We start from the raw sequence: 117,942 nt of genomic DNA, 5'->3' as shown, positions 1-117,942 counted from the left end.
CATACTGATATAACTAAAACTTGACCAGTTGGCAATATGTTTAATAATACTGACTGGACTATAGCCCCATACCAAACATCCAAGAGTAAATACAATTTCCTGGGCTTGGCAACCGAAGGAAACAAGAATCACTAGTTTCTCGCGCCCCTCTCCAAATGTTTTCCTTCTTCTGAACGGCAGGGATCTCACTCGTCGAAAAAGGCGAAGATAGCGATTGATCAACACAATGAAGTCCTTTCCATGAAAAATCTGAATGTAAGACATCGATAGATAGGACGATACCTTAAAAAAACCGTGTAAGCCGAGCAGCATTTTGACCAATATTTCCATGGTACAAAGGCGTGTAACGTATGAATAAATAACCACAGAAACGGGCAGAAGTCTCAGAATAAATATGACCCACTTCCATCGGGATCTTGCGGCACTGGTCTCCTCCATGATCAGAGTGTTGTCTGTTGCAATCTTGAACCGGAAGGAGATGTAACCTAGCCATTTGGCAGAGGCACAGAAAGCCAGCAGCAATTTAGATACTTTGGATACACTCATGCGGAAAATCGGACTTAACTTCTTTGTGTTTAATTGCGACTGATTTAAAAGGCCCCTGTTTAGTCAACTTCTGTGAAGTGCATTTAGTTAATGAAAACTTAACTTTGAAAAGATCTGTTTTCCCTTTAGGTCTCGCAACTCAGGGGGCAAATCATCATCCGTCACCTGTCAAACTGATATATGTATCATTGCTAAATTGCTTTCGATTTCTTCTTTTGTATATAATATGATCCCCTTAAACCTTTTACCCAGAATAAAGTAAATAAAATATGTATCTTTTTTTTTAATTTTAAATTAATAATAAAAGACAAAGTCTTACATAATTACATTGATTACTTCATTTTTGCTTTACAAAGCCTTTCCTTTGTACACCAATTACAATTTGTACGGCAAGGATGATACAGTTAGTTATTCCAGATATAACTAAGAGAAAAAACTCGTTAGCAAGATTAAAAAGTCCGAATGGCTTAACCCTAAAATCATTTAGGTTTAGATGTGTGATGAATATTTCCACCTAAAAAAAATATTATATTATTTGCTACATAAAAGACATATGAATATACTATTTTACCGTTTCATTCCAATCTTTTAGCTCGCTGGCAAAGAGCAGCTCTCTAGTGATTTCCTGAATGTTCCTGAACTGGTTAACAGATTCTTGAATAACCAAACAGAGGAGAAGAACTTCGCCCATGACTCGTATTACAAAACACCACTCCAAAATCCTAAAGAATTGCACATCGACAATCATTTGGTTAGCCGCTACGACTATTCTATAGAGTTTGCGGATCACACTTAAAAATAAGTAAGCATTGGTTAAGTTCTGTAGTGAACTAACCACACTGGAAATCTCATAAAAAACTGACAGAATTTTCCTCAACTTTCGTTGCGATTTTCTTTTTAAAACATTAGGCTTGGATCGGAACTGCCAGGACAAAATTTTTCTTAATTGGGCGTACAGACCACCTAAACTAAGGTACCAAATAATACATACCCACAGTAGTATACTATTTGTAATATCTGTATAAGCATAAAATAGGCGAAATGGCGATATGCTAAAATTTAGGTGGTAAGGTAAATCAGGAAATATATATTCCTGAATTAGACAGGCTAAGAAGTAGAGCATAAGAAGTAATTCTCGATTACCCCAAAAGCCAATTGTTTTCCTTTTGTTTAAAGATCCAACTCGACGCATGACTTGAAGGTACTGGTTGCCCAACTTAATCACATCCTGGCCACGGAAGATCTGAAGGTGCATCAGCAAAAAGTAGCTCGGAATCGATAACGAAAAGTTTACCAAGCGCAGAGTTCGGAATGGTTTTACTTCCATTAATTCGAGCAGGTGGAGACTTATGGGAACAGGACAACAGAGAGCCACTTCCACCAAAAACGGTTCCACCAGCACTCCTCCAGGACCAAAGAGTTATCTTTCGTATTTTTCAATCGAAAGAAGACAAAACCCGCACATCTTGCATGGAAAAACATTGCGCGCAGAATTACGGCGGACACTTGGGACACACTTAATTTCCGAATACGAGTCATGACTGTTTGGCCTTTAGTTTCGATTGAAATGGACTCGACAGGTTATGGAAACTTAACTCTTTAAGCGATCTTTGGGTGCTTTGTCACTGACGAGTTCCATAACTGAGTTCCACATAACTCAGCTGTCAAACAAATACTACTTCCTATTAGTTGAACAATCTTGTTTTATGTAATTAATTTAGATCAAGAAAATAAAAGCCTTTTACGCAGATGAAAACAAGTCAATTTATTCTTAATTTTATTAAAAGTTTCGAGTACCTTAGGACAACACGACTTTCAGATGCATTTATATCCAAAATGTAACAAAATATTCAATCATTAGTGTAAGGTGTTTCACACTTCAAAGATAGATACAACTGTTGCTTAAATTTGATTACATATTGAATAATAAACAAAATAAAGTTACTTATGGCTGAAAAAATGAAAAGGAACAGTTTGTTGGAAATATAAAAGCTCCCCATGATTCGGACCTCAAACTCGTTTAGTCTAGAAAAACTTCCACCTAAAATCAAAAGAAAGATATTACCAAAAACTTTTAACAAAACAATCCACTCACCGTTTCTTTCCAATTTTTAAGCTCGTCCACAAAGAAAATTTCAAGAGTGAGTTCCCGAATATTTTTAAATTGATTGACTGAATCTTGAACAGCCAAACATAAGATAAGGACATCGAGCAAAATTCTGATTGAGAGCACCCACGAGCTTATGTAGGAAAAATTCATAGCTGTTATCATATTGTAAGATGCCGTGACTACAGTTCGTTTCATTTGGATAGGAGACCTAGCAAATTTTATGGTTAATCGCTCGTAGCGAAGACAAAAATCGTTGAAAGCTAAAATTTTTTTTAAAGTTATAATTTCTGTTCTATTGTGATTCTAAAATGCAGTTACATTTTTCATTATTGCTTTCCCCACTTTTTTATTTGAGTTTTTGCACTGCTGCATGGTTTTTTGCATGCTGAAAATCGTTTCATTTGGATAGAACACTTGTCAGTAATCACTTGTGTACAGTGCGCAGTTTGTTTAAAACGTTTTTTTTCAATCTGATGCTATTATTGATCAAATGAAACTAAAAAGGCCTTGGATCGGCACTCCAGGATAAAGATGGGAAAATTATGGGGGAAAATTGATGCATATTTGGACTCAGCCCTTAATGTGAGCCAAATCGCCACGAAAATAAAAAAAATCGCGAAATGTTGTACACAATTTATTAACAGATAATGAAAACTATAAAAAAAATTATAAAGGGCTTCAAAAAACAAAGTTAAACGTTCGAGATAAGCGGCTTCTAGTGAAAAAAGGCCTCCAATTTCCCCATGTCCTGCGCCGGTTTGGCTCATTATGAGGCCAACAAGGTGTCTAAAACACCATTTGGCGGACTTTACACACTTGCTAACACTTGGTGCTATCAAATATAGCAAGTTCTCCAAGAATCACAGAGATCCATCGTCAGGCGCGGAGCAATTTTGGAAAATACAATTTTGAAACGAATTGGCGCTCAGTAAGCTATTCTTAAAGATTCCTTCTAAGCTTTATTTTAATACTTTTTAATGTTTGGATTATATTTTTTGATGAAAAAAAACTTAATTTGAGCCCATCCGGGCCATCCAAACATAATCCAAACATTAAAAAGTATTAAAATAAAGCTTAGAAGGAACCTTTAAGAATAGCTTACAGAGCGCCAATTCGTTTCAAAATTGTATTTTCCAAAATTGCTCCGCGCCTGACGATGGATCTCTGTGATTCTTGGAGAACTTGCTATATTTGATAGCACCAAGTGTTAGCAAGTGTGTAAAGTCCGCCAAATGGTGTTTTAGACACCTTGTTGGCCTCATAATGAGCCAAACCGGCGCAGGACATGGGGAAATTGGAGGCCTTTTTCACTAGAAGCCGCTTATCTCGAACGTTTAACTTTGTTTTTTGAAGCCCTTTATAATTTTTTTTATAGTTTTCATTATCTGTTAATAAATTGTGTACAACATTTCGCGATTTTTTTTATTTTCGTGGCGATTTGGCTCACATTAAGGGCTGAGTCCAAATATGCATCAATTTTCCCCCATAATTTTCCCATCTTTATCCTGGAGTGCCGATCCAAGGCCTTTTTTTAGTTTCATTTGATCAATAATAGCATCAGATTGAAAAAAACGTTTTAAACAAACTGCGCACTGTACACAAGTGATTACTGACAAGTGTTCTATCCAAATGAAACGATTTTCAGCATGCAAAAAACCATGCAGCAGTGCAAAAACTCAAATAAAAAAGTGGGGAAAGCAATAATGAAAAATGTAACTGCATTTTAGAATCACAATAGAACAGAAATTATAACTTTAAAAAAAATTTTAGCTTTCAACGATTTTTGTCTTCGCTACGAGCGATTAACCATAAAATTTGCTAGGTGTCCTATCCAAATGAAACGAACTGTATATATAAAAGTAAGCACCACAAGCTCACAAAAAGGAGAAAGTTAAACATATTTTGCAGCGAACTGACAATATAAGATATCTCCCTGACAATATTCATTATTTTTTTTAATCGGCGGGTAATGTTTTTCTGTCGATGTGGGGAAATATTGTTGTTAAAATATTGTTGTTAAGCTCTGAATAAACAAAGCTCAGACTAAGGTAACAAAGCAGATACGAATGGTCAGATTGCAGGCCATGGTGACATAAGTAAAGCATGCCCAGACGACAAGATTATGAATGACACTGTCTAAGTTAGGGAGCCTAGTCAATATTGCAAGAACAAATACGGCTTCTATGGCCTGACATCCTATGGAAACAAGAATCAGTAGCAGCTCTCGTCCTTCTGCGAATCCTTTTCGCTTTCTAATTGGCAGGGATCTTACTCGTCTAAATAGGCAAAAATAGCCATTGACCAGTGCTACCAATTCCTTGCCACGAAACATCTGAAGGTAAACCATTGCAAGATAACAAGGAATCGTAAGTACAATCCGAATACTGTGTAGTATTTTGATTATTACATCCATTCGCATCAACCAAGTAGTGTGCAGATAAAGAACCACCCACAGGGGCACAAGTCTCAGGATAACCGTGAACCACTTCCAACGAGAGCTCGTGTTACAGGACTCCTACATGCTGATGGTATTGTGATCCGTTTCCTTAAAGCGAAATGGTATCCAACCTAACCATTTAGCGAAGGTACAATAAGGGAGCAATGCTTTGAATGCACTCATCCGGAAAACGGAACTTTACTTGTTTGCTTTTAAGGTAAAATTTCAATTGGAGCACGACCATCGGATTAGTCAGGTCTTATTAAATGCATTAGGAAAATGAAAACTTAACCCTTTTTAAAGATCTGTTTTTCCTTTGGGTTTCATAACGCGAGTGGCAAATCATTATTTATCACCTGCCAAACAGATATGTATCCTTGCCTAATATAAAAAAGTTTTTCAGTTCAACTTTGTCAATTTAATTGGCGTAAGACTTGATGATTCAATTTAAACCTTTTACGCAGAATAAAACACAATTATTTATTTATATCAAAGGATTACAACATACAGATACTCAAGAAGATAAAAATAAACAACTCATTAGTTTGAAAGGTTACAAAGTTCTTTAACATACTACGGTTGCTTTAACTTAATTACTAATTGAATAATAAACACGAAAAAATTAATCATTGCAGAAAAAATGAAAAGGAACATATTGTTCGAAATGGTATAAATTCCAAGGACTTTGACCTCAAATTTGTTTAGGTTTAGATGGCTAAGAAACATTTCCACCTAATGTCAAAAAAAAATTATATTATCAAAAAATTGTATAGAAAAAATTTACTCACCGTTTCGTTCCAATTCTTAAGCTTGTCCACTAAGAAAATTTCAAGAGAAAGTTCCCTAAGATTTTCGAACTGATCCATAGCTTCTTGAACAGCCAAACATAAGATAAAGACATCGAGCAAAATTTTTATAATGACCAGCCACACCCAAAAGTTACAGAAATCTAAATTGACTATCATAAGGTAGGACAGTACGACTATATATAAAAGAGAGTACCAAAGGTTCAAAAAAAGGCAAACATTTAAGATGTTTTGCAGCGAACTGAAGATATAAGATATCTTCTTGACAGTTTTCATTAATTTCTTCAGTCGCTGGGAAATACTGTTTTGTCGTTGTGAGAAATGCTTTCTTCTGTTAAGTCTAAGAGCTTCCATCTGAATTCGCGTTTCAAAACAGATATGGCTGCTCAGCTCTGAATAAAGAACACCCAAGCTAAGGTAGAAGACAAAGCTGACTCGAACTGACAGATTGCAGGCCAGACTGACATACGTAAAACTGGCCCAGGTGACAAAATTATTAGTAATTGTGTTTAGGTTGGCAGGCCAAGTTAATAATATAAGTACAAATACGGTTTCTATTGCCTGACATCCTAAGGAGACAAGAATCAGCAGCAGCTCTCGTCCCTCTGCGAATCCTTTTCGCTCCCTGATGGGCATGGATCTTACTTGTCTAAAAAGGCAAAGATATTGATTGACCAGTACTATCAAGTCTTTGCCACGAAACATCTGGATGTAAATCGTTGTTAGGTAGCAAGGAACCGTAAGTAACATCCGTGAACTGTACAGTATTATGACGATTCTTTCCCTGGCCAAAAGCCACGAAACGTGCTGATAAACATCGACACAAACGGGCACAAGTCTCAGGATCAATATGAACCACTTCCAACGGCTACTAGTAAGACAGGTCTCCTCCATGATTATAGTTTTATCCTCCGTTTCCTTGAAGCAGAATGGTATTAAGCCTAACCATTTGACAAAAGTACAATAAGGAAGCAATGCTTTAAAAATACTCATCAGGAAAATAGGACTTGAACTGTTTGCTGTTAAGGTGAAACTTTAATTGGAACAAAACCCTTGGCATAGAAAAGTTCTTTCCAAATGCATTTGGTTAATGAAAACTTAACTACTGATCACATCGCAACGGGAAAATCATCATCCATCACCTGCCAAAAAGATGATATCCTTGCTTATAAGAAAAATGAGTAATTTTAGTTTTATTTCAAATCAATAATTTCCATTAACTTATACATTTTTACTTCCATTATACTTCCTATTAGTTGAACAATCTTGTTTAAAGTAATTGGAAAAAAAATAAAACTTTAATTTTAACTAACTGGGTTTTAAAAGGTAAAGATTTTGAGGCTCAATTAATGCCTCTTACGCAGAATAAAATGAGTAAATGAATATTTAATTTATTTTACAAGTTTCGAGTACATTAGGACAGCACAACATTCAGATACGTCTTCTATATCCAAAATTTAACAAAAACATGTTCAATCATTTGAATAAAATTTTACAAATTTTTAAAAATAGGTACTACTACAAAATTTCAAGAGTACATAGCATTTAGTGTTTTTAATATTCCATATACGTACTACCCTAGTCGTAATTTAATTACAACTTGAACAACTGTAATATAAAAACTACAGATTGCTGATAGGAACAGTTCGTTGGAAACGGTAATAGCATTTAAGATGCGGACCTCAAAACCATTTAGGTTCAAATGGTTTACGAAAAGTTCAACCTAATGTGAAAAGAAAATAAAGATATAATCAGAACACCTATGCAAGTAAGAAATCCGCTTAACGTTTCTTTCCAATCCTTAAGCTCGTCTACGAAGAACAATTCTAGTGTAAGTTCCCGAATGTTTCTAAACTGTTTTTCTGTTCTATGAACGGCAAAACAGAAAATATAAATATCCAATAAAACTCTTATAAAGAAGGACCAGGTCGAAAAACCGAAAAATTCCAAAGAAACGATCATATTGCACGATAGTACGATTGAATGCGATATTGTATTGCCCATGCTCAAAAAAAAATGTGAACTTTAACAATATTTTGCAGAGATCTGATGATATAAGAACATTCCTTGACGATATTCATTATTTTCTTCAATCTGCGGGTAATTTCTTTTTGTCGATGTGAAGAGTAAGTTCTTCTGTTAATTTGAAGGGCTGCCATTTGAACTCGCGTTTCGAAACAGATGTTGTTGCTTAGCTCTGAATAAAGAACACCCAAGCTTAAGTAGAAAACTAAGCTCATTCGTATCGTAAGATTGCAGGCCATACTGATATAACTAAAACTTGACCAGTTGGCAATATGTTTAATAATACTGACTGGACTATAGCCCCATACCAAACATCCAAGAGTAAATACAATTTCCTGGGCTTGGCAACCGAAGGAAACAAGAATCACTAGTTTCTCGCGCCCCTCTCCAAATGTTTTCCTTCTTCTGAACGGCAGGGATCTCACTCGTCGAAAAAGGCGAAGATAGCGATTGATCAACACAATGAAGTCCTTTCCATGAAAAATCTGAATGTAAGTCATCGATAGATAGGACGATACCTTAAAAAAACCGTGTAAGCCGTGCAGCATTTTGACCAATATTTCCATTGTACAAAGGTGAGTAACGTATGAATAAATAACCACAGAAACGGGCAGAAGTCTCAGAATAAATATGACCCACTTCCATCGGGATCTTGCGGCACTGGTCTCCTCCATGATCAGAGTGTTGTCTGTTGCAATCTTGAACCGGAAGGAGATGTAACCTAGCCATTTGGCAGAGGCACAGAAAGCAAGCAGCAATTTAGATACTTTGGATACACTCATGCGGAAAATCGGACTTAACTTCTTTGTGTTTAATTTCGACTGATTTAAAATGCCCCGGTTAGTCAACTTCTGTGAAGTGCATTTAGTTAATGAAAACTTAACTTTGAAAAGATTTGTTTTCCCTTTAGGTCTCGCAACTCAGGGGGCAAATCATCATCCGTCACCTGTCAAACTGATATATGTATCATTGCTTAATTGCTTAAAAGGAAAAAGTTGTCCAAATCTACATTGTCGTCTTCCTTCATATATATGTTATTATCAACTTCCAAGAATAAAGAAAATACAATATGTAACTTTTAAAATTAATAACTGCAAGTGAATAACAAGCAAAAAAGAGGCAACATCTGATAGAATTACTCTGATTAATGTATTTTTGCTTTAAACGCCTGTCCTTCGTACCTCAAATACAAGTTGTACGGCAACAATGATACAGTTAGCTACTTTAAATGAGTTATTTTATATTTATTTAAAACCAATAACTTTAACAAAATCTTTGTCAAGAAACACATTACATACAGATATTCCAAACATTAAAATTTAATAACATGATTAATCATTAGTTTCAAATGTTGTAAACTTCTTAATTAGCACACTACTGTTGCTTTAACTTAATTACAAATTGAATAATAACCAAGAAAAAGTTATTTATTGCAGAAAAAATGAAAAGGAACATTCTTTTTGAAATGGTGTAGATTCCAAGGACTTTGACCTCAAACTCGTTTAGGTTTAGATGGTTTAGATACATTTCCACCTAATATCAAGAAAATTATATTATCAAAAAATGTAATAAAAAAGCTCTCACCGTTTTGTTCCAATCTTGAAGCTCGTCCACAAAGAAAATTTCAAGAGAAAGTTCCCTAAGATTTTCGAACTGATCCATAGCTTCTTGAACAGCCAAACATAAGATAAAGACATCGATTAAAATTTTTATAAAGACCAACCACATCCAAAAGTTATAGAAATTTAAATTAGCTATCATAAGGTAGGACAGTACGACTATATATGAAAGTGTGTACCAAAGGTTAAAAAAAAGGCAAACATTTAGGATGTTTTGCAGCGAACTGACGATATAAGATATCTTCTTGACAGTTTTCATTAGTTTCTTTAGTCGCTGGACAATATTGTTTTGTCGTTGTGAGAAATGCTTTCTTCTGTTAAGTCTGAGGGCTTCCATCTGAATTCGCGTCTCAAAACAGATATGGCTGCTCAGCTCTGAATAAAGAACACCCAAGCTAAGGTAGAAAACAAAGCTGACTCGAACTGACAGATTGCAGGCCAGACTGACATACGTAAAGCTGGCCCAGGTGACAAGATTATCAATGATGGCGCTTAAGTTAGGAACCCAAGGCATCAATCCCAAGATAAATACGGTTTCTATGACGTGACATCCCAAGGAAACAATAATCAGCACCAGCACTCGTCCCTCTGCGAGTCCTTTTCGGTTTCTGAAAGACAGAGATCTCACTCGTCTAAATATTCTTAGATAGCGATTGACCAGTATTATCAAGTCCTTGCCACGAAACATCTGGATGTAAATCATTGTTAGATAACAAGAAATCGAAAGTAAAATCCGTGAACTGTGCAGTATTGTGATGATTCTTCCCATGGCCACACACCACTTAAGGTGCTGATAAACATCGACGCAGAGGGGCACAAGTCTCAGGATCAACGTGAGCCACTTCCAGCGGGAACTAGTGACACAGGTTTCCTCCATGATGATGGTATTTTCCGCCGTTTCCTTAAAGCGAAATGGTATCCAACTTAACCACTTAGCTAAGGTTAAATATGGGAGCAATGCTTTGAATACAGTCATCTGGAAAATTCGACTTGACTTGTTTGCTGCTAAAGTAAAACTTCAATTGGAACCCAACAATCGGATTATTCAAGTTCCTTTCAAATGCATTAGGAAAATGAAAACTTAACTATTGAAAATATCTGCTGTCCCCATAGGTCTCACAACGCAAAGGTAAAATCATCATCCATCACCTTCCAAAAAGATTATATCCTTGCTTATGAGGAAAATGTGTTATTATTTTAGATTTATTTTAAATCAATAACTTCGATCGAATTATACATTAAAAGACAAAATTACTTTAAATTGCAACTAGAGTATTAAATACAAAAAAATCATATTTATACTAAATAGGTCCGGTATTGTATCTCTTAATAACAACTTGTACGAACAAGATAAAATAATCAACTATTCCAGGTATAAGTATAAAACAAAACTTGTTAGAGATATTAAAAAGTCCCAAGGGTCGAACCCTAAAAACATTTAGGTTAAGATGTGCGACGAGTACTTCCACCTAAATAAAAAAAAAATTAATAGTAATAATATTAAATATTTATATCTCATAAGTGTAATTAATCTTACCGTTTCGGTCCAATCCTTCTTCTCGCTGGCAAAGAAAAGCTCTAAAGTAATTTTTTGAATGGCCCTGAACTGATTTATAGATTTCTGAATAACCAAACAAAGAAGAACAGCTTCTCCCGTGGTTTTTGCTGCAAACAACCACCTCCAAAACGATAAAAATTTCCAATCGACAGTCATGTAATTAGCCACAGCAGTTACTCTATAAAGTTTGCGATACAGGCTTAAAAACAGGTAAACATTGGTCAAGTTCTGAAGTAAAGCGATTACTCTTGAAAGCTCACAAAAAATTGCCAAAAAATTCTTCAATTTTTGATGTGTTTTACTTCCATGTTTCGAACATACCAGGTTTGATGCAAACTCCCTGCACACAAATTTTCGCAGCTCGGCGTACAAAACAGCTATACTAAGGTACCAGAACAAACATCCCCATAGAATTATACTATTTGTAAAGTCAACATAATTAAAGAATGCCCGGAATGGTGATATAGTATAACGGAGTTCATAAGGAAAACCAGGGAATATGAATTCCTGGATTTGACAGCACATCAAGTAAAGAATAAGAAGCAAGTCTCGACCGTCCCAAAATCCGTTTGTTTTCCTTTTGGTCAAAGATCCAACTCGACGAATAACTTGAAGGTACTGGTTACCCAACCTTATTACATCTTGGCCATGGAAAATCTGAAGGTGCATCAGCAAAAAGTAGTTCAGTATCGATGATGCAGGGTTTGCAAAATCCAGAGTTTGTAGGGATTTTGCATTCCTAAATTCGAGCATGTGGAGACATATAGGAACCAGGCGCAGGACAACCGAGAGCCACTTCCACCAAAAACGGTTCCACCAGCACTCCTCCAGGACCAAAGAGTTATCATTCGTATTTTTTAATCGAAAGAAGACGAAACCCACACATCTTGCGTGGAAAAACATTGCGCGCAGAATTACAGCGGACACTTTGGACACACTCAACTTCGGGATTCGGACCATGACTGTTTTAACCTTTAGTTTCACTTGAAATGAATTCGAAATGCAATGGAAACTTAACTCTATATGCGATCTTTGAGTGCTTTGTCACTGACAAGTGACAAATCATCATAACTCAGCTGTCATACAGATACTGCTTACTATGCTTACTATTAGTTTGTCAAACTTGTTTTAGGTAATTAATTTATTTGGGAGCTACAATTTTCCATTCGTTTCCCAGACTTGGATATTTTTCCTGGACCCTCGACATCTTAATAACAAGGCAACACGTTCTTTTGAAGATCACGTTTCTGAAATCTACGAAACCCTCACTCGAAGCTTGCTTTTGCCTTTGATTCACACGCTCACGATCCGAGGCGATGGGATTGGGATGCGATCCTGGCTCTAAGCTCGCTCCTCTAAAAGGCAATGTAAATGACGCCCCCATTTCATGCGCTACGTGATCTTCCCATACAATATCGGGTGCGCAACATCTTCACTGTCCTATCCGAAAACTGGGAACGATTACAGCGCGCAGCGATTTGCGTCCGCATCTCGGGGATCTTTCGAGTCTGTCAAGCAGGGAACCCCCCTCCAGCTGCCCCCACCTACGCCCCTTCCCGCTGGGACTTCGCCTTTGTCCGACATTTGAAAGAATTTTCACGTTGTATGATTTATTTTTTCCCCTCATCTTCTTTATTTTCTGTTCGCTCTGGTCTTTTTTCCTTTTTTTTTTTTTTTTTTTGAGGGCAATTACAGTAACAACGCTTGGGCACGTACATTTTCCGGCATTGTACGAAAATTGTGGGAACAATCAACGAAATAAACAAAAGTGCTTTGCATGCCGTTGATTTGTGCTGCAAATTGCCTCGGACTTGGCCAACTGAAATTGCTGCGGCAACAGCAGTCGGAAAATAAGACAATCTCTTCAAGCCGAAGACCTAAATACCTTTTCTTACTGAATCAGAGGTGACATATGGATATTACTTGATAGAACTTTAAAAACATTTTAAAAATTCCAATTAATACATTAATTACCATTACTCAAAAAATGATATATTACTTGAATGCAATAATTTTTAATTCGTATCACCCCCTTGAAGTAATCTAAAACCCCCTGTTCCTTAAAAGGGTATTGCAAATGATCCAAGTCGAGTGGGGCCAAGAAACGATGCAAAGCCACAAGTTGGTCAGGAGATTAGAGCAGTGGCCGAGGGATCAGCTCCTCTGCTCTCCTCTTTTCCCCTTTGGTGACCTCACGTCTTGCGTGGCCTGCGAAGGAGGGAGCGAAAGGGCTGATTGCAGAGCGAGATGGGTAGAGGGAGAACACAGTAGGGAGCAGGGGCACTCTCTTCAGGGCTGATTGATTTCAATTTCAGCTGCGTCCGCCTGTCAGATGGCCTTGGCTCGCTTTTCACGCTTTTCCAGACATTGCACCCCACTCGACTGCAGCCGCTGACATTAATGGTGATTAATGCGAAAACGGAATGCAATTAAATTCCGCCGTTTGGCTGGGCCATAAATTATTGTGATTTTGCAGCGAACAAAAAAGTAAATTAAAATGTGAAACCAAGAAGGAATAGAACAGAATTTCTTACAATAAAGCGACACCCTGTATTCTTATTTTTTTAATGGCGTTACCGTTAAGGCAAAAATCCAACGACGTCATAAATTTCCTTTTGCAGCTTTGGATTTATTGCATGGCAAATGCAAAAAAGGCCAATTGCGGCCAACGCGACTTTGCCAAGAGTACAAAAACCTCTGCCAAGCTTCCACTCTACCTTTCTCTTTTTCACACACTGATCTTACAATGGAGGTGAAAATATTAACACCTCCCAAATTTGGTTTCCTTAAGATAAGATTAGAGAGATAACACAAGTAAGACTTGGCTGTTGAAAATAGTAAGCAAAAATATTAAAACAATTATTATATAAATATATATGTTATTAAGTTTACTATCATTTTAAATTGGCTCGCTAGGCAGGAGAGATTTATGCATAGAAGACCCCTCACTTTATTGATATCACCTTGGGGGGCTATTATTTCATCCAGAGTTGTACGCCTGGGCTGTGTTGCGTTACGTGAATGCGTGAGTGTGTGTGCTTGTGTGTGTAGTTGCGATGCGAGTGCAGAGCCATTAAAATCTTGAAATTGCATGCTAATAACCGTACCAGGCCGCTAGTTAAGTGGGCAAATATGTTGTACATGCTTGTTACTAAATGCAGAGCATGTAATTTACTTCTCTGGCAGCAGTGCCATTATTATTGCACATTGCATTCTTGATTCGCTCAAGAGAGCAGTACCAAATGCCTGACATTGCAACAACAAAAATAAGGTCTAACGTTAACAAGTATAGTTTTCTAGAATCTATAATTCTACTATACCTATGCAGCAGTGTTTCAAACGCAAGCCTCATAAATATTTATTAAAAATATCTCCGTCTCCATAAACCTTCCTAAAAACAAAAATAATCTTTCAAAAGAAGAGCTTTTATCAAATGCTGCTGTAAGTCCGGAATTCGCATCCGTTAGATTTCGATGATGAAAGAGGGGAAAATGAGGACGTTGGCCAGCATCAATCATCATCAAACGCCCAGCGATCGTTTGTTCGCCGGAAGTCGCAGCCAATCTAATGTTAAGTGCCCACTCCACTCCACCAGCTACATAGATATAACACACATTCGTATAGCACACAAATTACGACTAGAAAGCATTTTCCGAAATTCCCGCGGGCCATGTGTGCCCATTGAAAGGCCCTCGAGTGCCCACAGTGAAGCCTCCCAATCGGTACGGGTGATTAGCGATGAAAGCGAACAGAAGAAAACAACACTAATTGGAAAGGTTCGACTTCCTTTCCACTTCACTTTTTGATTGCATACCAAACCTCTGCATCTAATGAAGATGGAACGGTGAAGTCCCACTAAAACTAACAATGGTGTACACATTTTATTTGAAATGTACGTTAGGTTAAGTGAAAAATTCCTGTAAGAAACACTTTTATTTCAGTCAACTTATTGCAAACTAGAATACAAAAAACCAAAGACCCCTCTCCGTTTTTTTTTTTCCAGGTACCCAAGTTCCATTAAACGCCAGTGCTCACTGTGGGGAAACCATAGTGCGGCCCTTGTCAAATGGAGAAACTGTTGCATCCGCAGCTCGGGGCCCAAAAGCTGAGTCACTCCGTCTATTTATTTTTATCTTTCTCCACTTGTGCGCCCCAACTTTTTTTTACGCTTGAGAATAATCACGCCATCTCGGCCCAAAACGGCCACCAACAAACCAGCCAATGTAGTCAAATAAAAAGCTTTTAAATGTTTTCTTTACATTTGTATTTTTAAGAGTTTTTAGTTTTTTGTTTTTTCGCCCCTCTCCTCGATCGAGAGATTGCTTGCATAGGTTTTACAAAGTTTTAAGGAAATATACACAGTATTTGTTTTTTGTTTTTATGGTTTTTTTTTTCATTTAGCTGCTTGGAGTTTGATTGCACTCCTCACAATATACACAGTTTGGTTGTTCAAAATAGATTTTCAAGGGGTCTTAAGGGGTGAAATAGTTTTGCCATAGATACGAAATATTATACATAGACAGTACATACAATTTAAAATGTCACATCGGTAATGTACCTATAATAAATATGAGTTTAGAGTGTTTTCTCGTGTAAAAGTGTTTGGGTGGGGGTGTGAATGAAAGTGTGTGTGTTTATGTGTGGGCTAAGAAGATTTTTAAATAATTTCAATTATAATTACATTTAGATAAACAAAATAATAAAATTTTTTTAATTTGAGATCATGACACAAAGTAAATTGTAAATACTTTTGGCACACGCGTGCATCAGGAACCGAAAACACGCTGAGAACGCTTGAATTGGTTTGGATTGGGGATAACGGATGCATGGCGCCGATCGCTTTTCTAAAATTAGCATTGCCTAATTACAATTTAATCTACTCCGTAAATCTGCCAGTAACAGTTTAAGTCTTTCGCTTCTTCGCCACAATTTACGTATTGCCAATGTACAATTAATTTCCTTTTACACATAAATATTTTACATACACGTATCTCTATAACTTAATAATTTCCATAATTATATCGATATCGCCATGCATCCGGATGTATTATTATTATTATTTTTGCCTGTTTTTGGCCGTGCACGCGCGCCGATCTTTTTCTGGTTTTCATTTTGTTATTGTTTCTGGTTGGCTGTTTTTTCGCTTTCTCATTTTCATGCAACAACATTTTGGGACCGTCAAGTCTTGGTTAAAACAAACGTACACTCCATGCACAAGAGTGTTTGTGCATGGGCGGTACACAAAAAAAAATAAACAAATTATTTTAGAAATTAAAATTAGGTTTACAATAAATATCATATATTGCAATTGTTGCACCACCAGGGGTCGTCGTCCTCGTCGTTCATCACCAAAGTCACTGCTCCTTATCTTCCAATTCGCTAGTACCATTATCCACATTATTGTTGTTGTTGCTGTAGCTATTCTGGCTGGTGGACTTCAAAACCCCCTTGTTGGCCTTGCGAACGCGGTAAATGCCTGCAATGATAAGAAAAGAGGGCTTATTTTAGTATTGCAACGTAGTGAACAAAAAACTGTGACTAATCACAGGGCCGACTGGGAATGGGGAGAGCAAAAACAAAAGTGCCAGCGTCATTTGGTGACCTTCTGAAGGCAAAAGGGAAAGCAGCGAATCCAATTGCTAGCGCTCTGCCACTGCATACGTGTCAGTAGTGGGTGTGTTTTCTTGGTCAGCTTTCTTATCTCGCTGAATTATGCACACTTGAGCAAACCAGCACACACAGACAGTGCACCTATACCAACTTAGCCAGTACCTTGTCGTTCGCTAGCCGATTAATAAATGTCATGGCCACCGCGATAGCTGCAATCGAAAAAGTGCAGCTTTGGTGGGGCTAGCGGGGTCTGAGACAAAAAACTTGGGTAATCTACAAAACAAACGATCACCTCACGTCGAATGCGTTCCAATTAATAGCTCATCAACCTCGCAATTACAGTCGAGTTATTAAATCTCAGTTTAAAATTCATTTGTAAGCGTTGATTCCTAGTGATATATTTTAAAGAAAAAACTTTTTTATGAAGTAAAGTCTCTCAAGAAATCGATTGTGAAATAAAAGGCAAATTTCACAATTTTAGCAATCATTTTAAAGTGAATATTTTCGTTGTCAAGGCATTTGTGTGTTATTTAGGCCTGACTGTACTCCTATCAAGCCCCGATCGCTAGCAGCTGCGGTTGCCTCATCACGTAAACCGCTAGAGCTTAGACGATCACCAAACCGCAGCCACTGCGCAGTGACCTAAAAGCTGAAAAGCTGTACAACAGCAACAAAAGCGGAGAATACAAAACCAAGAAGCCCCAAGGCTAGCTTAGAAAACCGAATATCCGAGCACACTTTCGATTTGATTTTTTGTTTACTATAGCAAACCGACTATCCAATTTGACTGTATTGTTTAAGATGAGTTTACAACAGCTTAATAAACAGTAACTCTAATTTTTATTAACAAGATCTTATAATACAAGAGACATTTTAGAAATTTAGTAATATTCGGACAAAATATTTTACAAAAATAGTTACATATGTACATACATAGATCTTATTTTGGCAAAGAGGAACGGTAAACGTTACTAATGGAAAACCTTTCTTTGGGGCGTTGCAAAATGGAAGCAAAAACTTGAAAGCCCCCAAGAAAGAGAAGGGAAATCGCTGGCAGCCAAAGAGTCTCGCTGCTGGCGATATAATCAAATGTACAGTTATAGAAAATTATAAGCCAGCGACAAAGAACGTCAAGCGAAACGATCGCAAAGAAGAAGAGGGGAAAACGGCAAAACGATCGCCCATTGTAAGGAGCGGGTGGGTAGAAAGAGGAAGAAAGAAGGTGGGGGGAGTGCGTGTACCGTTATCATTATGAGCACGCAGCTCCAACTAGCTCTCTCCCTTTTCCTTACTATCTCGTTCTCCCTTGCACAACAACAATACGCGTTTTGTTTACGAAATGTGTGTGGAGAAAGAGGCGGCGATGAAAACAGGAACGGCAACAGAGAATTCACATTATAAATATTTATGTGGGAGCCCGCGAGAGAGTTTCTGCATGCATAATTAAAAAACATAAATTTAGAGGGAAATCACACCACATAACTTGCTTTTTGGGGCGTGGCAAAAAATGCCAAGCAAAACAAAAAGCACAAGTTTTTTAAGACCGAATAGAAAATAAGCCATAATTATACTTAAACTGATTTCTTATTAACAATCAAATGACCCTATTTTTAACTTCATAAAACCCTTAACCGCCATAGCAATTTGTTCTATACTTGTCTGATCTCTGGAGTAAAGGTACAGTGGAGTCCAAAACATTGAAAAAATAAGCAAAGCGCGAGAGGGCGAGATAACAGAACTTGTGTCTAATTGATTTGCTGTTTTGCTCCTCTTTTGGACCCGTTTTTCGGACCTGCCACAAAAGTACACAAGACAACAAGACACAACATTTGGCGCTGCTGTACTTACGCGATTTGCGCTTGTTTGTATGCGTGACCTTCACGACGAGTTTTGAAAAACATCAACAACGTGCGTGCGTAGTACTACTACGCATAATAACACAGATACACACTCACACATGCGAAAAGCTTATCAGCGAAGACGACTAAAAATAAACACGAAAATAAGAAATTCGCGCCAAAACGCAAAAAAACATCATCAGCAGGGCAGACAAACAGAGAGAGAGAGAGAGCGAAACCAGCTCTCTCATTTGGAATAGTATATATGTATGAATGTGAGTGGGCTGACGTCGTCGTATAAGAGTGACGCTATTGTTGTTGTTTTCCTCTGGTTGAGATTGCGTATGTCGTCGTGGGTGCGGCTTTTAAAAAAACAACAAGTGGAGAGCCCACCAATACAACAACAAATTCCCCATGTACAGTCGCAGGCGTGTGCCAAGAGTTGATTTTTTGAATTTTGTTTTTTCTTTGCGAAACTGCAGCTAGCAACAACAACAAAATCCAGAAGGCGTTGGCGCTGATTTAAATTTAATTGTGGCCTCTCAATTAATTGGCTTTGCATTTATGGTTTTCCTCTACGCGTTTCAGCTGCAATCTCTTCACAAAAGAAAGATTTTTGGCGCGCGATTGTTATTCAACAGTTTTTATTTTGGCGTACAGTTTGTTGTTTAGCTTTTTCGCTTTGACACACTGCCAAACGAAAGACAAACTGGCGACAGCTCTCTCTTTCTTCTCTCCTCTCTCTCTCCCTCTGTCTCTGTTTGCCACGATATCAGCGGAATATCAGCGCAAAGTAAAGCAGTCATAAATAACAATAAGCCCCAAATTGAAGGTACAGTCGAGCATCTATATATCGAAGTTCCTATCTTTAACTTTTTTTGATCAACAATATTGCAGATACAATTCAAGTTTAGTGGGTGTACTTTTTTACCCACACCAGAGTCTTGAAAAAAAATCTGATGTTTATTCGCCCAAGATACATCTTGAAAATTTAAATAGATTTTTTTCTGAATTTACTTTTTTTCAAATTTTATTGGGATTGAAAATAAGAAGTTTCAAATATTTCACGGAAAATGATAGCATTCCGTTTCAAATTCGGTTTATACAAGATTAACTGTAATGCAAAAAAAAACACTTTTCGAGTTTCTCCTGAAGAGTCAATAACGAAATCGGGGCCTTGACTTGGGGAATTGATAAAGAAGCCAGAGCTCCACAATGAAAGCGAAGTGTGAATAAGGTTCGTAGCGTTTTTGTATCGTAAAGTGGTTAGGAAACAGTCGGGCAAAATGGAACGTCGCAAAATAACAAACGTCTATCAAAACAAAAACCGAAAAACAAGCTTTCGATGCAGAGGAGAGATTCCGAGTTCGTACGAAAAAAGAACGTGAAGTGAATATGAAAGTATGCGCGGGGGATGAGGGGGGAGCCCTGCCAAACAAACCGATAAAAAGGGGCATTAACGGCACTTAAGCCAGTTCAACAACAAACAGCAGAGTGCATTATGTGTGCACAGTTGTTGCAAATATTGATCCGAGCCCTTAGCAGAGTTAAATAACCAAACAAAGGCCAAACTATAAATACAGTACTGTCTGGGCGATTAGATCCACAGATACTAGCGGATTGCATCATTTCAAAAACTTTGTTTTAGATGAAATTTCAAAGAACGTATCACAGAAGTTACATATTTAACATGTTTTTTTTCTTGCATTTTTAGAAGAGATTTTCATTTACTTTTATGTTTGCTTGGAATCAAATCCATAAGATACGCACCAAAATGAATCCAAAGAAGAATTGGAAAAACTAACCAGAAAGGAAAATAGAGGAAAGGACACAAAACGTGACAATAAGAATCAACGCACAAAGGGAGACACGAAATTAGGAAAAATCTGAACATAAGGGTGGTTTTTTTGACCAACGGAAAGAATTATGAGGGTGTTTGTAGCTCAGCAGGGTAAAAGGACGAGCACAAAGCGAGGACGACAAGAGAAAGCAATAACGGAAATATATACAACTATCAGGTGTCTGCTTATTGGACACAGAAAACCGTAGTCCTTACCAAACATAACTAGATTAACTTCAATAAGTCAGGGAAATAATTATTTAATGGAAGTTTTCTGTTTTAAATTTTCGTTTCTATAAATAAGAATTTCGAAATTTTACGAAATAAGAAATCCGTTGCAAATGCAATCCGTTGATGTAGCACTTGAGCATTCCTATTTCGTTTCATTGCCGAATTACCCGGCACACATTTTTGTACAGAACTTCAAGGTGTCTCGTGGGAGAAAAAGCGAAAAAATCATGGGAAAAAACGTACTTTTGAGGCCTTGGGGCTGCGCCGCATATGGCTTTTGGCCGTGTCTCGTGCCGTTGCGATTCTGTAGGATCAGCTGAGCACTGGCGGAGATCTGGGGGGCGGTAAGGGCCGCGCCGCCCGGCACTGGACTGGACTTTGGATGGCACTCGGCATCGGTACTCGGTATCGCCCGTGCAGTCGGGTATCGCATGCCCCTGAGGGCATCCTTCTCCTGGTCGCGATGCTCCTCCTTCTGGATATCGATTCCGTAACGCTCCTTCACGTAGCGTCGCAGGCGGCATTGCTCCTGGGCCAACAGCTGATCGATATCCGTATCCCCGGGATTGCTCCCAAACAGATTGCGCGACACTCTCTTTTTTTCCGTGGCGCTGGGCGGTGGGCGTGGCTCCGAGGGGACTTGCCGAAAGGGCAGAAACATCAGAGGGCATAAATTGGCCATGGTTGCTTTGATTTTCTTTTTCACTTTGAGTATCTTTACTTTTCGATTTGTAGGCAAGTATTCTTGCTTTGTTTTTTCAGCTTTCACTGTTGAACTTTCACACAAACACTGCGCGATATTCACGTACGTATCTCAGGCATATTGCAAGAGTGCAGTTTCAATTGCTTTTCTACCGCTGCGAATTTACGACTTTCACGCGAGAGAGCGAAGTGGAAGTGAATATGGTGTAGAGACAAACCAGACCGCTTGCGTAGACTTTCGAATCGTGAATGAGCCACGAATGAGTGTGCGAGGCGGAATTGAACTCTGGGAACGCAGGGTAGTAGTCTCATCGGGTCCGGCAGTCTCTTACCAATAATGAGTGCGAGAGAAACAGTAATAGAGTCTGTTGTCTTAGCCTTATGCGGTGCATGCGGTTTAAAATGGCCATATGACAGTAGGTAAGAGAGGCACAGAATGTTACCAGACTGAACCTGAACAAAACGATTTTTCCTCAGCTGGAGGCACTTTTTCCCAGCTGGCTAACAGATATTGGAGAACCGAGAGAACCGAGTCCGAGAGAGCGTCCCGAACGTTAAGGGACCAACTTGAACGTTTTGCAACTGCTTAACTTGGCTTTACAGTGGATTCTCTAAAATTTTACGCTCTTTAGAATGCGTGAAATAGTAAGAGGTGGCGCAGCTATAAAGAAGAGAGAAACGGTGACGTCATATATTGGAACTACTATAAATTAGTTTTACTCTCCTGTGATTTTGTATTATTGTTAAAACAGGGGTATATATTTTTGTATAGCCAAACTATCTCTTAAGCCTCAGTTTAAAGTTTGAACTTTTAACTAAAGCGAAGCAAATGGCAACGTCCCGCACGATGGACTTTTATACCCACAAAACAAACGAATGGCACTTAAAGGAAAAAAAACATTTGTTATAATATTTTATTTTAAGTTATTCTGTGCCCAAGCAATTTTGATTTACATACCGTCAATAGGTATTTTGAGGTGGCAACATTTCCAAAGTTGTGTAAATTAAGTTAGTCATTAAAAAACACTGTGACATTGCGAATTTAAAGTAGTGTATTAAATATTTGAATATCTCAATGACCTCATAGTTCGTAGCAGAACCTGCCTAAGAGTAGGACCCACTAAGCGGCACCTTCTAAATTTCCCCTTCGCGCTAAGAGCGCCTACTAATTACGAAGAGTAGTACCCGTTCCCCTGAGAGATCTCTACAGTTCAGAATAATGGATTTCCCCTTTTATGGTAAATACTAGACGTACGATATTGAGTATTTACATGTAACAACTACGGAAAGTGAATCTGTTTTTTGTGTGCCAATTATAGGCCGTGCAAATACAATTAGTTATGCTAGACTCCCGTCTCCCGGCTTGTTTTTGTTTGGCTCACACAAACACCGAGCTAAATGCTAACTAACTGATATGTTAGCGCGTTTTGGGCCCTAACTCAAGGTCAGAACTGGCTTCATGCGGCATTAAACGACCTAATTGGACCGACGTGCCTAGGAACAAATTGCTTGCGACTGGGGAAAAAATTCACGGGAACAATCTGTAAAATGGTGAAACAAATTATGGATAGAAAAAAAAAACACTTTCGCGCTCGCGGCGCTTGTTCGAGCGGAACTTGGGCCAACGAAAGTGAAAAGAGTTGAAAAACCGCATAGAAATAGAGGTAGGAGTTGGCCACGCAACGCAACACTCGCAACGACTCGACTCGTATCAATGTGGGCCACCAGCCATTCCGATTTCAATACTGCTGAGTCAGCCGAGATCGGGTTCCGGCACTGGAACAGCTGGCGGTGTTTAGCCTTTGGACTGGGATCGACTGGGATCCTCAGGACCATTTCGACTGGCTCTTTGACCGCCGGACCGATTAGTCATTTTAAAGAGTGCCTCGCACAAAGGCCGCGCCCAAAGGATTGCGATTTATTATTGTTTTAAAGAGTACAGTGGGTCCTCGTAAATGGGATAAAAAAGGTTGCTCTCTGAAACTAGTTTTAAAACATATATATTTTGTTATCACCATTTTCTTCACTTGTTTTATATTCTATTATAATGGCATTCAATCCCAGAATCCCAATTCATCAGCGATCACTGTACTCAGATGATGATTGTTTCCCCTCTTATTCTTTTCTTTTTTTTGGCGCGATGTCCAAATTCGGATTGGCAACTACCTGCTTGAGAGGAGATCAGGGGTCGAGGGTTGCGAGCCTCGCTCTGACTGAATGGGATCGGGTGGATCGGTGGCACAGGTCGGAGTGGTGCCAGTCAACCAGTAACCCTATGCAAAAACCAACCCTCGCGCCAAAAAATCAGCTCAAAACCAGGCACTTCAAGGGGGAGAACAATGCAGTGGAAATGTGTGAAAGTTGCACAGATCGCAATCCCCTCAAAATGCGATTTTTCCTCAAAATTCCCCACCCTCCTTCGAGGCCCAGTTGCTGCGTCATTTCTCTGAAATGCGATTCAGCTTTAATTGTTGTGATTTCGTGGCTGTGTTGATTTTCCACTGGGCATTATTTGAATGCATGTCAGGGATCCGGATCCGAGTCTGTGTGCCAGTGTATATTTTTATCTTCTAGATGTTTTTCTGGGTACGTGTCTGGGTCTACTGATGGGCTACTTTTCCGCACTCACACTCGCACTTCCGCCGAACGCAGCTTGTCTGCGGAAAACTCAAGCTGTTTTCCCCGGCTAGCAGATATTAGTTTATGGCCCACGTACCAAGTAAGCCGAAGAATGAAAAGAACGCCACTGATCAATGGAACTGTCGCACGCGCGACTCATGAGGTTAACTGCTGTTTTAGTGCCGAAACCCCGGAGGGAGTTCGAGATACAGATACACAGAGGTCTTCTGTCTGGTCTGGAGTCACGTTTGTCTAATTAATAAATGAGCTCATTAAGAGCCCAGTGCCCCGACGTTCCCGTCCCTGCTTTCTCCTTCCGCCGTCAGCTGTTTTCGCTTTGTGCAATGTGGATTTTTGTCTGGCTGCGCGTGGCAACCACAACTGCAGCTACGCCCGGGTGAAAAGTGTCTAGCGGATACTCTGCACAGGGAAAAAATTTGCAAATACTATGCATCCATACATAACCATTTCATACACAAACAATTTTGAATATTTTACTCATTATTGATCATAGTTAGCACATATAAAGTGTGTAATAGAATTTAAATAAAATCATGACTAATGTTCTTCAATTACGGGGGTGTCGTATTTACGAAATTAATTTTATTTGCAAGCAAAAGAATGTTTGTTTATGGTGTTTGTTTTGTTTACACTAAGAAGAAACTTAATCCTAATAAAGAAAGCTAATAAGGGAAGATTGTTTGATTTACACAGTGTTTTTTTCTGTGTGTCGTCGTCAGCTATTTTTAGTGCTCGGATGCGTTTTGAGAGGGTGGTGATATCGCGCAGGGATTCAAACGAAAAGTGGGGGTTTTGGCCTGGGGGAGGACCGATCTCCCTCGTTTCTGGCTTGCCGCACTCACATACATAGATGGAACCTGCCTCGCTGCAGTTGGTTACCATTTTGCGTTCTCATTTTTTGAGGCATCTGTAAATTTTGCGCCAATTTATGCGGCTGCTGCTGCTGCTGTGGATGTTTCCATATGGACGTGGCTATGTGGTTGCGACTGCCCTCATCATCAGCGGAGGCACACGGATACGAGTGCGACGAATTCGAGTGCGAATACCTGCTGCTGGTAATTTTGAGCACACATTTTTTGCGCCAAAACCAAAACCTGAATCTGAAACACAGCCCGGTGCAATCGCCCTCTCCCTTCCCCTTCCACCCTCCGCTCTTGCTGTCTCGCTCGCTCTCTTCCCGTTTCCGCACTCGAAATACATCCCCATTTGCACGGCGGAAAAAATCAGGTGGCTTTACAGGGTGTTCTATGCCAAGTATCTATGAAATACATATGTGCAAATGTCTACATTACTTAAAATTAACGAGTATCCTATCCTTTTATCAGAAGTTTACTTAAACAATTCAATCTTAGAAAAAATAAAAGTTATTAAATTGTACATACAATGCCACAATGGCATTCTTTTTTTCATATAATAATAATAATTTTTTCATAAACAAACCAAGTGTTTCTCGCAGTGCACATCCACATCCTCACACGCGCTCGCATATCTCGTTGAGCTGCTCAAGCTGGAACAAGTGCTTTGCTTTTTCCTTTCTCCCGCCCGTCCAGCGTCTCGGTTTCCCCTTTCTGGTTTTGTTTTTTTGAGCAGCAGCCGGGGAATCGGAGAATCGAGACGAAGACGGAGCCGGCTCAAAGAATTCTCGTTTTGAGCCGCCAAAAGTAACATCTGCTCCCCAAAAAGCATAGACAGCCCAGGAATTGTCGTTGTCCGCTTTGGGTTTCTTACTTTTTTTTCTCTTACTTTTGGCTTTTATTATGGCCTTGCCCAAAACAAAAACACGTAAAACGAAGCGGGGAAAAGGGTTGAGCAATGCGGTTTTGCGCAGGGGACTCGGGATTAAATCAGGAACTTTCGGAGGGGCGATAAATGCGTATCAATTGGACACTCGAGAGATAGAATTACACGTTCCCGTTCCCGTTTGTAGAGGTTTGTAATTAAGGCCGGGTTTTGATTGCTTCCATTGTTCAATGTTGTAATTTCCACAATTCAGTTTGCTTACTTAAAGAAGGAACTTTTCCGGTTTAGAAAGGGATGTCTTCTTATATCTGTATTGATCAATTACTTGTGTATACTATATTTCTCTGATTAAGAATACAAGACTTACATTTCATTTCATTTTCATTTGTTTTTCCTTCAATGAGTCATTTTTAGTAATATACCTTTTATGGGGAACATTACGAATCTATTATGCAATTTCCCTTCTTGATAGCAGCCTTTGTGATTCAGATTCTTTCTTTCCTTATGAAATTCAGCAACCTACGACATTTCCCCTTGTGGAATGGATAGCTGCCTGTTGCCCCTAACTCGGGTCGCCGAGTGCTAATTTGCTTCATTTATCTTTCCTGGCTTCGGACGGACAACTTGCCCTTCTCCCGACTTCTCGACTGCCGGTTGCCAATAAGCACTACAATTACTCTACGTGACTCTCGGGCGCCTAATTGCACCCAGCAGATTGGTTCGGTTTCTGGTTCTTGTTCTCGTTCTGGGTTTTCTCTCAGTCGTTTGTTTTTTTTTTTTGATCTGCAAGTTGTCTGTCTGCTGGCCCATAAATCTCACGCGCCTCCGATTGCAGCAGAGTGTCCAGTTCTAAGCGCTGGACACACTAGATAACACTCCCGGAGCAATTGGGTAGGCTTCCCTGTGAGCAAGTAGAAGATCTCGGGTTTTGGAGAGGTGTCCCTCCCCTCGCTTTCGCCCAGCTGTCGGCGATCGTGTGACTGGGGAACGGGAAAGCTAATGCCTTGACCACCGCTGACCGAGATCATAATTCAGCCGCCGAGGGGATGGGGGGAAGGTGGAAAACCAAGACAAATCGCATGTGTAAGTCGCCCCTGAAGTGGGTCGTGGGCATAAATCAAATCGGTGGGTCACTCTGGCCATGCCTCGGTGGGCTGTTGCATGCAACACGCCAGCTGTAGTGTAAGTTGTAAGTCGCTAGTGGTTGACCCACTTGCGGAGTCTTATTTGCCGGGTGTGGTCGCGATCTCGGCCCGTTACATTTCACACCCAAACTGGTTGAGAATGCGAAAACTAGCGACAATTGCCGCTGCCAACAAAATCAAGAGGGGGGTTGCACAGAGAGAAAATAACATAAAACATAGAATTATATATGTAGAGTGTGCTTAAATAATTTATTAATTGAATGAAATCATTGCTCTTGTTTTACAGACACTTCTAAAATACATTCCCCTATTATTACGACATTAAAATAAACTGAGAAAACTTTATTTTCCCGGTGCAGTCGCTTGGAAAATGCACAAACAATAGCGAGCATTCAAGACCCGCCACCATAATAATTGATCGCTGCGGCGAGCAACTTTCCAACTGGTTTTCTTTCTAATGCAAAGCACTATCAAAGATTTTTCCTCAATTTCCCACCAGTTTTATCCAGTTTTATTGCCCTCGTCCGCCATTGTCTGAGATTTCCTCTCATTCGGTTTTGAATTTTTTATTATTACTTTCCACGGACAAAAGAGTTTTGTGAGCCGAAAGTTTTCCTTTCCCCCCGACTCGAGGGTTTTGGATGAATTATGAGCCAGGGAGTGGTGACCTCGGCAGGCTTCTTCCAGTTGGTGGTTGCTGGTTGCTGGTTGTTCGGTGGCTTCATTTCATATGCATTCCGGTGGGGCGGGGCAGAGTGAATGGACTCTATTAATGGGTAATGTGATCTGCGGCGCATGGAAAATCAAACGAGCTGGTCAGTTCTCGCTCCGCCTGTCGTAACGCCTGATGTTGATGTATCTTTGCATCTGTATCTCTGTAATTGTGTGTCTCGCTGCGCTAAGCCGACAGCATCTGGCCAAACCAACGGATGGGGCAAACTATTTCTGGCACACTGCATATCGTGTTTAATTTAGTTGATTCCAGGCGGTTCAGGAGGTTCACTGCAGTGTTTGTCAGCTGCCCAAATATTTCGCCCTCCACTGTCAAACATCCCGCATTTCATCACCCACTATTGCACAACATAAAATATCTTATATATAATAGATCTTTTATAAAAATGAAATACATTGATTATAAATTTCGATCAAGGTTTGTCTGGTTTCGTTGATACTTTGAAACTTGTTTGGTTCGCTTGAAGGGAATTTTTTGTGCGTCATCAGACTTAGACTCCTTCCCTCGATTCGCTCGTGTCTTGGCCCTTTTGTCTGTCAGCGGCGTTTTGTTTATTTTTATCTGGTGCTATTTCAGTCGGTTTTCCTCCTGCATTTCCATTAATTTTGTGCGCGGCTGCGCGTTTTATTTGGTTTGCTTCGGTTTGCAAGCCAGGCGACTGACTACGGTGAAACATAAATAAATATTTACCACACCCGTACCCGTACTCGAATTCGTATCCGTGCATATCATCTCTGGCTGCGATCGCGGCTGGCTTCCTGTCTTCTGTCTAAATAATTGCGCATCCAGCAAACGCCAACAGATGGAAATGGAAAATGGAAATGCACACAGGGCGATAAAATCCAGAAATAAGTACTGCAGGGGGAGGGGGATAATGCGTTTTGGCTAGATGTCGGAATTTGAACTACATATAAAAAAGTTATTTTTAAAACACATTCTTCAAAATGTATTTAGACCTTCGTCGCCGAAGGTTGCAACCAAACCCGTCACGCAATTCTATGCAATTCCACATTTGTTTACAACATGAAATTATTTATAGAAATGCTTCGACTGTTTATTTGCCAAGGCGATCTTGCTCATATACTTTAGTCACAAAACTGACTAATAAGTTTCAAAAAACTTGTAAACCAGTTATCAGAGACCATTGGCCACCAACAAAGAGCTATAGACTATTAACGATTTCCGAATTAAATTAAAAGCCTTGTACAGTGACGAACATAATTATTGGCACAGTTGGCTTGTTCAACTTTGAGGCTCAGTTTCTCCTCTTAAAATGGGGATATTTACATAAAACAAAATTTATTCACATAATATAATTAATTAACAACACAACCCAGTTTTTTTTAATATTTTACATCTTATAGTTAATTTTTAAAATTAAAATAACGAAAACAAGTGCCGAATCTTCCTGAACAAAATTATTGGCACACTTGCTTTTAATTTGAAATTTTGGCACAATTTTACCGATTTGGCCAGTTTTTTTTTTATAAACACATTTATTATTATCCCCTGAGTGGTATGGAATAACTTTTTCCAGCTAAAAGTATCAAATTGCCTTTTTTTAAACCTTTTTTTCATAAAATAAGGGGTAAACATAAAAACTCTACATTTTCGGACCGGAAAATTATTTGAAATTTCCACAATCTTGGAAAATTATATGGTGAGATCGGAGAAATGATAGACAGAAGCCACTAAACCATTACAAGCATCGGGCAGCGTTTTAAGGGCGCCTAATCCTTGAAAAGTGATCAGCGCACAGGTTGACTCAAGGCTTTAGCGACCTTTTGGGCACTTTTTTGGAGGGTTCCTTCAAGAATATCGAAATATTATTTTTTCCCATGATTCCTTCTATAAACTCGAACTCGTCGACACCTGCAGTGGACTTGCAGCCCCACACCATGACACCTCTAACACCATGCTTAACTGACATAGCAGGGTTTTTGTTTAGGAGTTTTATATGAGGCTTTTTTCAAACAGATTGGCGACCGTCAGATTAGAAAATATATAATTTTTTTTTGTCAGAAAAGATGATATTAGCCCAACAATCAACTGGCTACTTCAAATTCTCTTTTGCATAGTCCAATCGCTTCTGTTTGTTGACTTTAGAAATAAGCTGTTTCCTTCTTGCGACCCGATACGTATAGTTAGGTCTATGCAGTGTCCTCTGAACCGTAATGGGGAGAAATTTTTTCAAAAACTGTTCTTTCACCCCATCTCCAATCTTTGTTAATTAAATTTTCGGGTTTACTTTCACTTGTTCTATGATTTTGGCCCGCTTCCAGTCACTTAAAGCCTTGAGTCAACCTGTGCGCTGATCACTTTTCAAGGATTAGGCGCCCTTAAAACGCTGCCCGATGCTTGTAATGGTTTAGTGGCTTCTGTCTATCATTTCTCCGATCTCACCATATAATTTTCCAAGATTGTGGAAATTTCAAATAATTTTCCGGTCCGAAAATGTAGAGTTTTTATGTTTACCCCTTATTTTATGAAAAAAAGGTTTAAAAAAAGGCAATTTGATACTTTTAGCTGGAAAAAGTTATTCCATACCACTCAGGGGATAATAATAAATGTGTTTATAAAAAAAAACTGGCCAAATCGGTAAAATTGTGCCAAAATTTCAAATTAAAAGCAAGTGTGCCAATAATTTTGTTCAGGAAGATTCGGCACTTGTTTTCGTTATTTTAATTTTAAAAATTAACTATAAAATGTAAAATATTAAAAAAACTGGGTTGTGTTGTTAATTAATTATATTATGTGAATAAATTTTGTTTTATGTAAATATCCCCATTTTAAGAGGAGAAACTGAGCCTCAAAGTTGAACAAGCCAACTGTGCCAATAATTATGTTCGTCACTGTATGTAAGTTTTCCGTGCCATATAAGATCGTATTACACAGCTGCCTTTTTACAAATGTTCACAAATTGCCTGGTGTTGCTCTGGATTATTAATAGAAATGCCAAAAATTTTCAATTAACAAAACCATTATGCAACCCATTGAGTTGGTTCCGAGTTCGATGTTTGCCCTAGTTACTAGACATATGGCCAATCATATGAACATTTATAAATAACAAATAGTGAAATTATCATGAATATAGAAGGCATCATCTATGTTGGATGATTTATGCTACGTTGTACCAATCAAAAAGTATAATTGTAGTACAATCACAATAGAAATTATCGCATTTCTGACCAAAATCCCTGATTTCGCAAATCCTTAAGAACACGAGCCAAGAAACCCGATTTAGGGTAAATTGCCTTTTAATCAGTGGGTTCGATTTCCGCTGGCATAATAAACATTAATGATTTCCTGGTCCTCTCACCAACAATATAGATTCCTCAAAAATATTAGCAGCTGATCCGTTGACGTTTTCCCAATTATGCGGGCTCTTGTCATTGGTTTTCGTCATATTGCGAGTGTTTTTTTTTAACCCCCAAAATTTGATGTGCTCATGGATCGATTATGGGGGCGGTCGGCCCATTAAACATCAATTGTGTGAGTATTAAGACAAATTAACTATATATTAGTGTAAATCCTGTGAACAGATGCTACTGATATTCAACTCTGAATAAGATACTTATGTATATTATTAAATACAGAAATACTGTTATTCTTGTCAATTAAACGAAATGAGACTCTTAAATAGACACCAATGAGTTATGCGTATTTTGTTTAAGTTAAACTAATATTACTTAAAATTCACTTATAGTTTCAACTTTCTGTTCAGCAATTTCATCCCTCTATGAAATTCAAATAGTTAACAGAGTTGAGTCAACAGTGCGCCTAACAGCACGTGACTGTTCACCTTAAAGCTAACAGCACAGACGTGTCGTAACAACGTTATAGGACTACGTAGCGTAAACAGCTGTTTTCCATTGTTTTGATTCGTTTTCTTTAGATAAACTATTTCGGTTAATAGATTTATTTTGTAATCGCAAAAATGAGACGCCGGGTGGGCCTGGGAGCTATTCAGCAGCAGAAACTGGCTGCGGAGAAGTACAAGGACAAGGGAACCGACCTGCAGGAAAACCAACTCGAGCAAATGACCAAACAAATGGAGGTTTTCCGGGTGAAGCTCGAGGAGTTTGCAATGAAACACAAGGAGGATATTCGCAAGAACTCTCAATTTCGGAAGCAGTTCCAGGAAATGTGCGCCGCCATTGGAGTTGACCCTTTGGCCACCGGCAAGGGATTTTGGAGCGTTCTGGGAATGGGAGACTTCTACTATGAACTGGGTGTCCAGGTGGTCGAGGTCTGCCTGGCTGCCAATCACAAAACGGGTGGACTGATGGAACTTGATGAGCTGCGAAGACGACTCATAGCGGCCAGGGGTCAGAGTTCAGTGCACCAGGAGATAACCAGGGAGGATATCCTCATGGCCGCCAAAAAACTAAGCATATTCGGAAATGGGTAACGGTCTTTGGTGGTTTCCATATAAGTGATCCAGTACTGGCCTTCCCCAGCCTATATCTTTGGCAATGTTGATCAGATTTTAAAGTGGCATACCTCTTAACGTTTGCAATGTAACTCTTAAAATAATTGCAATTAAATTTTTCAATTCGGAGATGGTCAACATACTTACATACTTACACCGCTAAAGGGACGAGATTATCCTTTCTTGTTTAAATTAAAAAAAAAATAGTTACATGTACAAATATTTTTTGTTTTATGTCGATATAAACAAATAATATAAGTACTTTTCTTTCAGTTTTGTGGTGCACAAACTGGGCAAGGGCAAGTACATAGTTCAGTCGATTCCTGGCGAGCTGAGCATGGAGGAGACCAACATTTTGAATGCTGCTTCGAATACTGAACAAGGATGCGTTACGCAAAGTCAGCTGATTAAGGACTTGGGGTATTTGCTTATTTAAAAATTGCATTTAAGTGCTTAAACAGATTTTGTTTCATCCTAGGTGGACTGAGTACCGTGCCCAACAATCACTGGACAAGGTGCTCGGCGAAGGCCTCTGCTGGATTGACAAGCAGGCGGAGGACGAGCCCTCCTATTGGTTCCCCAGCTTGTTTCCCGGTCGCAATGCTCAGACCACGTCCGCCTTGTAGTGCTCCCATAAAAGTAATTTAATGTGTATAATAGTAATCATAAAATATATCTTTGTACAACCGTAAAAGCGCGATTAGAGGTGGAGTGGCTGCTTGGAGCTGTCGCCGGCGGCACCGTTCTTCAGCACTTGATTTTCCGCCAGCAGCTCGGAGTTCTCCTTGCTCAGCTGGTAAATTACCGACTCGAAGCGCTGCGTAATGTCGTCCATGTAGGAGTGGTATTTGGCCTTAATCTGCTTGTGGGCCATAAGGCAGCGCTCCATTTCGCTTTCGTAGTGCTTCTTCCTGAAAGGGAGAAACATGGGAAAGACCAGTATAAATCTTATATTCACTTCGGGTATCAAATAATTTCTTTTTGTCAACTTACAGCTTGTTTTCCTGAGCGTCTTCACCTTGAACTTCGTTCAGGGATCGCTCCAGTTCGCTGATTCGCTTGCAGGCGATCTCCACTTCGGCCTCCAGCTTATCATTTTGTTTGAGCACCTCCTTGTATTTTTGCTCCAAACGGTTGTTTCTCGTCTCCAGAAGATGAACCACCGACTTGTGTTCGGTTGACTCCTTCTTAAGCTGCAAAGAATTGGGATTTATTGGGGTTGGTTGGATTTTGCGAATAGATCACCTTCTCCTTGATCGATGTTATTAAATTGTCCTTCTGCCGGAGCTTGCTCTTCAGCTGAGCCACCTCGGAGTCGACGCGCTTGGACGCGTCTTCCATGATGCTGCCAATGTTGTTGGCCAGCTGGGTGATCTCCTCCTTGTAAGCCTCGGCCACCCTCTTGGCCTCCATTTTCTCCCGGGTGGCCTCTTCGCTGACGGTGATGGCCTCCTCGACCTTCCGCATGGCGGTGCTCTCCCGCCTCGTGCTCTCCAGCAGCAAGTTGCGGGTCTGGTCCAGCGATATTTCGTACTCCTTCAGCTGCTTCTGCAGCCTGGCCACCTGGGAGTGGTCCTGCTCCTGGCGACCCAGCTGGGCGTGCAGCTGCTGCAGTTGCTCCCCGTCCCGCTGCTTGTGCTCGTGCAGCACCTTAATGGTCTCCGCCTGCGTGCGAATCTCCTCCTGCTGAGCAGCCACCTTGGCCTCCAGCATTTTCACAGCCCTCGTGTAACGCTGAATGATCTAAAATACGATTCCGGAAGAGGTAAAAAAAATGTTAGAATTTAGTTCGTTGGTTAAACATTATCACAGAAAAGTCAGAGTTTACTGCATTACGAACTTAAGTAACCGAATATATAGAATACCTGCTCATCGCCTGACTGTTGCAGCTGGACGCGATAGTTCTTCAGCTCTAGTTCCATGTTCTCGATGGTCCTTTTGGAGCAGTCCTGCATGGCCTGCAGGCTCTTCCTGTCCTTGAGCAGCACCTCCACCTGCTTCTTGGCCGCGTCCAATGCGCTGTTGGTCAGGGAGAGCCGCTGCTTGAGTTCCTGGAAGTCTCCACTTGAGAGCGCCATCCTGCACTTGGCCAACTCACTGTTCAGGCGACGATTCTCGTCCAGAACCGAATTGACCTGGACCCGCAGATTGGCCTGCCCCTGGTTGGTGTCCTGCACCAGTCGCTCCATTCCTTCGGCCACTTCCTGCACACTGTGGCTATATGGGTTATGTGGTTTAAAGTAGTAGCTCTAGACTTATTCAATATATAGCCTGTAGCCCACCTGAGAAACGCCTGCTTGTTTTCCTGTTGTGTCATTTTGGTTTGCTAATAGTCGTTTGTGTGGCTTTAAGGATATTTTTACTGGAATCAAGTACGCTTTGAAGCAAGTGATAAGCCACTAAAATCCGATCTTAGCTGGTTAACTCTTTTTACAAATATTTGAAGCATTGCTTGTGAATTCAGCTGTATCCCCTTGCGGTTGGAAAATCACTCTGTTCCTATACTTCTATGCCACTGGCAGACTTCTGCTGTCCGCTGTCAATCCGCGATAGATTGCCACCCTTCAAGCAGGTATTACCCGTAGCAAAAACCAGGCACGAGTCCTGCCACGGCCGCTGACCCCGCGACAAGTGTCGGTTGTCCTGGGCAACGGGGCAGCCAAAACAATTGAAGAAGTTATCGGAAAATGGTCAACCTTTCATTTCAGTCGCTCGCCATGCCGCTGTTCAACAAGAAGTTCGAATCGAAGCCGATTCCCGTGCGGCAGGGTCGGTGCAACATCGGACATCCCGTGGCCACCGAGGAGCTGGACGACTTCCGCCAGATCTCCCTGACCCTGGGCAACAAGGAGCTTCGCTTCGCGGACGGCATCTGGATGCACTCCTCCCGCAAGGGCGATGTCGATGATATGCTCAGGCTGAACAAGAAGTTCCGGGCCCTCGAGGAGGAGAACAACATGTGCAACCTGAAGATCGAGGTGATGCTGGATCTGCTGGCGGAACACGCCACCGAACTCAACGAACTGAAGCCCAAGGAGAAGTGATCCCCTCAAAAATAATTTTAAATATAATAAAATAATGGTTTGCTTTCTAGAACTTTAAAATTTTTATTTATTTTGTTGGAATTTATAAAATACAATTTAAAACATGATAATTTCAATTAAAATCTTCGACTGAATGGTACCGAATGGTACTGAACAGTACTTCTCCAATCTCTAAAATGCTAAAATACTATGGCTGATGAGTGCTTGAACTAATCGCTGAGTTGTTTTCCTGTTTCTTCTGATTGTCTGCCAAAAGATCGGAATGGACCTTTCTAAGGCGGGAGTACTCGGCATCGAACTTCCGCATGAGATTGTCCATGTCCTTCTTAAAGCTGGCCATCATTTTTTCCTGCACCGCTTGAAATACTTTCACTTGGCTCTTGTGGCGTTTTTTCCTGAAGAAGAAATATATTAAAGGTTAAGCGTGTTAAATTTGTTTTGCTTTACAGTTCTGCTTGATGTTCCTCCAAAATGACGTTGGGTTCATTAATTGATCGCTCCGCCTCGGCCTCAAGTTTTTCATCCCGCTTGAGAGCTTCTTTGTATTTTTGTCTCAAGCGATGCTTCTCAATCTTGGGATCTTTTTTTTCTACATTGGGAACCATATTCTGAAGATTTGTTGTTAAAAGAGCTGCTACATAAGGATAGCTTTTAAGTTACCTGCTCACTCATGGATAAAATAAAGTCATCGCTCTGGTCAAGTTCTTTATTCAATTGTTCCATTTTTAAGTCTACTGCTTTCGTAGTCTCATCAAGGATACTGTCGAAGGGATTCATTCCAGAATGAGGAGCCACATTATAAAGGCTTTCATCCCTACTCCCTATTTCACCTTGGTTGTTTTTCATTATCGCTTCTCTTGTGTCCTGATCGGCTAACTAACTGCTTTAGGAGATTCCTAGATAGAACTTGGTGCTGATGCCAAAAATGCTATGAATTTACACAGATTAGATTGAGAAATGTAAACAAAATTACTAAGTGAACTCGATTTCATTTTAAAAATGCGAAATATATCATTTGTACAAATTGGTTTAAAAACAAGAAAGGAAGCTGGTTTATCCAATTTTTCCATATTTTAAATGATTTTGGTGTGTTGTTGGACAAGAAATGACTTACAGCCGAACATAGTATAGTATAATAAATAGAAAATGCGTTTAATTGCATTGTTTACAATGATCCAAGTGCTTAGATGACATTCGAAGTGGTTAGTATATCCCACTAGGGAATTAACTCGAATAAACGGGCTCAAGGAAAATCAAATCGAGGGGCGTTGTTTGTTTATCGTAAATACCATAAATATAGTTTGACCCAAAGTTACCTAATTTCGATTAAGACCCAACCACCTACTTGAGATCTATTTATAATGCCACATTAATCAGTTTCACATGCCCATCGGCGGAGTTATCAGGGGCTGCGGATGGGGGGCTTGTGTTGACCAGCCCATCGGGTATTAATTTGGATTTGTTGCGCGAGCAGTGGAGCTGGTCAAATTGGTGGCATTGTTGTCGCCATCGGCGGCAATCTATAGACGCCATCAGCGGTATCGCGGAGGTCCGCCGACGACGAGCTGCCGCTGGCTCCCGCTTCGTTTATAGGCCGCTTGATAAGCGGTAAACCGATACAGCGGGCCAATCAATCGCCCCGTGATAAAACCGCCGATGAGCCGCAGAAGAGCTGTTCAAACAGCGCTAGGAATTTACATGACCTCCTCCGCTGCTCCGCTCCTCCAGCACTCCAGCACTCCGGTATCCGTACTGCCACTCGTATCTCCCTTCAGGGGTTAGACAAATTTTCGGATCGCCCGATAAAGCTTAGCCACGCCGCAATGCGGTCTAATCTTCTGTGGGAAGAAGGGGGGTGGTCGGGTGCTTTCGGCGGATATGTACACAGGCGACGGCTACCTAGGCCCCATATCGGTCCACTCCATCGACTACTGTATATTTACGCACCGATATTGATATGCGATAAGCAAAACTGCTTATAAAACACATTTATTTTGTTGTTCCCAGCAATGCCAGCACCTACAGCAAATAGGCACTGCGAGAAATCAGGGTAAAAAGTATATAGGAAAGAGTGATTTTTTAGATGTATTTATAAACCACTTTCGAACTGTATCTAAAATAAATTTAAACAAATTCAAAGCAATTTCAAGGTTGTTTTTCAGGGTTCTTTTTGTTTTATATGTGTTTGTTTTTTTTTTGTTAAATATATGTATTTAAAAGTGTTTGTCCCAGTGCACTGGCCACGACTGCCTTCGCCTCCGAGGGGTAACACTTGTTCGAGTCGTGTATTACAGTAGTTTGTTGATAGCCAGCCGCGCGAACGGAACGCGTACGGAAGAAAACGATCGCGAGATCGATGTGGCTACAATATTTACGGACCACACTAGCCGCAATTGCCGGAGGAAAACAAAAGCAACCGGAGCTCCAGCTCCAGACGGGAAAAGCTAACATTTTGCGAATTTAGCAAACTCCAGTGAGCGGGGAAAACTTTGTGTGAGTTCTGGATTTCAAAGAAAAATACGCCGTATCAGCAGCGGCGAATATGAAGCCTTCGCGTCAGTTGTCCATCCGCTCTTGCTCCTATTTTGATTCCACTTCTCGGCCAGATCGGTAAACAAATTGTCTAATAAGCCATTGACTTTTCACCTAATAAATGAGATCGTATAAGTCAATTGAGTCGATGCCAATCAAGTGGGGCAACACAGATAAATCTCCATCACAATGGGCCGGATCGCAGATCTTGGAAGGCGAACGAAAAGTTTAAACAAACGTCCCTCGCATCAAAAGTGTTTTACGAGTTTTGTGTTTTGTGGTCGGCCAGAGTGATCGGAAAGAAGCTACATATGTACATATACCTATATATTTAATATATTAGAATGCCGGCAGAATATTCAAGTGGCTCGCGAACATATAAAGACATTGCCCAATCAAGTTTAACTTTATATATTCCCAATAGGGAATCACAAAACATTTAATTTCCGTTTGGAATCCAATAACCGTTATGGCCGTTCTATGCGCTTCTCAATCGATCGAGTGCCCCCGAAAGTTGCTGGTAGCCCCCACTCAATTGATAAACGAGCATTATCGCCGCGGCAATGATTTATTGTTGCATAAATGGCACTCACTATTTATTAATAAACGAGAAGCGAAATTCTGATAATTTATATATACGAGCGAATACCAAGGATTTGTGCCCCAGTGCTTGTGTGTGTGGGTGTTAGTGTTTGTGTGTTGTTGTGAGCCAATGTAGAGCACCCGTTCGCTTCAAATGGCCAAGTAAATAAACAAAAGTGGATTTTTACACTCATCGCCGACGGCGCACAATAAAATGTGTGAAAAATGTGCTAGAGCCAGTGGAAATGCAACCGCGTAGACCGAATAAATAAATAAATAAATACAAGCTTTGAGAGTCTCGGGTGTTTGCAGAGAAATTAAATGAAAATCGATCATTCGGGAAGTGAACAAATGGCCAGCCAGTGGAATTCAAATAAATAAATGGCAGACACAGTGTGTGCCTTACCCACAAGCCAACTAATCAAAGTGTTCGACAGGTTCCTTCGGCGATAACTTGTGGAAGGCAATGTCGCGGATATGCTAATTGGAAATGGATCCGATGATTTGTGATCTGTGGTCCAGCCACATCTGGCTTTTGGTGCTCATTTGTTTCTGCGGCTTTCAACAATCCAGTGGTTTTTTCGTGGACTACACAGGTGAGTCAAATAGCTTAACCCCCTGGATTAATAAGCCAAATGTGAAACAAAATATACAAAATAATTCGCACAGTTGTACAAACACTTAGGGTTCTCTTTTTGTAACGACACATTTCCGCATTTATTCGTCAAAGTGCTCAGAAGGTTAATCGCAACTGCGGAGAGCACGGCGCTTGATAAGATACTGTCAATTTGGCTATCATCGACGCAGAAAATAGAAAACAATTGTCTTGCCATTGCCTTGATTGAATGGATTGGTATTTTTTATATTTTTTGTTGCCGGTTCAGAGAACACGGAGCTCATTCAGCAGAGAGCCGGCTACGATGTCAAGCTGCAGTGCAATCTCAAAGGTCTGGTGGACGAGAGCATGTTGGACGACATCAAAATACATTGGTACTTCAAGGTATTTATGGTTGTCTTTCTTGTTCAAATAGTTGCTTATACTTTGTTTAAATATTAAGCAATGCAGCGAAAACAATTGCCATCAGCTGGAGTCTGTGGATGAGTGGACGGCCCTACCTTGTGAGCCGAGTCTGTGCCGTCCGGAGCTCTGGCTCCGAAATGTTACAGAAAGGTACTCCGGACTCTACAAGTGCAGCATAAATCCCCACATTTGGGATAAAGCTCAAACTGTGGACGTTCAACTGGTTCGCACCTATCAGTTGGATGTGAAGAGTAAGTCTTGCAGACTTAATTATTTACTTAATATTATATTATTTATTATTATTTTCATGTTTTATTATTTGTTTAATAGACACTTCCTTGGCTGCTCCCGAGTTCGTAGACTCGTATCCCAACAACAAGACGGTGCTGGTGGGCAGCCAGGTGGTCTTCCAGTGCCGCGTTCACAGCGAGGAGCATCCCACGATCAAGTGGTTCCGCAGGCAGACCTTCGTGGGAACCCAGTCGACCGGGGAGTCGTCCTCAACTGCCTCCACTACCTCCAACTTCAGCACCCACATAGTCCGCTACAATGGAAGGACGTACGAACTGCTGTCCACAGATCCCGAGAAACTAATGGCTCCCCAGATGTACCTCAGCAAGTTGATCCTGGATGGTGTGAGGTTCAGGGATGCCGGTCACTACGCCTGCGTGGCCATCAGCTATCGTGGCCACAAGATCCGGGAGGCTTTCCTCGAAGTCCTGCCCGTACAGGACGACTCGGACCTGGAGAAGGAATACTGGTCGGACTACGATGGTAGCGACGAGGGAGTTCCAACCAGCGATCCCCGGGAGTTTCTGCTCCTGTTCCTAATGCCACTTGGCCTGGCTCTTCTTCCACTCACTGTGTGGTTTAGTTATGTGTTGTACAAACGGTGCTCCGGTGGTCACGGCGACTGCCAGCGGATGGATTCCGATGAGGATCTGGAGGCGGAGAGGTGCGTCCTGGGAGGAAACTAATGCCATTATTAGAAATGCTGCAAACCGAATTACGCTTATTAAATATACGAATAAAGACTGTAATTAAAGTTAAGGATATGTACACTTTATATAAAATATATTATATATTATAAAGCAACAAGTTCTCTAAGATGCTCCTTTCACTTGAAATCAAATTGAGTTTCAAAAACTCAGTTGTTTTGCGCCATTAGGTTGAGTGTGATGGTTGTGTTCGAATGTTACTAAGGCAAGCTAGTTTAAGCAAAGTTCTAAATTTTAATAGTTCAAATTCCAAATTTGTTTCGTCTTCCGTTTATGGCTGATTGCTGTAATATTATCCACACTCTATCAGTATCCGCATTCCGACCGATTCTTTAGCAAACCGGAATTCTTCTCCCAATCATACCCCAAGCTTTGAGATAAGCCATCACCATCAATTTAAGGCTCTTTGGATATCGGGTGGATTTCGAATAGCACAATCAGATAACCCACTACTCCAAAAGCACAATGGCTGGATCGAGGAGACGTTGCAGCCTTTTGGGCTACTATGAGTACTTGATGCCCGGAATATACGACTATCCGGTGACCCATAGTGCCGCAGCTACTATAACTGCCTACAACCTGAGTCCCATTCTGGCCTGTGGCTCATCCCCTTGGTCTGGTTCCTGTGCGAATGCCGACTACGTGGCCGGACCCTTGGGCGTGATCAACTACTCCTCGGATATGCAATCGCACTTGGCTCTGCCCACCATCGAGTGCCTGCAAACCGGTTTGATTTTTACCAGCTTAGGTCAAATGTCGCTGGGTTACTATTCCGATCAGTACTCCCAAATCGAGGAGGATCTAACGGACAATGAGGAGTACGGGTACGAGATTCCCCAGCTGGACATTTGCCTGGATCACCTGACTTCGGAGGGGAATGAGGAGCAGGCGAAGGAGTGTTCCTCGGACTCTCAGAGTTCACCCAACAGTTACTCATCGGTGGAGATCAGCGAGCAGTCGGAATCAGGATCTAGTTCGGGATCTGGATCAGGATCAGGATCAAGGTCTCGATCAGAATCAGGATCTAGATCAGGATCAGGGGATTCCCAGGAAAAGCCAAAAAAGCGAAGAAGAGTCTCGGTAAAACGAATCTACAAGGCGAAACAGGGTTATATAGTAGAGGAGCCCACTAGCGAGTTGTCCGAGGAGGAACCGGAGGAACTGCCACCCGCATCCAGGACATAGATCTCTTTTAGAACTTCAGTAGCTTAGTTAGATGTACTGCAAACGCACTACCTGTAAGCAAGTGTACAAATCGTTCAAATTGATTGTTGCAATTGAATAGTGAGCAAATAAATATATATATTTTATAGCAATGATCACTTCGTAGAAACTAAAACTTAACCAGGAAATACAACTAATTCATAGAAATATGAATATGATACATATATGAACAAAAGATCTCATTTCACATAAGTGCAAATTGATAAGCCCTATTTAGTACACAGTAACACCTAGTCGATACCTAATTTGCACTGCCATTGAGCGACTAATTTAATTATTCGCACATGTTTATCGACTATGCTCTCTGCTCCCCAAATGGCTCGAACGAAAAGTTGTCTCCCAGTCTCTCTGTTTTTCTCTAGCCCTCTCTTTCTTTTCCGATAGCCCTCTCTCTTTCTAGTGGGGCTGCCTCCCATCGATAGCCGCTCAGTTGTTATACGACTTTTGATGCCATCGGACGTGACCCGTGTTTATTTAGTGTTTTTCGTGAACGGGGCAGCGAAAACGAAAGCACTCGCTATAAAATAAACAAAAAACTATTTTTAGGCTGCAAATCTTAAATATACCTTCTCGATCGGATCGACTGCAGCAGGAGCACAGAAGTTGTCACAATGGACTGCAAATCGCGACGCGGCACCAAAATATCGGTGATCGCCCTGGGCAGTGCCCTCTGTTTCGTCATGATGGCATACTTCGTGTTCGGGGACAGCAACGACGAGCAGGGGCTGCGGAATCTGCGCATGATATCCATAGTAAGCTGGAGCTGCGTTGGCTAGCTCTGAACATCGGCAACTCAGTTTGTGTTTATCAATCCACCAGCTGTTCCGACACGGCGCCAAGAATCCGAGTGGCTTCTACCCGCTGGATCCGCATGCCGCTCACGATTGGCAGGGCGGCATGGGAGCCCTCACACCGGTTAGTATTGGGTACAGTGGAGCATCAGTATCAGTAGCTGTTTACCCTAATAAATTGCCAAACGTCTTTGGTGGAAAATCGTTAAATAGCTCAGAAATAATCAGTGATCACTTCGCACTTTAATAAACATTTTGGCATATTTATCATGATCAGGAACGTCAAAATCATATTTTTCAATTGGTTTCTACTTCAGTTCTGTATCTAATCTGCAAAATTTTAATGGTTTTAAAATACAAAAATAAAAAGGCAAAATAAGCCTAAAGATTGTTTTGCTTTGAAATTCCTTATTCGACTTTTGCAATTTATTTTAGTTATCTTGCTGATAAAGGTTAGAACAGATGTTAATAACTTAGAGAAGAAAACGTGTTTTTCTATTTTTACCATTACCATAATCTATAAATAGCACATTCCCTTGAGCCCAACTTGTATTAGAAATTACAAACTTAAGGTGTGTCTAATAAACTTACCAAGCTCTGTTTATTTACAATATTTTCCTCTTTATCGCCTATTGCAGAAGGGCAGCCTGCAGGCGTACAACCTGGGGAAGAATCTGCGCATGCGCTACTACCGCCTGCTGCCCTCGAACAGCCTCTACACGCAGCAGCAGGTGCATGTCCTCAGCTCGGCGGCGGAGCGGTGTGTGGTGCGTAAGTCGTTCCGATAAGGAAGCCTTTATTCTGTCTTTAGCTATCTGTCCGAGATGGAGGAGCCCTAATCAGTTGGCCGTGTGTTATCTTTTAGATGAGCGCCCAGAGCGTCTTGGCCGGCATGATGCCACCGCTGGAGAACAACAACGTGTTGCCCATTCCCTGGCAGCCGGTGGCCGTAAATACGCTATCGCGAAATGATGATATAGTGAGTGCCGTCGTATATCCATAAACAAAGTGCCAGTCATTATAATGGGGTATCTCTTCCAGCTTTTGGCCCAGAAGAAACCCTGTCTGAAGTACGACAACATCCTGCAGAAGCTCTACAAGTCGCCCCCTGCTGAACTCCAGAAACTGAACGAGGACAACCTGGAACTGTTTAAGCTGCTTACAAAGAACACAGGCAAGGTGGGAGAGGCACAGTGAAAAAGTTACAAAACATTGGTCGTTAATATGTTTTTTATCATATCAGAGTGGCTCTTATCGCAATTATTCTAGCTTACCTTTTAGAGTAGCCAAAACATATCAGAATTTATTTTTTATCAGCAGGTACACTCTTAATCTTTTACTCATATTTTTTCTCTTTCGTATACTATTTCTAATGGCACTTATCTTATTTCCTTCTTATATGTTTTTTATATAATCCTATAGAACATTTCAAATGTGCTGGATGTGGAGCTTCTATATGGCACCCTCAAAACCGAAGAGGAGGCTGGTCTGGTGCTGCCCGATTGGACTGAGAACATATATCCCGAGGAGATAAGACCACTGGCCGAGCGTAGCTATATGCTTTTTACGGAAAGCCATCTGATGAAGCGAATCAAAGGTGGCGCCTTCCTCACGGAAATACTCATGAAAATGCAGAACAAGCGAAAGAGGAACCTCAATCCCGATCGCAAAATATTTCTGTACTCGGGACATGATGTTACTTTGGTGAACGTCATGAATTCCCTGGGGATTCTGGATCAGACCACCAAGCTTCCTGAATATGCCTCTGCCTTAGCGTTTGAGCTTCATCACAGCAAGTCCTTCAGCGACGCTGACTTTGAAGTGAAGGTTGGATATTGTTGAAATACAAAATTCATGTTTCCAATTAATATATTTTTATTTTAGTTGGTCTACTATTACAACAGCGAAGACAAGTTCCCCAAGGAACTGACCATTCCCAACTGCGACGCTCCCTGCTCGTTAACCCAATTCGAGGCCACCTTGAAGTCCCTGCTTTTGGACAACTACGATGAGACCTGCGAGAATCATCCAACTGACTGCAAAACCTAATATTTCTTCCATTGTTAACTGTTTCTGTTTGTTGAAAGTGTTTTAGTCTGGGGTGCTGCTTAAGTTCATTGCCTGGTTTTGTTTTGGTTAGCTCATATATAATAAAAATGGGTTAGATATATAGCTTTAACTGGAACATAACTCAAGATATACATATGTTCTATAACCACGAAGTAGTGTAAAATAGAAAAGGGGTCAGTATATTTATGTCAAAAAGACAAATAAATTGGTTAAACTGTTACCTATGTTTTTTGAAATGAACAGTAATGCCCTCTTCAATTCTAAGCAAATATGTACATTGTTGGGAAAGGAGGCTCTCCTTTTTATTTCAATTTTGGCTGCCTTTGAAATCAAATCAAAAAGTTGCCCCCTTGTCCTCGGCGTATAGAAAATATATGGGAACTTTCACAGTCTCGCTGACATGAACGATCTCTGTGTGGCTAATTAGACGGATGGCAGCCAGGCCGTAGAAGAGCATAGGTAAGCCTAAGAATACACACAATTATGAATTAAAAGTAAGGCATGAAATACAACAGACCTACCCAAATTGATAACCTTTAGGAAGCGAAAGAACTTGTCTTCCAGCCAGAGATCCTGCACTTCCCTCCTGCTACAGTGGTACTTCATATACGGATAACAGGCGGTGCGCAGGATGTGGTAGTTGGTTCCACTGTCCAGAGTCCAGTTGAAGTGCGACATTCCCCTCTGATCGTTGGCCACGTCCCTGAACTGAAGTTAGAGCAATTCCTTTTGTTAACTTGGAAGAAGTCCTTTAGCGGAAGGAAAAGCAGTCTGACCTTCACGAAATATGATGTCCAGGGTGGCTCATGGCATTGCTTCAAATATGCGGTCAATACTTCCGAGGCTCGAGGCTTCAGTAAAAGGCGGGTGAGTTGCATTTGGTTGGCGAATAAATCCTATTGCATCACAAAAATAATAACAATTGAGCAGGTACCAATTTGTTATTATTTTTGTTGTTCTTATCGAACTGCCAGCTGATTTGCAATCGATAGTAACCAACGCGTACATCGATATCTAACGGTAGAGTCTAACGATAAAGGGCGCTTTATTTGAATTCAAATTAATCCAAAATGGTTATGTATTTTTTTTTAAGAAATATAAAATGGGTATAATTATTATATAAAATTATTTTTAAATACATTCCTAGCCTCTTGGCAATTAGAAACACCAGCAAAAACACCCATCTGACGGAGCATTTTACGCTGGATGAGCGTGTGGCCAACGAGAAGCTCCTGGAATACGAGGAGGGTTCCAATGAGCGAATGGAACTGGAAACCGCGCTGCTCGGCGTCCTCAACAGGGTGGAGCACGTGCCCATCGTGATCGATGGACAGGAGTTCCAAGGAGCCAAGGAACTACAGCAGGTTCTGCCCTACGACACCCAACAGCCCATAGCGCACTATGGACATGCCCATCGAGTCCTCATCCAAATGGCCATCGACAAGAGTCTGGAGGCGCAGGTGAAGTGGGATACGACCAAGCTGAGCGAGAGGATTAGAATTTGGGAGCGGGCGGCGGAGCTGATAGCCGGAAAACATCGCTACAACATCATTGCGGCCACGATGTTGGGCCAGGGGAAAACCCTTCGTCAGGCGGAAACCGATGTGGCCGAATTGGTGGACCTCATGCGAATGAATCCGGTGTTTCTGCGGGAACTTGCCAACTACGAACCAAACAACGGAACATCAGGGAACTGCAGGAACTCCATGCGTTTGAGGGGACTTTCAGGTGAGTTTTCCTAGTGAAATTGTAAACATTATATGAACTTTGAAAATCATATTGCTCTCAGGATTTGTGGCTGCCATTAGTCCTTTCAACTTCACGGGCATTGCCGGCAATCTGGCTTACACACCCGCCCTGATGGGCAACTCGGTGGTGTGGAAGCCCTCAGATTCGGCAATCCTCTCCAACTACTTCGTGTTCAAGGCTATGCAGGAGGCGGGAGTGCCCAGGGGAGTGGTGAACTTTGTGCCCGCCGAGGAGACGAACTTCGCCTCCGTTGTAACTCAGCATCGGAAGCTGGCGGGGATCAGCTTCACCGGCACCTCCAACGTTCTCAAGGTTCTCTGGCAGCTGGTGGCTGACAACATCAAGTTCTACGAGAACTTTCCCCGCCTGGTGGGCGAGGGCGGGGGAAAGAACTTCCACTTCGTGCATCCCTCCGCGGAACCGGAGACCGCGGTGGCCTGCACCATCAGAGCAGCCTTCGAGTATGCCGGCCAGAAGTGCTCCTCCTGCTCCATGCTCTACGTGCCGGAGTCCCTGTGGGAGAGCCACATTCGAGATCCCCTCCTCCAGATCACAGCCTCCCTGTTCGTGGGACATGCCACGTACTGCGACTGCTTCTACTCGGCGGTGATCAACAGGAGGGCCTTCGATCGCATCTACATGTGGCTGAGATACATCGAACAGAGTCCGCAGTGCGAGATTCTGATCGGCGGCGGCTGCGACAAGCAGCGTGGATACTTCGTTGATCCCACGGTGGTGTTAGTCAAGGACTTGGACAACATTATTTGTCGCGAAGAGCTGCTGGCCCCCATCCTGGGAGTTTACGTTTACCCGGACGACCAGCTCCAGGAGACAATGGCCAAGGTGGCCGAGATCAATCACGGACTGATTGGCTCGGTGTTCGCCAGGGAGGAGAGGTTCATCAAGGAGGCCTACGAAGCCTTTCGGTTCAACGTGGGCAACCTCAACGTGAACGACAAGTCCACTGGTTCGATGGTGGGTCAGCAGCCCTTTGGGGCGGGTCACATGACTGGCACCAGCGACAAGTTGGGCAGTCCACACGCCCTGCTGAGGTGGACGTCGCCCCAGGTGGTCAAGGAGTCCTACAAGCCACATATGAAGATCTACTACCCCTACATGAAGATCAGCGAGCAAGAGCAGGGATTCCCTCGGATGGAGAGCGACGAAAGCGAGACCTCTGAGAGCGAGATCAGAGAGGAAGAGCAAGAGCGGCTTATCTAACACCTTCGGAAGGCTTTTACACCATTTTCCTAAATTTATGTACAATAAATTGAAAAATTAATAGTTTTCTAAACGACATACCATCTGAATACTTTTGGGAACAAAGTCAAATATTTATAACACACGAAAAACACAATCCACTCAAATGATTTGCCGCAGAAAATCAGAAAAAACATGAGATGTCAAGTTATTGGTTTATTGTTTTGTGCTTACTTGTTATACCCGTTCCAGTTCCAATCAGATCCTCAGAGGCCAAGGATCAGAAACTGAAGATGCCTCTCAAGGAGGATGTGTTTGGTCATGTACATAGACTATACAATGCCTATCGGGAGCGAATAAAGGGTGAGGGTGATGATGCAGAAGGCGACGTGAAAGTGAAACCGAAGGATCAAGTACCACTGCAAAGGGACCTGACCTCCGTAACTAGGAAAACAGTGCAACCTGTGGTTATTGAAAACACCCCCATAATCAAATTCGATGCCACTGACGACAGGTCCATGCCACCAGGGAAGTGCCTGGCCCGTCTTCCGAATCAGAGCAAAGAGGTTCCAAAAGGAAACGGAAAACCTGAGGTTAAGACCCCCGTGTTAGGTAGTATGATCCTAGTGAAACTGAAAGTGCCAGAAAAAATGCTGCAGACAAAACAACCAGAAAAGCCACAGGATTCCGGGGAGCGGAGAATTTATGAACTAAATCGGATATACAACGACTTCCTGAAAGCTTGGCAAAAACCAGTCCCGAGTTTGCCGCCGAAACCGTTGAGCTCTTCGGGATCTCAGCGATTGAGTGCCCTATTCGAATTGATGGATGTGATTGAGCGGCTCCAGAAATCCGATTTGGTCAAAGAATTGGCCCAGAAGATCAACCAGGAAATGGAGCCCAACCTGCAGAACCAAATCAAGCAGGATACCCTTCTGGTGACGGAAAGCAGAGCCTCTCTGAAAGCCATAAAAAAGAACGATCTCTCGGGACTCTTCGAAAATGTAGAACCCAGAAGCGCTTCAATAGCTTTCAAAAAGGTATTGGATGATATCAACGCCAGAAGATCTTCCATAAAAGCTGGTGGACTTTACGATGAGTACAAGAAGGGCTTCTGCGAGTTATTCAGTGATAGTAAGTTTCCCAGGCAATCGCTCATAACCAGCGAAGCTGATAACTTTATGGACAGCGAAACCAGTCACAAAATGAACGAAGGTTTTCCCAATCAGTGTGATAACTCAAAAGCGTCTTCCTTAATAAGCAACCAGCCACAAGCTAAGTCCTTTAGCAAGATATGTTCTTCAATCGAAAATACGAAGCCAAACGCAAACTATTTAAAGGCACTGGAAACCTTTATTAAAATGAACAAGGAGAGCAATAAAAACGGGGGCTTGAAGCCCTATTATTTGCCCAACTCCAAGAATCGTCAGCTAGTTTGGAATGATATTCCTTTGATTAAGCCAGGTCTCAGCGATGTATCCAGGAAAACTTCGGAGGACAACTCGAAATATAAACCTTCGAAAATGCCTATAAAAGAAACTGTTCTGACTGAAAAGGAGGACAATCGAACACTGAGCGCTACGCAGGTTCAAAAACAAGAGCCCAAAAATCTGGAATGTGCGACAAAAATTAGTGTAAGACCAGAGCCTAAAACTCAGGAATTTGTGCGAATGCCGGGGACGGATCCACGGACTTTTAATCCTTGGCAGGAAGTTTTCTCGGGACAGGATCCCAAGCAGATCATAAGCGGGCTGAAGGCCATCAAGCAGGCCTCCTTCTTCAACCTGGTGGATGAGTACCAGAAGCAAATCGACAACCTCAATCAGGCTCTGAAGACCAAGCAAAGCTGGTGGAAGGAGGTTTTGGAGAGGAGCAAAAGTCCGGCGAGGGCACCCATTAAAAGGAATGTATTGATGAGCAATTCGCCACCTGGGAGCGCTCTGCCAGTGCCTTTTCCCGAGGTGCTGGTCAATCAGGCACCGACATTGGGTGGCAATAATGTGATCGACAACATGGCCTCCCAAATGAACATGTCGCCTGTAGAAATGGCTCAAAGAATCGTGGGCGCTGGTCAAAACGCGGCAGTGAATCCAGGGGATGCGCGAGTCAAATTCGTACAAACACCCATGCAAACTGGTATTGTTGATTAACTATTCTTAAAGATAACCTAAACTTATTGATGCCCTTAAAAAGCAAGTCAGATCGGAAGCAGTTTCAAAAAGGGGCCACAGCTCATGTGCCAGGTCCCGTGTCAACCGGCGGGGGGTCAGTTCCTTCAGCAACAAGCACCGCAATTCGACTGTCAGGAGCCATCAGGAGAGCAGATGGGCGTGTCCCCGGTTCTAGACAAGATTCTGCAGCGCTTGGAGACCATTCAGGCCACCAAGTGCAATAAGTCTGCGGAGGAGGAGGAGGAGAAGCGGCTGCCCTGCTGCTTTGTCGATCCGGCAGATGGTAAAATCTGATCTTAGAGCTGGTATATATAAAATATATTCTATTGCAGGTGCCCCCTGTGACCTGAACGGCTCCTGGGAATCCCTCGTCCTGGGAGTTCGCATTAATATTCGATCCCCGCCCACAAATCAAAATCAAGTGGAGGAAAAGGCCACCTGCTCTCAACACAAAACAAATCGCGCCTTCAAGAGTAGGTTTCAGCGGACGTGCGTCAAGATGAACAAGACCCAGTTAAAGGAGATAGCCGACGCGAATACCCCCAACTACAAGGGGGTTGCGCTGAACATCAGTGTCCAGGAGACAGTGCCTCCAAGGTCCCACGAACTGCTTGACAACCTCGCCGACTGGCACTTCTCTGGCCACGCCCTCATGACCCTCGGCGGACCCCTGTCGCTGTCCTTCCGAAAGAGCAAGTCGAACCTAATCGGACACTTTGTGGGCTACTGCCGCACCTGCGGCTGTGTGGACACCATTTTCGGTTCGTGGACCTTCTGCCAGCCGTCGCGGGATTGTCAGGATATATGCATGTCGATTGTGGATCGGCGGGATATGCTCAGGAGATATAGCATGGACGAGCGGCGGAAGAATCGGTTCAAGGAGCAGCTCTACATGGGCAGCAAGTTCGCCAAGATGGAAAGGGAGCGACAGCGCGTCGAAAGTGGTGCTAAGAGTCAAAGCTGTTCTAAAAGTTAATTTTAACTATTTTTCATTAGATTGTTGCCGATTTATTTTGTTACTTTTATAATTTTTGTAGACATTTTGTTGAATGAAGTGGTTAATATTGACTTTTAATAAGAGTTTGCCTGGCTCTTTTGGTGGTGAATAAAGGACATAGTATATCCAATCGATCGCCTCACGCAATGCATGTCCATTTGACCATCCAAAACGCAAAGTCTTAATTGTCCCACGGCATAATCCTTGATCCTGCTCTTGGTATCCTCGTTCTCGATCCGCTCCAGTCGCTTGTCCACCTTGTGCATCAGGACATATGCCTCGGGATAATTACACACATCGCAGGCCCACAGTTGGGAGTGCGGACGGGTCCAGGATTGAGCTGAATACTCGTCTGATCCGGGAATAGTTGAGGCCTGGGCCAAAGCCACTGCACAGATTAGTAGAACCACGAGAACTGAGCGCATTGCAAATGCTCTTAAAACGAACTGTGTAGTTCCTCTCAGAAGCTTGCCCTTTTATAGGCAGCTCTTGATAACAAGACATCTGTTTACTGATAGTCCCGTGGAAAGTTGTGGGAAAAAAGGGCTGTGTCCCCCACATTGTTGCTGCACGAGCTTCTTCATTATTGACAAGGTCAATGTCAAGTCACTGATTAGCAAAAGACTAAGCCAGCATTTATTCTCGCATTGTTCAATTAATTTAAATTATGGCAAGTTAGGCAGAAGGTTTGGTGCGATTATTATACATAGTAAATAGCACGCAGTATAGTCACTAAAATGACTCATAAATATATTGTTTTATTAAGGGATTCCCATGCAGACAATTTTTTAAAAATATCAAAAAATGTAAAATAGTTTAAGTCTTGTTTATTGTCTTATTGATTATCCAGTCCAAGATATCCTGTCTCAAAAATGGGTTAAAAAATTCAAAAAAAAATGTTGCACATTACTCACCTGAACTCCAGCGCCTGTCTGCATAGAACATTCTTTAATAGTCCAATCCCGATCCCCTAGGCGATCCAGACCCATCAAATCGATCACAGTAGCTGAGGACAGAGATCCCGAGGTGTCCTTTTTATTGGACACGATCAGCAGAGGAGCTTTGTTGAGTTCCTGGTGCATTAGAACGTCGCATAACACACAACGAGCTTCACTGAGACGCACTGCATCCTTGCTGTCCAGTACAAAAACCTTGGATTCATGGATTAAACACGAAACTAAAGGTAAACAAAAATATTGCTCTCACCAAGATCTTCGCTTTCTGGTAGTAGTTTGGCCACATCTGTCTGTTTTTTAGTTCCCCATTAATATCCCACAACTTCACTTTGAAATTATTGATTGTGAGGATCCACTCGTGAGCCTCCTTGTTTGGATCCTTTGACTATATTGAGGGAAAGTTTGAGAAAAGGTATGAAGCCTTATTACCAAGTCTTACATCCCCATTAAAAACCTCCGCTAAGCGGTCTGTTAACGTGGACTTTCCAGCATTGTCTAATCCTAAGATGAGCAGACAGGATTTCTGTGTGCCTAAGGGCAGAAACTTTTTGAAGAAGGAAACTACTCCGTAAATACACATGGTCAGTTAGTATGTAAATGTCAGAATAAAAAACTAAGCATTCTTTGTTGTTTTCAATTTCTTTATTTAGAGAGCAATAGTAGTTGACATAAAAATACAGTCGTTTTTACGATTTTAAAAACTTGGTTTATAATAATGAGATAATATTTACGTATAGTGTTTATTCTTTAACTTAGGGACAACTTAACAGGCGAGTGTAATGATGGCTTAGGCTACTTCTTCATGTTCTTGCAGACCCAGTCCATTCCCTCCTTGAGGCCAGTGCCATCCACGGCGGTGCAGGCCTTGATCTCCCAAGTCCTTCCCTGCAGTTGCACCAGGCTCATCTTCTCCGCCACCTCGGAGGCACTCATCGCATCCGGCATGTCCTGCTTGTTGGCGAAAATGAGCACGGGAACCTGCTTCAACCGATTGTCCATTAGCATCTCGAACAGTTCGCTGCCCGCTTCAGGAAGTCGAGCCCGATCCGTGCAGTCGATCACGTAAATCTAATAGAAATACTTTGAAATAGGTTTGGAGATAATAAATCTCATCCGCTCACCAGCACATCTGTATTGGCAAAGTAGTTCTTCCAATATGGCCTGATCTTCCACTGACCACCAATATCCCAAACATTGAGCTTGAAACCATCGGCTGCCACGGACTTGATATTAAATCCTGCCGTGGGCGTCACCTGCGGGATTTCACTCCGTATTTTATGGGGGAACCGGAACCAGTTCGCTGCTTTCATACGCACCGTGGTTATGTCCTCCGAGGCCAGTTGCTTCAGGATCGTGGTCTTTCCCGCGTTGTCCAGGCCCAGGAGCAGGATGCGGGCCTCCTTCTCCGGATTCGGTCTCAACTTACGCAGAAGCGATAGCAGACCCTAAAATACACAAAGAATTAAGTACTTTTGCCGGTAAGAGAATGAATATCATCCCATATCTAGAGGGAATAGTCCAGAATCATTTTAACCTGATATTCAGCATGTTTGTCCATTAATTTACTATCCATGTATTGATAAAAATATTTGAAGGATATATAGTATACTATATTTAATTTTATAGTACCAGTGTTTGAATAAAATTTGATCAACAAAATAAATAATAAAATATTGAAACAAGATAAAGAATATTATTTGTTTCTGTCTCGTATTACGAACCGACTCAATATTTGAACGGCGATAAGTGCGCGCCAATAATTTTTGGGGGTAGTACTGGGAAAAGTTCTGCTCGAGAAGCCGCCAAAATATCGGAGCAGTGTTGCATAGTTTTGGAGGCGTCTCCATGGCAACGATCGCGAAATGAAAACAAACAGGGAATTACGGAACAACAAGGCACTTAATTGGCTGTTACGGAAGCGGGAGATAACCTACCATTCTATAATCTGTGAGCGCCGTAAAGTCTCCTCTCGCGTAACTATATAATTGTACCCCTTGGATCCGGTAATCCGGAGAAGGGCCGGTGACGGAGTCTTCTGGTGGCCAAGTCAGGAAAAGTCGGGAAACTCGGAAAACTCGGAACTGGATCAACCACCAGACAGAACATCACACGTTCAGCGCTGCACAACCACTGAAAACAAATAACAAATTCGCTCAACGCTCCAACAAATTCCGGCAACAACAAAAGCACGGTCGCCGAGCAACCGCTGCAAAGGAGCGAAAGAGAGGGGCGACTGGCGGCCGAGTGGGAGGGGGAGCGGAATTGGAACGGGAACAAGATGCCGCTGCTATTTACGGGCTTCAACGCATTTGGCCAGCATGAATGTGTAAGCGGCGACGCCGACTGCGCTGCCGGCTTCAGCGGTTTGTAACCGGCAACCAAAGCCGACGATCACTTAGTTCTTACAGTAGACACTCATCAGTGACCCATTAAGATAGCTATACAAATGCATATTTTGCCGTCTATACCTTTTAAAGTTTCAATGTTTCAATGCTGTTCAATTTTATTTTTTTAAAATTTAAAATCAAAGTTGCTAACACCTTCTTAAGCATGTTCCACTGTAGTTATACTAATTAAGTCCTGTCTTTATTCCAGAAATAAATACGACAGTCTCGACTCAGAACCAGTGCACGATTTCGGTCGGCTGGCGGTATGCGGCCCTTGCTTTCGGCCGGAAGTTGTTTCTGCGTGGGCTCTTGGATGATGGCCCAAATGAGTGCGTGACCCATGAAGCAGCGGGGGACATTAAGGCCATGGCTGCCGGGGATTCCTACTGCCTCGTTCTGCTGCACAACGGCCAACTGTACCGAGTGCAACCCAGACTACAGGCGGAACTACTGTTTGTGAGATTAGAAGCTCCTCCCCGATCCAATTCGGGAACAAAGCGCTCTATCTTTGGGATTCCCAAGGCGCCCTCGTCGCCAATAATCGAGCATATTGCCTGCGGATCGCACATAAACGTTGCGATTAGCTCGGAAAACTCGGTGTACAGCATTCCTAGTTGCCTACACCAGTTTTCCGAGCGCCAGTTTCGGGTGAAGCAGCTCCAATGTGGATTTGAGCATGCGGTGCTCCTCAATGTCAACGGCGATGTGTTTACCTGGGGAAACGGACTGTAAGTAAAGTTGATTGTGCAGAAATACCTTTAAAGAGGGTGACTTACTATTACCGGAAGTTTGCCAAAAAAAATTGCAAATTTATTTTTTGACTGTTTAAAGTTTTCCCCTTTTTGTAAGAGTATTTCAAAGTTTTGAAATCCTAACCTAACGAATTTCTCTTTCTAATTTCTTGTGATTTTTGCACATTCGTGCCATAATTAACAGACGCGGCCAGTTGGGCCAGGCCGTGCTGAGAGTGGAGGAGACGCCACAGTTGGTAGAGGCGCTGGCGGGGATCAAGGTAAATATTTGACTTGTCCACCTATCTCGGCTGTCACACTGTCAAGTGTTTTGCAGATAACTCAAATTGCTGCCGGTGGATGGCACAGTGCGGCCATATCCGCCTTCGGAGACCTCTACACCTGGGGCCTCAACTGCAGCGGTCAGCTGGGAATGCGTGTGATGAAACCCGGGGGCTTGCTCAAAGAGCCCACTGTCTATCCGCTGCCGCAATTGCAAGACCTGCCCGAGTGTGGCTGCCCCCAGGAGTCGAGGGGCAGCGATGACTGTGCACCACTGAGGGCGTTCGCCGGTTCTCGTCACACTCTGATGATCCGGCAGTGCGGGCGGCTATGGGCCACTGGTTGGTGCAAGCACGGCCAGCTGGGGAAGCGGCTCCAAAACCTGTCTTACCTGGACTCTTTTAAGGCTCTGGAGGGAATCGTGGTGAACCCCAGTTCCGATAACGTTCTTTGCGGTCCCTGGTCAACTCTAATCTTTTTAAGAAAACTGGAGAACTGAAATCCCAAAACTTTCAGGCTGTGATACTTTTATAGCAATTTGTACTTAAGTTATTGAATGCTTATTAAAAATTCCATCATCTATATACCCAATCCATATTATTTGATAGTATTTTTAATTTAAATATTTGTTTTTTAATATTTCCATATCATTAAAGTTTGAAAGCTTCAACCGTCAACACAGCAGAGACAAACACCAACTTACGATACTCTTGCATATTTTTCTGCGTAGAGAAAAATGTAGAGAAACACTTACAACCAGTATAGCTTGTAAAAAACGTGTACAATGTAAACACAAAAGAGTTTTGGGTAAAATTCGAAATCCAATTGATCATAGTTACTATATTACTTGAAAGAAACACGATTTAAAAATTATTTATTAATGTTGTAAAAGGGAGATAAATTAGTGCAAAGAAGGCCCTGAAATAAGTTATCTCCAGCTTAATTAGGGAAACAAATTTAAACCAAAAAAAATAATCACTGAAGCTACAAGAAATCCCTGGCCATGTCGTAAGTGCGTACCAATGGACAGTGGGCCATTCTCATGTTCATCAGTCCTAGCGCAATATTCGTCCTTTTCTGGCGCATAAATGTGCAGCTCGTCTATCCGTACGGATACATGGACCGTTCGCTGGAGGACGCTCTGAACGACGATAACCTGGTGTGGAGCAAGGGGGATCGGATCGAGCGGAACCTGGAGTGGCTGCTGCGGGACTCCTTCCGGACCTCGGTGATCCTGGTGCTGATGATGGAGATGCTGCGCTTTGTGGACCTCGCAGTGAATATTCCAAACGCGGTGTTAAACAGACTTTAGTCCCGGGTTCGAACTGTGTCCCCAAGCCGTTCGTTGCCCCATCAAAACAACGCTGCTCAAATAATTTCGTCTTGGGGTAGGACCGCCATTGTGCCAACGTTCGTCGCCGTCGTTGTCGTCGCCGCTGCCCATTTAATCAGTAAATTTTATTTTTTAAAATGTTATTAAACAATATTTGCCTTAGCAAAAGTCAGACGTTCGCAGTGCAATAAACTTTTCAGCACTTGAGCCGCTCGACTGACTGATTGGCTGATTGACTGGCAGACTGGCGGACTCACTGACCAACTGATTGACCGAACGACTGACGTTGGGAATTTTTCTTTGTTTTAACTTTAACTCGACGGAAACCCGCGATTATTTCGATTTCGTGGAAGTGCGTTCCTCGCGAAGGTTTCGATAGGATTTTCATGCGTCGTTATATTGGTTCTGATAGCAGTTCAATTGGTTCGAATGGGAAATGCTGCTTCTGATTTCTTTAGCCCACTTAAAACGGAATTTTTTCTGAAATATTTATGATACTGGAAATCGTATTCAGGCTGATATCAAATTGTATTACGCGGTGTATATGTGTATATTTTTTATGGGCTTGTGCTTAATACGTTTATAAGTTAGGAAAGGATAACAGAGTTTGTATTCTTGGGAATAAACATCGTTTATTTTATGGACTGTTTCCGCTGAGTAGAACTTGTAAAAAAGTTTTTAAAATATTTTACCTTGTACCTTGGTTTCAAAAACCAAATATTTTTTTTTTAATAGGTATTGCAAACCACTTTGTTTAGTTGCATTTCTTGTAGCGCCTTTAGTCGTCGCCACCACCCCACCATTTATAATTGCCATACATGCGTTCCCGTTCCTATAGGCGAATTTTCCGCAGCGCTGTCTGCGAGCGAGTTCAACGCTTTCATGTTATTTGCCAAATGAAAAAGTAAAAAACAAATGTTTATCTTATAATGCACTGGGTGGCAGTTCAGTGGAGTTCTGGCGACACGCACACATGGTGCGTAAATAGGCTTTGCTTTTGGGCTTTACTTTTTCATTTTATGGCCGTTTTTTTTTCGTTGGCAAACTTTGTTATCGTCAAAAAAAGAAACTCCCGGCGGAACACACTCTGTGCGAAATGGAAAGCGGGGGGGAGTCTTGTCACTTTTAGGTCGCGAAACTATTCGAGCTAGAAATTGCCACCGCACGGTGACTAAGAGAAAGAGAGGGCGAGATGGGTCCAGAAAGAGAGGGACAGATCGCCGGGGAGTTCAAGCGCCTCGCTCAAGGCAACTGCTGTCTGCAGCTTATCGGGGCAACTGGAACCACTCGAGGCGGCAAGTACGAAAAAGTGCTAATTGTACTCTGTGCTCCCCCGATTCGCGGGGTTTTCGTTACTCGAAAATTATACTTCATGCGTGCCAGCAGACGCCAAAGTTTCAACAGAACTCAGTCAATCATAACCGAAAAAAGGGCCCAAGAACACTCCTCTCGGCCAGCGAGTTGTCTGCACTTTCGGTTTGGCAAGTGTTTGCGTTTGTCCAGGGGAAGATCCCTCCAAGTGCGTGCCACTCCGCATGCAACGCTGAGCAGTGGCCACCAGTAGCCGATTCTTAGTTGGTTTAAAATCCACGCCCATGCCCAAAAGCCGAATCGTCAACACCCACCTTGATAAAAAGTACAGGGAACCCTAGGGAGGTGATCAGAGTTTAAGAGGGAACTACTTTAAATATTCTATTATTTTGTTAAGTGCATTCTTTTCGGTTATCTACTTGTTAATAAAATTTCATTTGTTTGATTTCTACATAAAGAAAGGATTATACAATAGCAACCTTCACTGTGCTCGTCGATTCCTTCCCTTTGTGAGTTGTGTGCGAAAACATCATCGCCTGGCCCGTTCCCATCGCATCCGATTTCCCACCTACTACCTTGGCGCTTGGCCTGGCCAACACATGTTCGCCCGGAGTGCCTGTGTGCCCACGGCCTATTTGCTTTTGGGCGTACATTGAACCGCAGGCCAGAACTCGGCGCCACCCCCAACTAATCATCACTTTGTTGCTGCGTTAATGACTCGCCTTGGATTTGCAGCGCCAACTCCCTTTGGAGCTTCCCATTTAAGTGAATGCGCCAGAGCCAAAAAATAAAAAAAAGGGGGAATCGTATAGGAAAAAGGAAGTCGTGTTGGAGAGCGTGTTCCCAAAACGTTTTGGCATCCCAAATGGATGTCGGGCTCCTCCCCTATCACTCAAAGTGCCATAAAAATTATGCATGAATGTATTTGCTTCATTTCTACACTTTTTTTCCTTTCTGGCCAAATATAAAAAGTGCCGCTCCCCCGAAAAAAAAGTGAAAAACCAAAAAAAGGGAGAACGAAAATGAAACGAATGCAGGAGCGTCGCATTTTTACGGCTCCATTCATGTGACGACGGAAGTGTCAAGTGGCTGTTGGCAACTCGTCGTCGACGAGCAAAACTTCCCAGCCCCCAAAAAAGAAGGCCACCCAACCACCTACTTTTCCGGGGCGTCCTTTTCGTCAACGTCGCCTCTGTGCATCGAAAATGCCGTTATTGTTGCCAGTTGTCTACATGCTCTATGCTCCCATGTACATCACATCACATCAGATCCCCCTGCCCCCCCGTTGCTTGCCCCACTGCTACCACGGGCTCCTCCGAAACCCTTCCTCAAATGTCTACTACGTGTGCCCAAGTTGCATTCTCGCTCTCTTTCACACCCTCTATCCCCGTCTCTTTCGCCGCACTGACGTCTGTCGTCGAGTGGGCAAACTTTTTAGCGTATGAATGTGTATGTTTCGTTTTTCACCATTTTTTTTCTCACATTTTCCCCCATTTTTAGCATTTTTTTGTGTGTACTTTGCTTCATTTTTACTGTGCCCTTCATTTAGCCGGCTTTGTTCTTTTTGGGGTACAGTTGTGCTTGTGGGGTTAAGTAGCCTCTGCCTCAGACGAATAAGTAGCTACAGATGCCGGATCCGAAAGTTGTCGTCTGCACTTTTTGAAATAGGCAGTGAAAGGCCCTAAGATGTCAGACTGGGGGTTTGGGAGCCATAAAAGAAATTATTCAGTCAAGACTTGTTGAAAACGGTATAGGTTCTTGGCACAATTTTCTTATAAAATCTCAACTTAAATCTTTGTAAGTCTTACAAATCTCTGGAAGCTGTTCTAGGAAAAACATAATACCAAATTTCCGTTGAAAGAAACCAGAGTCATAACATCCCAGAAGTCTTATCGAATAAGCTTTTTACCATAATTCTTTTAATTGCATTACGCACAACTGCAAGTTTACAATTCCCTAAAATAAAACCGAACAACAAAACTTCCCAGAAAGTCACAGTAGTTAATGGCATTTAGCCATCAACCCTTTGTCCATCCTCCAGGAACAGAACTCCATGTTTCGGCACCCACTTCTGCTGAAAATTCCATGACAGCTGTCTAATTTGTCGCCGTAATTTGCGTTGACAAGTTGATTGTCCCGCTCATGGCAGCCACTCCCTAATTGCAGTTAGCCACTTACATAACCAGCAATGATAGACCCGATTACATGATTACACTGGCTGACTGCCTGACTGGCTGGCTGGTTGATATTCACTTGGACCGGCAGAGTCCCGACCAAAATCCACGAAGCTTTCGCTTTCGATGCTCGCTTTCTGGCCTAGCGCATCCTCTGGCTGTTGGCCATTTGCATTGCACTGCAGACTGCGTCTGCCTCTCTAATGAAATTCTGTGCTGCCACTCTCCGACCTTCACCGGAGGCTCTCCCTCCGTGCATCTGCGCTTTTTGGCCAAACAAAACGCCCAAAACAGCGTCCGTTCGTGGCCATGGTCATGACCAGGCTGCCTCGGCCTGTCCCACTCTGTCTGGCTGCCTCTCGCTTGTTATTTTTGGCATCAGCAGCATCAGCATGGAAACGAAACGTGCCGCCTGCCAGACTGCATTTCCCGGCTCTGGCCGCGTGCCACCAGCTGCCTGTTGCCTGCTGGCTGTACACTGCGAGAATTTGGAGGTGCAACAAGATATGAAAATTTTTGGATGCTAAAAAATTATTCATTTATTTTTTTTCTGGATATGTGATTATTTACATAACAAATAAATTCACAATGAGATCATTGGTTTTTAATATACAAAAATTACACCTTCAGCTCAAAAAGGTTTTATATACAATTTAATAAATGCCCCACTATGTTTTTCCCCTTGTGTACTTTTATCTGTGGCATTGGGGCGATGCCGGGCACTGGAGGAGTTGGACTCGGATTTGTGTGGCACTGCATCCTCTGGCGATGGCGGTGGCGGTGGCGATGGAGTGCCGCAGGAGGTGGTGGCGGTGGTTTTGGCATTGACATTGGCGGCGTAAGTGTGGCACCAGGCAGGCACACTTCGTAGCGGTTGTATTTTTGGCTTGCTGCATGACGCCACGCCACACTTGCATGCCACACTGCGTATACGTAATGCGTCGCTCTATTTTCGCGTGTGCTCGAATCCAATGAGTTCATTGAAACAGCATGAATGGAGATTACGGCATAATGGTTAAGTTTGATCCTCGACGTCGCGTTAAAAAGTTTTGAAGAGATTTTCAAGTCGGGCTGAATGTCCTCAGAACTTGTGCATTTCAACTTAGACACTCCACAACTTTCCGCATGAAGTTGTTTTCGCTCTCGAACGGCGTATCTATTCCCATTTTTAATCTCACTCTCCTTACGATAATATGCACAATTTTTTCCAATGTCTGGCCAAAAACCGTCCACATGGCTTGTCTAGTTTTTTTTTCGTTTTTCGTTATTCCGTCTGTCTTTCGGCTTACTTCCCCGAACCCAAGCGAACCATTCGATTTACATGCTCCGATACTTTGCGATTCTCCGTCTCCGTCTCCGACTAGCAACTCCATCTCTGGCGCATGGGTATTTTTGCGCTGGTCTTTCTTATTTTTTTTGCCCTCTGCTTTTTGCTCGTTTGCATATTAAAATTTCATATATGAATTTTTGCTTTATTAATATATCTTGCAGTTATTTTCGTTGGTTGGCTACGGGTTAGTTGGGTTCTTGCTCCATTTGCCCCATCAAACTGCATGCTGAAATTAAATTTCATTTGTGTCTTCGCAGCTTAGCGAGCAGAACCTGCCGAAGAGGATGGGAGAAGAGCGTTGCGGTTCTGGGCTTTGCATCTAGTTGGGATGTGGACGTGGATGTGGATGTGGATATGGGTCTGGATCCGGGTCTTAGCCAGCGCGAATTATTGAATTATTTCGCCAGCAGCTGGTAAATTCGATTTGCGCGCTGGCTGCCATATCACTCGCTATACATGTACATATATCCGGATCTGTGGCTCTTCTTCTTCTCTTCTCATCCTCATCCGCATCCGCATCCAGATCCACATCCACGAACATATTCCCATCAGCGTGCGGAGTTCAACTAATTTGTTTTTACTTCATTGCATCGACAGAGCGTCGATGACGACGGCGACGTCATTGAAAATTAGACAAATTGGAAGAGTCAAAAAGGCAAAAAATATAAAAATAATGTGTGAGGGGGGAAGTGGAAGTCAGTCATTCCATAAACACCAGACTGCGTCTGTGTGTCTGTTTTAAGTGCGAAGAAGTCGGCGGGGCAGACCAATACAGCTGCACAATCAATTTGCACACACCAACGATGCGGCGATGGCATATCATTTAAGTAGCAAACATCGCGCCCCCAAATGTGATGGCAGTAGGGGTATTCATTCAACAGATAATAAAGGGAAGTTCTACTGAGGAAAAGTAGTAACCTTTCGTTCGTTAATTTATTCATAGCCGTATTTATTTATTACTTTTGATTACAGTATTGTTTAAGATTAAATATACAAAGGTTTTCTGGCAGCCGGTAATAATATTGCCTGAATTGTAGCATACCTTTTGGCGTCTCACTTTTATAAATTGCACACAAATTAAATTAATGCATAATATCGTTCCTATAACGTAAGGTTCTTGAACCTCATTGAAAGTAACCCCTTTGAACTGTGGTTGCCACAGATCTGCAGACCCAAGAGTAAAGTTCGAACATAATAACCCCTGACCATCCCTACTAAAAGACATTCTATCTCCACTCTTTTGGTTGTTTTCGGCCTTTGTTTCTGTTGTTGTATTTTCGTTGCTTATTCTTTTTCTGCGCTTCGACGGGTCACCGATTCGCAATGCGTGCTTTAGTGTGTGTGTGCGTGCAAGTGTGTGTGTGTGTGTGTGTGGGAAGTTTATTCAACCAAAGTTCGGTTCATTGAACTTGGCCAAATGGAATGGCGAATATTCGGTTGTCGTAGGTTAGTTAGGCAGTCAGTCGCCCATTGTGCATTCACGAAATGAAGTTGCGGCGAGTTAAGCACCCTCGCTCCCTCTCTTTCCCTTCTTTCCCTTTTCATATATCCTTCTCTTTCTGCACCGCCTGCTGCTTCTGCTGCTGTCTCTTTCGCACTTGGGTAGCATGGCGTTTATGGGAACGCACAAAAGACGAACTGAATGGCTGGTTGACAAACTGACTTGACTGACTGACGAAAACTGTGACGAAAAGTGCAGTGCTGAATGCATTTGCACTCACACACACACACACACACTTACGCACACTCTCACACAGATGCGCGTATCAAAAGCGCATAAAAAGCAATAAGTGAGCACTTTATGGCACTGAGGAAACGGCGTTTGGGCAGCCTTCTCCATGTGTCGCATGTTTGGCAAGTGGGGCCCAAGTGAATTGTGGGAGGTGGAGCGGGGGGTTTCGGGGGCCGGACAACCCGCGTAGGGCACAAAATAAACAAGGATCGTAAAACAAATAGCACGACAAACAGCGGCTCAGTTCTGCAGTCCTCAAAGATACCGATAAACGAGCAATGAACCTATTGGTTCTTAAGGAATATCAAATCTCGACCTCATATCAATCAAGTACTCTTCAACTTGTTTATTCTCTTTGGTTAGCCAAACAAAACATTTATGTTGCCGGGGAATTTTTTCTGTTACTCATATTGTAATAAAACAATTTGCAGATTTTGTAGTGAGAAGCAGACACATGTATGTTTCCTTTTCTTTCTTAAAACGCCAGCTCATTGAATTTTTGACAGACTACCCAGGGCAACTTCCCTCTCCCAAATTATTTTCAGTTAGTTCCAGTTGCCAAATAAGCCCTTTCCGTTCTATGAAATCGTACGCCTTGGTGGCTTCTGCTCTGCTTTGATTCCGCTGCCTTTCAATTGTCACCGACGAAGATCCGCAAGTCAACGCCAACTTACCACAATTTGTGCTACGAAGGGGCAGAAGCAGGAGGCCCGCCTCGGATTGGTGGCGTCTTGGGGCAAAGTCAGATGGTTGCAGCCAGAAGACCGGAGTGACAGAGGCCCAAAGCTTTCATAGACGAAATATGAGGCGCAACCGAAATGGCAAACGAAGCCGGGTCGGAACCAGTAGACCAATCTTCTGCTTTTGCTCCCTACAATCCCCGTATTCCCCCTTCCCTCCACGCTCATTTTGCATATGGGTAATTTGAGAACATTTGCGCTTTAACTGCATGGGAAAAAAAACCAAAAATAAAAGAAAGAGTGCAGCCGGCAAAAAAGAGATCCAGCAAGAAAAATATGTGCACATGTGTCGCCTGCTTTGGCCTGGAAATCAACAGTCAAGCTTCATTAAAAACAAAATTAGGACACAAGAATTCACAGAGTGCTTTAGCTTATATTTTCTCAAGAACAAATATCCAGTTAGAAAAAGTGAGGTAAGAAATAAATGTATTTAAACAATGGAAGACCAAAAAAGAAGATGAACCATATTTTACAAATTAAACCTAATTTAGTTGAAGGTAGTGAGTTCCGCCTGTAGGCACATATCTCGGTGGCCATATCCATGGTGTAGTGCTTTCAAAGGCCTAAACCGATGTCGCCTTGTTGTTGGCCGTTGGTAGTTGGTTGTTGCTGCTGTTGTAGCTGACTTTGAGGGCTTCATCATCTGCTTTCGGCTGGTTACTTGGCTCCGCCGACGAAAACTGACAGCGACCATGGAGTCGGCTCGACTCGAGCAGATCCAAGTGGCATGGTACGGTACGGTGTGGCATGGCACGGATGGGATGGATGGCATGGTTGGTCTGCTGCGGTGCGGTGTGGCCCAGTGTGGAGTGGCTTAGGCTTAGGTTTTGGAGGAGGCGCTTCCAAGGGTAGGAGACACCAACAACGTCAACTGGCGGCGCATTTCAAGTTGACTTTGTTTTCAGCGTCTACTCGGCCGGTGTCCGTCTTTCGGTCTTTTGGTCTTTCGGCTCCTCGGTCTCGGGCCTCTTGGTTTGCGTTTTTACTTGGCACTCTCTTTATTTGCATTTCTTTTTAGTTTTTTCGTGCAGTTCCTTGGCTCCGAAACTTGATGAATTGGGAATTAATTCCTTTTGACATTGTTTTTTGCCATGCGAAAAAAATTCGAAATTCCTCTTAGTCAAAGTGTGTTTGATATCATCTTCGGTTTACAGTCCATTTCATTTGGTTCTTAAGCTTTTGCTATTGAAGCTTAATTATAAGTTATAGTGGACAGCGATAGTGATTAAACACATGAACTGAAAATATAAATTTATTAAAATCTGTAGAACAGATTCTCTCTAATATTTTTTTTATTTACCTTTTTTAATCCTGCTTGACCACACGTTATTCTGCTGTCATTTCGGCCATTTGATATCTTTTGTGGCTTGACTCAATGAAATTGTTTTTCAACTGGCACTCTCGCTGCCACTCCTCCCTTCGAGAGCACACATATAGGCATTTATTTACACATTGGTTAAGCCTGTGACTTTTCCGCTGCCCCGCCCCCCTCACCCTTTCCCCCGGGATTCCCCCAATTCCTTTTGCTTGGGCAAAGTTCATTGCACTTTTTGCGCAGAATTTGTTGCCTAACCAGCCGAAGAACAAACGCACAGACGGACAATTTCTGTTGTTGTTGCTGCTATTGTTAATGTTTTTGTTGCCTTTATTGTTGTTGTTGTTGCTCTCCTACTCTTTGGCTTTTTAGTTTCCTTGTGTGCGTCTGTGTGTGTATGAGTGTTTTTTTCGTGTTTGGCGTTAACATTGGCAGCAGGTGTTTGACATTGCGTCAAAGGTATTGCTTCTGCTGCACAGAGAGAAATTAGTAAGACCTTCTTGTTAGTACTTAACCACTAAAATAAAAAGTGTTCCTTGTGCATAATGGAAACAGTTCAAAAATTGGGGATACATTTATTATTATATTTAAATAAATATTAATGATATTATTTAAATAATGATTTCTTAAGCTTATAGAATAATTAAAGATCCTTGGTAACTAAGCTAATTTATAAATCGTTTTCCTTATAAATATTTTCTTCCAGTGCACGGCTTCTGCTTTTGTTGTTGCCGATGTTGTGCTGATGTTGTTGCTGTTGCTGTGGCAGTTGCAGTTGCTGCTGCCACGGACTGGTTGCCTCAGCCTGCCTCAATGCCTGACAGCCTGCCACAGGAAGCCATACAGTATTCGCCTGCCGGAGAGTGTGTGAGTGTGCTGGCCAAGTTGTTTTCATTGTTAACAAGCTTTCTGTTGTTGTAGGTCGCAAAATGTGAGCCGAATGCGAGGGCAGAGGGAAGGGCGAGGATGGAGAGCCGTTTCAGCTTATGCGAAATTAACTTTCGGCGTGTAAATGGCTTGCACAATTAGAGCTTGAATTGTTTTTTTCGAGCGATGCAAGGGTGCTAATTATGCTGAATTTGTGGGGAGAAGAGTGTTGCAGATGGTCTCCTATTTTCAAAAAAAGGGCATCTGTCAGTGAAGTTTCAGTCAGTTATTCAGTTGCTGGATGGATGTTATGGAAGGATGCAACCTTAAATTATCCAAACTTACAAAACAGCTCTGAAAGTAATAAAAAAACGCAGGAAGATAATTCTAGCCACCCCAATTAATTTGCCTGAAATTATAAAGGAAAACCCTTTTTTAAATGCAAGTGAGTACTTAGACTTAGTGCAGGTTGCAGCTAATAATCAAATTTGAACAAAGGAATGATCGGTTCAATGATACTTAAACAAGCTTATTGAAAATCCGTTGCCATTAAATAATTCATTATGCATCCTTCAAATTCCATAGGCCTGCAACTCGTAAGTGGATAATAGACCCGGCCATTTTCAGATACCAAACCGATTGAGGTCCTCCAAAGGCCTTTCGCCCCCAACAAATGAACGCACGAATAAGTTTTCACAACTAACCGACCAATCGGGCCGAATGGAAAACTAAATCAAATAGGACTCGAGCTGAAAGTCAGGCGGAAGGCACTCGACGCAGTGCTCGATATGCCGATGAATATATATTCTAAAATAAATATCTGTTCGACCAAACCCCATTCGATTGATGGTGGCTAATTCGATGCCCATTTGCGATGGGGCCTTCAACGTTTTTTTCGAGCTCCCGAGCTCCTCTTTTTTTCATTGGCCAACAGCTGCAATTGAAAGCAAATATTGCGTATACGCCCCCGGTTCGCCGCACTTACGCATGATGTTCTGTTTGGCCATTTCTTTTTAGCCCTGCTGCTGCTGCTGCTGCTGCTGCTACTGCTGTTTTTGTAATTTTTCTAAGCAGAACATGAGCAGGGGGCTGGGAGATTGGGGGCTCGGTTTGGGTCGGGTTGGAAAAGTCTGCATGCATAATGCATGTGTAAACGCATAAAAGGATATTGATCTGCCCCAGCCAACAAAGCGACCGCTATGCATCAGCCGAGGATTTTGCGGGAAGGGGCTGGTGAAAGGGGGGAGGGGGGAAGGAGAGGGGTTGGGGATTTGGTTGGGGCACACCATCAGCCGCAAAACTTTTTTTGCGCTGTGAGAAGGAGTTGGCTAAGACAGCGAGAGTGCTGCAGGCCTCGAAAATTGCGTTCGCATTTCTGTATAATTTTTCCCCTTCAGTTCACGAATGTATGGGTACATAATGCGTGCTGGTGTGAGTGGGGTTTTGTATATACTTCGGCCATTATATGCAATTCTGCGGCACAACTTACGCACTTTTCGTTGTGCGTTTTGTTTTTGTGCTCGCATGCGTCACACGTCCTGCGTGAGGTCCTCCCCCCATCCCCCCATCCCCAACCCCCCGATTTTGCCGTCCTGAGTGCGTGAGTTTGTGCTGCTTATGCAATATTTATAATTATAATCATATTTTCCATTCCCATTGCCGCACAATGCATATAACTCTAGCGACTCATTCTGCCGCACGGCTGCGTCGTGCTCAGCCTTAAATTGCATTTAAAAGATTCCCACTTCCATTCCCATACCCATACCCATTCTCATTCCCACTCGCAAGGAGTCCTTTTTTTGCGGGCCACTCGCCTTGGGGCACTTCCTGCCGGCCGAAAAGTAAAATTCATTTCCCCAGCTCGGCACAAAGCCCTGTCACTCAGGGCCAAACGAAAAATGTTCTGGGCCCAAAACAAACCGAAAAATGCAAGGGAAAAACTCGAAAAAGACAGAGAACTTTGCATTTATAATTAAGCAAAAAATAAGGGACGGCTGCAGCATTGAATGGCTTTGAGATCCCCGAGGCAGATATAAAGATTTTCACTGGGAGATAACTTAGTCGAGGGAGCAACAAATCTGTAAAGTCTAAAGTCACTTACCCAAATCGTTATCAAAGGTTGGAAATAAAGTGGACCTGTAAGACAAAAAAATGATTTATTTTAATTGCTTGAGATGATCTTAAAATTAATTAAGTAGCTAAGCTATAAAACAAATGGTTGAACATGGAAAAACAAAGAAGTAAAAATCTTAGCTGACTTAAAGGGTAGTCCCCTTTTGCTTTAAACAATTTCCATTTTAGAGTTCCGCAATCCATTTATTTAGGTGTTTTACCATATCCTTATTTTGCTTTTTTTTTGTATGCCCAAATGCAACCCGCTGTTTGAAACTTTAGCGTGTGACGAATTCTGGAATTATTTGTTTCGGCTTGTTAGCCGTAAATTTCAGCGCTTTTCGTGTTGGCCCGTCTTTTGGGGCCCCGCATATTTGACAAGCGTTAAGCCAGTCCAAGCCGGGCTAAGCTAAACTGCGGCTAGGCGAACAAAAAAATAATACGAAAAACAATGTTAACCTTTTCTATGCAGCCACAACATCGAAACGGCCAACGACAAATTTATGATAATTTCGAACGAAAAAATTGCGCTGATGTTGCCGTCGTTTGGCCGAGACCATAGAATGACATTAGTACATCGTCCATTATTGCCTCGAAACATGCTCTTTTGTTGTTTTGGTCGAAACATTTTCATGGCCTGTAGGGGCCACGCCCCCTCCTTGTTCGCCTCCTGCGACGCCCCCTCCAGCCGCCCCAATCCAGCGAACCTGGCTCTGCTGTCACGGCCTTTGTTGGAGAGTTATGACCGCCGGCGAATTGTAAATTATATTTAATTAAGGCTGCATTTCGAATACAAACCGAGGCTCAACTTCTTTTCATCCGTTTTAAAAACCGTCAGCAACAGCGCAACAGCCGAAAGGAAACATTCAATTGCATTTTTAATTAGGCGCTTGTCCCAGTCCTTCGCCCATCACTTTATGCTGATGGCTGCCAATTGCATTTGGCTTTTCGGAATATTCATACGGCCCACGAGGGAGATATATGGACATCCCCCGATTTGTTAATGGCCAGGCTTGGCATGACATCCCCAGTTGACCGTTGGCACGCGAAGCGTTGAAAATGGTTTGCAAACCAAAGCGGTATCCACAAAATTTGTGTATGCAAGTGGGCTTAAATTTGTAATTAGGTTAAATGCTAAATAAGCTAGGGATTAGTTCAAGCCAGTCTAACACCTTAATCTAACACGGGAAACCTATAAATTATAAAAGTTTAAGCTCGTCATTTAAAGCATGAGTGTCCTGCTTTTTATTTTAGTAACCAGAATGGTAATATTGTTGGCTAATAAGTTCTTAAACTCCCTGCTGGCACCTTTGTTCTATCGTGCACCCTCATAACTCACATAAATGGCAACCTAGGTGCTCGGATTTTTTGCCTGTTGCCTGTGGCACTCGTAAATTTTTGGCTATCGCTCGCCGCACAAAAAAAAACTGGCAGGCTGACAAAGTTCTTTGAGCCAGGCGGCCTGCACATATTTTAGCCAACTTTTTCAGTTCACATATGTGCTGGCCAACGGGCAACAGGCAGTAGCAGCTGCTCTTTGGCTGCTGCCATTGGCCAACTATGATGCCATGCCACTCAGATGGAGGCATCGATGCGACTGTGTGCATGTGCGACAACAAATGAAATAAAACCAAAACCGCAAACTCGAAAAAAGTGGTTCTCTATATATTTTTCTAAAATCAAAATGTCCACTTTTTGCTCATCAACGCCGCTGCCTGTTGTTCTTGTTGCCGTTGTTAATGCTGCCTTTCTGGCTTGGTCTTTGGCCAAAGTTGTCGCCAGGCTCCTTTTTTTTTTGTTCTTCGGCTGGCCAGTTGCAGCAATGTCATTAACTTGGCCGCCTGCCTCCGTGTGCTGACATGGCAACATGATGCGCGATTTGAGCTTTAATGTTCATTCAGTTCTGGGTACTGGTTGCACTCAAAAAAATACGACTATTATAGCTGCTATTTTTGTGTCTTAAAACTCACTGTTACCATTAATAAAATCGCATAACTATAATTCTGATGAATTTTGAAAAATATTTAACACTTTTTGATAAGTATCAATTGCTATCTAATTAGTTCAGCATTTACTATCTATTTAAAATGTTTTAAACTAATATATTTAGTTGTATGGTTTATTATTAACTTATTTAATAAATCGAATAGTATATTTAGTATAATTTTTCTGAATGTGTGTTGCTTGTGGCGCTGGCATTGCTTCTAATTTTTGCCAAAGTACAAAAAGTGCGTGTGCAATTATAAGACGCATTTCATTGCTGTCGGACTGCAGATCGCGTAGAGCCCATTTTGTGGCCCAGCCCATCGCAGATGCAATGACTTTGATTTCGTGTCGCCAAATTGTTGAGTGGAGCTGCTGCAAGGGAAGAGGTTCATTAAAAAAGTATTTCAGCGCTGATTTTGCCACACATTTTTTGATTGCCCAGTGGCATCAGGAGAAGCAGCTAAAGCATCAGTGGCACTGCCCAACTGGCAGCTCCTTAACCATGGTCAGTAGTGAATCGATCGGAACGAGTTGGGCCGAGAGCCAAGAGCAAAAGACTGCAAAAAGCAGCTCTTCATCATCCCTGCACCCATCATCATCATCAGCGGAGTGATTACCTTTGGTACACCCGAGATTTGTGGTTTCCCGAACTTGCGAGGAAATATTCCTCACGGACGAAGGCTTCGGGTGAATTGAGTGTTCTCTGTTCTGTGTATCCAGCGAATGCCGCGAGTGATTGACACTCAGGAAATGTCAGGGAATTTGATTGGCTTTTATGATCGGCCGCTTAAGGTATTAGACAAAAAGAGAATTTGCATATTTTTGCCGCTGTCTCGGCGAATAATTAGAATTCATAGACATGTGTCGCGGCCGGACAACGAAACTCCCTGAAATGCGGCAGTTATTCTCGAATGCATTCGGCTCAAAGGTTCATTGACGCGTCCCACAGCGGAGGACAGAACAGGAATCAAAGCGAAATGCGCCAAAAATAGCTAAAATACAGCACACAAAAACCAGTTACCACAAAATGCAAACCGTCGGGAAAGGGGAACACAAAATGGAAGGGGGATGGGGAAAGAAAGAGTCAACAACGGGCATATTTTCATAATTTTTGCATTTTTATAGAGCATTCGCACAAAAAGTTGGCAAAGAAGAGTTCTTAAGAACGTCATTTGTTTGCAGATGAAGAGAAAATTATATACCCTATAAAAAGGGGCATTAAAATATTATTACTAATAAAAATCGTTTATAAATGTCGTCGCAATTTAGACAGTTGTTAGGAATTTATTGACGTTGTTTAGAATAAATAATAGCAATAATTTATTAATAATAACCTTGAACTAAAAAGGCCTCCTTTTTTATTTTTCTAGGGTGGCGGAATAATTTTGTTAAGAGCCTCGACCGCTTTCAAGGTTATTCCTTCGATCTCCCCATACAAATTTTGAACACAGATTGGCCATTATCGGTTGTTTATGTGAAACCTATGAAATCGATAGTTAATGGTCCTTCTAAGTCATTCAATTTTATTTTAAGTTTTCTTACACAACCTACTGTAGCATACCGTTCATAAGTGTATTGGTTTTATTAAATTTTCTTATATTTTCATGTATTTACATTAGTGTTCTTAGCTGCCACTTGTTAGTTCGTTGCCTATAAAATGGCCAGCTAATATGCAAATTCCCACCTGTGTGGTCTGCGCTAATTACCTGGCATGGGAAAGTGCATTAGATCTCGGCTGGCACACATTCCGATCCCCCCGATTCGATTTCATTGATGCGATCGCTGAGTGGCCGAGGCTCCACATCCCATTCATTCAAGCTGGCTTCCGGCGAATCCTTAGCCAGCACTCGGCTACTTCAGGTGCTCTCCCTCGGTGGCTCAATGGTGGCTCAAAGGCTATATGGCTGCCTGTGTTTGGGACACACCTTCCGAAACGCCACGCTAATCACGAGCAGTTGGCTAAGCGCCGCCAGCAACAACAGCAATAACAGCAACATCGGCAACAAAAGCAACAAAGGCAGCAACTGCAGCAGCGCGTGGATAAATCAAAATGCAGTTGCGAGACGTGAGCAGAGCCGCCTTCTATCCACGACTTTACTTCACTGGCATCATCAGCCAACAGCTTATACTCCATGCTCCATACTCCCAGCTCCCTTCTCCATCCTCGATGCTCCTCCAGCCTCCTCTTCTGGATTCTGTCTGCATAATCCGCGGCTAAAGAAAGTGCCGCACATGGGAATTACACTGGGGGAAACATTGAAAACTAAGAACATTTATGTAAATACAGAAGGTTCCACTTGTATGTGATATGAGAAAATAACAGAAAATAAGTGTACTCAATGCTAGCAAGAAGTTTATATTATTTTAATGGTTTTCTTAGATGTAATGCCACTTTTAATATTGTAATATGGTAAGTGTTAATTTTTCCGCAGTGTGCGGCTTAGCAGTTCTTTGGCTCAATGGATGCCCAGCTCGGCTCGGCGTGCACCGGCTGATCCTCGTCCTCGTGGCCAAGACAAATGCAGACGCTGGCTCTTTAGCCGTATCTCTCACTTTGATTGTGGCCGGGAGTCTGCGCCGCGACGGTGGCTCGTGTGGGGCTCGTGGGGCACTTCGCTGGGTGGTGCTGTGTGGTGCTGTGTGGTGCTGAGCCGGCAGTCGTTAGCCTTGTCTTATTGCCCGTGTTGGCCAAACACTTGGCTACTGGTTGTTTACATATGTGCGGGTATAACTCAATCAGCCGGGAGGAGGAGCCATGGGAGTCGCCGTGTGGGTCAGGTGACCCGCCGCAAATTAGCCGGAAAGTTATGAACTCGGCCAGCGGAATGCCATGTATCTGGTGGACGGAAAACAAGACGGTCTCGCCATAGTTGTGGCCAAGTTCTAATGAAAACCTAATTACGAAATCAGCCAATACTCTCAAGAGCCGCACATAATTAAGGCGCACACTTGACTTGGCTCTGTCCTCGTCCCTCCTACTTTTTCCCTCCTCGCCCAATTGTCGCCGTCTCCAATTTCTACCGTTTGTCCCCCTTCGCGATGAAAAACGCATTTAAAAGCCACATTAATGACGCGGACTCGCTGCTGCCACTGCTTCTGTTGCTGCTGCTGCTGCTGCTGCTGCTTTTGCCACTGCGACCACTTTGGTAAAATAGGAAATTGCTGCGTTCGGCTGCTCTCCAGATTCTGGTCTATCTGTTTTCCTTTTTTTCGTCCGCATCTGCAGATAGCGACACAAAAACGGTTGCCTCCGACCAAAGTCGCGCTCGCTGCTGTGTTGCGAGCGTTTTCAGCGCATTTTTAGTTAATTTACCAGGAAAAACATTTGAAATTCTTAAAAAAGTCGCAACAAGAAGTTGGCTGCTCGCCTGGCGGCTGGAAAAAGTCACATCACAACATCGTCTACACAACGCCTATCTGGTTTGCCTTATTTAACAGTAGGGTATACTGGCTAGCATTTGAAAAAGAATTAATCACATTCGATTCAGATATTATGGAACTTATGCTGAAGATACATTTTAATTCTAAGAATGAGAAAATAATATGATGATTTACTTATTTGTCATACTATTTTTAAATGGATTAAAAATTTTTTTCCAGGGTATCTGAAATTTACATCGCTCTCATCTTTTCAGTAGTTTGTTTGGCTAGTTTGTTCTAAAGCTGTTGTTGTTCCTTGTGTTTTTCATTTTGTCGCCACCGCCGTTGCTGCATAGACTAAAAATCGCATTCGATCATTTATGGGATTTTATTTGGCGCGTCAGTGAATGTTGCTAAGCAATTTATTTATGACATTTTTTGCTGGCCAGCTTGGGTTGGTTCGGTTAGCTGGTCGTGGATGGGGCTGGGGATGGGGATGTGGATGTGGATGTGGCTCCGACGGATTCGTGCAGCAATTTCTGCAACGCATCGAAATAGCTGCGAAGGCACAACAGCCAAAGTCAAAGTCAGTTGCAAGTTCCATATTCATCAGATGCGACACTCTTCATTCTTGGTGTTTTGCCGTCTTGTTGCTCGATTCCATTCGATTCGATTCGATTTGATTCGCTGGGTTGGCTTGTCTTGGGGTTTTTCGTCTGCTGCTTTTTCTATCGAAAAGCAAACTGGATTTCGTCTTAAGCGCTCCTCCAGTTGCAGTTGCAGTTGCTGTTGATTTTGCCATTGCATTTTAATTAAGTGCATTTTAATGAGGCATCATTGCCGGCCGCCAATGCGACTTTTGTACATCATCAATTACACAAACGCATTTTAAATGGTCTGCCAACGGCTGGGAACTATGTGGCTGCGATTCTTTCTGCCTCAGCTCCCCCGGTTTTATTTTGTATTCAGGTAATTATTAAGCTTATTTAGATTAGTCTCCGCTCTGTGGCTTCGGGCTGTCTATTGCGGTCGCTGCTGCCTCCGTGAAATTGATGCGAAAAAAAATCAACTAAAACTGTTTGTTTTAATACGATTTGAGTTGGCTGGTGCCCAGGAAGGATATGTTTGCCTCGTCCTGTTTGTCACTGCAAACAAATGGAGAGTTGGTTGCCTCTGCTGTCCGGGAAACTGAGCTAATGGAAACTAAATTGATTAGGAGTCAAATAAAAAAAAATATGTCTGAATTTAAAATAATGTACATCCTAAATATAGAAACAGCATATTAAAGGTAACCGTTTAATTTACTTTATATGGGGTTCTTTTTTCTATGTTTTTACAGGATATAAGAAAGGGCATCTGCCAATTCCTTCAGCCGAGCACTTTATCCATATGTTGATTGCCAACTGGTTCACCTGTCCTCCCTTCTCTTTTCAACCCCCACCCCCCCTGCTACCTGCTCAAAAAGTTTTTCCATTTTTTCAAATTGCGTAATTTTCATTAGTTTGCTGCATTTGCAGACAAATTAAGAGCTCCTGCCGCTGCTGTCCTGCCGGGACCCTTCGCATCTCCCCCGCCCGAAGTGCGTATCTGTGAGATACGCATATGCAAATAGCTGCCTGCAGGACCACCCCGATGCGATGCGATGCGGTTTTTCAATTTTCCTCTCTGGCTTTTTTCAGCCTTTTTGTACGCAAATAATTGTGAATTTTTTCCCCCATCCATTTTTGTTGGCCTGCTGCGGCAGGTTATTGTTTGGTTTGGTTGCAAATCCTCTTTTTTTCTATGGATGAGTGTACATATTTTTTATTTTTAATTAAAAGCGGAAGTAAAAGCTGGGGGCATGGCCGCGCGGGGATTCTGGCTGGGATTGGTTTCGGTTAGGTTAGGTTTGGTTTGGTTTGGTTTGGCGACTTGTCAAGTGTGCGTGTGGGTGCGTTTGCCGGGCACTTTGGCCCGTTCATTTCGCTGTGTAGTGTTTTGCTAACAATGCAAATTTCAGGGCATTGTTGCCATCCCCCGCCTCTTTCCCATTGCTCCCCAATCCACCCCCACTCGACACGCACACACAACAAACGCATCAAATCATCAGCGGCGATTTCAGACAGTCATCAGATGAAATGTCAAATGCGTTTCCCACTTTTCCCGCTTCACCCGCTTTTCCCACTTTTCCCGCTTTTCCCGCTCCACTCGGCCAAGTGGGCGAACGCAAACAGACACTGCTACTGGCTACTGGTAATGCCAACTGGTAACTGGTGACTGGTAACTGCCACCGCTTAGAGCGGCGCAAACTAAACCAAACTCAACAACAATAAAAACATGGCAACAATTCACCAGCTGAAGAGTTTTTCAAATAACGAAAAAAGGCTCGGGAAAGTGGGGAGGGGGGAGGCGGAAAAGAGCGGAAAAGGGGAAAAAGTCAGGCGAAAAAAAGAATCGAGAAAATTAAAACAAAACAAACAACAAACGCATCCTTAGCGTCATCAGCCATTTATGCACAGCGAGAATTAATTATGATTATTTAATACCCAATAGCTAAAAAATTCCTTAATTTATTCCCTTTCGTGTTTTGGAAAATTTACAAGCTGTTCTAGACAATTTTTGAGCAAAGGAAATTTATTTTGGTTTCTGATAAAATCATAAATTAAACTTATAATTAATAGAACTGCTTCCTTATGATACACATTCTTTTGAAAAAATTGATTGATCTCATGTTGAATTTTTGGGCAGTGCACTCCTGAATCCTGCATCATCCTTTGGCCGTTATGCCCTGCTTTGCCTGCTCTGTTCCACGCATGAAGAGATTTCGGTTTAGCTTTTGATTGACGAACTTGGCTCGTTGTTTGTCCCTCTTCCTGCACCCCCTCCCTCCCCCCTTGCCATGCCATGCGCTGCCGCTTTTCACTCAAACTCATCAACGTCAGCGACGCATTCAAATCGTTTTGATGGACTTCTCCGCCCCCCAAACCCCCTCTCGCAGCCTTCCCTATCCTATATCCCGTATCAAGCTCACGCAGTGCATCCTGGCACAAGAACAAAACAGCATCGAAAACAAAAAAAAAATGTGGATCGAGAAATGGGGAAAAAAGTGGAATGAGTCTGGCACAATATTTGTATTTTACGCAATTTTTACTGACGACTGCCATCATGTCTGAGTGACTGAGTTGGCTCTGTTTTCTGCTGCCTGATTTGCAAACCGATTTGCTACATTGTTCATGTCAGTCAGCGCATTGTTGATTATCAGTGCGGGTGGCTATGGGTTGCACTTCATCTGGTTTGGGGTTTGGGGTTCGGGGTTTGGGGTTCGGTTTGGCTGAGAACTAAGCCCATGTTTGCCCAGCTATTCATTGTGTTTCGGTTTTTTCTCCTCTTTTTTTTTTTTTGCTGATTGAAAGTTTGTGCGACAATTGTTGCGGTAATAGGAAATGGCCCAGAGTCTAATTAAACAAAATGCATGATAGGCATAAATGGCATGGAAGGAATTACGGTTGGTGGAGGAGGTGCTATAAACAGGTCTTTGAATTTATATTTTAATCATTATTTGCAGATTTATTGGATATTAATATTTGTATGCATTTTCACATTTTAATAAAGCGTCCGAACAAAGGATCTACGATATATCTAAAATGTAAAAAGTGCTTAATATTTTCTCATCCTTTAATCGTAAAATCATTTAATCTGCTCTATAAATATCCTTACAATTTCCACTGCAACTCCTTCCCAATGTTAATTTGCCATAAAATATGCCAGAAACAACAGCCTGAAGGACTCTGTCCAAAATCAAATTAGTCCGTTGTAAGTTTGCCAACTTTAGGCAATGATAGGGATTCTGTGGGGAGGGAATGAACCCCTTTTCTCGGCACAAAATGTTGCCAAAAAGTTTTAAGCTGCGTTTGAGGCTTGTTTTCACACTTTCACACCCGAACAAAGTTGGGAAAGCTGGGAAAGTTTCGAGTGGCGCTTGTCTTGCTCCATCTTCTCGAGGCCATAATCCGTGACGTCATCTGCGGTTAGTTGGATTCTGCATGTAAATGAGACAAGCGAGCCGCAAAGTTTGGCATATTTTGCATCTGATATTTTGGCCATCTCTGGTGCAAACTATTACCGAACTTGTTGCTGGTGGCAACTTGTTGCATGTGTGTGTGTGTCTGTTTGTGTGTGTGTGGGGGAGTTGGTAAAACGAGTGCTGGTGTGCGAAATTCCCGAGCTTCGTTATTCGGCTAATGTCCTTGTGGTTGTTTCGGGTCAGCATCCTGCTGGTGTTTCGGCAGTTGAATGTGTTTTGATAATTGAAAACCCATTGGGGTCGTTTAGAGTCACTTACACCTAATTAGTACGAGGGTCTGAATAAAACGAGAGATGCCACAGATTACAGAAGCACAGACGGTCAAATGTTGTTTGTGGTGCTTGCCAATTAAATAAGTGCCTGTTCTAAAATTATCAGCACCGCAAAAAAAAAAATATAAACTTTATTATTTTGGATGAATTTACTTCAATAAGCTCTTAAGGAATTCCCATTCCCTGAGCTCAGACAAAAACTATGTTAGATACTCTTAGGGAAAATAACCCTAAGCTCTATTAAAGTGAAACTAATAAGTTAATTTGATTACTAAAGCGAAGCGAAGACAATTTTTGAAAGAATACAGAGACGAAATTAATTAAGTCTTAATGCTTTAGTTATAACCTTAAAAAACGTAAGCTTTAAGAATTATAAACAAAACTGTTTTGATCCGAATTTTGTATATATACTGCAACCTTGGACTACAAATTCGTGTTTCCATATTCTGTAGGTATGTGCGTACAAATATGAATTTCGTGAATTCTTTTGGGTGTACCTGGATAGAATAGCGAGTCACAAAATTATGAAAACCTGTTTTGAGAGAAAGAGAGATTGGGACGGGGGGGTCTTAACAACCGGAGTAGGGCGAATCCAAATGCGGCTATAATTACCAAAGAGCCCTTGCGATTGAATCAGTTGAAGCGGCTCATTTGAGTTGCGAGCACCGTGTGGAAATGATTCGGCCCCTCCCGACTCTACTGCTTCTTTGTGGCCTGCTGCTGCTGCTGCTGCCCCCTTGCCCTAGGGTGTCTGCCCAGGCAAATGCCAGCGAGGTGAGTCTCTACGACGACACCGACAATGTGGAGATGCTGGACATCGAATCGCTGCGGCCGGCTCTGTACCAGAACACCCACTGCAAGCTGGTCCAGTTCCTCAACTCCTTCTGCGGCGACTGCCAGCGCTTCGCCCCAGTTTTCAAGGCCATGTCCCGAGACCTCTACAAGTGGCGAAGGCTTCTCCGGATCTACGGCGTGGACTGTGCCCAGGAGCGCAACTCGGCACTCTGCAGGGATTACAACATTAGACAGACGCCCACGCTGCGATTTTTTGGCCCCAAGGTTACGAACAAAACGATCGTCTACGGAGAACAAATTAACTCGCAGAATCCTAAGCGTATCACCGCCTATATGGCTGAGTATATACCCCGAAACGATTTCGGACCCGGCCAACCCAACTTCCGTCGTCTGAAATCGGGTGAAACCGCAAAGAGTCTTTTCCAGAGTTACCAGGATGCACAAAGCCCGGTTGAGTTCATTGTCGTAGTCCTTGAGCAACGTTCTCGCCCCGGAATTCAAATCCTTATTGGTAGGAACACGCTGCTGGATCTGCTGCCCTACAAGGAAGTGGCAGTGCGGTACTCTGTGGACCCCAACATTTTCGCCAACTTTGGCCTGCCACCCTCCAATGAGAAGTTAGCCATCTTCGGCAGGGCCGGAAGTGCCCAGTACCTGCATCCTTCTACGAACACAAGTGAAGCCTATGTCCAGGTTGTTGGGGAGTTCCTTGAAAAGCAGAACATAAAGCCAGTACCTCCACTGCCCGCCCCCAAAGAGAAGAACGACGGATCCTTCTTGGACATTCAAAAACAGGCCATCCTTGCCGAGGTTCTTAAGCCACCAGCAAAAGTCTATCGAGCGGATTTGGAACAGGCCATCGATAAGCTTCTCCACGTGGAGCTTCAGAAATGGGTTTCCTATGAAAAAGAAAATTATCGCGCTTTGACAAACATTATCACGCTGATTAGCGACTTTAACCCTTTGAACAAGGACGGAAAAGTTCTGCTGACGACTCTGCGCAAAGAATTGAGCACCAAGCAAACCATAAAGGGATCCGACCTTAAGACTCTGGTTGCCACCTCAAAAATGGGTCTGAGGATCTTTAAGGCCAGGCGCTACATTGGCTGCATTGGATCGCGTCCGCTCCTGCGGAGCTTCACCTGCTCCCTGTGGACGTTGTTCCACTACTTGACCGTGGAGGCAGCCAAGCCGCCGCAGCTCGAGCCACCGGGTTCAGTTCTGAACGCCGTCCATGGGTTCGCCAAGTACTTCTTTGGCTGCACCGACTGCTCACAGCACTTCCAGCAGATGGCCATTCGCCGGAACTTGACCTCGGTGAAGAGCTACGACGAGCAGATCCTCTGGCTCTGGGCGGCCCACAACGAGGTGAATCAGCGCATCGCCGGAGACCCCATCACCGAGGACCCCAAGTTCAAGAAGATTCAGTTCCCCAGCTCCGAGAATTGTCCCCCTTGCCGGGACAGCAAAGGGGAATGGGTGAACGAGGAGGTCTTGAAGTACTTGAAAAGCTTGTATGATAAAAAGAACCTGAGCTTCTATGGTCTTCCCACCCCAAATGGATACGACTAAATACATTTCATTAAAATACATTGTATTATCCCTATGTACAAGCAAACTAACAATCAGTAATTGCTATAAAGTAAAAGTAAATATATCAAAAGCTATGACTTTAACCTGATTTACTTTCCATGGTCGTGGCATTTACTTCCGATTTTACTCGGTTTTTAAACCAAATCGAGGAAAAACCCGAATAGGCGTATCATAGTTTTGAAGAATTTAAAGCAAAATGGATACTTTGTCATTATATCTTGGTATTCTGTTAATTCTTAGCACTTTACGCATAGCCAAGGGAGCTTTAAATAATTCGGAACCAACAAGGATTTACCAAGTAGATTTGGAACGAGCCATCGATAATATTGTGAATGTGGAGTTGGCTAAGGTGCCAATTTTGACCGGAAACAAGCTAATAGTTCTACGGAACTTTGTTACGCCTTTCAACTTTCTTAGGCCTCTAAACGAAATCGGCAGATTGTGGCTAAAAAATCTGTACAATACCCTGGATTTACAGAGAAAACATGGTCAAGCAATTCTAGAACCTGAATGCAAGGACTCTCTTAAAAGTTATATAAGAGATGATTCGGGCCCTCCCGACTTTACCAATTATTTGTGGCCTGCTGCTGCTGCTGCCCCTTTGCCCCAAGGTGTCTGCCCAGGCAAATGCCAAAGAGGTGAGTCTCTACGACGACACCGACAATGTGGAGATGTTGGACGTCGAATCGCTGAGGCCGGCTCTGTACCAGAACACCCACTGCAAGCTGGTCCAGTTCCTCAACTCCTTCTGCGGCGACTGCCAGCGCTTTGCCCCGATCTTCAAGGTCTTGTCCCGAGACCTCTACAAGTGGCGAAGGCTTCTCCGGATCTACGGCGTGGACTGTGCCCAGGAGCGCAACTCGGCGCTCTGCAGGGATTACAACATTAGACAGACGCCCACGCTGCGATTTTTTAGACCCGACGTTACAAACACAACGATTGTCTACGGAACAGATATTTTCACGAAGAATCCTGACTTCATCAACAATATTACGGCGAATTTAATATCCCGGAATGATTACGGACCCGGCCAGCCCAACTTCCTTCCTCTAAAACCGGGTGAAACTGCAGAGAGTCTTTTCCAGAGTTACCAGGATGCACAAAGCCCGGTCAAGTTCTTTGCCGTTGTCCTTCAGGAACCTTCTCGCCCAGACCATCCAATCAATATTGGCAGGAACACGCTGCTGGATCTGCTGCCCTACAAGGAAGTGGCAGTGCGGTACGCTGAGCAGCCCGACATTTTCGCCAACTTTGGCCTGAAACCCTCCAATGAGAATTTGGCCATCTTCGGCAAGGACGGAAGTGCTCAGTACCTGACTTCTTCTGCGGACACAAGTGAAGCCTATGTCCAGGCTGTTGGGGAGTTCCTTGAAAAGCAGAACATAAAGCCAGAACCTCCACTGCCCGCCCCCAAAGAGAAGAACGACGGATCCTTCTTGGACATTCAAAAACAGGCTATTCTTGCCGAGGTCCTTAAGCCACCAGAAAGAGTCTATCGAGCAGATTTGGAACAGGCCATCGATAAGATTCTTCACGTGGAGCTCCAGAAATGGGTGTCCAATGGAGAAGGCTATTATCGCGCTTTGACAAACATTATCACGGTGATTAGCGACCTTAACCCTTTGAATGAGGACGGAAAAGTTCTGCTGACCACTCTGCGCAAAGAATTGAGCACCAAACAAACAATAAAGGGATCCGACCTCAAAACTCTGGTTGCCAACTCAGAAGATGGCCTGGGGATTTTCAAGGCCAGGCGCTACATTGGCTGCATTGGATCGCGTCCGCTCCTGCGGAGCTTCACCTGCTCCCTGTGGACGTTGTTCCACTACTTGACCGTGGAGGCAGCCAAGCCGCCGCAGCTCCAGCCACCGGGTTCAGTTCTAAACGCCATTCTGGGGTACGCCAGGTACTTCTTCGGCTGCACCGATTGTGCCGTGCAATTCCAGCAGATGGCCATTCGCCGGAACTTGACCTCGGTGAAGAGCTACGACGGGCAGATCCTCTGGCTCTGGGCAGCCCACAACGAGGTGAATCAGCGCATCGCCGGAGACCCCATCACCGAGGACCCCAAGTTCAAGAAGATTCAGTTCCCCAGCTCCGAGAACTGTCCCCCTTGCCGGGACAGCAATGGGGAATGGGTGAACGAGGAGGTCTTGAAGTACTTGAAAAGCTTGTATGACAAAAAGAACCTGAGCTTCTACGGTCTTCCCACCACAATGGGATACGACTAAGTCGAGGAGGAATACTGCTCCCACATTTCATAAAATACATTGTATTATCCTTACTTTCACTTCGTGGTTGCTCTATAGTAAAACTAAATATATCACAAGTTATGAATTCAACATGATTAACTTTTTATGGTAGTGACATTTACATTCCGATTTGACTCGGTTTTTAAACCAAATTGAAGCAAAACCTGAATAAGCGTATCATAGTTTTGAAGAACCGAAAGCAAAATGGATATATCGTCAATTCATCTAGTTTTTCTGTTCATTCTTAACACTTTACTCATATCCAAGGGAGCTTTAAACCATTTTGAACCCTCAAGGATTTACCAAGTAGATTTGGAAGGAGCAATCGATAATGTTGTGAATGTGGAGTTGGCTAAGGTGCCAATTTTTACCGGAAACAAGCTAATAGTTCTACGGAACATTGTTAAGCTTCTCAACTATCTTAACCCTCTAAACGAATATGGCATTTTGTGGCTTAAAAATCTGTACAATACCCTAGTTGTTCAGAGAAAACATGATCGAGGAATTTCTAAACTTGAATACAAGGACTCTCTTAAGAGTTATATCAGAGATAAGTTTGACGGGAACAACTATGTTGGCTGCATGTCTCGTAAAGACAACTTGCGTCAGTTCAACTGCTCCCTGTGGACACTATTCCACTTTATGACCGTCAAAGCAGCAAGGTCGCCGACTGTTTTTAAGCCCGGTTCCATTTTGTGGGCCATTCATGGGTACACAAACTATTTTTTGGGCTGCCAACAATGCTTCGTAAATTTTTGGGAATTTACGATGCATAACAGCATTGATTTGGTGAAGACCCATGATGAAGAAATTCTCTGGCTATGGGAAGCTCACAATGATATTAATGGGATATTGGCAGGCCGTCCAAACGAGGATCCACGGTTCCCCAAAGTTCAGTTTCCAGCAAAGCATGATTGCCCACTGTGCCGAAATGAATTTTCCCAATGGAGAAAAGAAGAAGTGCTGAAATATCTAAAAAGACTTTACGGTGAAGAAAATCTAAGCTAATTCGGATTGTCTTCCTCAGCTGGAACTATTTCGTAGCAATTTAAATTGTATTGAAATTAATTATACATTGATAACTTCCATTAAATGTCAGCTTAGCCACGGATTTCAAACTCCACCTAATTAAATTTAGAAAATAAACCAGAGAGCGGAACTCTAAATGAGTTTATTGTTTAGTAATCTTTGTTAACTGGGACAATGAGAACAATATTTCTAATAATCCTACTAAGCCAGATATTGCTTAGATTTTCTCCTGCACAAGGTTCAAAAATTGTTGGTTTTAATTCCAAATTGGAGGGTTATTTGGTCAACAAAACATTAGATGAACTACTGAGCCTCCATCCAAACCCCTCTGCTGTCTATTTTACCCGAGCAGGAGAAAAAGACGTATCAGATGGCTTTGACTTGGTTTCCAATGTGCTCATTCCACTAACTGATTTTCCTCGGCTTCTGGATATTTTCCTCATCAATTGTGATAGGCCGATGAACAAGGACGACTGCTCCAAGTATGATTCAAAGGTTCCACAACTTCGTTTATTCCCAACCGAGTTTAAACGTATGAAAAAACCGAGTGAAAAGGGTTTCCATATCCCTAACAAATCTCCGTATGAAATGAGGGATTTTGTGTTGAATAAAATTATGCGAATGAAACTGAAGCAACCAGGACATCCGAACTTTGAGCCCATTCTTAGCACGGATACTATCGATTCGCTTTTCCAGCAGGCGGATAACAAAAACATAACCCACGTAGTTCTGGTCGATCAGTCCGAAAAGGGATCCACAGTGGGCCGAAATACAATATTGGCTCTTTTGCCAAGAGAAGATGTAATGGTTCGCATTGTGAGCAGCTTCAAATTGTTTGCGAACTTTGGCTTGGATTTTCAGGAAAAAGATAAAAAGCTGGCTATTATCAACCGATCCCAAAAATCTGTTAAATTGTTTCCAAAGCAAGACAATGGAAAACATTTTGCACAGACTGTAATAGATTTTTTAAAATCAATAGCTAACAAGAAATAATTAAAACTGATAGTGATGCGGTGAAATAAATAATCGAATTTTCATCGGCCTAATTGAACGGCTATGGATTTTAGGTTTTGGAAATAGCTTTAGAGAATCGGATGAGGAGAAGCATTTAGTGCTCTCCAGTTTATTAAGTTAGTATTCTTTTAAAGGCAAAAGTCTGTGAAAAATGCTGACTGCGATATTACCTGCAATCCTAATTCTTGTTTCAGAAAATGGGATTAGTCAGGTGGAGGGTTCACGAATCCTACGGCTGAGGGCCAAGGGAAGGATTACTTTGGTCACCACGACACTGGATGATGCTCTCCTCCACAATCCGATCTCAACAGCTGTCTACTTCACCAACGCAAAGTTGCGGGATAAAAGAGATGGTCTTGACACGATCTCCGATTTGCTCACGCCCCTGACAAACTACCCGCGGATCCTAGAAGTTTATTTAATAAACTGCGAGAGGCCAGCGAACAAAAACGATTGTTTAGCCTATGGTTACGGGGAACCAGGACTCCGCTTCTTCCACAACGAGTTCGATCGCAAGCAGCACTTAATACACCACCTTGACTCGTTCAAGGGGCTTGAAGTACATAATGAATCCTACGCCGAAATGCGTAACTTGATTTTCGATGCCCTGATGGACGTGAAACTAAAAGCTCCCGGCTCTCCGAATTTTAATCCCATTCTCAGCACGGATACAGCGGCTTCGCTGTTCAAACAAGCCAACTGCAAGTGCATTACCAACATAGTTCTGGCCGATCAGTCCGAGGAGGGATCCTTAGTGGGTCGGGACACAGTGCTGGCCCTGCTGAAAAGGGAGAAGACACTGGTGCGCATAGTGGACAACCCCACCTACTTCGAGAACTTCGGCCTTCAGTTCCTGCGAAGGGAAATCAAACTGGCCATTATTCCTCGGTCGCGCAAAGCTGTTAAGCTGCATCCGAAGTACCCCACCGGAAAATCATTTGCACTAACAGTTAATAAATATTTGGATGATATCTTTTAAAGTACGTTATAGTTTTATTACGAAAGTCTCTGCCTTCAGTATAAAAGCTAGATCTCTCTCCACTGAAAAATTGGAGGTACGGAAAAAGCTGTTCAGCCCCCGATAGTGACATGAAAATTGCATAAATTTGCTAAATTAAGCGTTTAGATTAAATGAAGCGACAATGTGCGTATTCGCCCACCGCCAGTCAGTCACCATCCCGTCGGCAGTCGAAGGACCTCTGAGGTCCTGCCAGCGGGCGGTGGGGTGTTGGCCAAGTCAAGTGACCTGAGCTAAGGCAACGGCACTCGTATTACGCCGATTACCCGCACATCAAACTGTACGTGAACTGTACATGAATTATTTATAGAACATTTTTGCAAAATATCTACGCACTAATTTGCGTAAAGTAATCGATGTGGTGGAAAAATTTTCACGCATGCACACCTGAGGGACTGACTTATTCGGCGGGGACGGTGACGGGGGGCGGTGGGTGGTGCATTGCGAGTGGGAGTGGCAGTGGGCGGCCGTTCAGTCATGCCCAAATAAGCAACAGCAAACGGAAGCTAAAAATTACCAGATACCCCCATTCTAGCCATCGGCCATCGGAGCCGCTGAAACGCCCACAAAACTTTCTTTATTGTGCGTAAATTGGCACCCCGCAAAACAACCACCCAACCACCCAACCACCCAACCACCGCACCGCTCAAAAGAGTTAGCGCAGTCAACCCGACCCTCCACGTAATGATGTGTATGTAAAATTTATAATATGCATAAATAAATAAAATGCACGCAGTTTGGGATTTGTGGGCGGGGCGAGGCGAAGTGCAGTTTATCGATATTTTTCATTCGCCCCCCTGGAAAATCCGCGGGCGGTTGTGGGTGGCAAAGCATTTAGTGTAGGGCCAACGGCACAACTGTACCTTGCGGGATTTTCGTGCGTGTCCGGGGAATTGAAGGTTCTCGCCAAGGCAGGCCGTAAATTTTCGTCCATATCTCGTCGCCGGAAACGGAAACCAGCGCCCATTCGTACGAATAGCACTGCTGAATCACTCCGTTCCGTCCATCTGCTCGCTTTGGGGCCCAAATCGCTGCGTAAAGTGCGTAAAATACGGTCGAAAAGGAATGGCGGCCCTTAATGGAAAACGGATATTGTGGCTTTTGTCTGGGCGAGGAGATCCTTGGCCAAAGCCAAAGCCAAAGCCAAAGCCCAAGGAGGAAGTGCTCTAATTGGCCCCGAAAGATTTGCATAACGTAATTGCCAGCTGGCAGAGATCGCGACTTGGCATGCCTGTGTTGGGCGTGCATTAACCAAAAACAATAACCCCGTCCAGAATTATGCACAAATTATTGTTTAGGCATTTAAATTGCCGCAACAGTAGCGTCAGTGAAAAAAAAATTAATGAAAAAAAGGGTTACGAGAAGCGAAAACAATAAAATGCCAGCTGAAGAAGCATCGGTGGAGGCAAGCTTGTTGTTATAATTATGTAAAAGCAGTCTAAAGATTGACTTGACTTCTATACCCACCGACTCACACACACACACACACCCCTTCACCTGGGTGTGCATGCAAAGGCAGCATAAATTTATAGGCAGGGGGGAGGGGGGCGTTGCAACAACAACCTGGTAATTATCAGGCCTTAGCGGCAAGCAACATTGTCTGTGTATCTTGGCGCTACCGTTCGCTAGTCAAACTCCCCGCCACCCCCTGCCACCCAATCCTCCCCCCCTGGAAACCCTCACCATTCGCACGCAAAAAATGTAAAGTGAAAATATTTTTAAGGCACTTGTAGGACAGAGCGAGTGTTTGGGAAAGGGGAAGGGATGAGGGGGAAGGGGAGGGGAGGGGGAGAGGGGGCGCAGAGCGGTACCATCAAATGGGTGGGTCCCATTTTGCCGTTGGCTGCCGCCTACCCACTCCATATTCTAAGCCGAACTTGAGCATTTTCCTATGTAGCTACATATAATTAAAAATAATATGAATAGAACAGAAAAACAACAGCGGGCACAAAAACCAGGGCTTCGGGGAAGATTGAGAGAAGCTGCAGATGCTCCACGGTTACTCTATGAAAGGCAATTATCGAAGTGTCTATAAAGATTTTTAGACATTTTTTTAAGAAGAGATTTTTAATAAAAAATATAACCTAAATATATATAAGATAGAAATTTGCTATTGTTGTAATTGAAATTGTAGTTAAATAAAGTATTCATTGTCTTCATTCAGGCAAGCATGGCTTCAAATTTTATAAGACGGTACTGTCAAGTTCCATGGCTATATTAGAATGGATTAAAGCCTTATGAAGGAACTCAACGTTTCGGCAGCCCAGTTTAGGCCACTTGTGGCTAGAGAAGCTAATCTGGCCAACAAAAAAGAGGCAAGCAAAATATCGTCAAACCGAATGCAATTTGGGAACAATTTTCCCAAAGTTTGTTGCCACCACACAGCGAATCCGAGCTGATGCTCCTACCATGCCACAACACCTAGTTGCCCCTCTCCACTGCAGTAGGCCGCAAATTGCGGCAGCGCGTAATTAAAACAATTTGTGCATAATTTTTGTACAAGTGCAGCCCAAAGCCGAACCCAAGGCTCAGACCCTCCCCCTTGGTGGGCTTTTATATAATAATTTGCTTAGTTTATGAAGTGCCCGAGAGTGTGCGTGTGTGTGCGGGTGTGTGTGTGTCTGAGTGGGCGAGCTACATAAACAGTTCTCCCAACCAACCACCACCCACCACCACCCCCTTTCGCGCAGTTGTTGCGCACAATTTACTCACTTGGTTGCATTTTAACATATTTCGTTACGTTTTCAGCCAGTCCGGAGTCAATTGTTGCTGTTTTTTCAGTTGGCTGGCATGTATTTTTCATTTTTCTATGCCTTGTTTTTGTTGTACTCACCTTAGGTTTAATTTGTTTGAGTTTCATGCAACTGCCGCGGCGGCAGCAGCAGCAGCAGCTTCTGTTGTGAATTTCACGTGCATCTGCCGCTGCAACTGCCTTCTTTCTCCCGAGTCGAAAAAATATTTGTGCACGCAAAAAATGTTAATTGCCACAGAAGCAACAGCCACAGTTGCAGCAGCAGCAGCAGCAGCAGCAGAAGCAACATCATCAGCAAAAAGCGAACCATCAATGCGGCCGGGGCATTAAAATATTTAGGTTGCTATTGCCGCTGCTCCCAGCTCTTCCCAAGCCTCAAACTCAAACTCAACTCAAACTCGGGCCCAGTCTCATTCCCAGTTCCATCGGCAGACCCTGCCTCGAAACCCAAGACCCTGGCCGAAGCGCAGCCTCCCCGCATTCCGCTCCCCGCCTGCCGTTGATGCAACTGCAACTGTAACAAATTGCAATGTCGCACATCTGTCTTCCCTGGCGTTTGTCGCTGCCTAAAAAAGTTCTGAAAAAAGTGTATGATGGAAATAAGGGAGAAGATTGAATACTCTTTTTAGGGAGCTAACAAATAAATAAATTGATATTAATAAATTAGAATAAACTAGCATTGATGATCCATCTAAATTTTACCTCAAATAGAAGTAAGTATTTGTTTTTAAAATACCTTTATCTACGAATTTACATCAGTCCCACAAATTATTTATTTAACTTGCAATGTCAATCTTAACTAAAAAAGTAGTGTATCTCCGAAATAATACGAGGCTTTAGAAAGGGTATAAAAAGCATAAAAACCTTTAACAAAAGACATGGCCCAAAGTGAGAGAGGCCTTAGACCAGCTTGAGGTCCAGAGCGATGGACTCATATTTATTTTTGCTAAAAACTGCAGAAAAAATTGTCGTTCTCCTTGCATTTGTTTTTGTGGCTATTGCCGTCGCCTTTGTTGTTGTTGGCCGGCATTGGCATTGCCAATTACCGGCGGCCGGGAACCCTAGCAATTTGGCCATATCCGGCCCCCCTGGCTGCCATGTTTGCGCCGGGCCGAAAGGAAAAATCAGGTTTTCCTTCACTTGTCCGACTCAATGTTGAGGCAGCTTGATTTTCGCTACTATTTTCTCCCCCCGATTTTGATGTTTTTGTCCCTCTCCATTTTCCTGTTTCCCCTCTTTTTTCGCAAGGGTTTTTCAAATTTAAAGATCATAAAAAATGATAGAAAAATGATTCAATTTGCGGAGGAAATGCCTAAATTGGTTCTGATTTTTATGCAGCCTGATTAGCTGGGCGATTTCGAGGCCTGAGCATCAAGGGTACGAGTATGTTGGCCAAGACACCTTGGCAGTCATTAGCCACATTCAGTTGCCTGATGATCATGGCTCTTACTGTAGTTGCTCCTCGGCTCCGCTTTTTTTTTCTATCGTAACTAATGAATATGGAACTTGAGTCTCTTGTCATGTTGTGGCTGCGACTATTACAAGATTTGAGTTGTCGCGCGTTTTGGACGCGTCATGCGGCCAGTTTCTTTAGTTTGCCACACATTGCCGCACGATCCCGAGTTGGCAAATGTGGCGCGCAGCATTTAAGCAGCAGTGGCAACAACTGGCGGCAACAAAAAAAATGTCATAAATAAATTGCTTAGCAACATTTGCTGACGCGCCAAATAAAATGCCATAAATGATCGAATGCAGAGGAAGATTTTAGTTAGACACTGGAAACGCTGATGAAGATGGAAACGGAGATGTAGATGAAGATGGCTATGAAGACTGAGATGGCGACAGGAATCTCGAATGTTTTTCCTGTTGGGTAAATTAACTTAAAAATGCTACAAAAATTGTTGCTGATGAGTTGGCTTATAGGGTTGATGAATGCCAGGCATTCTATTGTGCCCATTAATGTTGCTGCAACACGGCCAGAAAGAGTTGAACCGCTCATGCTATCCCTAATGACTTAGGACACACCATTAGTCGCTGCTTTCGGATTCGGCCAGGTTAGGAACTCCAGCTTTTTCAGCAAGAGGTTTTTCTTTCCGTTTTTTTGTATGTTTTCCTGATTTTATCAAAACAATTTGCCAGCTAGCACTCACCTGTGGCATGCCGCAGTCTCATTCAGCAACAAAGTGCCAACAAACTTTGGGTTGAAGACAGGCCAAAAATTCAAGATTTCCAGGGAGTCTACTTGGGGAATTCCCTTTCTGCATTGTTGATCTATTTATAAATGGTTATAATAAACAAAGTTGTGGGTAATCATAAGAATTGACTGCCCATGCAAACAATATATTCTTGAAAAGAGATGCAAAGCTATAATTTTTAACACCCTTTCATGTAAATTACTTATAAAATTCTCAAGGTAGCTAATGTACCTCCAACCTGAGGGTAAGCAAAACAGCTGCCTCCATCAGCAACACCTTGCTAATGCCCAGCATAACAACTTAATCCACCTTGCAGGTCCGACTCGACTCGCCTCGACTTCAGATGCAATGCACTTGCATCGGGTTGGATTTTCCTGGGCCGGGTTCGTGGCAGGTTCTGTCAGACGTTCTGTCTGTGAATCGAACACACCTGGGATATGCGATGTGTGTGCTCACTCGGAGCTCCATTTTTATGAGTCCCCCCAAATGGCGGGCAGTTTTTCGGACAAGCTGCTCAAATCATGACTGAAACGGCATCGGAATCAAATTCGCCGGCCCATTTGTTGGCCTTCTTATGGCCTGAGACAGAATTTGCCTGGCACGAAGTATAAAATAGAGTTCTTAATTGCCGGCTAAGCTCCTATCTGGATCCTAATCAGCGTTTGCTGGGTGCTAAAGCAACGAATTTTACGACTACTTTTTCGGGGGGGCCAGCGCAGACAGAGATCTAAATTTAAAATTGGACGGGTGTAAACAAAAGTCGAAGTAGCTGCAACTGCAACTGCATCTGAAACTGCACGGCCAGAAGTATCTGCATCTGCAAGAAATGGGATCACGGGCAGGAGTCGCGGCAATGAAAAGCGAGATCAAGTTCAACGCACATTTGTCCTTGATAATTGAAAAGAGCAGAACGGCCTGCGAAACACACAAAAAGCAAGGGGGAGCCCGAAAAAATTGCAGAGCAAAACAAAAAATAAACAAAAATTATGGCAGTGGATCGACAGACTTATTGCTGTCTCCCTTGCACCCCCGATCCTCCAGCTCCACAGCTCCATAGATCCACAGCTCCACATCAAAGTGGTGAGCCAAACCGGCTGGGGCTGCGCTGCCAGGAATGCACAAACATCCAACGGCACACACGGATATACCATATAGTGAGTGCTATATGCCCAACGCCGATCGCCGAACGTGTGTGCGTAGCGTCTGCCAAAAATACGCTGGCCATTAAGAGGCAGCCCCTCCAGACGGGCCCACGCCAGCCAAAAAGAAGAGGGTCCAAACGATAGCGACTGGCCGATACTCACGCCTTTCAATTGGTAGATCATTCCCTGAATCAATTACCAATATTGTAGGTAGAACTTTCCCTAAGGATGTACAATGCAAAACTGTTAATATGTGTAATATTTGTATAATTTTTTCTTAGTTGATGATTGCATTATTATCTAATAATCGTAATTTATAAATACTAATTTAGATTAATCTTAACAGTAAATAATTATCAAAGTAGTTGCATTCATTGAGTAACCAATTTCAAGACAAAGATGTATTATTTATTGTAATACAGTTGTTAGCCACTTTTAAACAATATCCCCTCGAGATCTTCGTTTACTGGGTATGTATATTCGGTGGAGGGAATCGGGAATGGGGAGCCCATCCGTCCGATCGTACGTGCCTCACTGGCTGCTCTCCTCCCCCTCCCGCCCATTCTTCCGTTCCTCCACCAGTCTTCGCAGAATTTCCGAAAATTTGCAATTGACTGGCTGCAGAAGACGCTGTTGTTGGACCCCGCTCCTGCCCCTCGAATCCGTATGCCCCCATCCCTCCACTGACTTCTGCCCAAAGAAGAAAGGGAAGAGAACAAAAATGTTTATGCATTTTTTCTGGTCACTGACCGTACTCAAGGTTTTTCGTATTCTGCGGTTCAGTTTGGCTTTTGCAGTTCCTTCGCTGCGCTGCGTAAATTGCATGCGCACAAAAATTGACGAATATGCCAGGCGACGTGTGGAAAGGGGGGGAAGGGGGAGAGGGGGTGATCGCAGGGGGGGGGTGGTGAAGAAAGAACAAGACCCACAGAAGAAGGCAGCGACAAAATGTGAGTGCACCCAAAAACTCCACTCGCAGTACACTTGGGAAAAACGGAGATCCTTGGTACTCATATAATTGTAAATTATTTATCAAATATTTTGTATTTCTTTGATTCTTTAAAAATAAAAATACAACTTTAAAAGAATATTTTAAGACCACAAATAAATAAACAAAAAATATCTTAAGACACACAACTTGGAAAATATTCAAAATGTATTCCCAAACCTTTAAGATACTTACTTTATACTTGGCTAAAAAACCTTTGTGAATCGATCATCCAATGAATCCAAAAATGTTTGCCGTGTGGGGGAGGGGAAAGGCGGCATGGGCCTGTGGCAAACTTGTTGCCATTCCAAGTCGGCTCCCCTATATCGCATTTAGCCCCCCGAAAACCCCGCGATTTCCCCCACCACTCCGCCCCTCGAATTCTGTGTGTGTGCAATTTGGAGACGACGATGATATAATTTAGCACGAAAGTGAAGTCTGCTTGCAGCCGGTCGTTCTTTCTGTCCCCGTCTCTTTCTGCGGTTCGACACCCGTCTCTTTCCCCCCCGTTTGGGGCTCTTCTTTGGACCACGTCCCGAATTCGCCAAATGAAACCGAAAATGCGCTTCCTCTTCTTCGGGTTCTTGTTCTGGAAATCCTACCCTGCAAGTCGACGGGCATCTCAGCATGATTTTTATGTTAAGGCTGACATGGTGAATTATTTTAAATTGTACAACTAAGTGGAAGGATACCGGAGATATGGTAAAACTTATACGACCGTATAATAATAGCCTTTTATGGGTGATTGGTTTATTAATAAGTGCAACATAGTTAAGCAGAACATGCTAAGCGTTATGCAGAAACTATTAATTGAGTTTTAAACGAAGGCAGATTTTAATGGAAACCTAATTGATGATAGGTTTTAAATTCTAATCATTTTATATATTTGATTTAAGTTTAAGGGTATCTGAGAATCGTATCACCTAAGTCCCCTAAAAAAAGTGATAAATTGTTGTGATGGCCTGGCCTTTGGTTTTCGGCGCAATTTCAATTTGATTGCGGTAGGACGACTGTACCGGACTTGCACGGATCGCATCTGATCTGATCCGTTCTGCCTCAAAATCCGCTGCCGTTCTGTGCCCTCCTCCCTTTCTGTCCCTATATTTTATATTTATATGTGCCTCTTCTGGTGCCCTGACCACCCGCAATTGTCGAGGCGCAAAGAGTTCTCGAATTACCACGCCAAATGCCAAGTCAGTGACCGATTATGTTACCCAAAGCACAGAAAAAAGTGAGCAACAAAACAGGGACAGGCGTCATTTTAAAGAGTCGCCTTCGAGTGTCTCTGCCCCTTGGGTTAACCCCCTTCCCCCCTGAGCCCCTGGGTCGTACTCCATCTATCGGGATTTCTTGTGGCACATAATTCGCTGCAGTTGTGGTTGCAGTTGATGTCTTGCAGCCTTGATGACTCTCTTCACAGCGCTCGATCAAAGGCCTTGGCCGTGACTCTGTGGGTTTTCGAGGTTTTTTTTGATAAATTATAGGAGCATAAGGAATAAAAATGGGTTTTTAGGAAGGCATAATCATTAGAAAATCCACATTTCTTTGGAAGAGATTTTTAACATTGCGTATACTTAATATTTATTTTATATTCTTAGCTTAAAGTGTGTTTTAAATTTCAGAAAATTCCCTTTTTTTCCCTTAATGCTCCTTCTTCCACCTTCGTGAACTTTTCTAGGCGATTAAAATTCCCTCATCCACCCCCAACCCAATTTTTTATAGCCCTACCCCCTGGTACGTCTACTTCTGTCCGGCTTTACATGCATAAATCCAACTCGATTTCTGGTAGGAGCCCCGATCCCCACTCCGAATGGCCAAAAGGCAGCCCAATGAAGCCGCACAATTTCTGGTGACGAAAAAACAACAACAGCAACTGCTGTGAAAATAGTAAAAAATAGCAAAGGGAAATGTCAAAAAGCCATCGTTAGTTCGGTATTAGCCCTGACAAAACTTGACGCGTCAACGTAAGCGGCTTTGGTCTAGGTCAAGTTGCAACCTGCAGATGGCTGTACCTGTCTAGCGGCAAGAACCACATGCACCTGCCACAGGAAATCTGTTTTCGTTGTGTGTGGGGGGTGGCGGGGGTAACATTCAATTACAATTCGATTGGGGATAGGTTTAAATGGCCTGGAAAATGGCTTAATTGCTGACCGCTCGATATGAAGAGCTCTAATTGAGCATAAGGCTCGAGGAGGAGCTCCTGGAACACGCATGGCTCACGGCCCACGGCTCAGGGATATGCGTAAATAAAAAATGCATCGAAAGTTATTTGGCCGGGTCGATGGCGTGGCAAAAAATGGAATCAAAAATGCAGTAAACAATTTGTACGGAGGCACAATTTGATTGGCAGGTCGGCAGCGGGCTGGGTGTTGCCAATATAATGGAGGCAAAAGTCCCGTAGTTTAACAACCGGAGAGCGCTAGACTTGGATTGGATTCGGAATTGGGACTTGGATCGGGGTTGGGCAAAGTCTGAAGTGCTTTTGGGTAGGCCTTAATTACGTAAATGTGTGTGCCAGTTGAGTTATGACCAAAGGAGTACTCCACACTCGCATGACTGTATCCTGCGGGTGGGCTAGTGTGCTCGTGTGTGTGCTCGTGTGTGTGCGGGTGTGTGTGTGCGTGAGTGCTGCGAATGCGTAAAATTTTAATTTCGTTTTGAAAATTTCATTCGAAAAAATTTCACCAACACACACGGAGCTCACAAGTTGTTTGGCTGGATTCACTCTACACCCCCAACTCCCCGCAATTCTCCTACTTCCGATTCCGCTGCTTCTTCTTCTCTGGGTTTTTTGAGGCCAATGACCAGTCGGTATATTTACCCGTACATATATATATAGATATATATATGTATAGTATATTTGTATATGGGTATGTGTCCCGCTTCTTACGCACTTTTTGCATTCACTAATTTGAAAGCTTAAGGGGTTAACAACGAGGCCCTGTTCTTGCAACCGGGCTTATTGATCTGCCCCCTCGCATCCTCCTCGCCGTATTATTATTATTAAACAACCCCATTAGGGTCAGGCCATAGACTTTCCCCTTTCGGTTATCTAACACAAAACAAAATGCAGCGAACGAAACTCCGGGGAACGGGGCATTCCAACTTGGGACCTGGACACGCATTCGGTTTGGGTTTAGCTCCGGTTTGGGTTTGGGTTTGGGTTTTATGGGATAGGTTAGGAATAAGTTGGACGGAATTGGGTTGGGTTCTCGTTGTGCAAGTTATTTTTATGGTGGCATTTCCGCAGGGGAGTTTCAAATTATAATACCCCATCAACGATGGTTGCGAAAAGTATACAAGGCTTAACACCCTAATGAGACCACAATGCCTCTAAAATGCAATCAATTCGAGCTTTATCGCTATACTATACATCAGTTCTAAGGGATATTCAAATGCCAGGCTTAATATTTTGATATTGGCACCAGGACGAACAATAACTCAATGTTGACACAATCGCAATTTAGTCTGCTCATTGGGCGCCGCCAAGTATGCAATAGAATTCATTGAAATTCGCAGCTCAAGTTTAGAAAATTGGAATTACGTGCATTTTTATAATGAGCTGGTATTGTTAGAACTGTTTCGTGCAGAATTGTGGCACAAAAAAGCTGGGGCGTGGCTCCTTTAGTTTCGTTTTTTATTGAAATGAAATACACTGCCTCTGGGAAAAAATCCATTAAGTATTATTTAAATATATTTTTAATATATTTTAAAATATGGATTTCAATAAGGAAGGTTAGCTTTTGCCCGAAATTTCTTTCTCATTCTGAACGGAAATCTGTCTTTTATTCTGGGCTAGAGTATACCTAAGTCCCCTCATGTGAACAATTAAAATATCGCTGATTTGTGGTTTGCCGCCGCATAAATGTGTGATTATTTTTTAATAAAAATTCTGTGCTCGCAGGCATAGGCTACGCACTTTGTTTAACAACATGACACCGACACTCCGGCACCCAGAATCGCGGATTATTTGTTGTGCGGGGCTTTTGTGATTTGTTGGTGTTGCTGTTGCTGTTGCTGGGGTTAAAATAGGTCCATCAAGGGGCAGGCTCCTCGGTTGATGCTGCCGTGGCCTCGGGCTCCTCGCACGCACATACCGCATAACACAAAAGTAATTTCGCGCACATAATTTTCCCGACTTTTCCCGCCCCAAGTCGCCCTTTTTTTAAGCCGATGACAACTGTCGGGGTTAGGACGTATTCACACATATGTGTCTATATTCCCAGCAGTACAATAAAGCACGGCTCAGTGACATTTAATTTCGAAATCGTCATAATAATATCCAGGCTGAATGCGCACATCCGCCAAAAGTCATCTAGAACGCATTTGTATCTGGATCTGAGGCTGCGTAGCTACGAGGCAGGAGGCAGCTGCTTTAATGAGCCAGCCACAATTTAACAACAGTTTCCTGTTTTCGGTTCCTCGCCGCTTTTCAAATCAGTTTACTTCCTTGGCCAACAGCAACTAGCTGCCGTCCGTCGTCTCCTGTCTTCTGTCTGCTGCAAATTAGATCACAACCGTAAATTTCGCTGCATCTGAGAACGGAAGTGATTCAGGGAGACACTCGGGGAGATCGGTCAGAAAGAGAGAGAGTTAGGTTTCTTCTCGCAAAGCTGGGATAAGTTGTGGTTGTCAGCACTTAATGATAAGGTGACCCACAGCCGCGCTTTCTAATCCCACAATTCTACTACTGTGTGTGGATGGAACTCTTTAACAAAGTGCGTTTAAATTTTTAATTCGGAGGTGGTCGAGTTTTTGTCCCCTGATCATGTCAGATTTTTCCCATCCTATTGGTTTTCATTTCAAAAGTGACCCATTCACGACTTCCCCAGCCTATACCTTTGTCAATTTTGATTCGATTTTAAAGTGGCATACCTCTAAACGTTTGTAATGGAACTCTTTAAATAATTGCATTTAAATTTTTCAATTTGGAGATGGTCGACTTTTTGACCCCTGTGTAAATGTAAATTTTCAAATTTCTTTTCTTTTAAAGTTTCCGATGTTTTACAGAATGGAATCCCAAAACATGAAGACAAATTTTCTTCTTCTATGTTTCGTGAATTTCGTAAAAGTGATAAACCATTTCTGATCCAAGTCGTCGGCGGATGGTCTTCTTGTTACTGCTGGCTGCATTGCATATCAAATGACACGGCACCAAAAATCGCCTTTTAAGACGGGCCTTGAGTCCTTCCCCTTCCCCTTCCCCTCCCCCGTTGCATTCCCCTTTTCGATGCATCAACTGCAATAATGCATTTTCAAGATGCAGTCTCCTGCTCGAATTTCGCAATCGCTGGCTTTTTGTTTTTGCATTTACCCTTGCCGTTGCATCTTGTGTCTGCCCTTTTTGCATTGTTAAACTCTTTTTTTAGCTGCACTTTTTATATGTGTTTTTTTTTTTGGGGATCCGAGAGGGTTGGAATTGGGCTGGAATTCGGGTTTGCTTTTGATCCGAAACCGGTAGCGGCGTTTGTTGCTGTTAGAAGACTGTGGTTAATCTTGTCGCCGTTGCCTTTTTTATCTTGCATAAATATGGCAATCAAATGCTTCAATGCCAAATAGGTGTCATCTGATTATAAAGGAGCTGCCCTTGTTGCATTGTCGGTTCGCAGCGAACTCGTTTCTTGCAGTGTTTTCCTTATGGCGCTGTTTATAAATTCATGCAGCAACATTGAGAGAATTCCGAAAAAAAACAAGGAGGAAATAACCTAAGGGGTTATCATTCCACAGGGATAGTTACAGAACTCGCTCGGCTTCTGCCGCTTACAAGGAGGGGTAGTCTCACTTTGCCGTGGTGAGTTTCTCGGCACTTCTTGAGTGAGTACTTCGCCTTGAGTGAGTCTTCACTGTGACTCAAAGGGGGCGACTCTCCGGCGGATTGAGTGCTTGTTGTCTTGCAGCCAACTCTGATTGAGTTGTGAGCCCTAATGGCAATTTAATTGAGTTACTCACACACCAGTAAATCAAGCCTAGAACCATGGCTTTTGTTCCAGTGTGTGTGGTAAATCGGTTCTTCATTCCCAGAGCGGCAACTTTAACCCCATGAAAATTTTCATAAGCCAAATTGCCATTGCTGCCCATCATCAGCATCAGAAACGGGAGGGAGGGGGAAGGGGGGAGCGACCCAACCAGTTGCATGCAAAATGCTGGCAACAGGTGTGCAACACTCGGTGTTCTGCTGCCGCTGCTGCACTTGCAACATGAAATCCCCTGCAGCAGCGAAATGCTGCCCTGCCCCAATCCAAAGTTTTTCAGCGCTCGCCATGGCTCATATCTTTTCAGAATGATAATAGTTGGCCTTCCGTTTCTGGCCTCATCTCAACGCCGATGCAGCAACCTACAGAATGCACTTAGAAAAACAAGTTTTATAAAATTTAAATTAAAAATATATTCTAATTAAAAAGCTATTTCAATGTGTTGGCAACAATTCATGTTTGTTTTTAGGTTACCACATTTGGTAATGCAATCTGAAAAAGTAAACTAATAACTCTTTTGGTGCAGTGTAATATGTTTCCCGTGCTCCCCGTTTTTTTATTCCTCTGTTCATTGACTTGGACCTTCATTTCGCCTTGGCTTTGGTGTTAATCATTGTCTCAGCCACTCATTATCGCGCAAACTTCATCCATCCATCGGCTTCCCATGGCTGCGGCTTTTGTTTTCCAAATGATTTTGCTCTGGTTTTCAATTAAATTTGTTTGAACCGTTGTCAGATGATGCTGGCCACTTAGTTCGTTGGTTCCTGCCAACGGGTTCAGCGCAGAAGTTTTGCATAAACGCGGCGCAAACAAATATACGAGTAAGTGCCCGCCTGTTTGTTGGCCCCAATCAGTGCCCTGGCCTGGTCTTTCCGTGCTGACTTGGCCTGTTAATTTGTGACAGTTATTGTTGCTGTTTTGATTGACTTTGATTCGAGCCGTTGACAGATTGCCACAGCACAGTTAGTCTGGGGGGCTCTAAATGCCGCAGCTCGGCCTGATTGATTAAATCTTTTGTCTGCTAAATGGTTCTCTAACAGTGCTCGCAACAAATTGCAAAGTGAGAAATCAAGTGTCAGCAGCGGCACACAGAGTGTTTTGATGAAAGGTGCTAGTCAGGGAAATTGGCTAAATATTTCCTGAGATTTGCGACGGGAAATAGAATTAAGTCCAGTTTTAATTACTTCTTAAAGTATTACATGTGTTGGTATACTTTTAAGTTATTTAAAATGATCCCAGAGCAATTCGCAAAGAAAATAAAGAAAGGAAAATATTTTGTATGTAAGTACCATTTATCATAAAAGAGTCTGTTCTTAACCACACTTCCCTCCCTCATTTTCTTCGATTTCCTAGATTGACTGACCACAATCGATTGAACCGTCAGTTTCCCCCTGTAATCCTACCCGCAAACATCTTCGCTCCTCATTGAACATTCATTCGAATCGACAACTGCCAGAGTGCTGAAAACTCCGAAGTATCGAAAAAGAAACGAAAACTTCAATTGCGGCACTTTGCTGTTCAATGTTTTGGCCCAAAACGTTGCCAATTCTTCTCGGCGTTGTGGTAGTAACATAACATTGTTGCTGTAACTTCTCAGCGTTGTTGTTATAAATTTTGTTCAAGTACGTCAAGTTCGATTGCGTTCTTTACCTTGAAATCTTGTTTTCTATCCGTTGTTAAGTTTGCAATTTTTTGTTCGTTCGTTTTCTGCGCTTTTGTTGTTTTTGCCGTGCAGCTGCAAAAGATTTTGCATGCTGTGTATAGTAAGTCCCCCATCCTCCCCGTCGTCCCACTGCCTAATATTTTATTTATGCATTTTCTATATTTATTGAGCTACAACAACGTCATCAATTGTGTCCAGTTTTTGTTGTTTTGTTTTAAATACTCAATTTGCATTTATTTATATGCTCAGCGGTGGAGTGGGGCGAAGGGAGAGGAAGAAATTAATTTGTGCGCTGATAAATTCAATTAAATTGCTGTACTCAGTTTGGTGTGATTTGTTGTTGTCCCTTGTTTTTATTGTTATGGCTATTTCTACAATGTTTTTACTCTTTCTATGGGTCCTAGAAATTTCGGGGGACATGATTTTATTTTAATATATATATAATATCTATTTCTGATAACTTTACTAAAGCAAAATTATAACCCGGAATTAAAGAAATAGCAAGTTAAAATAAAAGATGAAAAACATATATTTATTTAACAATAATTCAGGTTAATTGAGTAATTTGATTTATTTTTCAATATTTAAGTTATTTGTTTATAAATAAAAAATGCTTTAAGCTATTTAGAAAACTTTGTGTCGCATATTCGTTTCACATTCTTAGGGTAGAGCTCCCCGCTTTTATTTAAATGTTTATTAATTACTTCACAGAAATTAGCAAAAGTAAAATGCGGAAATCGTTGACGCCGCACACAAGCTTACACATATTTATGAGTAAAAAGAAATATGAAATTTTTGAGCATGCCATTTGCTTTGGTGCATGCCAGCAAACAAAAAACTGCAACCTTGACATCAAAAACCAGCGCATTACGTATACGTAATTTCGTTTGTTTTTTTTCGGGCGCAGTCTGGCAACGCTGGCCCGCCCCTCGGCTGCTCCTCCCCCAAAAAGCCGAAAATGAAACGCTTGGCTGCATACGCAAAATGTTGTTGTTGTTGTTGTTGTATTGCTGTTTCTATTGCCTTTGCATCGCTATTTTGTATTTAGTTTTGGCTGCGCTTGGCCTCCATTTCGGCATGCATTCATAACGCAAGTCGAGGTTTCCATCGGTTTCCAATTTTGCCATTTGCCATCTGAGCCGCCGACGCACAGTGGAAGATTTCAGCCAAACTAGCTAATAAAAAATTCAAAGATCAACCGATTGTAGTTCTCAAGTTCCCAGGAAAGTTTAAGGAACATAAGCAGTATATTCATATCTTTTTATTGATGTGAATTAAACTAAATTTAAAAATATCTTAATCCGTAAGATAGGTAATTATTTTTCCATACCTTAGTTGCTGAATTTTCCACCGTGCGCCGCTTTGTGCCTAAATTTATCGCACTGCGTTTTGTTTTCGGTGTTTTTCTTTCATTTTTTGCACGCTTTTTTGTATCTCCTCGTCTCTGTTTGTTCGTCGCATCAACCTCGAACTTTAGATTTGTTTGCAATGTTTATGAGAGCATAACATTTTGTTTGTTTTTCGCTGTTTTTTATTACAGCCGTGCTACGTGTCGTTCTCTATTTATTTCGGTGTATCTGTTCGCATTTGTTTTTGGCGCGTAGGCTTGGGTGACCAAGGTGCCAATTGGAATATGGCTGCGGGTTCCCTTACAAAGTTCGGAATGAGGCATATCGAATATGAATCAAACCCACAGACAAACAATATGACTAACTGGTCTATTTTCGTTTTCTTCAATCTGTTTTACAATTGAGATTAAGGGACTTGCCTGAAACGATGATTAACACTGTGAAGTATTAAACTTTAAAACGGGGAACTTATTAATACTAAGATCAATTTGAACTATAAATTCGTTTTACTCAAAAGTGGCCTTTGTGTCTTATTTCAATTGGATTATTTTTGGCTACCAAATAACTTTTTGTACAACCAATATTTCCCAATCTTGTTAGCACATCTATTTAGGCCATTGGCATTGGATGGGAGCAACAGATGCAGCCACTTGGCCCGCGGCAACAGGAAGGAAGCCACGCGGCGTTGCAGTTACAGTAACACACATTTGCCATTTGCTGCCACAGGCAGTGATTTCCATTTCCATTTCCATTTGCGCGGCCCGAACGCCGCACTAAGGTCGCTCCTAAGCGAGCCAGGGTCCAAGACAAGTTTATTTGAGTTTTTCTATTTCTTTTTGTGTTTTTTTATTCGATTTTAGCCATTGCCGCAGCCATTGCACTTGCCCCTGGCTTTGAGTTGTCTGGCTCGGCGGATAGTTGGTTAACTTGTTTTTCGGCTTGATAAATGTCCGAATCGCTGGAGTGTTTGCATTATGGCCACTTTATTGCTCTTGACCCTAATGCCAAAGCATTGATACCGCCAGGCAGTTAAGGCCTTTATCAAATCGGGCGACTTTAACTGCAGCTGCTGCCAGTGTTGCTCCTGTTGCTCAATTTTTGGACCGGAAATGGGGCGGCCACTTCCGTTAGATTTCACACCCATGGAGTGTGGGGAGCAACCACAGGAGGAAGGTGGTTTCGAGTGGATGGAGTGGGGAGGGGGAAAAGGGGAACCAGTCGTGGCTCCTGTGGCACGGACATGTGGCAGGAAACGTGAATTTATCGTTGCTCAACTCGAGTGCCACTGGAGGGGCACTCGACTCGTTCATTTTTCGTGACTCCACTTGTTGCACACACAGAAAGACCGAAAGACCTAAAGAGAACTAATTTCGGTTCGTGCGGCTGGGCTGGGCTGGGCTTTCCAGAAAGTTTTCCATTTGCATTTTAATAATTGCCCTGCTCGGGCCCCCAAGTATCCAAGTATCCAGAATTGCCAAAGCTCCGGCAATTAGTTAAATGCCAAAGTGCAATCCATTACCCGCACACACTGCTCGCTGGCGAGTAGAAAATCAGTTGATCTAAGTATCGGCTTGCTAACTACATGGTATATGGTTAACAGGGGTCTCTCTGGGCCTCTGGGCTATTTTGCGCACTATAAACTGGAAGTTGTCCCAATCAAAATAGCCAAATGACCGCGCAACAACTACAAAAATACGGCCAGCTACAACGGTCAACAGTTACAATAACTGGTTCTCCTATTTAGCCAGTGGTTTTGTTTTTCAGCTTTTTTTTTTCGTTATTGTTTATATCGCTGGTTGTTGATTGTTGGAGCTTGTCCGTCTGCCAGCTTTTTCGATCGCTTACCTTGGGTAAAATTATTCTATTTTAATTACCATATCTTTGCAATCTGCAATCGTGAGAACATAAACCGAAATAGCTCACGGAGGTTGAATATTTTATTCCTCAAAAATGAGTGATCAGTGATCACATGATACACCATCTGATGGCTATAAAAGTGAGTCAAAGTATTCAATTACACAGATTTTACGATTCATTCTATTAGCGAGTGACTATGATGTTGGCATCCTTCAGTATTGGAGTCCATTCAATTATGGGGCAATTTAAAGCGCTGATAAGTTTCAATGACTTTCTCAACTCAATAACAGCACGCACTGAAAATTCCCAATTTTTTTGTTATCATCCGACGACATTCCCTGCGATCGGACGACGATCTCGGAGCTCTGATATTTCTGCCGCCGTTGCTGCCACTGCCACTGCTGCGTGCAACTTGAGATGCATTAGGAAAGGTCAGTGCCACCGCGTCGCGGTCTCTGTTTCTGTCCCTGTGCCTCAAATGCATCAAAACGCGCTTTTCTTCTGCTTTTTATTTTGTGCTTTTTTACTTTTTTGTCGGTTGTTCGGTTGTTGTTTCTGTTGTTGTTGTTGCTGTTGTTGTCGTTGCAGTTGACGTTGCTGCCGCGGCTGTCTATCAAGGGGGGATTTCGCGGGAGTTGCGGGGGGATAGAACGCAGAGCTACGTTTCGCGCTTACTTGCTTTTAATTCTTGCATTGCGTTTCAAGTTGCAGGGCACTCGGGCCCACCAATACAAATAAAGGCCGGCTTATGTGTGGTTAAGTGCAGCTGCAACTGCAACTGCAGCAGCAGCAACACTGCAGCAGCAGCAGCGGCAGCAGCACAAAAAACGCGCAACTCATTTAAAAATGCCAACGTCCATCAACGAGGATCGCCGAAGATGGCAGAATTTGTTGTCGTTTCGCTTTTTTGTCAAATTGTTTTGCTGAATTTTCTTGAGAACTTTTGCATTGTATTGCCGGGAGATCCTCCTTCCTCTCCGTGCCTCTTTTTGTGTGCAGTTTGCTAGAGGGAGATGTCCGAGGAAGTGCAAGTTCCACAACTAAAGACGACAATGAACTGTTTTGTATTGTTTGCCGCAGCTCAGTTCAGTTCGGTTTGGCTCAGTTTGGTTTGGGTTTGGGTTTGAGTTTGGGCTTGGGTTTGGGTTTTCAGGGGCTCTTCCTTCTCGCATTTCAGCATTGCATAATCCACGAAAATACGCGTAAAATCCCAGCGACCTGGCTTATTTCATTAGCCATTTCAATTAACTTGACATTCCAAAGGGACGCGGCCAAACAAAATTAGAGAGACGACGGAGAGAAGTAGAGAAAAATACTTTTGCATTTGCTAACAGAATTTGCACTAATTGAAATGGCAGAAAAAATGAGAAATAATCTAGAAAAACTGAGAGCCAAGTAAAAAAATATCTGGCAAAATAAAGAAATCAAAAAGGTAATCTTCATGTTTCGTTTTGGCCTCCGACTGGAAAAAAAATTTAATTCAATTTAAGGCAATTAACGGAAATGCTTTCTGCAGCTTAAGCCGCCTTCTTTTCAATTTCCGGGCATTTTTCATTAAGCTCCAGAATGAGCGGAAATTCCTTAATGCAGGCGCCTGGAAAACTGACATGGAAACGGCACTTGAAGCACCTGAGGCCCTTACCCGTTAACAGCCATTTTTGGCCACAAAACAATGCCCAGACACTAACGCACCCAAATTGATGTTAAGTTAAGTGTCCTCTGGGAGATGATTATTCTGTGGTCGACACAACTTGCCGAACACATGAGGCACAAGCACTGAAAGAAAGTTTATGAAAGGGTAACAATAAAAAAATACTACTAATTGCTAATGACGTCAATGTAATAAAAGTTAAAAAATTAATAGTGAGAGTACCCAATCCGCTCTTAAAATATTTATTATATTAAATATGAAACCCCAATCTAATGCACATTTTTCCCCAGTGCAGAAGTGTGTGTCTGGCTCTGTGGTTTCTGTGGCAGCTCAAAACTTTTTGGCAGCATTTTGAGGCAGCCCGGGGCGGCAGCAGGAGTCAAGTGTTGCACAGCATATGCAAACACAAAGGCCAGGCGCCACATAGGGAGCGTCGAGGGGCACCTGTTGCCCGCTCCAGAGTAATTTCATTACACACACTAGTGCCTGCAACCGCAGGCTGCAACAATGGCAGCCAAAGTGATTATGGCATCTAAATCGAAAATTGCACAGCACTTTCGGTTTCACCATCACTGTGGGTACACACACTTACATACACACACACACACTTACACAAACTCGCACGTTAATTTGCCGGCTAACTGGACGGACTGCAACAACAGGCTCACACTCACGTGCCACCACCACCCACCTGTTGGGTTTGGCCAACAATCCGACTGGATTAGAGGGCCTCTGCTGCAATCGCCTGCCATGCACTCCCATTCAAATTTCAGCAGCATCATCCGTAGGCTGTTGCACATCCACAAAGCAGAGCGATTTAATTGAGTGTTTTTGCTGAATTTAGTTCAGGGTCAATTGTGTGCATTTGGCTTTTGGTCTGGCCAATTTGGCAGGTGCAAAGGGAAGTGCTTGTGTGTGAGTGTGTGTGTGTGTGAGTGGGTGTGGGTGTGCAGATTTCGTTTGCTGATGATTTATTCATTGCGTATACGTCGTGTGGTCGCTGGTTAGTGGCGACATGCTAAACACATTCAAATTGATGGCTTAGCTGATTATGTGGATTGTTGACGGGAGTTGTATGACAACGAGATATTTGATAGGGAAATAAACATGTTTGTTGAACTATTTAAACACGAGTACACTTGTTTAGTATGTTACCTTTCAAAACTTACAAATACAAATTTTAATTCAGTGTAAAATGGCTCTTTATCTCCAACTGAATATGAATACAATTCAGAGAGACAATACCCACGTTATTTCCTGGAATCGCTGGCAAGTATTTTTCGGCTTACTTTCCCAGCGAATTAGCCGAGCTAAGCCCCCTTCTCCTCGGCAATTATGCGTTCATCTACCTGGTCTCATAATTTTCTCTCCCTTCAGCAGACCAACTATTTTTTAGGCCTCGCAACTCTTCTGCTATTCGGTGGGTTTTCTTTTCTTTTCCCCGGTTCTTTCTTCGCAGTGTTCCACTTCTCATTAGCAGGAGTTTTTGTTGCCATTCAGTTCAGCTTTTTAGCTGCCGGACTGTTTTTCGCTTTGGGCTGCTGCCGGCACCCCACCCGATTTGGCCTGCTCATTTAATTGCATAGCATTGCATTCCCTCTTCTCCATATATATGTATATATATATATGTTTATTTCTTTTGTCTCTTTTGCTCTTGGTAGGACCATCTCTGTCGCTCCCACTTGCCACCCCATTCGGTGCAGTTCAGTGCCAAAACAAATTGTGAGAAAAATGCCCAACAACAGAAAATGTGCGTGCTACATAAATTAAAACCTATGCTTCACTGGTCCGCCTAGAACATAAGGCCAAAAAAAGGGGGAGAGGGATGGCGATCGAGCCAGCAATGGAGGGGATGAGGGGGCAGAATGGGCGGTAGGGAGGGGAGGGGAGGGGCAGGAGTAGGGCTCACAGGCAAAGTTACAAAGTTTTTATCGCTCGCTCTAGCTGGTTCACTCTCTTTTTCACTCGCCAACCGATCTCATATTTTATGTCAAAGTCGACGCTTTTTTCGGACACTTGGAGAAAATGTAATAAGAATTTTTTGAGCCAAAAAGAAATATTTTTTGTTAGTCTGTTACCAAGCAAAAAAGCTCTGTATCTTTGGAATCTAAAGGTACATGATCTTTTTTCTACCCAGGTATTTATTTGATCAAGAGAAAACCGCTTTCTCTCAGTGTATTGCTTCTTTATCGCTTGGCTTGTTTTGCATTGAATTCGGGTTTAAAATTGTTCTTGTTTTTGCTGCGGCTGCCGCTGCTGCATCGCATATTCGTCAATTTTTTTGTAGCTGCTGCTGCTGCTGCAGTTGCTGTTGCTGTTGCAGTTGTTGCAAGTGGCTGCCATCTTGATTATGTTGTAGCTCCCGTTGTTGCTGTTGTTATTACAGCCCAACTCCGAATGCAACACGATGATGATGACGGCCGCAATGATGACGATACAGATGATGATGATGACGATGGCGTGTTTGCTGTAATTTGCGCTACGAAAAACGTTCAAAAATGCAACAACGAACTGCATCAACAGCAGCGGCCACAAAAAATGCGCTCTAAATGAAGGGAATTGAGTTCTGCGATCGTTGACGCTACTGCAGTCGCAGTTGCAGTCGCTTCTGCAGTCGCTGTCGCTGCTGCAGTCAACGCAGCAGAAATAAAGGGCAAAATACGAAAAACCTTGAGGACGGTCAGTAACCGACAACCGCCAGCCCAGTAAAATTTGTATGAGCTGCCAACGAAATATTTCTTTCGCTTTTTTCGTATTTCGTATTAACATACTCTCTCCGCAAGTGGGGCACTATCTTTTGGCCAGCATCGATTTCGGCCTGGTCGAGTGGGGATTAATTATTTCGGGTAGTTCACATGGGTGATAGACAGGGATAGTTTTTAGTGAGCTTATTCTTTCTTTCTCTAACACCCACAAATCAAAATAAATTTTACAAAATGAGTTTTTTTTAACATAAAGCCAAGTTTTTGCTACCTTTACTGAGGTTACTGAGGATTTTTTACCAAAGTTATTATCAATTTTAAATCAAGATTTTGCAATATATTTATTTAAATAAAACATTTAAGTACTTGGATCTGATTTAACCTGATTTATAAGCCTTCTCTTAGCCAACTTTTTAGAGTATTAATAGCTGCGACCTATTAACTTAATATTTGGCCCTGCTTGTTGGGATATTTATTTTTGGTTGCTCTTTCTGCTGCGTTTTCGTTGGTTTTTTTGTGTGTGTTCTTTTTTTTATTATTTTTGTGTTCATCTGTTAAGTTCTGACGGTGTTGTTGTTGTTGCCGTTCTTCATTTACTTTTTATTTTCGTACAGTCAAATTGCGCATTTTTGGCTTTGGGGTGGAGCCTTTTCCTCTGTGATGCGTTGCTGCCGCGGTCGACGTCGCAGCCGGCGTCGCTGCCGCCTTTGTTGTTGGTTTTTGGGTGAGGTCGTGGACGTTGCCGGTTGTTTAATTTTTTTTCGTACTTTTAGTATTTTTGCGTCATCATTGAGGAGGAAACGCGACGCGGGGCGAGCCCTGCACTTGAAAACTCAACCGGCGTGTCTTTTGGGGGGTTTTGGGGGTCTTTCCGGGGGATTTAAAGGGTTGGGGGGAAGTCAACATCAACGTCATCATTGTGGACTTTAAGTGGTTTTGGGTGTGCTTGTCTCGCTTTGCTTTCGTCTGCGTGCGCCTTCGAATGTATCTGTATCTGCATCTGCATCCGTATTTGTATCTGCATCTTCGCAACGCAACTGCATCTGTGTGCGAGCGTTTCTGGACCCCATGCGGTTAATTTATGCCCGCTTGCAATTTCGGCAGACACTGCTAGGCTCTCGAAAAAAAGAAGGAGAATAAAATTGCAGCAGAGAAAAAGATATATTTTTGGTCTAGTACTCCTTTTGTTGTTGTTTTTCGGTGCAACCAGTTTCATTTTTAGAACATTGACGAACCGGTTTTTTTGGGACGCGGCTTTCGGCTTTCGATTTTATTTGTTGCCGTCGCCGTCGTTGTTGCTGTTATTCTTGTTGTTATTGTTGTTTTTGCCGGCGCATTAACTGGTTGCCGCTGCAATTCTGAGGCAGTTGATAAATCTTTTTTGGCGCGGCATTGCCGTGTCATAAATTTGCATTGGGCCATGCCATTGGCCCTGACATTTCTAAGGCTTCCTTGGAGCCGCTGCAAAGCAATTGCAGCTAGAACAACGGCAGCCAATGCAATTAATCACAGCCAAATGCACAGAACGAGCATGCGAGCTGACAGACAGAAAAACTCAGATTCGGATTCGGATTGGGATTCAGCTGCAGACAGATGCTGTAGTTCGAGTAATTCATACAGTGAGCAGATCTATCTAAAAATTAATAACAAATTTTTTGAGGCATTTTAGAATACCGAATTTTGTTACTTAGATATCTAAATAGTATATAAATTAGCCTATATTTAGTAAAGAAATGTAATCAAAAGTTTCTATCAAATTATTAAATATTCTTATGAATAAGCTCAGAGATCTCCCACTGTAACTCATATTTATTTTTGTCCTCCCTTCAATTTCAGGCAACTAATCCACAATTCGACTGCAGTTGGCCTTACCAGCGTATTGCATTCATTTTCGCTCCGCAAACATCTGCAGACATGGGAATGTGACATGAGTCGATGAGAAGGTGCCAATGCAGATCTGCGGCCAACAATTTGATTGACTCTTTTTGCCAGGGCCATATCGAATTTAGTCCGGGCCCAGAGCAAGCCAACCGGAGCAGGGCCCCTGCATTCTCGGGTCTCAGCCCCGCCGCCTCCTGGCCTATCATAAACTGATTATTTTTAACAGAATCATTATCGTCAAACAGGGCTATGTCGGCAGCCCGAGCAGCATCCACAAACCATCTGGCCAAGAAGGTTGTGCTTACGATACCCTTTTGGCTGATTGGACATTATGCGCTTTAATTTTCGCTAAAGAAAAGTTGATTTAATAAATGCATTAAAAGACTTTGGAAAAAGTGAATTCAATCTATTTCGGTAATGGGGTAAATGTAAAAACCATCTGTATAATTCAGTAAGAGTATGCCGAATACCGCTCAGCTCATCATTTTGCTCGGAATCTTATTTTTTCTGTCGCTGACTTTGCCCTCCGACTGTCTGTGTGTGTTGGTGTAATTTGATTTTCTGAAAAGTTTCCGATTTCTAGTAAATTTTTCGCACAGCAGAAGAAACGTCTAGGGCTCGTCGTCGGGGTTTTTGTGGTTAATTTCTTTTTTAAATCGCTTTTGCAGGCTGCAGTGGGGCGGGGATGTTGGATGGGCATACTGGTGGGGATGTGGGATGGGGAAATGGGGAGATGGGCTGGCTACCTTATCAAAAGCCCGGCCCAGCTGTTGCCATCGGTTTGGGATCGGTTCAAAGTCCCTGGAGCGGCTGTATCTGGTATTCGGTATCTTGCAGCTCACAGCTCACAGCTCGCAGTTCGCTGCTCGTATGCATGACTCAAATTGAAATTCAAAACGAACTTGACAAAATTAAAAGAAAGAAGCTCCATTCATGCACGCACACTCGGACGGCGAGCGAGTAAACAGTGCACAATGTACACACGCATGACAGACGGTTGGTCCCTCATTTCGCCAGTTCGCCACTGAGTCATTCAGTCAGTCAGCCAGTCTGTCAGTTCGTCAGTTCGTCAGTTAGCCAGCGCCCTCAATGCACACTTTGTGCTGCAGCGGCGATGACAACAACGTCAAAAGCAACAGCAACAGCAACAGCAACAGAGGCGGAGACAGAAGCAAACTCAGCCAAAAAGTTCATTGAACCTGGCCCAGTGCGAATTCGGTTGTCGTAGGTTAGGACGGACTGGAACGAAACGGAACGGGACGACCGACCCACCGACCGACCGACCGATGGAGTATGGGTTCTGGACAAGGAGGGGCAGCAGCAGAAGCAGAAGCAGCAACAACAAAAACAACAACACCAACAACACCAGAAACAGCAGCAACGTCAACGTTGACGCTGGGCAAATACAGTGGGAAGTCGACGAACGGAAAGCCTTTGCTCACTGGGGTTGCTCAAAATAAATAATTAAAGGATCTTAAAGTGTATTTATTTGATTTCAGAAAAATGCATTTAAAGAATATACAGGAAAATAATGTATTACCCAATAATTATTCCCTTGTAAGCAGTGACTTTAAACGGAATTAAAGGGATCACTGTACTTAGCCGCTTTTGCTGCTGCCAAGTGTGACGAAAAACATACAAAACAAAGTACACAAAAAAGAAGCGAAATAAGCGAGACAAAAACAACAATGAGAGCCACAAAAAGCGTATTCAAAATAATAATAAAAATCGGTTTGTTCGGTTCACGTCCATAGAGCTCCATTGCCAGATGGAGAAGAATTGGGGGGAGGGGGGATGGGGATAGGGAAAGGGAAGGGGGAAAGAAGGGGCACGAATTGACCGCTCGACTTTGTGTGTTGTGTTGGTCATGGACACCATTTCACATTTGTGAATCATGTGTCGCGATAAAGAAATAGCCATAATATCAAGTGGAGAGCTGGAGATATAGGTATATAGTTCTCGTTCTCGTTCTCGGATGGAGAATCACAAGCCACAAAAATTTCCTCCTCTGGCGCTTTGCCATCGAGTAATGAGGTTTTTGAACCCGCCGGCTGCCCTTTCGTGTGTGGTTGGGCCCCCCAGACCCGTAATCAGTACTACTTACTCCCCCTTTTGTGCACTTTTGGTCAAATGTTTCGATTGACAAGGCAAAGACCAAAATGAGTTCAGCTCAGCAGCAAGCTGAATTGGTGGGTGGCTCCTGCTCGTAATTGTTGTAGCAACGTTGCCGGTTTTATTGGGTTAGCCAGCCATTGAGAGCGGAGCTGTAATTGTCGGGGAAAATTGCGGGTATTTGCTCATATGCGTGGATTCTTTTTCGTTTTTTTTTTTTTTGACAGTGACTTAACAATGGGGTTGAATGTTGTTTATTTGGAGGAAGGGGTGAAAAAGTGGTTATATTTATATGTTTATTTGCTGGCTGCAAGGATGAAGACATTTATCATCTCTTATCCAAATATTTTATTGATGGTTATTTTCTTTTCAAAAAATCTTATTATATAGATCCTTAAACATTAGTATGTATATTTATTATCCACACAAGTCACGTAAACAGACAGCATTTATTTTTATCCCAAAAACAACTTAGGTTCGTTCACGTCATTCACTTAACTCAAATAAGTTGTTAATAGTTTAGCTTGAAATATAGATATTAATAATAAATATTCCCATTAAATCGCCATCTCATTAATGCTTAGTAGAGAGCAAATTCCCAAGTTTAAATTCGCATCACACATTCGATTTAAGAGCTCGTACAAGTTCGGCGACCACTCACACACAATCACGTGGCGCACATGGCGTATGCGTAATTTGTAATTGAATTGTTTGCATATATGCCTGATGCCTGCTAAAAACACTTTCGCTTTCGACTTCATTGATATCAATGACTAAACATCTAAAATTGGCAGCCCCCCGAAAGGCGGAGAGATTGCCCAGCAGCAACAACAGCAGCAGCAACAACAGCAGCAGCAACACCAACAACAACAGCAACGCATGCAGCAGCAACAGTGCCAACAGCAACAATATCAACTGCAAATTGTGTGTAAACACGTGTCGGTGTGTTCCATGTGTGTTTGTTCGGTGCTAGTGTGTGTTCTCAGCGTGTGTGTGGTCTGTGTGTGAGTTGCATGTGTAGTATGTTGCTGTGGTCGTTCGTGCCGCAGGCGCTTCGGCAGTTGTTGCACTCATCTGTGCGGCATTTGGCAGGAAGCCAAATAAAATTTAGAGATTTGACCTTACACACGGCCTGTCCATGTGTGTGTGTGTTTGTTCTCAGTGTGTTTAACACAACAACGGCGAATCGGCCCAAATGTTTGAATGGTTTCCGCGTGGATGCTGCTGCCTCCATTAGAAAGGCATTTGTAGCCGATGTTGTTGCAAATTGCTGTTGTTGTTGCTGCTGCTTGTTGGTGTTGCTGTTGCTCGTTGACATTGACATTGGCGAAATGGCAATTTGTGCGTGTGTGTGCGGCCGCTTTCCCCCGACATGTGTGCAAATAGAAAATCTAATTTTAAATTTAGACCACAACATCTGTATCAGTGGGTAAAGTTCAGGGTGACAACATTAGCGAGTCCATCACTGACCTACAAATCGCAGGAAACGTGAAAAAAGGGTTTTCAATGTCAATGGCGATTAGGGAAATTGTAATCCACTTATAACGGATCACAATTATTAAGGCAATTTCTTTTTACAAGACTTAATGACTTGTTAACCATGGGTTACCTTTTAAGCAATGGTTATCCGATCAAACACCATAAAAACCTATTTATATGTTAATGCACCAAACAAAGTATAAGATATGTAAATTATAATGATAGTGCAGAAAAATAATCATGTTTACTGTAGAGAACTTGAACAAAATGTGATGTGCTGCATAGCAAAGTATTAAATAAGCGAGACTTTAAGGGGGTAAATGCACTATTTTAGGTTAACGGAATGGTTGGCCACTTGGCCTTATCGGGCAAGACATAACAATTGGCCTGGGCATTATCTTATCGCGGCACTTAATCTCGGCGAGTACTTCACTCTCTTGACACAGCAAAATGAAAGCGAAACATGAGCAGAATATGACAATAAAAGCAACAACCAGCGGCTGAAACGCACAATGAACCTCGTCAACAAATCGAAAAGAAAAGCAAAAGGAAAAAGAAACATTTAAAATATTTATATGTGTGCACTGTGCCTGACCAAGGCCAAGCAATTTTGTATTGCTCTCGAGTTCCTTGGCCTCAGTAGCAGCAGCAGCAACAGCAGCAACTGCAGCAGCAGCAGCAACAGCAACAGCAGCAACATCAACAACAACAGCAGCAATCTCTGTGAGCTTTTGCGATTGTTGTTGTCGCCGATTCTTGGCCATTGCCTTGCTGCTGGGCGGCTGTCAGTTTTTCGCAGTTTGCTCTTGCTTATTTGCTGAATTCATTGCGTTTGGGGTTTATTTATTTGGGATTTTTTCGTTTACTCTTACGCGGCGGCGGCGAGTGCCACATGAGGTCATGCAACGGACACGGACATCGTCGTTCGGCGTTCGGAAAAGCAGATTGAACGCCCCAAGTAATTGCAGCTTAAAAACTATAATTAATAATACATAATGAAGTTATTATGGTACGGTAACAAAGCTTGTTTGCTTTATCAGCGAAATGCAAAAATGTACGGTTTAATCTGCATGTAAATTAATTTATTTTTATTTTAATCTTTGCCTTGGCTTTCCTGCCTTTGTGCTGGCTTTAAGCGACTTTAACAACTGCTGGCTAAAATTAAAGGCGAGCAAAAAGAGCGAGGAAATGGGGGCATTTTTAAATAAATAATCAGCGGAAAAGTGATTAAGCGCCGCTGTTATTTACAAATTATTTCCAGAATTTCCTATCAGCTGATCTTGATCCCTTGGGTGCCCCTTTGAAAGTCTGGGGGAAACGGCGTGATCTTGATCCTTGGGGACCTCAATTGGCGCTCTCGATTGGCCATAACCGGATCATGACCACATTCTCTGCCATTTCCACATGTCGCCTAATGTCTCTGGCACTTATTCTTAATTCCGCTTAAACATCTGGCAATTATAACTGATTTATCTTGATTTTCATCTAATTGCGAGCTTAATTTCGCCTCATTATTTATGATGGCCGTGGTCGGTCGCACAGAATGTTTTTAGTCCATCGCCTTGCCCACTCAACTAACCCATTCCCAAGCTCATTTCAGCTACTTCCGCTCCAGAGTTGGCGCTTGGCACTTGGCTCAGTTCCGCCAGTTGACTGTTGCCAAACGCTGCCTGTCCGGACTTAGAACTTGCAACGGATGCGATTGGCTTCCTGCGCGGCACTTGGGCGCTCTCATTTGGCCCAATCAAACACTGGACTTGCCAGATGACGATTTCGATGCCCTTGAGGAGAGTTTGTAGTTTTTAATTTAAAATATTCTTAGATGAAATATAGTATGTGGCGAAACAAATTCTTATTAAATGAATGAATTCTGTTGAACAGGAAAACAACGTAAAACATTAATCAGTTTTAGGAATAACTTGAAGTTTTCTTATTAATTTAATCTACTGTTTCTAAGAACTACATCTAATCAATGAGGTATTTTTAAAAGTGTATAGCTTTCCAAAGGAGGAGGTACTTACCTCCTGTCCTTCCTATTTGTTGGCACATAGGAAATGCATAATTTTGTTGCGAAAATGCATTTGAAGATTGTTCATTAATCGAGCCGCGGAGTCTGGGAGTCTGAAAGTCTGGAACCCTTTAACCCTCCGGCAGTCGGCCCGTTTCTCCCCTTCTTCCTGTGCCAACCCGGCCAAGGAGTATCTTCAAGATGCACAAAAATGCATTCTTTGTGCTCTGGCTGCAGTGGTGTGCGTGATGGAAGGGAGTGTGCGTGTGAGTGCGAGTGCGAGTGTGAGTGTCTGTGCGAGTGTTTGCACCCCTTCGGCTGTTTGCATTGCGTCAGGCCGTTGCATTTTAATTTTAGAATATATTTTTGGGTCTGGATTGCAACTCAACTCGGCTCAGTTCGGTGCAGCTCAGCTTTCAATGCCCGTGCATACCGTGCGTTTCATTATAGCCTGCCCATGTGTGTGTGTGTGTGTGAGTGCGGGTATCTGTGTGAGTTTTGCCTGCTGCATTTTTCATTATGCAAAAATTGCATACCATTTTTTTGGGGAACTTTTTCCGATTTTTGTTTGCTTTTTTCGAAATGCATTCAACACAAATTGCACGTTTTGGTTCGTGCATCTTTTGTGTACCGAATGCAATTGCTTTTGGGGTGGATTTTTCAGTATCTCTCCCTTTCCCTTTTCCCCGGCTTTTTCGGGGGTTTTTGTCGCATTTGCTTACGTGGTTTTAATTTTAATTGCTCGGTCGCCATTCAGTTTCTTTTTTTTCCATATTTCGTTGGGTCTCTGGTGCACTTTTTTTCTTTCGACGAGCTCGGGTCGTGTGCATGTTGTCGCCGATTTTATCTTTTGTAAATACAGCAATTATATGTGTTCCTTGATGGCGACATTATGTTTTGAAGTTCTGTTTTTTGGGCTCTCCTTGTTTTTGCATTGGTTTTTTTTCGGGCGTACTTGTGCCGAGTGGTTCAGTGGTTGAGTGGAGTTCGACAGCGGATGTGGGCATCAATCCTGGACAGGGGAGGGTAGGACTTCAAGGATTCAAGGGATAATTATGCAAGCGCGTATTTTGGTATGTGTTTTTATGCCTTGCCGGAAGATGCAATTTAAAGTGGTTTGCTTTCAAGTCCTTGACGTTTTTTTTTTCGTTTAAGGTGATTCATTTTTTAAGCAGTGATTTAAACAAGAGCGATTTTAAGCTCTCTGCTGAGTCTTTTTTGAGCTCCCACAAATGTCAGATCTATGCAAACATCTGGCCAAGGTCAGTTGTGAGCTCAATTAAGTGCACAAATATTTCGCTTATTAGAAATGCATTAAAAAAACAACTTTGCCGCAGCACATAAAAAACGAAAAAAAAAACAAATTAAAAAAAAAAAAACTAAACAATTACTATTTTTATTATACACGAATTTTGTTTCTTTCGTTTACAATCATGCAAACACAAACAGAAAAAAGCAGCACAAAAATTACAACGAAATTTTCGCATTAATTGAGGGACCTTGAAACCAGTCACGACTCAAAATTCTGGCAGAGACCGTAGACCGTAGACCAGGGGCCAGGCCAAGCCAGGCCCAGTGTAGCCCCTCCACCTCCCCCTCCCCCTTCCCCTTTCCCACCCCCTTCCCCTTCCCCTATTCCGCCCACGGTTCGTTCTCGGTCCGGTCCATAAGTTGTTCAAGTCAACGCCAACGCTGCGCCGAAAAAAATCGCACAAAAAGAAAATAATAACAATAAAACTAAAAATATTTTCGTCTACAATGACATGCAATTGAGTCGCTGCAAGTCGAGTCGACTCGAATCGAATAGCAGGCTGCAGCAGCATTCTGTTCTCAGTCCGTCATTCCCTCAGTTGCCAGGTTGGTCAATCCGTAAGGTGCGCAATCAGTTCCTCGTTGAGGCTTTTGAGTAATAAGCAGTTAGCCAATTTGCAGCTCACTAGTTTTTGGGGTTCGTAGACTATTAGTCAGGCTTTATTAAGGGCTATTATCTTGGCTTGCCTCATTATCTTGTAATAATTTTTAAAATAAATTGACGTTATTTTAAGGAGATACAATTATAATTCGTCATCCTAAGTATTCAGCTCCTTTTTAAGATTTAATTGTGTAAAATAAAGTAAGTGTATTTTAATAAAAGTTTAAAAATAAGTGCTATAAGATGCATATACTCATGAATAACTGAAGATCATAATTTGATTTATGGCATGTAATGCTTACTGATCGATTGTTTATATGCTATATTTCCAGGAATGAATCCAGCTGATCTGCGAACTATTTTTGAGTACCTAATCGGACGATCGCTCCATTTGGGGGTCACTTATTTATGGAATTCCCAATCCTTCGGATACTTCCTTTTCAGATCCCCATTTTTTGTAGTGGACAGCCCAGCCGAATTATTGTAATTTAGGTACGCTCTCGCACTCGACATTCGCACCGAAAAAAACGAAAACAACAGAGCTCGAAACCAAAATAAAATAAAAACTAAAAAGTGCATGTGCAACGGTAGGCTACGTACCCCACCCCCCACGAGTCCCCCGCTGTGGAAGTGGAAGTGGAATATAGACGTATAGCCGGCTCGGATCGGCTCGCTTCGTCGCTGGCCGCCAGTTGCATTTCGAGCGGTGAGTGCCGAACGCTGGCGATTCGGTCGCGGACTTAAATCGAAACCCACCAAAACTAAAACTAAAAAAAGCGCACAACGAATCGTTGCAAATTTTTACAAACTCGAGAACAAAATGCTGGCTACAAAAAAAGCACAAAAAACAGACTGCAATGTGTGAAATTCTCAGAGAGCGTGTCTTTCGCTCCGTCTCTGTGTGTGTGTGTGTTTAGTGTGTGTGTCTGTGTGTGCAATTAAAAATTGCACTGTACTTGCTCTTGGCCTTCCCCGCGACTTGAGCGGAAAAACAAGCGCTCTCTGGGCCACCATTTTCTTTTTTTTTCCCCCGTCTTGCTGGCTTTCTGCTTCTAGCTTACCTTCTGCCGCTCTCTGTTAACCAATTTCGCTTTTAGCCTTTTTTTACCGGCTAGCTGCCATGAATGAAGCGCGAACAGCCGGCTCTCTCTCTTTGAGTGGAGTGACTGCCTCGCCGATGAATGCACTTTGGGCCGAGTGGAAAGGGTGCTTCCCTGTGTGAGTGTGCGACTGTGT

The 117,942-nt window shown here is 42.7% G+C and overlaps 18 protein-coding genes across 21 annotated transcripts; 11 read left to right on the top strand and 7 right to left on the bottom strand.

Moving 5' to 3' along the window:
• Window positions 1-15,348: 15,348 nt before the first annotated feature.
• Window positions 15,349-21,589, bottom strand: LOC108099570 (gliolectin). Its single transcript, XM_017203170.2, has 2 exons — window positions 20,864-21,589; window positions 15,349-16,577 (listed from the first exon to the last, which is right to left on the bottom strand). The coding sequence occupies exons 1-2, from the start codon at window positions 21,300-21,302 to the stop codon at window positions 16,456-16,458; spliced, it is 561 nt and encodes a 186-aa protein (XP_017058659.1). The 5' UTR covers window positions 21,303-21,589; the 3' UTR covers window positions 15,349-16,455.
• A 9,857-nt stretch (window positions 21,590-31,446) lies between these two features.
• Window positions 31,447-32,706, top strand: LOC108099583 (vacuolar-sorting protein SNF8). The gene is made up of 3 exons (XM_017203188.1): window positions 31,447-31,987; window positions 32,286-32,432; window positions 32,491-32,706. The coding sequence occupies exons 1-3, from the start codon at window positions 31,518-31,520 to the stop codon at window positions 32,636-32,638; spliced, it is 765 nt and encodes a 254-aa protein (XP_017058677.1). The 5' UTR covers window positions 31,447-31,517; the 3' UTR covers window positions 32,639-32,706.
• Window positions 32,636-34,392, bottom strand: LOC108099582 (paramyosin). The gene is made up of 5 exons (XM_017203187.2): window positions 34,295-34,392; window positions 33,878-34,229; window positions 33,258-33,755; window positions 33,006-33,205; window positions 32,636-32,923 (listed from the first exon to the last, which is right to left on the bottom strand). The coding sequence occupies exons 1-5, from the start codon at window positions 34,327-34,329 to the stop codon at window positions 32,713-32,715; spliced, it is 1,296 nt and encodes a 431-aa protein (XP_017058676.1). The 5' UTR covers window positions 34,330-34,392; the 3' UTR covers window positions 32,636-32,712.
• Window positions 34,393-34,477: 85 nt separating this feature from the next.
• Window positions 34,478-35,108, top strand: LOC108099585 (protein chibby homolog 1). Its single transcript, XM_017203191.2, has 2 exons — window positions 34,478-34,584; window positions 34,721-35,108. The coding sequence occupies exons 1-2, from the start codon at window positions 34,522-34,524 to the stop codon at window positions 35,054-35,056; spliced, it is 399 nt and encodes a 132-aa protein (XP_017058680.1). The 5' UTR covers window positions 34,478-34,521; the 3' UTR covers window positions 35,057-35,108.
• LOC108099584 lies at window positions 35,095-36,019 on the bottom strand. The gene is made up of 3 exons (XM_017203190.2): window positions 35,717-36,019; window positions 35,504-35,664; window positions 35,095-35,451 (listed from the first exon to the last, which is right to left on the bottom strand). The coding sequence occupies exons 1-3, from the start codon at window positions 35,900-35,902 to the stop codon at window positions 35,244-35,246; spliced, it is 555 nt and encodes a 184-aa protein (XP_017058679.1). The 5' UTR covers window positions 35,903-36,019; the 3' UTR covers window positions 35,095-35,243.
• Window positions 36,020-37,351: 1,332 nt separating this feature from the next.
• On the top strand, window positions 37,352-40,286 carry LOC108099441 (cell adhesion molecule-related/down-regulated by oncogenes). The gene is made up of 5 exons (XM_017202979.2): window positions 37,352-37,549; window positions 38,608-38,766; window positions 39,055-39,170; window positions 39,229-39,442; window positions 39,522-40,286. The coding sequence occupies exons 2-5, from the start codon at window positions 38,661-38,663 to the stop codon at window positions 40,166-40,168; spliced, it is 1,083 nt and encodes a 360-aa protein (XP_017058468.1). The 5' UTR covers window positions 37,352-37,549; window positions 38,608-38,660; the 3' UTR covers window positions 40,169-40,286.
• Window positions 40,287-40,354: 68 nt separating this feature from the next.
• LOC108099442 lies at window positions 40,355-41,505 on the top strand. The gene has a single exon (XM_017202980.2). The coding sequence runs from the start codon at window positions 40,655-40,657 to the stop codon at window positions 41,372-41,374; it is 720 nt and encodes a 239-aa protein (XP_017058469.1). The 5' UTR covers window positions 40,355-40,654; the 3' UTR covers window positions 41,375-41,505.
• A 352-nt stretch (window positions 41,506-41,857) lies between these two features.
• Window positions 41,858-44,494, top strand: LOC108099440 (lysosomal acid phosphatase). 2 transcript variants are annotated; one of them, XM_017202977.1, is made up of 7 exons: window positions 41,858-42,165; window positions 42,233-42,328; window positions 42,843-42,971; window positions 43,070-43,183; window positions 43,246-43,383; window positions 43,627-44,031; window positions 44,089-44,494. In XM_017202977.1, exons 1-7 carry the CDS (start codon window positions 42,025-42,027, stop codon window positions 44,251-44,253), a joined length of 1,188 nt encoding a protein of 395 aa, XP_017058466.1. In that variant the 5' UTR covers window positions 41,858-42,024; the 3' UTR covers window positions 44,254-44,494. The 2 variants fall into 2 exon arrangements, with proteins under 2 accessions (XP_017058466.1, XP_017058467.1); XM_017202978.2 differs by lacking the exon at window positions 44,089-44,494 and having other exon boundaries at window positions 43,246-43,378; window positions 43,627-43,822.
• Window positions 44,495-44,547: 53 nt separating this feature from the next.
• LOC108099445 (uncharacterized protein C15orf61 homolog) lies at window positions 44,548-44,964 on the bottom strand. Its single transcript, XM_017202982.2, has 2 exons — window positions 44,796-44,964; window positions 44,548-44,739 (listed from the first exon to the last, which is right to left on the bottom strand). Exons 1-2 carry the CDS (start codon window positions 44,950-44,952, stop codon window positions 44,609-44,611), a joined length of 288 nt encoding a protein of 95 aa, XP_017058471.1. The 5' UTR covers window positions 44,953-44,964; the 3' UTR covers window positions 44,548-44,608.
• A 60-nt stretch (window positions 44,965-45,024) lies between these two features.
• Window positions 45,025-47,320, top strand: LOC108099439 (delta-1-pyrroline-5-carboxylate dehydrogenase, mitochondrial). Its single transcript, XM_017202976.2, has 3 exons — window positions 45,025-45,141; window positions 45,422-46,002; window positions 46,064-47,320. Exons 1-3 carry the CDS (start codon window positions 45,062-45,064, stop codon window positions 47,242-47,244), a joined length of 1,842 nt encoding a protein of 613 aa, XP_017058465.1. The 5' UTR covers window positions 45,025-45,061; the 3' UTR covers window positions 47,245-47,320.
• Window positions 47,321-47,423: 103 nt separating this feature from the next.
• On the top strand, window positions 47,424-50,463 carry LOC108099438. The gene is made up of 3 exons (XM_017202975.2): window positions 47,424-49,359; window positions 49,417-49,677; window positions 49,727-50,463. The coding sequence occupies exons 1-3, from the start codon at window positions 47,424-47,426 to the stop codon at window positions 50,368-50,370; spliced, it is 2,841 nt and encodes a 946-aa protein (XP_017058464.1). The 3' UTR covers window positions 50,371-50,463.
• LOC108099443 lies at window positions 50,367-50,842 on the bottom strand. Its single transcript, XM_017202981.2, has one exon. It carries the CDS (start codon window positions 50,814-50,816, stop codon window positions 50,466-50,468), a length of 351 nt encoding a protein of 116 aa, XP_017058470.1. The 5' UTR covers window positions 50,817-50,842; the 3' UTR covers window positions 50,367-50,465.
• Window positions 50,843-51,123: 281 nt separating this feature from the next.
• On the bottom strand, window positions 51,124-51,956 carry LOC108099627 (ADP-ribosylation factor-like protein 3). The gene is made up of 4 exons (XM_017203256.2): window positions 51,787-51,956; window positions 51,598-51,732; window positions 51,306-51,542; window positions 51,124-51,252 (listed from the first exon to the last, which is right to left on the bottom strand). The coding sequence occupies exons 1-4, from the start codon at window positions 51,925-51,927 to the stop codon at window positions 51,208-51,210; spliced, it is 558 nt and encodes a 185-aa protein (XP_017058745.1). The 5' UTR covers window positions 51,928-51,956; the 3' UTR covers window positions 51,124-51,207.
• A 14-nt stretch (window positions 51,957-51,970) lies between these two features.
• On the bottom strand, window positions 51,971-53,388 carry LOC108099628 (ADP-ribosylation factor-like protein 3). Its single transcript, XM_017203257.1, has 4 exons — window positions 53,282-53,388; window positions 52,664-52,792; window positions 52,469-52,600; window positions 51,971-52,415 (listed from the first exon to the last, which is right to left on the bottom strand). Exons 1-4 carry the CDS (start codon window positions 53,282-53,284, stop codon window positions 52,140-52,142), a joined length of 540 nt encoding a protein of 179 aa, XP_017058746.1. The 5' UTR covers window positions 53,285-53,388; the 3' UTR covers window positions 51,971-52,139.
• A 171-nt stretch (window positions 53,389-53,559) lies between these two features.
• Window positions 53,560-55,342, top strand: LOC108099626 (probable E3 ubiquitin-protein ligase HERC3). Of its 2 annotated transcripts, none has more exons than XM_017203255.1 (4): window positions 53,560-53,673; window positions 53,943-54,462; window positions 54,671-54,746; window positions 54,803-55,342. In XM_017203255.1, exons 2-4 carry the CDS (start codon window positions 54,101-54,103, stop codon window positions 55,244-55,246), a joined length of 882 nt encoding a protein of 293 aa, XP_017058744.1. In that variant the 5' UTR covers window positions 53,560-53,673; window positions 53,943-54,100; the 3' UTR covers window positions 55,247-55,342. The 2 variants fall into 2 exon arrangements, with proteins under 2 accessions (XP_017058744.1, XP_017058743.1); XM_017203254.2 differs by having other exon boundaries at window positions 53,608-53,710.
• A 296-nt stretch (window positions 55,343-55,638) lies between these two features.
• On the top strand, window positions 55,639-56,287 carry LOC108099298. 2 transcript variants are annotated; one of them, XM_017202693.2, is made up of 2 exons: window positions 55,639-55,755; window positions 55,801-56,287. In XM_017202693.2, exons 1-2 carry the CDS (start codon window positions 55,751-55,753, stop codon window positions 56,057-56,059), a joined length of 264 nt encoding a protein of 87 aa, XP_017058182.1. In that variant the 5' UTR covers window positions 55,639-55,750; the 3' UTR covers window positions 56,060-56,287. The 2 variants fall into 2 exon arrangements, with proteins under 2 accessions (XP_017058182.1, XP_017058183.1); XM_017202694.2 differs by having other exon boundaries at window positions 55,647-55,755; window positions 55,807-56,287.
• Window positions 56,288-77,984: 21,697 nt separating this feature from the next.
• Window positions 77,985-79,813, top strand: LOC108099498 (sulfhydryl oxidase 1-like). Its single transcript, XM_017203059.1, has one exon. The coding sequence runs from the start codon at window positions 78,018-78,020 to the stop codon at window positions 79,707-79,709; it is 1,692 nt and encodes a 563-aa protein (XP_017058548.1). The 5' UTR covers window positions 77,985-78,017; the 3' UTR covers window positions 79,710-79,813.
• Window positions 79,814-79,929: 116 nt separating this feature from the next.
• LOC108099500 (sulfhydryl oxidase 1-like) lies at window positions 79,930-82,072 on the top strand. The gene has a single exon (XM_017203060.2). The coding sequence runs from the start codon at window positions 80,273-80,275 to the stop codon at window positions 81,959-81,961; it is 1,689 nt and encodes a 562-aa protein (XP_017058549.1). The 5' UTR covers window positions 79,930-80,272; the 3' UTR covers window positions 81,962-82,072.
• The last annotated feature ends 35,870 nt before the right edge of the window (window positions 82,073-117,942 follow it).

This window comes from Drosophila ficusphila, unplaced genomic scaffold, assembly GCF_018152265.1.
Source record: "Drosophila ficusphila isolate 14025-0441.05 unplaced genomic scaffold, ASM1815226v1 contig_791, whole genome shotgun sequence".
NCBI classification, from domain to species: domain Eukaryota; kingdom Metazoa; phylum Arthropoda; class Insecta; order Diptera; family Drosophilidae; genus Drosophila; species Drosophila ficusphila.
The sequence above is the reverse complement of the archived record's forward strand: the minus strand, read 5'-3'. Positions and strand labels throughout refer to the sequence as shown.

Excerpts from the sequence above, each read along its gene's own strand:
- LOC108099442 (XM_017202980.2), top strand. The coding sequence starts at position 40,655 with ATGGCTGGATCGAGGAGACGTTGCAGCCTTTTGGGCTACTATGAGTAC.
- LOC108099628 (XM_017203257.1), bottom strand. Across the intron at positions 52,601-52,663 it reads CCTCGGAGGACATAACCACG|GTGACGCCCACGGCAGGATT; the intron begins GTGCGTATGAAA and ends GAAATCCCGCAG. Across the intron at positions 52,416-52,468 it reads TTGCCAATACAGATGTGCTG|ATTTACGTGATCGACTGCAC; the intron begins GTGAGCGGATGA and ends TATTTCTATTAG.
- LOC108099441 (XM_017202979.2), top strand. The coding sequence starts at position 38,661 with ATGGATCCGATGATTTGTGATCTGTGGTCCAGCCACATCTGGCTTTTG. Across the intron at positions 38,767-39,054 it reads TTTTTTCGTGGACTACACAG|AGAACACGGAGCTCATTCAG; the intron begins GTGAGTCAAATA and ends TTGCCGGTTCAG. Across the intron at positions 39,443-39,521 it reads CTATCAGTTGGATGTGAAGA|ACACTTCCTTGGCTGCTCCC; the intron begins GTAAGTCTTGCA and ends TTTGTTTAATAG.
- LOC108099439 (XM_017202976.2), top strand. The coding sequence starts at position 45,062 with ATGATGTCCAGGGTGGCTCATGGCATTGCTTCAAATATGCGGTCAATA. Across the intron at positions 45,142-45,421 it reads GAGGCTTCAGTAAAAGGCGG|CCTCTTGGCAATTAGAAACA; the intron begins GTGAGTTGCATT and ends ATACATTCCTAG. Across the intron at positions 46,003-46,063 it reads GCGTTTGAGGGGACTTTCAG|GATTTGTGGCTGCCATTAGT; the intron begins GTGAGTTTTCCT and ends TATTGCTCTCAG.
- LOC108099585 (XM_017203191.2), top strand. The coding sequence starts at position 34,522 with ATGCCACTGGCAGACTTCTGCTGTCCGCTGTCAATCCGCGATAGATTG. Across the intron at positions 34,585-34,720 it reads GATTGCCACCCTTCAAGCAG|TCGCTCGCCATGCCGCTGTT; the intron begins GTATTACCCGTA and ends CTTTCATTTCAG.
- LOC108099498 (XM_017203059.1), top strand. The coding sequence starts at position 78,018 with ATGATTCGGCCCCTCCCGACTCTACTGCTTCTTTGTGGCCTGCTGCTG.
- LOC108099443 (XM_017202981.2), bottom strand. The coding sequence starts at position 50,816 with ATGCGCTCAGTTCTCGTGGTTCTACTAATCTGTGCAGTGGCTTTGGCC.
- LOC108099570 (XM_017203170.2), bottom strand. The coding sequence starts at position 21,302 with ATGGCCAATTTATGCCCTCTGATGTTTCTGCCCTTTCGGCAAGTCCCC. Across the intron at positions 16,578-20,863 it reads GCAGCCCCAAGGCCTCAAAA|GCATTTACCGCGTTCGCAAG; the intron begins GTACGTTTTTTC and ends TTATCATTGCAG.
- LOC108099582 (XM_017203187.2), bottom strand. The coding sequence starts at position 34,329 with ATGACACAACAGGAAAACAAGCAGGCGTTTCTCAG. Across the intron at positions 33,206-33,257 it reads TAACATCGATCAAGGAGAAG|CTTAAGAAGGAGTCAACCGA; the intron begins GTGATCTATTCG and ends AATTCTTTGCAG. Across the intron at positions 32,924-33,005 it reads GACGCTCAGGAAAACAAGCT|GAAGAAGCACTACGAAAGCG; the intron begins GTAAGTTGACAA and ends TCTCCCTTTCAG.
- LOC108099627 (XM_017203256.2), bottom strand. The coding sequence starts at position 51,927 with ATGTGTATTTACGGAGTAGTTTCCTTCTTCAAAAAGTTTCTGCCCTTA. Across the intron at positions 51,733-51,786 it reads CGGAGGTTTTTAATGGGGAT|TCAAAGGATCCAAACAAGGA; the intron begins GTAAGACTTGGT and ends CCCTCAATATAG. Across the intron at positions 51,253-51,305 it reads AGACAGGCGCTGGAGTTCAG|GATATCTTGGACTGGATAAT; the intron begins GTGAGTAATGTG and ends TTTTTGAGACAG.
- LOC108099583 (XM_017203188.1), top strand. The coding sequence starts at position 31,518 with ATGAGACGCCGGGTGGGCCTGGGAGCTATTCAGCAGCAGAAACTGGCT. Across the intron at positions 31,988-32,285 it reads CTAAGCATATTCGGAAATGG|TTTTGTGGTGCACAAACTGG; the intron begins GTAACGGTCTTT and ends CTTTTCTTTCAG. Across the intron at positions 32,433-32,490 it reads CAGCTGATTAAGGACTTGGG|GTGGACTGAGTACCGTGCCC; the intron begins GTATTTGCTTAT and ends GTTTCATCCTAG.
- LOC108099584 (XM_017203190.2), bottom strand. The coding sequence starts at position 35,902 with ATGAAAAACAACCAAGGTGAAATAGGGAGTAGGGATGAAAGCCTTTAT. Across the intron at positions 35,665-35,716 it reads TTTTATCCATGAGTGAGCAG|AATATGGTTCCCAATGTAGA; the intron begins GTAACTTAAAAG and ends ACAAATCTTCAG. Across the intron at positions 35,452-35,503 it reads GAGGAACATCAAGCAGAACT|GAAAAAACGCCACAAGAGCC; the intron begins GTAAAGCAAAAC and ends TTTCTTCTTCAG.
- LOC108099500 (XM_017203060.2), top strand. The coding sequence starts at position 80,273 with ATGATTCGGGCCCTCCCGACTTTACCAATTATTTGTGGCCTGCTGCTG.
- LOC108099438 (XM_017202975.2), top strand. The coding sequence starts at position 47,424 with ATGTCAAGTTATTGGTTTATTGTTTTGTGCTTACTTGTTATACCCGTT. Across the intron at positions 49,360-49,416 it reads ACAAACACCCATGCAAACTG|CAAGTCAGATCGGAAGCAGT; the intron begins GTATTGTTGATT and ends GCCCTTAAAAAG. Across the intron at positions 49,678-49,726 it reads CTTTGTCGATCCGGCAGATG|GTGCCCCCTGTGACCTGAAC; the intron begins GTAAAATCTGAT and ends ATTCTATTGCAG.
- LOC108099626 (XM_017203254.2), top strand. The coding sequence starts at position 53,626 with ATGCCGCTGCTATTTACGGGCTTCAACGCATTTGGCCAGCATGAATGT. Across the intron at positions 53,711-53,942 it reads CTGCGCTGCCGGCTTCAGCG|AAATAAATACGACAGTCTCG; the intron begins GTTTGTAACCGG and ends TCTTTATTCCAG. Across the intron at positions 54,747-54,802 it reads AGGCGCTGGCGGGGATCAAG|ATAACTCAAATTGCTGCCGG; the intron begins GTAAATATTTGA and ends AGTGTTTTGCAG.
- LOC108099445 (XM_017202982.2), bottom strand. The coding sequence starts at position 44,952 with ATGTCGCACTTCAACTGGACTCTGGACAGTGGAACCAACTACCACATC. Across the intron at positions 44,740-44,795 it reads CCTAAAGGTTATCAATTTGG|GCTTACCTATGCTCTTCTAC; the intron begins GTAGGTCTGTTG and ends GTGTATTCTTAG.
- LOC108099440 (XM_017202977.1), top strand. The coding sequence starts at position 42,025 with ATGGACTGCAAATCGCGACGCGGCACCAAAATATCGGTGATCGCCCTG. Across the intron at positions 42,166-42,232 it reads ATCTGCGCATGATATCCATA|CTGTTCCGACACGGCGCCAA; the intron begins GTAAGCTGGAGC and ends TCAATCCACCAG. Across the intron at positions 44,032-44,088 it reads ACGCTGACTTTGAAGTGAAG|TTGGTCTACTATTACAACAG; the intron begins GTTGGATATTGT and ends TTTTTATTTTAG.